The sequence below is a fragment of the Haliotis rubra genome, unplaced genomic scaffold, assembly GCF_003918875.1.
Source record: "Haliotis rubra isolate DU_JTF1 unplaced genomic scaffold, ASM391887v1 Scf10, whole genome shotgun sequence".
NCBI lineage: Eukaryota > Metazoa > Mollusca > Gastropoda > Lepetellida > Haliotidae > Haliotis > Haliotis rubra.
The window spans coordinates 3,126,210-3,243,436 of NW_025764892.1; the positions used below are offsets into that span (position 1 = coordinate 3,126,210).

Sequence of the window (117,227 nt, forward strand, 5' to 3'; positions counted from 1 at the left end):
CGGTTGGGTAGCCTAGAAGCTAAAGAGTTCCCTCGTCACGCCGTAGACCCGGGTTCGATTCCCCACATAGGCAGAATGTGTGAAGCTTATTTCTGGTGTCCCCTGCCGTAATATTGGTTGAATATTGCTATAAACGGCGTAAAACCAAACTCACTTACTCACTTCAACTTCAACATAACGGTGTTTGACTGTAGTGATATTCATCATGATTCATCATCATATAATCCTACATTTCAGCTTTCAGTTTTGTCTGTACATTTAGTTATGACATACTAGCTGTACGTATAGAGGTTCCACCTGAGCAGCGACAGCGTCTGCACAAGAAGATGTGTAGGATGCAGCTGCAGCCCAAGATGTAGAACCGGATGTCGGTCACGGAGTAAATGCTCAGGTTGCAGAGCCTAGGGATCGTGTCGCCGCAGCTTAAGTGTTTGCTGTTTATATGCAGACCTTCCAATTGATATTATGATATGGTCGGAAATAGATAAGAATAAAGGAATCCAGTGAACAGACTAAACAAGACAGATGTGTGGATGACAAAGAGCACGGTGTGGATGGCGCCGACGGGACCGAATGCGTATGATAGCTAATTGCGGCCCTCCGCCGTGGCAAAGCAGACGGGTAAAGCATGGGAAACTTTGGTACTTCCTCCCGCGGAGACAGCAGGCAGGAAGGTTTGGGCTGCCGCTGTAAAAGCAGATGCCAAGTATCCCTAGTTGTAGCAGCGCTGCTGCTTAGTCCCGTTGGCACCATCCCCACCGCACCTATTTTATTAAGAAGTTGGATCTTGGTACAGCTTGAGTCTGTTTTGTACAATGGTGACTTAAAAGTAAAAAATTACCAACCTCCGCGCCTCCCTCCCCCCAAACACGTTATTGCCCTCTGAAGGGACGGGTGGGTGGGAATTATTTAGCAGAGGCAAAATGTACGACTTGACCGGAGAGCATGAAGGATAGAAAGGAAGGATATGACGTATGCTTGCAGATGTGACGTCACTCCGGAAGTGACGTAACTGCTATTATAGGATGCGGAAGAACAACGCTGCCACGTGCGTTGCTGTGCTGGTTTGGTCCTATAAGCGAAAGCTAGGGTTTAAAGTTGTGCACAAGGATTGTAAATACTGGCTATTTGAGGGTACGCGGATGAGGTTACTACCCCCCTTTGCGCAGGCTTCAGCCTCTAAGTGCTGCTAGCACAGCCCGGTGCTGAGCTGACATGCCCGCATTGGTGAGGTGGACCCAATCTAGGTAGTGGTAGGGGTCCGGGTTGAAAGATACAACTCGGCTGCCCAGCTGCCCCTGCACTACATTCCTCAGCCGCCGATTCAGCTTCTTCCGCTTCAGATCGAGGGCACGGACGTTGTTGGCTCTGCGCCACTCGACCCGAGGCAGCATCGGTGACCAGATTATAGTGGCAGCTGGGCAGCGCAGACGGATGTAGAGTAGGTCCTCGTACATCACGTCAAAAAGAGTCTTGGAGGGGACCCCACACAGGTCATTCGACCCGAGATGGATGACAATGAATGACCTGCATGGGCCCCTCTCGCTAATGAGACTCTCAAACCTGCCTCTGAGGCCGGCCCACTTGAGGCCCCCCTTTGCCGACCAGATCACAGCCCCGGCGAGGCCCAGGTTGCTCCGTTGCGGACCCAGATGTTTCTGCAGCCTCGCCATGTAGCTAGAGCCGATCACCCAAGCTGGCCCTGCAACCCATAAATGCACGAATTATCTTTGTGCGCTCAGGCGAGGAATGCGAATATATGACTGGTATGCGTTAGATCTCCAACGGCCAAATTCCTGTATTTGCTCTGACGGTATGCCTTGCAATGCTGCCGTGGTTGCTGCCCCTATGCGAAACGAATGCGACGAATACAGATTAACATTAATGGGTTCCTTTGCTGCTTGAAGAGTCCTTTTCAGCACTGCCTGAAACTGAAATCTTGTTAATGGGGCGGAGTTTGTGTGGACAAATAAGTACCCGTCCGCCCGTGGACGCACTGATAAAAAGCGTGTGAGGGCTTTGACAGGGCATAGCATAGATCCCGGAACTGCCTGGATGGCAATGCGTGTACCCCAGCCTTGTTGGTCCGTTTTGGACGCCCGTAGTACCACCTCCAGGTAGGATTGATCGCTAGCAAAAGATACATCCGTTAGCAACACTGCGCGCTGTGATGAGTCGTTACTCGAACCTGCCACTACCTCGCTTACCCTGAAAAAAACGAAAACTGTCAGTAGATATGCTGCAGCAAACAGCGTGGCTTCATATGAAGACCTACAAACCGTGGGAAGGAGTTGCAGAATGCACGCGTCAACAGATCCACTGTAATAGGCTGTCTCCTGTCCGGATGCCCCGACGACCTGGACATCCCTGCAATGGCTTTCTGCACTAGAAAATGATTAGTTATGCACTGCAAGGAATGGAGCTTATGGATGGATGACAAGGCTGAAACGTAGGAGCGGGCCGTGCTCGGTGACCTACCTGATAACGAGAGATAGGCTATAAAATGAAGCATATGAACTAAGGGGACTGGCCATAGGTCCGGCAGGGAGTACACTGCCCGAAAACCCCGCAGTGACTGCACTGCCGACTCATATGCCCTCCAGGTGTTTGCCGCCATTGAGTTGGCTACCAGACTGCTTACTTCTGCTGTTAGATGAGCCAGATGTCCGCTGGGATTCCAGAGGCCTGTTGATCCGCCTGAGGGGCTGCAGCTCGGAACCGTGACCACTGAAATCTCGAAAGAGCATCTGCTATTATGTTATCCTGTGAGGGTATATAACGTGCCTTGAAGTGGATGTTGTTTCGCAAGCAAATCAGGACCATACGCCTGAGCAGTTTCATGACCCTTTCCCCTTTTGCTGTGTGCCTATTGATAATACTCACCACCGCCTGGTTGTCGCAAAACATTAGCACTCTTTTGTTCGCCAAACTGCTGCCCCAGATCCGCAACGCCATGACTATCGGGAAAAGCTCCAAGAATGTCAAGTCTTTCACCCATCCTTGTTGTAGCCATAGGTCTGGCCACTTGGCATTGGCCCAATGGCCTTGGAAGTATGCACCACAACCCTGGCTTCCTGCTGCATCTGTGTAAAGTTGTAGAAATGGGGTAGAAACCCATCCTTGTTCCAAGAATAAGGTTGTGCCGTTATGCTCGGCAAGGAACTGAAGCCATAGTGCGAGGTCCTGTCGCATGCCCGCTGATACGCGTATTCTGTGATGCGGTTTGCTTGCCCCTTTTTGAGCATCTATGGACGGCCCATGGGAATTGCCCTGCATACAAAATTCAGCTTACCTACTATTGATTGCAGGGTATGCAGAGTGACCTTCTTGGATGGAGACGCTACCAGCTGAGATAACTGATGAGTCAGTTGCGCTATCTTGTCCTGTGGTAACCTAATTTCCCCCCTCACCGTGTCTATGGTGAGACCAAGGAATGTAAGACAAGTTGTGGGTTGCACCGTTTTTTGGTGTGCAATTGGCACGCCCAGGCGATTGGCGAATTGAAGGGAAGTCTGGAGCATGTGCGAGCAGGTGTTCAAATCCGCCGCAGCCAGGATAAAATCATCCAGATAATGAGCTATATCCTGGCTGCACGTTTCGGCCTTAATGGCCCATTCGATGAAAGTGCTAAATGACTCGAATAAAGCACAAGAAATGGAACAGCCGAAGGGGAGACATTTATCAATGAAACATTTTCCCTGAAACTTCATGCCGAGCAGCTGAAAGTCCGACGGTGCGACCGGCAGGAGACGAAAGGCTGATTTGATATCAAATTTGGACATGTATGCCCCACTGCCGAGATTTTGTATCATAGCTACCGCCTGATCAAAGGTGGTGTACTGCACTGTGCATGCTTCCTGGGGTATATAGTCGTTCACTGATGAACCTACAGGATATGATAAGTGATGGATGAGGCGGAAGGCAGCCTCACCCTGGACAGATGAATCCGCTTTCTGGGGAAACTATCAGGGAATCCACTGGTCTGTGTAAGAATGGGCCCGCTATGCGACCCAACTGAATTTCTTTAAATAGTTTCTGCTCCACCAGTAGTGGCTGCTCGATCGCAGATTTAAGGTTGACCGCATCCCGAGCAACCCTTGGCCCTGAATATTTTAAACTAAAGCCCTGACTAAAACCCTGTTCCAGTAACTCAGCTGCTAATGGGTTGATTGAATGATAGTGCTCCAGCCACTGACGCAAGTAAACAACATTAACTGGAGATGGGGCCATGCGAAGCATTCCTGGCTGGCAGGGCAGTGGGTCGCTTAGGGGTTTGTGCGGGGACTGTGTTGTGCTTTTTGGCACGAAAACAGGACGATGCCCCATGGCCGCCTATGTTGCATGCCGAGCATTTGTGTGCATAAGGACATGTCTGTCCCCTATCACACATGCCACGATTGAAGTTCCTACAAACCTCAATAGGCGCACGCTGTTGCGGGTAGCTGGGGTATCTGGCAGAAGGTGTGTGTGTCTGCTGTTTATTGCTAGGAAGCATCAGCTGCAGCCATAGTTGTCCATCAATGGCGCCCCAAGAGCGTGATGGGTCTCTCTCCATTTTCTGCCGAAACTGTGTGTCATATTGGGACCAGCAGTCACCGCCGAACTTAGCGGCAGCACCACAGATTGTCTCCATGTATGACAACATTTGCTGTATGTAATTTACGTCAGTTTGACGCTCAATGACTACACTGATGTAAGTCAAAAAGGCCGACGTCCAAGACCCAATGCTTAGTTGACGAGTGGACTGCTGCCTGGGTCTAAATGTTACCTGGCCTGAAGGGTCAAGCTCCATCGTAAAATTCTGACACTCCTGAGCTGCTTGGTTTTCTGCTGGTAAGAGGGATTTCATATCAACAAACTCCCCCCGGTGTATTTTTTCCCTCACAGCCTGCTTTAGGTGGAAACCAATGGTCTCAGCCCTAGAGCTAAGCTGCTGATGTGGCAGCATGTCTGCATTCACGAGTATGTTGTTTGTGAGGTGTTGGCTGAAATACCCCGTCTGAGGTGTGGAGGGAGCTACTTGAGCTGGCTGTATACCAACCGGTGCCTGATCGCCACGAGGAATCAATAATTCGGGCAATATGTTCACATGATCAAAGGGAGACATACCTTGTGCGTTGACTGACGGAGCCAGCGGAGTCGGCTGTAGCGGAGGTGTGGTGGTGGTCGCCGCAGGGGATGCCTCCGGTTGTTGGGCCTGACAGGCCTGGGGGGCAGTGCTCATGGGGAAGCACCAGATGCACGTACCCCCTTTGCCTGTCGTTTCGCCGCTCTAGCACGTCCCTTCACGGCGGAGTGGTTGAGTGCTGCCTTGCGCTTTGGAGGCATGGTGATAGCACGTGGTGATCTACAACTAAAACTTGTCAAAAAAGTTGAATGAAAGGAGGACAGAAAAGAAGCCAAATGGAAGCGAACGCAATTACTAGTATTTGATAAAGAACTCCGAATTAAGTTGACAGCACGACGCGATTAGAGAGAATTATTTAGCAGAGGCAAAATGTACGACTTGACCGGAGAGCATGAAGGATAGAAAGGAAGGATATGACGTATGCTTGCAGATGTGACGTCACTCCGGAAGTGACGTAACTGCTATTATGGGATGCGGAAGAACAACACTGCCACGTGCGTTGCTGTGCTTGTTAGTTCCTATAAGTGAAAGCTAGGGTTTAAAGTTGTGCACAAGGATTGTAAATACTGGCTATGAACATGTTTACCAATTTACTTCTAAATGCCCTACTGCTGCTATTAATAAATGCTTAAATAATACACCGCCTCCTGTACTGCGACGCTGGATGGATACTATAAGCCAAGGCAAGTACTAGAGTTTAAAGTTATGCGCTGAATTGTAAATGCTGCCCATAAACCCATTTAGCGAAACAACGCTAAATGTCATTAATGCCGCACTCAGCACTATGGCGGCGGTCTGTAAATGATGGAACCTGGGCCAGACAATCCAGTGACTGACATCACGAGCAGCCATCTGAGACGCATCAACCAAAACAGCCAGCATGACAACCCGGTTCTGTTAGTACACCTTTACGACACACATGGTTTGCCGAAGACCAATTCTAAACCGGATCCCCACGAGTTTAGCTCAAGTAGAATCACTGAGTCCACGTCAGATTTGGTAAGCTATGTCTAGCCAAGTAAAGGGGAGTCTTCAACAAGCAGCTGTGAGCGGTCTGATGGATCTGGATGTGGCCAATGTGTGAGGACAACAAACTTCCCACGGGGAAAAAAGCAGTGGCAGACTGATATTTCAGTTAAGTATGTAATTTACGTTCGATGTGTATATGTTTTGAACGTGTGATATACATGTGCTATATAGCTTGTGATCTTCGGTTCAACAGGTAAGGATTTTGTGTCCATCAAAGTTTCTATTGCATAATGTGAGGAACGCTTAATTTCCTTCTGGTAGGTTGGTAGGTTGTTTAACACCGCACTCAGAAATATTCCAGGCTATATGGCGGCGGTCTGTTAATAATCGAGTCTGGACCAGACAATCCAGTGATCAACAGCATGAGCATCGATCTAAACAATTGGGATACGATGACATGCGTTAACCAAGTCTGAGCCTGACAACCGGGATCCGTTAGTCGCTTCTTACGACATTCATGGATTGCTGAAGATCAGTTTTAACACGGATCTTCACGGGCGTAACTTCCTTCCGTCTTTTCTAGCGTTCTCTCGGGAGTGACTGCACACATTATGTGTTGTTACTATTAGGTTCTGGAAGAAACCAGAGTCAGTGTTGTTTTTCTATTCCCTTTCCGTAAAATGTGACCGCCTCCGTGGTGTAGTGGTTAGAGCGTCCGCCCGGAGAGCGGAAGGTCGCGGGTTCGATCCCCGACCGCGTCATACCAAAAGACGTTAAAATATGGTACTTGTTGGTCCCTGCCTGGCGCTCGGCATTAATGGGTACAACAAGGACTGGTCGGCTCGGAGTCAGTATAACGTGTCTGAGTGGGGTATTCAGGCTTCACTGCGGCATGGTATCTCAGTGGGCTAGCACTAAAAAACCAGCTTAAGTCTGGGCTAGTACAAGCAGCCGCACATACACATACACACGCATACACGTCGTCATATGAGCGAAATATTCTCGAGCACGACGTAAAACCCAATTTCACCTCACCTCACCTCCATAAAATGTATGTAGTTCAGACATCACAGGTAACGTCATCCTGCTTTCCTGCATATGACATTGCGTTTTTGTTTATGACTGATCCTTTTTTCACTTTGCCAGCAGAGTTGTAACTCGATTGTTAGGTCGGTGGGTCGGTGATATCACAGAACAGATAACTTTTTGTGGTGAGTGTGTGAGTGGGTTTAAGTTTACGCCGATTTTAGCAATACTCCAGCAATATCACGGCGGGGGACACCAGAAATTGGCTTCACACATTGTACCCATGTGGGGAACCGAACCCGTATCTACGGCGTGACGAGCGAACGCCTTAACCACTAGGCTACACCTCCGCCCCCATCAGATTTTGTGAAACCTGGAGTGTGTTAAACTCATTTGAATGAAATCACACTTGCTCGGAAGCAGTTTCTGGTAAAGTGAATGATGAAAGAATACAACTCGTATTTGGTATGATTCTGTATTGCTTTTCAAAGCTAATAACAATATATTCAAACATGAGATACTGTACACATGGCTCTGTTTTCATTATTGACAACAATTCTCATGTACAAAATATTGCACAGGAGATAACTTAGATTGGACGCAAAATATATTAAAGTCAAAATCATGAAACTGTGATCCCTCAGAGATACTTCTTAAGAGAAAATGTTTTTCATTTATTTGGAAAAACAAATATGATCAAATTAAAGCTTGATTCTAACACATATAGTATACGAATGTAAATAAATAAAGCAGTTGTCGCATGGCCATTTGACATGGACTGAAAATATAACTGATACTAAATTGAAACTGGTATCCCAAAACGGACATACTTGGTTTTATAGAAAGTTAAAACTTAGTTAAAACAAGTTCTTGTTAATAAAATGATCTACCATTATCACATACATAAATAAAATGCATATTTGTATGCAAATATAACACTTTTATGACTTTCTGGTCATTCGCCAAAACCTATTTGCATAATTATAATGCCCTTAATAGATCTAGATGACATGATTTCCCGGCTATACGTTGCATGGATACATATAGATAGCATATAAAAAAGTGGAAAAAAAAAGTGAAATTCTATGACTTTCTTGGCATTCTGCCACAACCTCTTTACATAATGATAATAGCGTTAATAGACTACACGATGTCCTGGGTATACGTGGCATGGATGCATATAGATGTAATATGGAAAATGGAAATAGTGTTGGAAAAAGAACACTGCAACATAACAGTTAGCACCAGATCGTTTTTATCACGTTTGACATTTTGTCGAAGAATTCTGAGTTGAAATTCATAACTGGGAAGTCTCACTGATATGATTTACATCAAAAGCTTATGCCAGATATGTTTTGACAGTACCAAGTATGCTCCGTCCACACGCAACACAGTCATGCACACTGTCTGCACATCCGGGACACGTGACAAGATGACCACATGGTAGGAACAAGATGGCGGCATCCTTGGTTCTGCACACTCTGCACATGCGCTGTTCTTTCAGACGCTTGTTCTCCGTCAGAAGTGGATGAAGTTCTGGTGGTCCTTGTGCTGCAGTGATGACTTGGTCCGACATTACAGTCTTCAATAGTCCTTCCTCAGAAGCAGATGTACTGGAGACAGGATCTGTGTTCCTTCCCCCCGTAGGAAGAGGACGATTAGCAGAGGAGGGGCCATTAATGGTCAGATTGTTTAACAGAGCCTCGGTACTATTGACTACGCTTGCACTTCTTGGAGTACTTTCAGCGTCGGAGAGTATGTTTGACGCCCTTGAGTGCATGTGGCTAGTGCTGAAACATTCAAAGCTCCCAGTATCGCTTTGTCTTGTATCAGACCTTTCCACGTTGTTGACAGTGATTGAAGCACCCGATGGTAAATGGCCACTTGTTGAGTTCCTCTCTGAAACACCAAGATGTGGCATATCTGTTCTGTTGATGAAGTCGCAGTCGGCAGAATAACGTCTATGTTCTTCGACAGCGTTGTGGTCTGCTTCCCAATCTCGCAGAGTTATCCCGCACTGGAAGCACGTGACCCTGTCAGCTGACCCGATATAGAAGAACCCGGCTGTTGAAAGCTCTTCCGGAGTTTTCGGGACGTACCTGATGGGCCAGGCGACAAAAGATCCCAGACGGTCGAGATATTCCTTATACTTGACATGTTTGGGGGGTCTCCCGCTATGTGTCATGTTCCCTTGTTTGGGACTGTGTTTGACCGCGCTCCTGGACATGGAACTGTATATAAGATTCGTAATTGGCTGTTGGATATCTGTAAAAAAAGTAGAAAAACATTTTTTAGTTGCACCCTGAACAATTTGATGTATGATACACGGGATAATATGGATTCTACGCTTATGTGAACCTAAGTCCTACTTATTGAATTCGGGAGGCTTTAAAACACTAATTCCTACTTACTGAATTCGGAAGGCATTTAAAATAATATGGACATGCCACATAGCAAGTGTTACCAGTTCCGCGCATGCCTAATGTGTACTACAAGTTATGTGGAAGTAATATTGAAAGGTCTTTGAGTCAGTTCAGCTAAACACAATGTTTAACAAGAAGACAAAGTCATCAATATCCCCCGCAATGGCAAAATACTCTTCATGATTATGTCTACGAGTTATGATTATGGCAAATATTTAGGTGTGTATATAGAAAAGTGGAAGGAGAGTATTGAAAGGTTATTAAAGTTCTGCTCCAGAAAGGAGAACTATCACCAATTTCAGTCTATGTCAAACTTGTTGCCATGGAAATGCCAAAAATATTTTACTCAGAATTCCAAAACGACCAAAAAGGAACCAGTAAACCACCAGACCAATCTATGTGTCAAGTTTGGTGAAAAAATAATGAACGGTTTTAGAGTTCAGATCCGGAAAAGAGCACTACCACCGATGTCAGGCTAAGTCAAACTTGTTGCCATGGAAATGCCAAAAATATTTTATTCAGAATTCCAAAACTAACAAAAGGCACCAGTACACCACCAGATCTATCTATGTGCCAAGTTTGGTGAAGAAATGGTGAACGGTTTTAGAGTTCAGCTCCGGAAAAGAGCACTACCACTAATTTCATTCTAAGTCAAACTTGCTGCCATGGAAACGCCAAAAATATTTTATTCAGAATTCCAAAACTACCAAAAGGCACCAGTACACCACCAGATCTATGTATCAGATCTATGTACCAGATCTAAGACAAATGTACACGGACGGACGGACGCACGCACGGACGGAGTCCATTTTAATACCCCCGGAAAAACGCGTTGCGGTGGATAAAAAATCAGAATAACATCAGGCACCTGTTTAGGGAATAATGTGTTTACTGAAATAGTATTGTTAAAAGGTTATCATCCCTAATCAAACCCTTGTATTAATTGAACCAAGGCCTCTCGTTATGCGATATGATGTCCTGGATCAAGAAAACTGCTCTTGAGTTAGTACTATCGACGTTAAACGTACGTTAATTGTAACGACGATAAATGTCTATAAAATCAATTTCGGGCGAATACATAATTACCGGGAGTGGAGGTAACACGTGTAATGGCTATCCGTATGCAGCTATTTTGTAAATTGATTCCAGGTTTTTGAGATACATTTTTTATAGAAGCAAATATCCAATACATTATTTAGATGCTGATTAATATATTAAATTTTGTGACTAATAGTACACTCCCGCCCTAACACACACATCACCTCAACTTTAAAATAAGACAAAATAAAAATAAATATAATTTTTTTTAAAAAACCCGCAAAATTAAATAAAACAAAAGGAAAATACAGCAAACAAACAAAAACCCTAAAATGTAAAACGACAACAACACACGTACAAAACACAATAGAAATATGATATCAACAACAATGATTAGAGTGGAAAAACCATCTTCTCATAAACAATCGTAAGAAAATATGAATCAGAAGTGCTTTAACAACAACTAATATTTCTATACAGAGATATATCCTAATGTCTAGACAAAGAAGGAAGTAGAAATATGAAATGACATATATCGCAGTTACCTGTCATTGTTAGTCTACGCAGGACGTAAATTTAAACCTGCCGGTGATTACTCTCTTGTTAACAAGAATGATACATACAGACGTCAGTGTACATTTATTGAGTGACGGTGGATATTTCTGAGAATGATGAAATGCGAAAACAAAGATAACTTGTCATTATTAAAAGCGACCAACCGATCCCATTTGTTACGTCAACAGCTAAATTTGACTGGGAAACGCAATCATCATGTCTATTTTGGGAACGGGGAATACCCATAGTCATCACCTCATGACCACAACAGTGACTGGTGGGTATAGTTCACCTCACATCCAAATATATCTTAGGAGATTCCTATAATAACGACAGGAGTTTTCTGCAGAACTGCCCGAATTTGGTTTAGTGACCTGGTTTACCGAGTATAAATGATGTAGGATAGCGGTATAAACACGTGTCCTCAAAATAGAATAAGTATTTACAGGCGAGGTGAATAGCGCTTGACTATACGTTCAGTATCACTGCATTACCATGTGTGGCTCAGGGCAGCATTTTTATTTTTGTGTGTTTCTCATCGCCCGACCGACCCTTCTAATTTTATTGACCCCCAACATATTGACCCCCACCCCCAACATAACTTTTCATTCCAACACCGCCACCTCGAACCTAAAATGTACCGCCTCGTTGTATAAAATGTGGTGTATTGTTATAAAATATAATATCTTTTAATCAGACGATGCCACAAGTCAAAAGAACGCGAGAAATTGTAATAAGAATATCAATGAGAATAAAGAACATTATTCAGATAGTTTTGTCTTTATTAATTTTTAAAAGAAATGTTTTTTCCTCGACCGACCGACCCATGTTCAGAATATGGTGGCTACGTGAAACACATAAAAATTGATGCCCTTGTACACATATCTAGAGAATTATTGCTGTTGCGTTGTCACCCTTAAACACAAAAACGTCGTGCAAGTCAGCGCTAAAGTGGCATCAGGTGTGTCTCCGTCCTTCACCACTATAACCCCGTTCCGTAAACGTCAAGAAGACTCGTTCCCCTATCGTGGAATGTAAAGTAGGAAAATACGACAAACCAATTGGAACGCGTGTAAGCGCTGATGTGCTTTGATGAAAGTAGTCACGATCAATAAACTATGTTATGACAAGATGTGATCGTATAAAAATTGTGAAAAATATTGATCGTTATCTTGACATTACAAAGTACATAGAAAACAGAAATGTGTTGCATGAATTCAAGTTGTTAATTGAGAGAGCTTGCACGTTGAAGGATTCAAATCTACACAGGTGTGTTTGTAAACACAACGGCTCATGTCGTTTCCTATAATAATTGCATATTTTCTTTGTCAATCTATTTGGTTTTGTAGGTATATTTCAGTTTAAAGACCGTTTCGATAATAACAGCTCTTAAATAACGATTTTCAAATCAATTGATATGCATGTGCACTTATTTAACTTTACCCTGAATATTATTCTTACATTTCACTTCATTGGAGATATCATAGCCATACTATATTCAATTCTAATTAACTACCTAATTATTATGAGTCTAAGATGCATATACTAGTTTACAAAAGACAAATTTAATGATAACCCAATTGTACCATAGTATTAACACATTGTCACATGCCACGCCATAAAAAACAGTTATTCATTATTTTGTGGATTTCTTTACATATGTTTACATTACACTGCTGCACTTCGCATGAAAAGAAAATCTCATTATTCCGAACCCTGAGAATTCTGATTCTAAATGTTCTACTGTTTAAGGTAACTCTGCTAATTAAGATATAACAATAAATGCTGACAAAATCGGTGTATGGAAAACACATAAAATAAATCTAATAGGTTAGATAACCAAAATCGACACTTATATTGTTCTTTTATTGATAATTGTGTACCTGTAAATTATTAGACTTTAATCTATTTACTTGAATTGTTATTGTAATTGTCTATTCAAATGAAAAATAACATATGCGATTTTTAGATATCTGGAAAATCTGAAAAAGTAAATTTACATTAACACGACATATTATTGCTCTTTTTAAACTTTAGAGCCATATTTAGAACTATACATTTGAAAATAGAACATGAGCAGCTGTAAACAATTACACTAAAATTATGTTTTCAATAAATTCGTCTTCCTATTATTAGTATTAGCGATCATAAATAAATATTTAAATAAATAAGAGGTTAAATGCTTTACAAAACACTATATTCGAGTGCTTTTTTAATACCTATTACTGTGTCAATATAACTGAAAAAGAGTTATCGTTCTTGTTTAAGTTATTTTTGGTCTTCATACCGAATATGAATCCCTTCTAGATGGACACGAGTCGTAATTCGGCTTGTCTTGTCTTGAATAACACGAGTTGGTCACGAATGGTGAACCTCCAGGATATTGTCACAGTAGCACTGCCCCGTGACTGCTGGTCACCGTGATCCGAAGCCACACCATTACTAAAACACCCCCACCCCCCAAAAAATATATATATAAAAAAAATTAAAAATAAATAAAATAAACGTTAAAAATTAAAAATATATATAAAATTTAAAATAATAATATAGAGATAAAAATAAATAAATTTAAAAATTTAAAAAGGTTGTAGATTATCCCTGGTTAAAGCTATGGTAAAGCTCACTACGTCTACGCTATTCTATTGTGCCTGTCAGGGAAGTCAGTAAAATTCGACTTATCAGAAAACATGACATTTGTCCAGCCTGCCGCTCTTGTCACCAACAAGGTCTTGCTGTAATGTGGCAGTCCGTCAATTGTGGTTACTGTGTAGCCGATTAAGAATCCACTCTGAAACCTGAAGCTCTGTGAAGCTCAACTCCAACTTGAGAGACATGATGACCACGGTTTCTTAACACAGTCATTCCGATGAAACGGTCTTTTTGAGAGAGAGTGTTTATGTACAAAGTAAGTGACCCCAAGAATGTCATGTACAAAATCAATATCCCCCAAATATTTTTAAGCATATTATATCTATATTTTTATGTACGAAATGGATGACCCCCCTACATCCCCAGAACAAAATGGGCGTTCCCGCCACCCCAACTCCAATGAAAAAGAAAAATCATCATCACCTATACATTATGAACAGCCCCTTAGTTTTGTTTTGTTTCAGTGACGTGTAGAGTAACACACTGACACGTCTCATGGAAAAGCCTCCACGAAATTGACTTATTGCACGACATTCATAACACGTTGTGTATAGAATAATCATTTTCTAAATCCATATAAATCATACAGCTTGGTTCAAAAACAATATCATCCCAAAAAATGAAATATTAACTACAACTTTTAAAGGTACACAATAACCTTTCTAGAATTGGTGATCTGGATGTAGAAGATCCATACAGGCACCCTAGCTGGTAGGATAGTCACGCCAGGTTCCCTATGTTTAGTAGTTACTCTGTATGACACATCAGGTACATACACATGTACTACATCAGATAAACCATTTCGAACCAAGAAGCAGGACACCAGCTTTCACGTTTTAGGATTTTATCAAGAAAAGAAATTGTCTCCGAAAATCCTTAATTATGCTTCAGAATGAAAGAAAAGAATACATTGTTGCGAGGTGTTTTTTTCACAGAGTTCACAGTTATAATTACGATTTTGTGACTAAATATATCTAGTCTACATACAAAACAATACCATCCAAACCATCACCACCGCCCAAAAACCTACACATTATTACGGAGTCAGTCCAAAGAAAGGTTTAGAGTTTGAAATTTCCAACCAGTAACATCTCTTAGATCACCGAAGTTACAGTCACTGATCTCCTTTTAATGGCGCGTATAGCAGACCAACCTTTGCTTTGTAAAATACAAGAACTAGTAAAGCTTGACAATATGAGTTCTTTATTGTAACAAGAAATCTTCATAAAGAAACATATAGATACAGACATTTATGAATTACAATTGGAATAGCAGACATGACATATTTAACACCTATCAGGTGCTACGCTACAGATCCGATTCACTGAAACTCGTTAATCCAGACGAAACCACTTCAAGTTAATTCGTCTATATTTACTAACTCTGGATGTGAAGTATTGTGCTCAGCTTCAGTGTATCCAGATCGTAAGTATAGTTGTCAGTAGAGAGAACGTAATATACAGTAACACCTCCGGTGTAACGCCATTCTGAACAGTTTTTAGGGTACTGTATGTCGATTATAGGGGGAAATGTCCTCGGTAAATAAGTACCAATAAAACAGTCCTTTTTACTGATTGAGTTATATATTTGACAAAATTGACATCAAAGATTTAAACAGAAATTCAATAAATCACATATTATGTCAGAATAAATTGTTAAATTGATGTTTGATCTTTTAAACATCTAAAATAATGTGCTCACGGATTAAATATCTAAACTGACCTTCGATCTGTTGTAAAACAGTTGTATGTGTCTCAGTGTGAAAACACTGAATAATAATAATTTATGTTAACAGGAATATTAATTAAGAAGATTAATAACGTGGACTGGCTTGTGTTTATATTGTTATTCATATAACATTTAGTGTATGTATGGGTGACAATGAAAAACTAAAAGCTATAAATGCATTGTTTTTTTATACATTTCTTGTTAGAAAAGAAAAGGGGACTTTTTTCCTGAGGATCTTTTTTTACCTAGACAAATTTTGGACCTTATTACCGAGGACGTTTTTACCGAAGCCTGTATATCGGCGCCAGGTGGGATGAAAAACCGAAGTAATGAAGGTCTTAGATGCCGACCACTTTGGCTCGAAAGCCAGATCATAGGTTTCTGTACGTCTAGGGGAGGTAACTCTGGACAGCGACTTGTAGTGATTCAGGTGACTAAGACAGCACTGCTCCTATAAGGTGTTATACATGTAGATCTATGGACAGTAGAAGTAGAACGAATGGACGAGCATCATGTTTTAACGCAGCACTGGACAGTATTTAAACGATAGGAGAGTCCAGATCTTGAGTGCAGTGAGGACCGCGGAATATCCCTGGACATATAGATCATAGATCTAGCAGACAGTTCTTCGGTGGCCTTATCATCCATCACTGTGCCTCTTGCTCCTCAGCTTCTGATGACGCACCTGTGGCAGCAGCATCAGCCACTACGTCGACTGGATCCTCTACAGGGGGATACTGATGGCCCACCTCGTCCAAGTAACTCTTCAGCTGTTCCACAAACGCAGAGCCTCCGTTGTCTCCATTCTCCCAGCACCTGTGAGCGAGATACACGGGGATTAATATTCGTTAGAAAACTCTGCAAATGGCAGAGTCCATTATCTTCCATACTCATGTGTTTATGAAACACTATCAAATAGTAATGATACCAGGTGTTGGTGTGAAGGTGAACGTATCCAGCCTCATTGGTCACAAAAACATGCAAAGGCAAGTCAATTGTGCAATGTAGTATTTAAAACTTTATTATATTCTTTACTCCGGTTCTTGTATGTCTACTGTGGCTGGTAATCGAGGAGGTATCTCCAAGTAATAAAAGACAAAACTCATTCAAAGACATGAAACCAGATACAAGTTAAGCTTCTCATAAACCATTGTACAATTTCCTGTGTTCGACAGTCAATTGAGAACTTCTATCAAATATCGGATATCATAAATGAACAAGTAAAACATCCAGCAAAGATGAGGTTGAGGATGTAAACATCACATCACCTGCCTCCTACATTGATATGCTCTTGCTGATCAGACCGCCTCCGTGGTGTAGTGGGTAGAGCGTCCGCCCGGAGACCGGAATGTCGCGGGTTCCATCCCCGACCGCGTCATACCAAAGACGTTAAAATATGGTACTTGTTGGTCCCTGCCTGGCGCTCGGCATTAATGGGTACAACAAGGACTGGTCGGCTCGGAATCAGTATAATGTGTCTGAGTGGGGTATTCATGCTTCACTGCGGCATGGTATCTCAGTGGGCTAGCACTATAAAACCAGCTTAAGTCTGGGCTAGTACAAGCAGCCACACATACACACCCATGCACGTCGTCATATGTGCGAAATATTCTCAAACATGACGTTAAACCCAATTTCACCCCACCTCACCTCTTGCTGATCAGCTTATTCAACATACCATTCGGCTGTAGTATTTCTGCACCACACCTGTGCCTCAGTGAGTCCAAGCTCCTCAAGGCGCTTGTCCAGGTCCTTGAAGAACGCTATATCTAACTGGTACCTCGTCTTGGCTTGCAGTAACATCTGTAGGTACAGAGTAGCAAGTGTCCATGTGATACACTGCGACATAGCTCACCCGTATACAGTTGCGAAAGTCTACTGAATTTGTACATAATATGAATTTGGGTATTTACGGTAAGTGATTGAAATAACTACTGATGTTATTCCCTTTACTGTTATGTATGTCTCCTATGTTGGAATATAAAGAAACGTCAGAAGCTGCGAATTTAAAAATTCTGTTACTCTGTCCATATATATAATGAATTGTAACTTGATTAACAAATACCACCCTGAAATGCAACCGCACGAACGCATACTCTAAAGTATATTTCCTTCCTGAAGATTACCGGTAGATAAAATGTGTGAAGCACAATTCTGGTGTTCCCCGCCGTGATATTGCTGGCATATTGCTAAAAGCGGCGTAAAACTAAACTCACTCACTCACCAGTAGATAAAGATCAGTAGAAAATTGTATCGCAGGCCAGTAATTAGGTCTCACCTCTAGCATTTTGCGTTCTGGGGTTGGGAAAAAACGTTTGTCCTCTTCAATATTGTTGATCTGAGGTGTCGGAAGATCGAGAAGATGGACAAGGGCTATTTCCATGCCGACTTGTTCTACCAGACTCATCATGAAGGCAAGGGACAACGGCTCCAGGTCACCTTGGTAACACAATATTGAATGCCATTAGCGCGAATACTTCTAGGCCCTTAACGCATTTCAACCTTTTTGATCGTGTAGGCCATGTTAGTTGAAAACATATATTGACGTATTGTATTACTACCTGTAAACCTAAAGCTCCTAGTTACGTCTTTGACGTCAGACACCTTTGTTAACGATCGCAGACACGTTGATCAAATACCAAGGATCACAGTCGTTGCGAAATCTAGCGATCCAATCTCTACCAAGGAACATCATAAGATCATTCCCTGAATATTTAAGATGCAGTTTTGTTTTCTATCATATTCGAGGACATTTGATCAAACATGACACGACTATAAAGACGACTTTAAACATTAATACAAAGTTCATCTGACCTTTAGGGATTATCCAGTCCTTGTTCAATGCTGCTCTCAGCCAGGTGCAGAAACTGTCATCTCTGGTCTTGTTTGTTTCCATCCTGAAATATGATGATTTCTTGAAATTTTTAAAGTACTTAAAGATGTCTACACATAAATTACAGTGACATGCATGAGGCGACGTAGATAAATGTGAACATCTTTGATACATTTAGGCCATTGTCAGTTCAATTATAATGTTTCTTGCCATCTACATACAAGCCTTGTGATCTAAAACCAAAGAGGTTTAAAGGAAGTTGCTGTTTACATTTACAATCAAGAATACTGTTTCTTGTTGGTCGATGTAAGCATTTAAGAAAGTATACTTAAGTGAAGGCAAACGATACCATGTTTTCAGCTCTTGCATGACGAGTTCCTCAATGTCATTTCTTCCAACCCTTCTCAGTGCCATGGTGAGATTCCTGACGCCCATGTCTCGTCTGTATCTGCAGTTGTCTCGCCACAATATCAACATCTGGCGAACAAGGGAAACCATGGGTACAGTATATGTAGTGAGAAATTGTCTCTGATACGTTATCAGAGAACGCTGAAAACTAACATTCAAATGTTTCTTGTTAATCATTGAGTGACTGTCGTTTACCTGTGAATATCCCGCTAAGAAGTATGAATGATGTAAGACTACATTAGCCTACTATACAGACACGATCCGTAAAGGTTCGGGTTAGAATTTGTCTTCAACAACCCATGCTTGACCTCAGAGGCGACTTAGTGGATCGGGTGGCCAGACTCGCTGACTTGGTTGATCCATGCCATCATATCTCATTTGCGTAGCTCAACGCTCATGGTGTCAATCATGGGACTGTCTTACCAAGACTAGACTATATACAGACTGCGTCAGATGGCTGGAATTATTGTTAAACATACATCAGGCGAAAATATAGTTGGTTGTATAGTTTTAGGGCGACGTGGGCAGGTAAGAGGCCTGTTTGCGCCCAACACATTGACTTGACTTAATATAAATCACAGGTTATTACATCGCCAAAAGGAATTGTTTAAAAATATACTTACCATCAGCTTCTTGTCTCCCTTGACCTCGTCCGAGTTATCTATGATACTCTTCGCCAAGCCGAGGTGAATTCCGAGCTTGTACCATTCACTAGTAAGTTGTTTAGCTATTTTCTCCAGGAAGTTATCACTGGTGAAACCTTTAAAGAAAATTACACATAAAGGCGTCCTTATATATTGCTTTCACTACCTATGGCAAACTCCCCCCTAAAACATAATTCAGCATAACATTAATCAGCACAAAAAACCCAACAAAACAAGGCACGTAATGTTTCTAACAGCGTTACGCATATAGGCAGTTTTACTCAGTTTTCACTAAAACAGTGACCCGGATTAGAACTGGTCTTCAGCAACCCCTGCGTGTCGTAAGAGGTAATTAACGGGATCAGGTAGTCAGTCTCGCTGACTTGGTTGATATATGTCATGGTATCCCAATTGTGTATATCGATACTCAAGATATTGATTACTGGATCATCTGGTTTGTCGCCATATATTTAATAGTTACAGACCGCCGCCATATAGCTGGAATATTGCTGAGTGCGGCGTTAAATAACAAACCAACCAACCAATCACTAAAACAGTGGCATTACCCTTGAAATTGCTATCGCGCTTGGCATCTTTCAGAGTCTTCTTTTTCTTGCCTTCATACCCATCTAGGTAAAGAGTAACATGTCCAAACGATTCTTCCTGGGCATTGTCAGTACGCTTATCCTTCATCTTCTTAATCCTCACGAAGGCTTGGCTGTTGTCAGGATTAACTCTATGTATTGAGAATTTCAGAACATTCTCATCTTTTCTTTTTGGGTGAAATTCCAATTTGGGTTTCGTCAAACATTCTGCTGCTCCTGAGATAGGAAAAGTGAATAGAGTCTTTGGGATAATGTTATACTCATTACTTCCTGGTGGGTAACTCGGCTTCTGGTCATCAAAACCTTCCATTTTCCAGAATGTGACACGTTTATCAGGATCCTTCACTGAACATTCAACAAGAGTTTCATAGCTGTCCGTTTCATTTGTTCTCAGCATGACCACAAAAGAGACTTTGCATTTCCTTTTCTTCGCCTTATCATACAATACCGCCGCTGCCTTCTTAACCTCTGTCTCCTGTATCCGTCTATGTTTCTGTTGTTTTTTACTTTCTTTAACTTTGTGTCTACTGCCTTGAACGGAACTGCGCCCGGATGAGGTTTTTGACACATGATCTTGACTGCTTCTAGGTAATATATGTTGTTCTTTTCTAGACATTGTTCTCTGTGATTGTATGGACAGTTTCGACTTCACACTGTCAACAGATTTGTCACTTCCAGCTAAGGACATCTGGCTGCCTTTTAATGAAGACTGACTTGCGTGGTTTTTGGAAGTTATATTTTTGTTTGACGACTCAATCTGTTTTTCTTTTCCAGATCTAACACTGCCCATACTTTCGCTCCGGGAATCGACTGGTTTACTTTCACCAGAATATTCTGGCTTTCCTACCTGCTTCTCTTGAAAACCTGACCTTTCTTTGTGTAGTGATGTTGTGCTTCCTGTCTTTGAATGGTGACTGTCGGTGTCATTTAATACTTCCTCCTTTCCAACTAACTTTTCAAGGTGGGTTGTTTCCAAAGGAGTTTTCTCTTCCTCATCTGAAGCAGCTTTTCCAACAGACTCCTCAGCGTGGGTTGTTTCCACAGGAGTTTTCTCTTCCTCGCCTGAAGCAGCTTTTCCAACAGACCCCTCAGCCTGAGTTGTTTCTACGGGAATTTTCTCTTCTTCGCCTGAAGCAGCTTTTCCAACAGACCCCCCAGCATGGGTTGTTTCCACGGGAATTATCTCCTCTTCGTCTGAAGCAGCTTTTCCAACAGACCCCTCAGCCTGAGTTGTTTCTACGGGAATTTTCTCTTCTTCGCCTGAAGCAGCTTTTCCAACAGACCCCTCACCCTGAGTTGTTTCTACGGGAATTTTCTCTTCTTCGCCTGAAGCAGCTTTTCCAACAGACCCCTCAGCCTGAGTTGTTTCTACGGGAATTTTCTCTTCTTCGCCTGAAGCAGCTTTTCCAACAGACCCCTCAGCGTGGGTTGTTTCCACAGGAGTTTTCTCTTCATCGCCTGAAGCAGCTTTTCCAATAGACCCCTCAGCGTGGGTTGTTGCCACAGGAGTTTTCTCTTCATCGCCTGAAGCAGCTTTTCCAACAGACCCCTCAGCGTGGGTTGTTTCCACAGGAGTTTTCTCTTCATCGCCTGAAGCAGCTTTTCCAACAGACCCCTCAGCGTGGGTTGTTTCCACAGGAGTTTTCTCTTCCTGGTCTGAAGCAGCTTTAGATCGCACATGGCTGTCTCTATCATCAGTCTCTTTTTGTTTCTCTTCAATAGCCACTGACTTAATGCTTTTGTTATCATTATCATTCTCTGTAGGCCCAGTCAATCCTGTATCTTCAGATCTTGACGGTTCTTTCATATCTGCATCGTTTCTATCTAAATCAGACATTTGCCTATTGATGCCACCCACATCTTGCTCTTGTTCATTAGCATCCGTCTTGATCTGTGGCGTCCCGGTGCTCGACGCCTCCTTAGAAAGAACATCCACAGATGTTTGAACAACTTCCTCCAAGTTGTTGCGTTCAGTTGGAGTGTCATAATCTTTCTCCATGTTTTCTTCATCTTTCAATGCATCAACTAAACAATCGTCTTTTTCCTCTCGCTCATTGCTCTGGGATATGTCACCCATGGCTGATGATGTGTCCTGTTTTGATGTATCCTGGCATTTAGTCGGTGGATCATTTGGGACATCTTCTTTAGGTATTCCACTCTCGGTCTGTATCTCAGTGGTGTCTGACTGTTTTTCACCTCCGCTACTGGTGGCTTCAGGCTTATCTTCTGGTTCGTTTTGTGTTCGGGGGCTTGTATGAATAATATCGTTTTGGGAATCTGGTACCGGTGCTGATGTTTTCTGGTGATCGCTTACCTCTGTGTCGCATCTCGGTTCTCTTGTTGAAACCATTCCATAGCTGTTAAAATAGATTAAACATCAAGAAGTTACAAAACGTTTACGAACATTTATGTATTTCTATCTTCGATCATCAGGAAAATGAAAATGCAAAACAGCTAAGTCTTGCGATCTAGTATTGCCACATTATGTCTAGACTGATGCAGATTGAAGGAACCGTATGCCATTGCTAAACCATGATAGTAGTAAACAATACCGTAAGATTGTGTTACCTTAACACTCATTGGCCTTAGGTATATATATATTCACAAAATGTGTGGCCTTCTTCTATAAAATAATCACCCCAAAACATTTTGGCAAGTTCACCTTCTTCAGGTGAGTAATATACAAGCACAAACAATGAAAAAAGTTAAAATTTAAATTGATTGCAAGAAACTACACCATTTTTGTGCCCCAATGGATAAAAGCACAGGCATCTCCTATAATATTGCCCTTACTTCAGACGAAATATCGAGAAAAAGTTTGATTGACTTACCTACAAAAATGCGTAGCCTTGAACGTAATCTTCCCCTGGGTCACTTTAGGATTAACGCAGATAATTTCCCACAGTGACAGTTCTGACTCGTCTTCTTCTTTGTCTCGTCTGTTGAGCACATAAAGGTCGCCGCGGTCTCCCGTGTAGTCACGTGGTAGTGGTAACGTGACCGTGACGTCATTCTGAGGCTGTTCCTTGCGTGTGTGATTAACGTCGTAGAAGTTGGACACAGAGTCGACCTCAATAGTCTCCACCCCCAGGTCATCGTTGTCATAGGCAGGTCTTGGGATAAGCTACACAAAACCATTCATTTATGACAAAGCCAGATACTATATACTCATTCTAAGAAATATGGGAACACATGTCATTTTGGTAGTGTTCACGTAGTAATGAATAGTAGCGTCTAAATATTACACTATAGCTGTTATCCTGAACAATATCAGTTAAGCAACGTCGGAAGCATTAACAAATGCAGTTTAACGGTTGATGACAGCCATATTTGTTATGTTTTGCAGCATAACAAAGTGCCCAAAATTTGCCAAAATTGTTCACTGTTGAGATCATAATCCTTAGTCTGGACGGGAACAGAGAACACAAATGCAACCATGCACGTGCAACACATGATCCTAATGAAGCATGTACGTGGATGGGTATAAGAAGTTGAGCTCTTTGCAACAGTGTCATTGATGATTTTGTCAGTGCACAATGCCACAACCGTTGAGTGAATTTGATCGAGCAAGGGCGATTGGGTGGCTACAGGATGGCGTTTCGATTCGTGAGGTTGCTCGACGTCTGCAGAAATCCCCTCTGTGATTCATCGACTTTTTTGAAAGGTTTCAGACGACAGGGAGGGTGTAGGACCGGCCACGTTCAGGAAGGCCCCGTTCAACGGCACATGCTGATGACCGTTATGTCACAACGTCAGCTCTGCGGCAGAGATTCGTCACAGCAAATGCTCTTCGCCTGCAGTTGAGGGATGCCACGAATGTCAACGTCAGTTTCCAGACCATTCGTAACCGTTTACGTGAGCGCTGGCATCCATAACAGATGTCCATCTGTCAGACAACCGTTACGTCCTCGTCACAGAACAGCACGGGAAGCATGGTGTTTGGCTCATTTGCGATGGAATCGTCAACAGTGGTCAAGGGTGTTGTTTCCGATGAGTCCCGATACAATTTACAGTTCATGATGGTCGTGCACGGGCGTTCAGAAGGCGAGGAGAACGCTTTCACGATGTGAACGTTAGTGAACGTGACCGGTTTGGTTGAGGATCCGTCTTGGTGTGGGGTGCATTCAGTCTTCATCACAGGAGTCCTCTGAACTGTATTCATGGCAACCTGACTGGTTTACGATACAGAGATGAGATTCTTGGTCCACTTGTCATTCCGTCACTTAACGCCATTGGATCGCAATCGGTGTTCCAGGACAATAACGCCAGGCCACATTGGGCACGTGTGGTTACAGGCTTCCTTAATCAACGAGGTGTTGTGAGGATGCAGTGGCCAGCATATTCTCCAGACCTTGCTCCCATAGAGCATGTTTGGGACATCCTTGGTAGGCGTATCCGTCAGAATCATCATCCGCCAGTGAACGCTGACCAACTGTTCATATTTCTAGACCAGGAGTGGCAAGCAATACCACAGCCATCACTGAGGACATTAGTGAGGTCGATGAGGGCTAGGTGTGCAGTCAGAAACAGAGGTGGACACACGCACTACTGACCTGCAATTGTTGTCAAACAACTGTCATATTCATGGAATAAAAGCTAAAGTATCATATAACATTAGTTGTGCTTTAATTTCAATAGGCGTTCTTAACTTATCAAAAGGTATATGCGTGATCCCATATTTCTTTGAATGAGTATATATACAAACTTGTTTAGATATTATGTATACAACCTCACATCTTTTAGTCAAAATATAGACAGAACTCAAAATAAAATTGTGCAAATGAACAACTTTCTCCCTTGATATATATATATAATTTTCAAAAACATCCGATAGTTGTAGAAACAGTCTAGTTCAACTCAGAAGAACAATATGCCCTCCTGGAATACAATAATTTCATCATCTCCTCTTTTTTAATAATCCTTTTTGATACAGTAGACAGACAAATATTGCTGTAACACTGATGAGACAATTACGACTGGTTTCTTATTAGATTAATTTTATCATGTTTTGTTATTCATTGGATCCCGAAAACGTTTTATATTCCAAATGGAATAAATTCGTTATTACACCCGCAAATATACGTACACACAATAGAATGCTACAGATGAAACAATCTTGGGCGTGACGTTCACCTCCGTTTCACCTCACATCATGGTTACTTCTTTATGATTACCATGGCAACTTACCTCCAGTGATAATCTCCCTTTGTCTGAGAAGGATTTGGAAGGAATATCAAATTTGATGAAGTCGTCAACTTCCGAAGCAAACTGTCCTCCCCTGGACCCTACGTTGAAGTATTCCACTCTGGGCCGGGTCACCAGCACAAAGGCCTTGATCTCCTTCAGGTCAATGTCTAGGCTGCAAATCCACTGGTTCTGATAATCAAATTACAATATAAATAGTTAATGCTTCGTGATCAAAGTTTTAACAGCCATGGTATAGTTGGTTGGTTGGTGTGCTGTTTAAAGCTGCACTCATCAATGTTCCATAGCGTAAATAATCGAGTCTGGACCAGACAATACAGTGATCAACATCATGAGCATCGATCTATGCAATTGGGAAACGATGACATGTGTCAACCAAGTCAGCGAACCTGACCACCCGATCCCGTTAGTCGCCTTTTACTACATGCCGGGGTTACTGAAGACCAAATCTAACCCGGATCTTCAAGGGTAATGCTAATGCGATGTAAGTCAGGGAGGGGGGAGGGTACAGTGCTCTGTGGTTGACTATCATGGGTCTGATATACTCAGCGGCAAAAAAAACCCCAACCGTCAGTACGAATTCAAAATTAGATAGGCACTGTAATCAAATCATTACAGAAATTGACATAATAAGCGGTTCAAAAACATTTTTGTGTACAATATCTTGACACATCAATGAATAACTCAGCTATATTTCAAGACATTACGTGAACGTTTGCAGTCCATTTAGACCCTTGACTTCAGTATCTAGTGTGACCACTACGAGCGGCAATAACTGCAGCACAGCGTCTATGTATGGAGTGCACCAATCGATTGATGAAGGCCTTTGGCACCTGGAACAATACTCTGAGAAAAGCCTGGCGCAATAAATCGGCTGTGTTCGGTCTTGGTATGACATTATTCAGTCTCCTCTGAATTTCGTCCCAAAGATGTTCAACTGGGTTTAAATCAGGACTAAGGGCTGGCCACTGCATAATCTTGACACCGTTGTGCTGTAGGAAGTCCCGTGTAGCTCTGGCAGTATGGGCCCGAGCGTTATCATGCTGGAAAATGTTGTTCGGTGACGTGCGAAGTGCGAGGACCCACTTCCCGGTTCAGGCCTATTCCACCCCATACTATGATGCTTGCACCTCCCCATGATTCACTTTCCATAACACATTGGTCTGCGTAACGCTGGCCACGTCGTTGCCTTATTCTTGTTCTGCCATCTGCAGTTGATACGCAGTACCGATTCTCATCTGTGAACAGAACAGTTCTCCATTGCGTGTATCGCCAGTTTTGGCGTTGTAGGGCAACGATCACGCCGATGACGAGGGTTGAGGATATGTCCACGGTAAGGTCTACAACAATGGAGGTTCCCGCTGTTAAGACGTCGGCGTACTGTATCAGTACTGATTGGTCTTTCGTGTGTTCCCACTGTCTGGCGTGCTGTTTCGGATGCCTGCATGAAGGGATTCTGTACATGCTGTCGCACAACATGGCGGTCTTGTCGTCTTATGGTAACCCTTGGTCTGCCAGTACGGGGGCGATCATTTGTGGTGTTGGTGGCCCGGAAACGTTGCTGTAGCCTGTAGATGGTCCAAACGTTGACCTGGGAGTGACTGGCAACGGCTTGTGCAGTGTGGCCAGCTTCAAGTCTTCCTAGCGCCTGGTTCCTCTGAGCTGTCGTGAGTCGCGGCATCCTGCTGACGTTGTAATGTGAATGTTTCAACCAGGTTTGGGGGTGCATTTTATAGGGCTGGTCCTTGTGAACAGCACGTGCAGCATGAGTTGCATGATAAACATGGAGAACACCGTACCATCTCTCGAGGTCAGGTTGCGTTTTTGAGACCATTTCCTGCGTTCAATTCAGAGTTTGGGAAGGAATGTCTTTGCTCAGGTAATTGGAGATGTTGTCAAAAATATACAATCAAAACATTAAATGAGTTTATAGTTTTACGTTTCTGCGAAGGAAAATTCCAAACTGACGTTTCTTTTGCTGCTTAGTATATTTTCAGACCAATGACAGACGCAAGCGTTTAACCAGTCCTGATTACCTGCGGGAACAGATTCCATTTGGAGTGAAGGGCGAACAACCTGTGAATAATATATTAAAGATCCACAGGAAATCAGTATGACACCTGGTGTTCACGTAAGGGGATGAAACAAATCAGACACCAGGTGTTGGCATAACCCGATGAAACACCATCAGAATAAATACCTAGTCAAACGTAGAAAGTATCTCTTTCAATAATGGTGTTTTCTTTCCGTCCATGATATATTTACATTTAGCTTTCATAAAGCGCAGGCTGTAGAAAAGCTAACAAAATATCTTGATCAGAAACTCAAAGTCATTCTGGACAGATGGAAATAATGTTTAATGACATATTATTCCTAGGACTCATACCGAATTCTCGAGACGCTCGTAGTCAGTAAGCTCCACACTGTCTTCTCGCAGAGTATGTGTAATGTTCGTTTTGATATGTACTTCTTCGTATGGCTCCGGTTTGTCATACATCGGGATGTAAACTTTGACCTTGCCCTTGAACTGTGACCCGGATATCCGGAATTCAAATGTGTCACTGATGAGAAGCTCTGAGTTTATGGGCCCCAGACAGGTGAGGCTGTACTCAGGCCGAACTCTTCTGCATAGAAAGCAGACAGGTGATTTGGAAAACATCTCAGGAGTTTGCACTTTGAGACCAATGTTTTCAAGTTCCACGAAACGGTTACCCGTCAAGGCTTTGCGTTCGATGGTGATGTACCTGTAAAAGAATACATTTCCAGGGTTGTTATCACAAACATATGCGTAACAATTAATAAAAAACCAGACAATATCCTTTTAATAATCAATAGAAATAAGCCTACTAAAATTAATATTACAATTCCGGCTATAACACGAGCATGTGTTTATGCATGGCAATTAGGTAGTGATGACACCCGGTGTTCGCGAATTAGGGAACGTATCCTGACTCGCGAGTGGCATTCATCACAAACACATGCAAAGGCAAATCAAGTTGAAGGGAAAGTCTGACGAGAGAATGATGTATATTAAGATCAATAACGGACAGAACAAAGCCAAGTGTATTTGACAGGGTTGCCTAAAATGATCGATAATCGGAAATATCGTCGATAGGAACAATTATTAATGATTGTCGATATGAAAACCAAACTGTGCTATATTGCCATTTGTGATAGAAACCGGTTTAAAATGTGCTCACACAATAAACAAAGTTAGGTCTTTATTCAGGGGCTGCTTCCTAAATTATATGTTCATCTAGACGCTGTTGTGTTCGGAATCCATGAATAAACAAGTCACAACTACCAGTCATTTGAAATATATTCATTTCATATTCAGATTTTTCTGGTAAATTACCGATATTTATCGATAATCGATCGAAACTTATTTAACGATTTTCGATCTATATGATCTATATCGACAGCAAGCCGTAGTAGTTGAGGTGAGGTGAGGTGAAATTGGGTTTAACGTCGTGCTTGAGAATATTTCGCTCATATGACGACGTGCATGCATGTGTATGTGTATGTGCGGCTGCTTGTACTAGCCAAGACTGAAGCTGGTTTTATAGTGCTAGCCCACTGAGATACCATGCCGCAGTGAAGCATGAATACACCACTCAGACACATTATACTGACTCCGAACCGACCAGTCCTTGTTGTACCCATTAATGCCGAGCGCCAGGCAGGGCAGGGACCAACAAGTACCATATTTTAACGTCTTTTGGTATGACGCTGTCGGGGATCGAACCCGCGACCTTCCGCTCTCCGGGCGGACGCTCTACCCACTACACCACGGAGGCGGTCTCCGTAGTAGTTGAGCGGTGAAGGTAGTAATGGCATTACGGTAATGGTAATGGATTTCTATTCATCATAACCACAACAGCTTATGGATGTATTCGTGGGGCAGTTATGGTTGTCATAGTTTACCAGGCAAACTTACTCATGTTTTATGCCTGCAGTTATTTCCCTTGATCTCTTCATGAGTTCACTCATCATTGACGTCCTGCTGATTGACTCCGGAGAGACACGGTCCTGTCATGACATAAAGAAATACTTTCTTGAGTCAACTTTTAATGTCATCACACTTTGATTCATATATCTTACTATTCAAAAGGATATACGTGATGTACTTCAATGGCATGTTTCATCTGTAATAGCCAAATCGTAAGGTTCCATGTCTCGTAGAGGGGCCGTAAAATCTACGAACAATTTGCATTCACAAGGATGATGCTTCAAATTGCGAAAGGCAAGTATATATTAAATATACTCATGCCAATAATGGTTGTCACCACCTTCAATTTTTTAATTGGAGAGGGGTGTGGGGTGAGGTGAGGGTGTGTGTGTGGGGTTGGGGTGGGGGTAGTGTGACAACCATTATTGGCATGAGTATATATGACGCGTTAAAACTTGACTATTCGATAGGGTCGACTGACTCATTGTCGTAAAGTAATCATATTCACATACCCACAGAGTAGAGATAACAATACCTTTGAAGGGCTGAAAAAGGCTCATAATTATATGCTAAATATATGTTAGACATAAACAAAAACATCATCAAACAACAAGGCGTCGCAGTTATCAGCACTGCGTGTATGAAATGCTTAAATGCCAAGACATTTACCTCCTGGGGAAATTAATGTGGTTCAGGGACTGTGAGACAGACTAATTTACCCCCTACACCGATCATTACCAGCGAGTATATGGAATTTCATCTCACGATCAAGGACTGCTCAGCGATCAAGCGTCTCAGATGATTTGACCAAATGAGCTCTTTAAAGCATTTCCAAGTAATATCAACTAGAGGCATGACTAAGGCGTCAGTAAGCAAATTTCGTTTTTTCACAATTAGAATACCTTATCCTTCAAGGTACCGTCCGCTCCGCAAAACACCAGAATGTCTGCTGTTGCAAAATGGTTTCCGTTGACAGCAAAATGCAAGGGCGTTCTCCCTTCCTGAAATGCATGAAAGCGAGTGAGTGAGTGAGTGAGTTTAGGTTTACTCCGCTTTAAGCAATATCACGGCGGGGGACACCAGAAATGGCCATCACACATTGTACCCATGTGGGAATCAAACCGGGATCTTCGGTGTGACGAGCCAACGCGTTAACCGCAAGGCTACCCCACCGCCTATGAAATGCCTGAAAGTATTTTTTGTACATCCCAACTTTATAATGAACTATCTCATATGACTTTATACAATTTATATCACAGATACTACAGTCGTCTTACCGGCTGTTGTGTTACAATAGTTTGGGACCCATGAAGTTCCGGGTTAGAATTGATCTTCAGCAACCCATTTTTGTCGTAAGAGGCGGCTAACGGGATTGAGTGGTCAGACTCGCTGACTTGGCTGACACATGCCATCGTATCCCAATTGCGCCGATCGATGCTCATGCTGTTGACCACTGTATTGTCTGGTCCAGACTCGATTATTTAAAGACCGCCGCCATAAAGCTGGAATATTGCTGAGTGCGGCGTAAAACTAAACTCACTCTTTCATAACAGTTTGGAATTCATACCACATCTCTGGTGTCTAAGCTTGTTCCGTGAGCCAAAAGTTGTTTAACACTGTCCGTGTCACCATGGGCGGATTCGTAATGCAGGGCAGTTCTCTTAAGCTGAAAAGTTGTGGTTAGAATGTCTAAACACAGTGATACAAATTGGCGAATATAATAAAATCCTTAAAAGCAGTTCCACAATCGTATGAGGTCTGTCCAAAAGGCTGAATCTATTGTATCAAGACTATATCAAGAAATGATGTTCGCAAAAAGGTCGCACTCATCACAAACACATGCAAAGAAAGGTCAATTGTTTACCGCAGTAAAGACACACATGGTGGATGTGACAAGAAGTGACTACATCCGACATAACTTTTTTACCCGTGAAGATCCGGGTTAGAATTGATCTTCAGCAACCCATGCTTGTCGTCAGGCTCGCTGACTTGGTTGACACCATGTCATCATCCGAATTGCGTAGATCAATGCTCATACTGTTGATCACTGGATTGTATGGTCCAGACTCGATTATTTACAGACCGTCGTCATAAAGCTGGAATGTTGTTTAGTGCGGCGTTAAACAACAAACCAACCAACGACATAGCTTTTATCACTGGTGCACCACATTTGTAAGTAATGTCCACATGCCTCCACACTTCCTGAAAGCTTACACAGCAAAAATAACTTGGTTTCCGCAATGCGGAAACCTGGTGGAAAGTGGACTGAAACTTAAGTTTCCACCTAGAATCCAGTGAGTTTCCGTTCGTTTACATTGAGTTTCCGCAATAACGGAAACTTACAATTACCCACTTTCTAAGGGTTTCCGCAAGGTTTCCGTTACCCACACTCCAACAGGTTTCCGCAAGAACGGAAATTAAGTTATTTTTGCTGTGTTAGCTACGGCTTCACGTCCACGCGCGATCACTTGTTACCATGTTCAAACAACTTTCAGATCCCCTCCCAGACAACCGCTTTAAACTTATCACCACGTTACCAAAGAAGACTTTCTCACTGTGTAGACAAACGCAGAAAAGCCCACATTAATCGTGAAAATAGCAACATAAACACATTACCTCGCTACTGAAAGAGTAAAAACGGCAACGAAAAACTATGAAACTGCAACATTTTTTATATCAGCGAACTTTGACCTCTACTGCGCATGCACATTACGATCCGGGCTTCCTTCCAATTTCCGAGCAACCTTGAATCGCCTCGCGTAGAAAAAGTATTAAATATGTCGAAATAATTGCTGTCAATCTTTTCATACGAATGGTATAGTAAACTAAACAAGTGTGCACACAAGTATCATGATGATAAATGCCAAAAAACACAACAGAAATACTTAAAAAGGAATGAAACTTTTGTCCAAGCTGGAAAATGTCAACATGCGGTCGAGACTTCCTCTTCCATGTGCGCATGCGCAAAATCGAAGTTGCGGGCTCCTCGTTTTATGATGCAGTGTTAGCGATTTAAAGTTGTCGTTTTTACTGTTTCAGTAGAGAGGTATTATGTTTATGTTGCTATTTCCGCGATAAATATGGGCTTTTCTGCGTTTTTCTGAACAGTGGGAAAGTTTTCTTTGGTAGGCCCGGTTAATGTAATTCCAGAGTGAGCTGTCAGTACCATGTAGGACGTATCTCAAAAGGACATTCGGGCGGTGGGGTGGCCTAGTGGTTAAAGCGTTCGCTCGTCACGCCAAAGACCCGAGTTCGATTCCCCACATGGGCAAAATGTGTAAAGCCCATTTCTGGCGTCCCCCGCCGTGATATTACTGGAATATTGCTAAAAGCGGCGTAAAACCAAACTCACTCACTCACTCAAATTACATCCAGGATTTACCTTGTTTGACGCATTGACGTCAACGACGTGTTTGGCACACAGCAACGTCTGCACCGTGTTGTTTCGGAGTTCTGCAGCCAGAATTATAGGAGTCCTTCCTTCCTGCAAGTATAACTGATACTGTCCAGTGTCTGCGAGTGAGGTGTTCAGAACGTAGTGTCCCTATTTTTCTTGAAAGCTCAGTATCCTGTTGCTATTCATCCGTTTTGTAGAGAAGCCTAGTGGCTGACGCTTTTGCTGGGCACGCCTAAGGCCCGAGTTCGAGTCCTCTCATGGGTAATATGTGTGAAGCTGATTTGTGGCGTCCTCATCGTGATGGACCGCCTCCGTGGTGTAGTGGTTAGAGCGTCCGCCCGGAGACCGGAAGGTCGTGGTTTCGATCCCCGACCGCGTCATACCAAAAGACGTTAAAATATGGTACTTGTTGGTCCCTGTCTGGCGCTCGGCATTAATGGGTACAACAAGGACCGGTCGGCTCGGAGTCAGTATAATGTGTCTGAGTGGGGTATTCCTGCTTCACTGCGGCATGGTATCTCAGTGGGCAAGCAGTATAAAACCAGCTTCAGTCTGGGCTAGTACAAGCAGCCGCACATACACACGCATGCACGTCGTCATATGAGCGAAATATTCTCAAGCACGACGTTAAACCCAATTTCACCTCACCTCACCTCATCGTGATGACAAATAATGCAACAGAAAATAAAAAAACTAGAATCAGACACTTCTATGCGTCAACTCACTCACCTCATCCCTCCCGTTGACATTGGCCCCAAGTCTGATGAACTCCTCCATGTTATGCGTCTGTGCACGTTTTATGGCCTGGAACAGCTTGGTTGTATTTCTTTCCACTACATCCCTAGGTGGCTTCTCTCCATCCCCTTTCCTGACACTAGGGGCAGCTTTCCCGCCTTTTTGCGCACCCTCAGCCGTTTTGACGTCCGGGTTCCTCTTCTCACTGTCAGTCTTCCTCGGAGTGTCAGTCTTCTTCTCTGTCGATGTCTTCCGCTTCGCCCCCATTGGGGGAGGGTTCTTGGAGCCCGGCATACTAGCCGCTTATATCGAAATGGATGCCTTCTTCAGTCGGACAACCTGCATGAGATGACAATCAACAATACAATTTCACTGTTAACGACATCAATCAGAGAGCAACACAAAACGTTATAATGGAAGTTCAAATACATTACCGTGAGATATTTGCAAACTAGTGAGATGTTCTTCTCACCTAGGGTAACAGATCTCGCCTAAGATACCTATGTGTACTCTGAAACGTCCTTTATCCGGGCCGCCCAGTTCAGAGTAAACTTGTCTATCAGAGTGAAACTGACTAACATTTGTTTCCGGAATGACCTTTCCTGACTAATGTCCGTATTTAATATGTGGACGTCCCTTAGAATTGTCTGAATAGCGTGGTGTCCAGAATGCGGAGGTCCGGGATAACGAGGTTTCTATATCCAAATGTATTCAATAGTTGCCATTGCTTTTTAGCGCCTCCGTGGTGTAGTGGTTAGACGCCCGCCCGGAGAGCGGACGGTCGCGGTTTCGATCCCCGACCACGTCATACCAAAAGACGTTAAAATATGGTACTTGTTGTTCCCTGCCTGCCGCTCGGCATTATTGGGTACAACAAGGACCGGTCGGCTCGGAGTCAGTATAATGTGTCTGAGTGGGGTATTCATGCTTCACTGCGGCATGGTATCTCAGTGGGCTAGCACTCACTATAAAATCAGCTTTAGTCTGGGCTAGTACAAGCAGCCACACATACACATACACACGCATGCACGTCGTCATATGAGCGAAATATTCTCAAGCACGACGTTAAACCCAATTTCACGTCACCTCACCATTGCTTTTTTTGTAATGATTAAATCGTACTCATTTAGTGGCACGTACTTCTTTTTTGAATACAGTGTAACAATTGCAACTCGGACTTGATATTTTAGCCAACTGTCTAATTAATCAATCAATACATGATTGTGATATGTTCCCCATCCGCTTGCCCTGACATTTTCAGGTTGTTAATAGATATGCCAATAGCTTTAGAAGCTCGTTTCTAATGTATACTAATATAATTCATTTATAAAGTAGTTTTTCCCCTTCTTCTACAAACTGAAAGAAATCATACACCTTCAAATTCAACTGTTTTTAATCAACTGAGTAGCTAATCTTCAGTCAACAAGGACGCATACTACTTAGCACGTGCAGCACGTGTGCACCCTTCCTCCCGCTGTCATGCATCCCTCCTGTTAAGATGTCAACCAGTACCCATAGCAACAAGGTATTTAATTAAACAAGTTTTCTCCAGATATTGTTGGGTATACATTTCCGTGTACCGTATTTACATTTGATCGACTATACCCGGTTATGAGATATTTTGCAATACATCGTGTGTGTTTGGAGACACTCCAGCTTGGCAACTGTGTAAGAATCTACAGAAGTTGTTATCCGTAAAGTTGTATGTTTCTAAATTGGAAGGTGACATGGCCTCTACAAATGAGATTACGGCACGATATGCCAGGCCGCAGGTTACTGAATACATGTTGGCTGGATTCGGGGAGGTGCAGGTGCTTGTGGGCTATTTAAATACGGGTTAATGTTAGCCGAACATCTTTCTCTGCTGATTAAAGTAGCAAATACAACTGTCAGACCCTGATTTCCGTATAGCATTTCCGCTACGGCCAAAGTGGCAAGTAACATTGCAAAGCATATGTTGTAACTACTGCCTGTTCTAAACTATAACCATTGAAAACATATGTGGCAACTACTGCCTGTTCTAAACTATAACCATTGAAAACATATGTTGTAACTACTGCCTGTTTTAAACTATTACCATTGAAAACATCTGCGGCAACTACTGCTTGTTCTAAGCTATATCCATTGAAAACATATAGCAACTGCTGCTTGGTCTAAGCTATAACCATTGGAAACATATAGCAACTGCTGCTTGTTCTAAGCTATAACCATTGGAAACATATAGCAACTGCTGCTTGTTCTAAACTATTACCATTGAAAACATATGTTGTAACTACTGCCTGTTCTAAACTATAACAATTGAAAAACATATGGCAACTGCTGCTTGTTCTTAACTATAACCATTGAAAACATATAGCAGCTGCTGCTTGGTCTAAGCTATAACCATTGGAAACATATAGCAACTGCTGCTTGTTCTTAACTATAACCATTGAAAACATATGCCAACTACTGCCTGTTCTAAACTATTACCATTGAAAACATATGACAACTACTGCTTGTTCTAAGCTATATCCATTGAAAACATATGGCAACTACTGCTTGTTCTTAACTATAACCATTGAAAACATGTGCCAACTACTGCCTGTTCTAAACTATTACCATTGAAAACATATGACAACTACTGCTTGTTCTAAGCTATATCCATTGAAAACATATGGCAACTGCTGCTTGTTCTTAACTATAACCATTGAAAACATATGGCAACTGCTGCTTGGTCTAAGCTATAACCATTGAAAACATATGTGGCAGCTACTGCTTGTTCTTAACTGTAACCGTTGAAAACATATGTGGCAACTGCTGCTTGTTCTAAACTATAACCATTGAAAAGATATGTGGCCACTACTGCTTGTATTTAAATATAACCATTGAAAACATATGGCAACTGCTGCTTGTTCTTAACTGTAACCATTGAAAACATATGGCAACTGCTGCTTGGTCTAAGCTATAACCATTGAAAACATGTGGCAACTACTGCTTGTTCTAAACTATAACCATTGAAAACATATGACAACTACTGCTTGTTCTAAGCTATATCCATTGAAAACATATAGCAACTGCTGCTTGGTCTAAGCTATAACCATTGAAAACATATGTGGCAACTACTGCTTGTTCTAAACTATTACCATTGAAAACATCTGCGGCAACTACTGCTTGTTCTAAGCTATATCCATTGAAAACATATAGCAACTGCTGCTTGGTCTAAGCTATAACCATTGAAAACATATGTGGCAACTACTGCTTGTTCTAAACTATTACCATTGAAAACACATGTGGCATCTACTGCTTGTTTTAAACTATTACCATTGAAAACACATGTGGCAACTGCTGCTTATTCTAAACTATAACTAATGAAAAGATATGTGGCCACTACTGCTTGTTCTAAACTATAGCCATTGAAAAAATATGTTGTAACTACTGCTTGTTCTAAACTATTACCATTGAAAAGATATGTGGCCACTACTGCTTGTATTTAACTATAACCATTGAAAACATATGGCAACTGCTGGTTGGTCTAAATAATAACCATTGAAAACATATGGCAACTGCTGCTTGTTCTAAACAATAACCATTGAAAACATATAGCAACTGCTGCTTGGTCTAAACTATAACCATTGGAAACATATAGCAACTGCTGCTTGTTCTTAACTATAACCATTGAAAACATATGACAACTGCTGCTTGGTCTAAACTATAACTATTTGAAACATATAGCAACTGCCCCTTAGTCTAAGCTATAACCATTGGAAACATATAGCAGCTGCTGTTTGGTCTAAACTATAACCATTGGAAACATATGGCAACTGCTGCTTGGTCTAAACTATAACCATTGGAAACATATAGCAACTGCTGCTTGGTCTAAGCTATAACCATTGGAAACATATAGCAACTGCTGCTTGGTCTAAACTATAACCATTGAAAACATATGGCAACTGCTGCTTTGTCTAAACTATAACCATTGAAAACATATGGCAACTGCTGCTTGTTCTTAACTATAACCATTGAAAACATATGGCAACTGCTGCTTGGTCTAAACTATAACCATTGGAAACATATGGCAACTGCCGCTTGTTCTTAACTATAACCATTGAAAACATATGGCAACTGCTGCTTGGTCTAAACTATAACCATTGAAAACATATGACAACTGCTGGTTGGTCTAAACTATAACCATTGGAAACATATGGCAACTGCTGCTTGGTCTAAGCTATAACCATTGGAAACATATGGCAACTGCTGCTTGGTCTAAACTATAACCATTGAAAACATATGGCAACTGCTGCTTGTTCTTAACTATAACCATTGAAAACATATGGCAACTGCTGCTTGGTCTAAACTATAACCATTGGAAACATATAGCAACTGCTGCTTGGTCTAAGCTATAACCATTGGAAACATATGGCAACTGCTGCTTGGTCTAAACTATAACCATTGAAAACATATGGCAACTGCTGCTTGTTCTTAACTATAACCATTGAAAACATATGGCAACTGCCGCTTGTTCTTAACTATAACCATTGAAAACATATGGCAACTGCTGCTTGGTCTAAACTATAACCATTGAAAACATATGACAACTGCTGGTTGGTCTAAACTATAACCATTGGAAACATATGGCAACTGCTGCTTGGTCTAAGCTATAACCATTGGAAACATATGGCAACTGCTGCTTGGTCTAAACTATAACCATTGAAAACATATATGGCAACTGCTGCTTGTTCTTAACTATAACCATTGAAAACATATGGCAACTGCTGCTTGGTCTAAACTATAACCATTGGAAACATATAGCAACTGCTGCTTGGTCTAAGCTATAACCATTGGAAACATATGGCAACTGCTGCTTGGTCTAAACTATAACCATTGAAAACATATGGCAACTGCTGCTTGTTCTTAACTATAACCATTGAAAACATATGGCAACTGCTGCTTGGTCTAAACTATAACCATTGGAAACATATGACAACTGCTGCTTGGTCTAAACTATAACCATTGGAAACATATAGCAACTGCTGCTTGGTCTAAGCTATAACCATTGGAAACATATAGCAACTGCTGCTTGGTCTAAACTATAACCATTGAAAACATATAGTAACTGCTGCTTGGTCTAAGCTATAACCGTTGAAAACATATGGCAACTGCTGGTTATCTTAAACTATAACCATTGAAAACATATGGCAACTGCTGCTTGGTCTAAACTATAACCATTGGAAACATTTGGCAACTGCTGCTTGGTCTAAACTATAACCATTGGAAACATTTGGCAACTGCTGGTTATCTTAAACTATAACCATTGAAAACATATGACAACTACTGCTTGTTCTAAGCTATATCCAGTGAAAACATATAGCAACTGCTGCTTGGTCTAAACTAAAACCATTGAATAGTCTCATTGATTTGTTTATACAAAAGCGGCACTCTGATCTCGATGTATCATCTAAGCGTAGATTCTATAAATCTGTTAAATTTAACATCGATATTTCCTACTAAAACATTTACCTGATAAACATATAAATTGCTTAACATTGTCTAGATTATCATGCTATCGATTACCAATTGAGACCGGTGGATGGTACAAAATTGATATCTTAATAGAAATGTACCCTATGTGTTTCAAATGATATTGGAGATGAATTCCACTACTTGTAATTATTTCAACGATCTGAGAAAGAACCTACTTCCAACACTGTACATCAAGAGACCATCTGTATTTAAAATGATACGTTTATTTTAAAGTAAAAATGTCTCGGATTTGAGTAAATTGTCAACCTTTTGTCGCACAATATTATCCAATTTTAGACAGACTTTATGTCGCCATTACTTACTTTATCTATTGACCTCTGTAAACCCTCATTATACTATGTATGTAGCCTTGAGAGAAATATAAGTGTGGCAGCTACCGCTGCGGCCTATCTGGCAACTTTAATTGTGTTTGTTTGTTGTTTAACACGCCGCTCTCTGCAATGTTCCAGCCATATGGCGACGGTCTGTAAATAATCGACCAGACAATCAAGTGGCTGACATCGTGGAATACGATGACATGTGTCAACCAAGTCAGCGAGACATGTGTCAACCAAGTCAGCTCGCCTTACCACCTGATCCCGTTATTCACCTCATACGACAAGCACGGGTTACCTGATCTTCACGGGTATACTAATCCTGCCAGGCAACATATCATCTTGTTGCTATTACGGTTGCAAAACATAACCTGTACTGAAAAGCCATAATAAGATACCCATTTATACTCCTGTAACTCAAAACTCTCCTCACAACAAAGCCCCACACTATGGTTTTTGTTCCGTTGAATTTTAGTTAGGTTCACTCATGCATTATTTGCCCTATCCTATAGTCCCTATAATTAGTAAACCCCACCCTTGTAAACAGGGGCATTGTGCTTTCTTGTGGTCGTGACTGAAGACATTTGTGAATGCAGCCAACCCGCAACTGAGTTACTTCAAAGAGGATCTCACTAGAAGACTGACATTGTGTTATGGTGATCAATGTCAGTTTAACGTGAGACGTCCTTACTCGTGTCATCATGAACACCTCTAGAGTCACTTAGGTCACACACAGAGAATACGCAGACCCCCATTTGGAAACTATGCAAATGGGAAGGTATCGTACATACTCAACAACGCCGTGTTGCTCAACAGAAGTTGACATCCATAACGTTTGCCTACTTTATGTGTATCACTTATACGTACTATTCAGAGGTTTGATGAAAGTTTATATTTCATGTGTATTTACATATTATAAAGTGAGTGAGTATGGCAGTACGCCGCTTTTAGTAATATTCTAACAATATCACGGCTGGGGACACCAGTACTGGGCTTCACACTTTGTAGCCATGTGGGGATTCTAACCCAGGTCTTCGGCCTTTTCAAATCATCATCATCATCATCATCATCATCATCATCATCATCATCATCATCATCATCATCATCATCATCATCATCATCATCATCATCATCATCATCATCATCATCATCGTTGCCGTCGTCGTTGCCGTGCACCTGATGTCATTTGGCCAGTCGTACCAGGAGGGCGTTGGGGTAGCCTTGTGGTTAAGCGTTCGCTCGTTACGCCGAAGGCATGGGTTCGAATCTCCACATGGGTGCGATGTGTGAAGGCCATGTCTGGTGTCCCCCGCCCTGGTATTGCTGAAATATTGTTAAAGCGGCGTAAAATGATACCTACTCAGCCAATCATGCCCGATCATGTTTTATGAAAAATGTAATATAAGTAGGAGTAACATGCATGGTTAATCAAACAATTCGTGTATGTTTAGACATGCATCAATATCGATATATAATTTAGGGCCTGTTCGAATATTGCGAAACTGGTTTTGGCTTCTGAAACTGGTTTCTCCTGTTATAATCGACTGTCTAGTTTCGGATATATGGTTTCAAAGTGAAACTAGTTTCTAGTTTTCTAAACGAGTGGATAGTTTCACCTTTCGGTTTCAAAATTGGTACCAAAAAAATGTCTCAGTTACTATATATGTGGAACGAATTGAATGACAGCATTGCCGAAGGTAATATTTTTTGTCATTTTATTAGAGAATTAACAAATAATAAAGAGATTAGATGCTTTTGGAGGTAAATATTTGCGTATATGTAATCATACTGTTACAAGTAATTATATGTATACAAGTTACATAAAATAGTCGTGTTCAATAGACTGAGGTTTTAAATAATATTTTCCTAGTTCTCAGAACAATGTATGCTTGCTTACCTGTCCTTTCCTTTCGTTTCCACCATGTTTGTTGTGAGAGAACGCGAAACCGAAACTGCAAAACCTGCCTCGGAGATGGTTTCGAAGTTTCAGAACCCAGTTTTAGGTTTCGACTTAATTGAGTGCATGGTTTTCCAGAAACCAAAACCGGTTTAGCATAATCGAATAGGCCCTTATTCAGTTGGTTTGAAATACGGCATAAAAACAGTCACGTCGGTTATCAACATGACTTTGCTTAAAATCTGACTGCTATAGAATTCAATACATACCGTCTTATCTGCATATTCGTTTACTCATTTCTTTGTGGTGATTAACTGCACAGTCGACCGTGACGTCATGTTTTGTATATACTCATGATTTAATACATTGAACATGTCAGTTTGAGGCCCCCTACCACGAACGCGTACTAATCCATGAAATCTTAGATGATGTGTACTGATGTGAACAGATTATGTCCAGCTTCTAGAGAATGTGGCTGCGTTGATACACCACGTATTGTCAAAACGTTATCGGTCAGGTACCATTCACCAAATATACTATTTTTTCTTGCACTAGGTGCCTCTGTCCTACAGTTCAGAAATACAACAAACAGAACATGTATCCAAAGATGATGAAAGGGTAGATTAGCTGCGAGATGTGAAATGAAGTACTGTATAAAACTGTAAACTTGCAGCTGTTCTCGTTGCAGTTACATTAAGATGGCCGCGTCAGTTTGTTGTTTAAAGTGAGCGAGTGAGTGAGTTTAGTTTTACGCCGCTTTTAGCAATATTCCAGCAATATCACGGCGGGGGACACCAGAAATGGACTTAACACATTGTGCCCATGTGGGGAATCGAACCCGGGTTTTCGGCGTGACGAGCGAACGCTTTAACCACTAGGCTACCCCACCGCACCTGTTGTTTAAAGCCTCATCAGCAGAATTCCAGCTATATGACGGCGGTCTGTAAATAATCGAATGATATGCCACATATGATTGTCGTAAGAGGCGACTAAGGGGATCGGATGGTCAGGCTCGCTGACTTGGTTGACACGTGTAATCGTATCCGAGCTGCGTAGATCGATGCTCATGCTGTTGACCACTGGATTGTCTGGTCCAGACTCGATTATTTACAGACCGCTGCAATGTAGATGGAACATTGCTGAACGCGGTGTAAAAAAACAAAGCAATGGTCACAGCGTTCTGTACCACCAGACATTCCTGACTGGACACGCCAAGTAGCACAATCAAGTTCTTTATCTGCATAAAATCTTGGACACACCCAAGTCTGTTAGATGGTCAGTTCCTCAATATTGTCCCCATGCGTTCTCCCTACCATAGTAATTCATATATAACTACATAGTAATCAATATATATACATATGTGTTCTCACTGGGGGTTCTACTACACAAAGTCAGAATCAGTTTTCGTTGGTAGCTTCAATGCACATCGGGACATCTGGTAGCTGTGAATGGATGATATAGTGTAAGAGTTTTATGTTTTTCAAATGTACAGTAATTAAAACTGACCACGATTTTCAATATTTAGATATATTTAAGTCGGGGACATTTGGAGCGGAGCTGGGGTTTTTGTGTTCAACTTTCGCACTCGGAAAAAGAACTGGTTAAACTAGCAATAAGATGCGTTTTTATTGCAGTTGTAAGGCAAACTGCACATATATGACCGTTATTTAAACATTTTATAAATATAATAATAATGAGTATTTATGAAGCGTTGTATCCATCCACTAGATCTATGCTCAATATATAAGTCACTTTAATAAGTCTGTTTGAAAAAAAATGAACAAAACTTTCAAAAAGGGAGGTCATATTACAGGAGATGAACCCTTGCTCAAGAGGGCTGAACAGATATTCCTTGTCATATAAGTAACTCACTTTGACTCATCTGACCTTAGACCTTCTAATCCAAACCCTGTAATGTCTGGTTAGGAGGGTTCAAGAGACCCCCCAGTATTCCGGAGACGCTGTATTTGTTTATATAGACACTCCACTAAAGCTCCACTCCACTCCATCTGCTGTCAGGCTGGTGGTGGGTTTATGAACAATATATTACCTCTCTTCCAAGAACTCTCTTCACATTCTAGGTACGTATCAAAAATGGAATGCAATAAAGGGCAGATCCTTTGTCAACTCATAAAAAAACACTCTTCAAATGGCGTTGCCATATTCTTAAGTCCAAGGTATACACAGCCAGTGTAAGTTATGATTTACACAAAGCAAAGATCTTCCTGGTTCACGAAGACCAATCAGATTGTCTGAATTCGTTGGTCGTGCACAGCTGTTAAATGAGAAAGTGGGTTTAGGTTCAGACACATAGACGGAATTCGTATGAATAGAGGGACACAAACCTGACGTATGGACTATGAACATATACACACTGGGAAAAGTATCGCTGCATTCCATATTTTCCATTGTATCAATATGTATACCATTAACCATAGCAGAGGAACTCATCCAAGCCTCAGTATAACTTACTATCTGGATAAATGTAGTAATGGAGTTATACGAACAGTTTACTGAAACTTGCTTAATGACGGGTACACGCCATGTTCGCTTTTGATCGTAGCACGTTCATATCTTAAGTGAATGCACGGTGCACCCGAAGGGTTAGAATAATCTTACAAACATACATAATTATCATATGACTATAAATGGCAATACGGGGGTAGAAAATCATAGGTGTTGCGATACTTTTTTTCCTGTGTATATTTGTCATGGCTAGCATGTTATCAGAACATATTTAATTTGGTTTCTAATGCACACAGCGGTGACAATGTTTTGTTATTAATGTAATGATATTACGTGGGCCATTACTTCTTTCGGTATAGCAAAAGAAACATTTTCTTTTGATATATTTATATTTATCTGAGCTTCTGGTCACAGTCAGTTTTTCAAATCATTCCAAACGGAGCGTATATAATGGCATTCCCAGAACAAATGGAATATAGATTCCTTTTCTGTCGAACAATAGCTGCATAAATAGCTTTCAACGCATCCCTTTCTATAAAGGCGATAATTTGTTGGTAATATATTATGCAAAATCTGATACTGCAACCATTGAAATTGTATTCCATACTTTCATGTGAAGCATCCCTATTACAATATAAGGTAGCTCTATTTATTTATCACGCGCTTATATTGAGAAGAGATTCAATGTAACGTGTGTGTCGCATGTTGTACATATCATATATATTTCTTTTGTATATGGGCCTCTGGCCTTCATGCAATAAACTGATTGATTGATTGAAACCTAGTAGAATCTGTGCATTGAACTACTAATAAATTATAGCTTGTGCGTTCCTTGACGTTAATATCATGGGATAATACCTGTTCCCATTTTGCGAACCAATTTTGGTTTTTACACTGATGTTTTGTATCAATGCTTTGTAGAAATATTGTGAACCTTTCTGAGTTTTCAATAAATGAGCAGTGTGAAAAGGTAGTGAAGGATAATTATGCCATTTTGTTCTTTTTTACTATATTCTGTTTCCTACAATATTGTTTAATATATTGTATAATGCCTAAATAATCTAAGAAGTTTCTGACAATGGGGTTAAGCTTACAAAAGTCTCCATAGGAGTAAACCTGTCCCTTTTCGTATAATAAAATAGTTTATATGTATCTCACGCCTATTTTGTACAATCTAGATTGTTTTATATCCCATTTGTTTGTTATCATTAAACCAAACTGACTGAGACATAATACCAGTAGTTTTGTTCAAACCCTCTATAAACAACCACCAACATTGTATTAGATCCTTGTAAAACGGATTATTTATATTGGAAAAGAGACATGCGTTTTATTGTTTAGACTACTCATGATTATATACACACTGTGTTTTTTGACACAAGGGGCATTTATAAAGAACAAGTGTTTCTACTTAACGTTAACTCTGAAAGTATATGACTTTGATAAAAACAAGTAGCTCCATCTAAACTGAAAAGGAGCCCCAGTGGGATGGGAGAATCAGAGCCTGGGGAAATATAGACTTGCTTCATTTAGGGCTTTTGTATAACATGTAAGGATGGGCGGAAGGGAAAATGATAGAAGTCAGGGACTGGGAGACAAAGTACAGCGACTGGTAGACCCACTCGTGCTATTCCGGGACAAGCCGAATCTTCTTGGAGGTTACGGAAAGGGGCGAGTGGTGACGAATGAAACCATTCGTGACCAACTCGTGTTATTCCGGGACAAGCCGAATCTTCTTGCAGGTTACGGAAAGGGGCGAGTGGTGACGAATGAAACCATTCGTGACCAACTCGTGTTATTCCGGGACAAGCCGAATCTTCTTGGAGGTTACGGAGAGGGATGAGTGGTGACGAATGAAACCATTCGTGACCAACTCGTGTTATTCCGGGACAAGCCGAATCTTCTTGCAGGTTACGGAAAGGGGCGAGTGGTGACGAATGAAACTACAGATGCGAGGACGGATTGTTGCAATGCCAGAGTCTTTTCATGTCTGAGACTTCGTATACTTGTCACATAATTTTGATACATTGAATGTATTGTAATGTGAAGCTATCCCACCGCCCCGGTTTAACATGATTATTGAAGCTGTATGGAGAGGTGCACGAGTTTCCCCCAGCTCCATCAAATGCTGGTTTATAGAAGTTGTTCACGGATCTACAAAACCTCTGTTTAACATGGATTTCCCACACAGTATTCTGGCTCCAAACTGACCAGGGGGGCGTTGTTTAGCCGATACCCTGTGCAGCGCTGCGCTTCTATTGGCTGAACAACGCCTCGCTGCATGCATCGCAGCGCTTCGGCGTGCAGCGACTGAGAGAGGTGCTTCCCGCGTAAGCGAGCGACATTTAAAATTGTTAAATTGCATCAATGCCGAACTTCGGTCAGGTTGGTTGGTTGGTTATTGTTTTACGCCGCACTCAGCAATATTCCAGCTATATAACGGCGGTCTGTAAATAATCGAGTCCCGACCAGACAATCCGGTGATTGACATCAGGAGCATCGATTTACGCAGTTGACATGTGTCAACCAAATCAGCGAGGCTGACCATTCCATCCCGTTAGTCGCCTCTTACAACACCCATGGGATGCCGAAGATCAGTTCTAACTGGGATCGTCATGGGTGTAGCTCCAGTCAGGGTAACAAGAAGTACCATCTTTTAAAGTCATTTGGTAGGTCGCGGTCAGGGATTAAACCCTTGACTTCCTGCTCTCCGAGCAAACGCTCTAGCAGCAACTGATTACAGTTGGTGTTTGTACCAGCACTTGTCAACCGAAAATGTTTCTTATCGATGTTAGAAGGTAGCGTAAATATCAAATCTCAACAGATGGTGGTGGACAACTATCAGTGAAAAAGTCCAAAGCTACCACCCACGTATCGATTAAAGGGGTGGGGGTTGGGGGTTGGGGGTTGGGGTTGGGGTGTTTCCTCATTATATCAGCCTACCCATAGTGGATCGCTCATAACCATAAGGTCGTCTTTCAAAGATACGAAGTATTAGGGTCACCGGGTTTACCATTCCTGCGACTTGAACAAATACACTCTTTCAACGAGACTGGATGTATTCTTGACAACAATAAATTGCTTGTGTGTGATCTGTTATTGATAATGAACTTAAAGGCTGTTCAAACCAACATGGCCACATAAGTCGTCTCCTAGCGTGTTCCCTGCTGTGATATGGGTTGCATAACGACATCTCGACAAACACCACACAGCCTGTCGTTGACAACGTTGAACCGCATAAATCCAAAACACATACAACTTTCTGGATGACAACTTCGTGTTTTAGTTTTATAACGATGTAGGAGTATACACCAAACCGTCTCTGTGCAATAAACAGTTGTCATCCATAAACCATTATTCTTCATTATTGGCTCACCAACTTCCAGAATGCCGATCAAACAATTAGGATACATGTACCTTGTAGTAGCAGTACCGGGTCGGTGGGGTAGACTAGTGGGTAAAACATTCACTCGTTACGCCGAAGACCCGGGTTCGATTCCCCACATGGGAAAAAATGTGTGAAGCCCATTTCTGATGTCCGACGCCGTGATGTTGCTGGAATATTGCTAAAAGTGGCGTAAAACCATACTCACTCACTTTACAAAGATAGCAACGAGTGTAACACCTTCAAAACGTGCGAGAATGTCTTACCAATTGCCCCTTTCCTACGGGCACTTTATGCGGCGTAAAACCCAACTCACTCACTAGTATCGGTACCATACGTGTTAGGGGCGTCGGGGTAGCCTAGTGGTTAAAGCGTTCGCTCGTCACGCCGAAGACCCGGTTTCGATTCCCCACATGGGTACAATGTGTGAAGCCCATTTTCTGGTGTCCCCCGCCGTGATGTTGCTGGAATATTGCTAAAAGTGGCGTAAAACCAAACCTCACTCACTCACTCACCCATACGTGTTACTGCAGGTGTCGCCACGTGAGTCACTTGACACGTTTGTCATGTCAACATTGCAAAATTGTTTTTACCATATTTGGCATCGCATGAATGCTATATGCTAACGTCTTGTTACTACTTGAACAAGCAACCGCGACAACACCGAAGACATTCTTACTCGTACAGTGAATAAGGCTGTCAAATGCTTATTGTGTTTATGTATATCCTTTTAAGAACCCCGGGTTTTTTGCACATCTAGACCTGGTCTTATCAACAATAAATGGCTCGTTGCATGGCAACGCACAACGCATGAATTGAAAACAGTGGGTTGTAGTCAGATATCATACCTGTGAACAAGTCTATCACTCAGGAGTACTTCCTGGTTGAAACTGATCACTCGGAGCTGGGCGGGCTTGTGTGGATCCCGTTAAAGGGACACACTGTACAAGATAGAGTGAGTGAGTGAGTTTGGTTTTACGCCGCTTTTAGCAATATTCCAGCAATATCACGGCGGGGGACACCAGAAATGGGCTTAACACATTGTACCCATGTTGGGAATCGAACCCGGGTCTTCGGCGTGACGAGCGAACGCCTTAACCACTAGGCTACCCCACCGCCCCTACAAGATAGAGGCTAAGGTGCCGAACCGGTCTAAAATAAAATTAATATACTAATATAGTAATTCTGAAAATAATTTTCTGAACGCGTAACTCACGCACCATTAACGTGTACCGCACGTGCTTCCGTATATCATGGTGTATGATTAGGGTCAGACTATATCTGTGAAAGCTCCCTAACCTATTCATACGAATCAGTGGTATTTATTGTTTTACCTGACATTATTCGTTAGAAATTCATCTTCCCTCGAATTCATCATAAGGCTATCACTTGGCAAGCCTTACAAGTAGTACTTAGTTTTTGGGTAAAATGGGGTTTAACGTCATGGTCAGTTACTGCATTCATGTGTATTAGTTGTAGCAGTAGTTGGTTGGTTGGTCGGTTGGTTGGTTGGTTGGTTGGTTGGTTACTTTGTTGTTTAACGCCTCACTCAGCAATATTCCAGTTATATGGCGGCGGTCTGTATATAATCGGGTCTGGACCAGACAATCCAGTGATCAACAGCATGAGCATCAATCAACCATGTCAGAGAGCCTGACCACCCGATCTTAGTCGCCTCTTACGAAATGCATGGGTTACTGAAGATCAGTTCTAACCTGGATCTTAACGGGCCTGGTAGTAGTAGAAGTAGTAGTAGTCGTAGTAGAAGTAGTAGTAGTAGGAGTAGCAGTAGTAGTAGTAGGAGTAGCAGTAGTAGTAGTAGAAGTTGAAGTAGTGGCTTCACACATTGTGCCCATGTGGGCATTCGAACCCGGGTTTTCGGCGTGACGAGACAACGCTTGAACCATTAGGCTACCCCACCGCCCCTTAACGTCATGGTCAGTTACTGCATTCCTGTGTATTAGTTGTAGCAGTAGTTGGTTGGTTGGTCGGTTGGTTGGTTGGTTGTTACTTTGTTGTTTAACGCCTCACTCAGCAATATTCCAGTTATATGGCGGCGGTCTGTATATAATCGGGTCTGACCAGACAATCCAGTGATCAACAGCATGAGCATCAATCAACCATGTCAGAGAGCCTGACCACCCGATCTTAGTCGCCTCTTACGAAATGCATGGGATACTGAAGATCAATTCTAACCCGGATCTTAACGGGCCTGGTAGTAGTAGAAGTAGAAGTAGTGGCTTCAGTAGTAGTAGCCCATGTGGGCATTAGGAGTAGCAGTAGTAGGCGTGACGAGCCAACGGCTTTACACCATTAGGGCATTCGAACCCACCGGCGTGAGTATACAAGCTAGTAGTAGTAGGCTAGTAGTAGCCCCAGTAGTAGTAGTAGTAGTAGTAGTAGTAGTAGTAGTAGTAGTAGTAGTGGTAGTGGTAGTAGTAGCAGTAAGCTGTGATAGTAGCAGTACTACTCGAGTTCCTCCTCCTACCACTACTGCTAGTACTATAAGACATTGACTGAGCTCATTCAACCTACTACCGTATTCTACCAGCTTTACATTATTACTACCACGGGCATTTGGTCGGGCTTTGGATCAGTTCGATGTTCACTCGTTTCATTTTCATCTATTTATCTAATGCAGCACAACATGCAACGTGCTTAAGTGAGAGACGGGCCCTTGGCGCAGTAACTCATATCTACCTGTATATGACTGAGTTTACCCGTATATTCCAGCAATATCTGGGCTTAACACATTGTGCCCATGGTGGGAATCGAACCTGACGAGCCATTTAACACTAAAGGTATATGACTCTCATATGGTTCGAACACATTTCAAAAGGTCTCTAATGAATATAAAATGGAAAATTATATTCTGCGTCCCTAGTGTTTATTCCATTGAAATTCGAGTAGGTCGATGCGACCTGGCTTGAAAACTTTATTCATCACCCGTCGACAGCTTCAATACCTTCAGTCCAATTTCAATTTACTGAATGTGGAAAACTCATATCTCGAATGCAAATGAGGACTCAATTCATCCTTTTGATCTAAAGTCATTGTGTTGAAACCTCATGACCAAAATGAAGAATTTAGCGACATGATTATGATAGATCTATCTGGCGCCATGTTTAGTTGAATTCATTTCACGAGCCTTGTCAGATCATTCAAAAAGAAGACGGTGTGCATGTTACGTCGAAGACATGGGTTTGATTCCCAAAATGGGAAAATATCTGATACCATTTTCTGGTACCAGCTGTTGATAACTAGAACGTTGCTGATAGGGGGATGATAGGGGGATGCACCCCGAGTTACATAACGGTTACTTAACCAAAACAAGAGTACAACATATCATCTTGTTGAATATACCAAATTCAACTGATTTTGCATTTCTTCCAACTTCTCTATCATTCTGTTCGTGTACCTGCCCACTGGACGATATTAAGGAGCATTCTCTACAGTCGGTTACTCAATCTTGCTGTTTTGTGTGTTTGATGTTTACAACAGTATTCCAAGGTTATGATGGCAGCTTGTAAATATGATACTGACAGATGTCATGAACAGCGTACCACACATTGATTGATGCTATGAACAGCGAACAGCGTACCACACATTGATTGATGCTATGAACAGCGAACAGCGTACCACACATTGATACGCAATCACCCAATTCAGCGGGTCAGATCAATTTTAGTTATCTCTTTGCTTGTTTAAATATGCGTCAGTAATATTGTAGCTGGATGACTCTCTGATATTTCTAATGATTGACATTACGAGACATTACGGGGCGGTGGGGTAGCCTAGTGGTTATAGCGTTCGCTCATCACGCCGACGACCTGGGTTCGATTCCCGACATGGGTACAATGTGTGAAACCCATTTCCGTGATATTGCTGGAACATTGCTAAAAGCGGCGTAAAACCATACTCATTCACTTTACAAAGATGTGTCCGCCTATGATACATATCACATTAACCTAATATCGCATCTGTATGTCACCTTATAACTATGATGCACTCGATACACGTAAAAACCAAATCTTCAGCGGGCTATCTAAAATTCGGTGCACATCTCACTTCTTCATTTCCGTTGATGATAACCTTTAACGCGACATGAGTAACTCGACATGGTGAGCAATGAACAAATGACATTTATGTTCTGTGGAGAGTATAGTTGTACAGTCCGGTAGAGTGAGTGAGTGAGTTAATATTTATCGTCACATCGGCAATATTTCAGCCATATCGTGACGAGAACATTTTATAATTATATTAAAGATGAATAAAGTTAGAAATTAAAAAACCTGTTGACGAAGAACAGTAAAACTACTAGTGCATCACAGATATCGATTTAAAACTAGCAATTAAATCTAAAATATTGGAACTATAAATGACAATACAATATAAAAACAGGCTGTAGATTGCTAACGACTGAAGGTAGATCACCATACTAGGGACCATGGGGATTTACACAGTCCGGTAGAACATAGATATACCAAGACATAATACGAATATCGCTATAGGTTATTTATTGATAAGTAGAATGTGATTGTATCTGACAGATGAATACCCTGTATGCCTCAGTGAGTAGAATAGAAACATGGTTATTTTATAGAGGGGTGCAACTCTGCTGAAACGTTTCGACATTCAGTTTACGATCGCTTTCTGAACTGTGATATCAGGATCTGTGCAGCATGCCCTCTAAAACACGCTGAATGCAGTGTCGGTACTGTATTTCTAAGCGATCGAAAAAAATGCAAACGCAAATTGTCTGACTTGGTGTGTGTACAATGCAAATGATTTCAAGGAGACGGTTCAGATTCGACGATTAAAGGGGCTAAACGGGACAGCCACAAGTAACATTAACCCTTGTTTGATTCAAGTTAAAGGGGCTGAAGGATGGCCTGCCACAAGTAACCCTTGTATGATTCGAGTGTTAAAGGGGCTAAAGGAGACTGGTACAAGTAACCCTTGTTTGATTCGAGAGTTAAAGGGGCTAAAGGAGACTGGCACAAGTCACCCTTGTTTGATTCGAGAGTTAAAGGGGCTAAAGGAGACTGGTACATTCGAGTACTAAAGGAGACTGGCACAAGTCACCCTTGTTTGATTCGAGAGTTAAAGGGGCTAAAGGAGACTGGCACAAGTCACCCTTGTTTGATTCGAGAGTTAAAGGGGCTAAAGGAGACTGGCACAAGTCATCCTTGTTTGATTCGAGAGTTAAAGGGGCTAAAGGAGACTGGTACAAGTACTCTTGTTTGAGTCCCCTTGTTTGATTCTTTAAAGGGCTAAAGGAGACGAGAGTTAAAGGGGCTAAAGGAGACTGGCACAAGTACAAGTAACCCTTGTTTGATTCTAAAGGAGACAAGTTAAGAGGGGGGCTAAAGGACTGACTGTTGCGGGGCTAAAGGAAACTGGCACAAGTCATCCTTTTGTTTGATTCGAGAGTTAAAGGGCTTGGTTTTGTTTGATTCGAGAGTTAAAGGGGCTGAAATGGACAAGAACTGGATTCGAACTAAGTAACCCTTGTTTGATTCGAGAGGTTTGATTCGAGAGTTAAAGGGGCTAAAGGAGACTGGTACAAGTCACCCTTGTTTGATTCGAGAGTTAAAGGGGCTAAAGGAGACTGGGGCTGAAGGATGGCCTGCCACAAGTAACCCTTGTTTGATTCGAGAGTTAAAGGGGCTAAAGGAGACTGGTACAAGTAACCCTTGTTTGATTCGAGAGTTAAAGGGGCTAAAGGAGACTGGTACAAGTAACCCTTGTTTGATTCGAGAGTTAAAGGGACTAAAGGGCTAGACTGGTACAAGTAACCCTTGTTTGATTCGAGAGTTAAAGGGGCTAAAGGAGACTGGCACAAGTCACCCTTGTTTGATTCGAGAGTTAAAGGGGCTAAAGGAGACTGGTACAAGTAACCCTTGTTTGATTCGAGAGTTAAAGGGGCTAAAGGAGACTGGTACAAGTAACCCTTGTTTGATTCGAGAGTTAAAGGGGCTAAAGGAGACTGGTACAAGTAACCCTTGTTTGATTCGAGAGTTAAAGGGGCTAAAGGAGACTGGTACAAGTAACCCTTGTTTGATTCGAGAGTTAAAGGGCCTAAAGGAGACTGGCACAAGTCATCCTTTGTTTGATTCGAGAGTTAAAGGGGCTAAAGGAGACTGGTACAAGTAACCCTTGTTTGATTTGTTTGATTCGAGTTAAAGGGGCTAAAGGAGACTGGTACAAGTACCCCTTGTTTGATTCGAGAGTTAAAGGGGCTGAAGGATGGCCTGCCACAAGTAACCCTTGTTTGATTCGAGAGTTAAAGGGGCTAAAGGAGACTGGCACAAGTCACCCTTGTTTGATTCGAGAGTTAAAGGGGCTGAAGGATGGCCTGCCACAAGTAACCCTTGTTTGATTTGAGAGTTAAAGGGGCTAAAGGAGACTGGTACAAGTCACCCTTGTTTGATTCGAGAGTTAAAGGGGCTGAAGGATGGCCTGCCACAAGTAACCCTTGTTTGATTCGAGAGTTAAAGGGGCTAAAGGAGACTGGCACATGTAACACTTAACAAGCAGCAAGTAACAGCGTAACAGACTGTCAGTTACATTGATACGCTAATTGATACCATGAACAGCGGAGCAGACAGTCAGGTACAGTGATACCATAGACACCACACCAGACTGTTAGGTACACTGATACGCTAATTGATACCATGAACAGCGAAGCAGACAGTCAGGTACAGTGATACCATAGACAGCACACCAGACTGTTAGGTACATTGATACGCTAATTGATACCATGAACAGCGAAGCAGACAGTCAGGTACAGTGATACCATAGACGGCACACCAGACTGTTAGGAACTTTGATACGCTGATTGATACCATGAACAGCGAAGCAGACAGTCAGGTACAGTGATACCATAGACAGCACACCAGACTGTTAGGTACATTGATACGCTAATTGATACCATGAACAGCGAAGCAGACAGTCAGGTACAGTGATACTATAGACAGCACACCAGACTGTTAGGTACATTGATACGCTAATTGATACCATGAACAGCGAAGCAGACAGTCAGGTACAGTGATACCATAGACAGCACACCAGACTGTTAGGTACAGTGATACGCTAATTGATACCATGAACAGCGCGAAGCAGACAGTCAGGTACAGTGATACTATAGACAGCACACCAGACTGTTAGGTACAGTGATACGCTAATTGATACCATGAACAGCGAAGCAGACAGTCAGGTACAGTGATACTATAGACAGCACACCAGACTGTTAGGTACAGTGATACGCTAATTGATACCATGAACAGCGAAGCAGACAGTCAGGTACAGTGATACTATAGACAGCGAACCAGACTGTTAGGTACATTGATACGCTAATTGATACCACGAACAGCGCAGCAGACAGTCAGGTACAGTGATACCATAGACAGCACACCAGACTGTTAGGTACAGTGATACGCTAATTGATACCATGAACAGCGAAGCAGACAGTCAGGTACAGTGATACTATAGACAGCGAACCAGACTGTTAGGTACAGTGATATCATGAACATGCCCCGGTCAGATGTGGACGTGCAGTCCCAACATAATGGATGTATCATGTCAGTGGCGAGAAATATGGATTTTGTATAAATTCCGCGGGCGTTATGCCACAGACAATAATATTATTGTGATATTCAGTCAACTAGTATGGATTTTCACAGGAGTACTTTTCAAGTTACTGTGAAGTCTTAATGATTTGTGCAAACAAATATTTATCCAGCAGAGCTGATGACGTGCTTAATAGAGGTCACGACCTCGTTATCAATCAACACAAAAAATAACAAATGCAAAATTAACGTGCATGAGGAACACAAACAGGAGATGCAAACAAACAAACAAACAAACAAACACACTAGGAGCCAGTTCCATAACACTGGGTTTCTTTTGAATGTTGTCTGTCGTTTTATATTCAAGTCATTATGTGTCTAGTGTGAGATGATTTGTTTCTTTGGAGATGTAAGTATAGCTTCTATTTATACTAACTCACCCATTCACTTAGTCTCTCCCTCCTAGCCTATCCTACCAACCTTTATACTCCAAAACTCCACTCCTCACTCCTCACTCCACTCTCATTCACTTAGTCTCTCTGCCTATCCTACCAACCTTTATACCCAAACCCACTCACCTACTCACTCACTCATTCACTTAGTCTCTCCCTCCTAGCCTATCCTACCAACCTTTATACCCAAAACCCACTCACTCCTACTCACTCATTCACTTAGTCTCTCCCTCCTAGCCTATCCTACCAACCTTTATACCCCAAACCCACCCACCCACTCATTCCACTCACTCTCTCCTTCAGCTTAGTCTCAACCTCCCTCTCCTACCCACTCACTCATCACTCATTCACTTAGTCTCTCCCTCCTAGCCTATCCTACTAACCTTTATACCTTCAACCCACTCCACTCATTCACTCCACTCTCATTCACTTAGCCTCTCCTAGCTCTATCCTATCAAACCTTTATACCCAAAACCCACTCACTCACCTATTCACTCACTCACTCATTCACTTAGTCTCTCCCTCCTAGCCTATCCTACCAACCTTTTTATACCCAAACCCCACTCACTCCATTCACTCACTCACTCAGTCTCTCCCTCCTAGCCTATCCTACCAACCCTTTTGCCTAAACCCACCCACTCATTCACTCACTCACTCAGTCTCTCCCTCCTAGCCTATCCTACCAACCCTTTTGCCTAAACCCACCCACTCATTCACTCACTCACTCAGTAGTCTCTCCCTCCTAGCCTATCCTACCAACCCTTTTGCCTAAACCACCCACTCATTCACTCATTCACTTAGTCTCTCCCTCCTAGCCTATCCTACCAACCCTTTTGCCTAAACCCACCCACTCATTCACTCACTCACTCATTCACTTAGTCTCTCCCTCCTAGCCTATCCTACCAACCTTTATACCCAAACCCACCCCTCACTCATTCACTCACTCACTCATTCACTTAGTCTCTCCCCTTCCTAGCCTATCCTACCAACCTTTATACATCTACTCAAGTCTCTGACACTGCTAACCTATAGTGCCCCACCCTAAGACTACTCTCACTTGAACCGTTTATCTGGGTGCAAACTTGTTGTAAGCACTCACGCAGAGGGTCAAGGCTGAGCTGACACTGCTTGTGTCATGCTACTCTACGGAGATGGCATGCTCATGTCAAACAGGCCCAAGTACAAAGCAGCTTCTCTGCTTTGCATGAAGATCAGGTTTAATATAGTGTTGTGATCCTGTTGATTCGTTGTCATAGATACAGCTGGCCTTGAGTGACATGGGCGATTACGTACACGATAAGCCTAGTAAATGGCTATTTAAGATGAAATGGTATCACAGGCTAAAATAAACTTGTTGAAACTAAATATGACCTACTACATTTGGCACCTACTTCAAGAATCGTTTTAACGCATAACGGCTTATTTGGCCATCTCATCATCACGACATCGTTCGCTGTTGGAGTGATTGAGTTGAGTTTTATGCCGCACACAACAATATTCCAGCTATATGGCGGTGGTCTGTAAATAATTGAGACTGGACCATACAGTAATTAACTGCATAAGCATCGATCTGCGCAATTGGGATACGATGGCAAATAACCAAGTCATGAGCTTTAACGCCCGGTCCCATTAGTCACTCTTACGACAAGCATGGGCCACGAAGGATCAATTCTAATCCGGATCCTGCTGGACTGTATAGGATATAGTTTGGCGGATACCCAACGTTTTAGCTGCAGGGCCAGTGTGCCGCCCCCATCCTTTCCCAAGTCAGAATACATCCGACACAGTTTCATCATCCCAGCCAGTTTTGTTCCCTCTGCATCCGTGGTGTTAATGGATAGATGCCTGCCTCCTGGAGAGTGCAAGGTCCGTGGTTCGATCCCCAGGCTGAATACGTCACTGTTGAAAGGAGGCATAGCGTATACCGCGGTATCCACGTTTAACTGCACGGTATTCATTGGGGTAGTATCACAAGGCAGGCATCATTCCACCCACTTCACTCATTCACTTAGTCTCTCCCTCCTAGCCTATCCTACCAACCTGTTTTGCCCCAAACCCACCCACTTCATTCACCTCACCAACCCTTTTGCACTCATTCACTCACTACTCATTCACTTAGTCTCTCCCTCCTAGCCTATCCTACCAACCTTTATACCCAAACCCACCCACTCACTCATTCACTCACTCACTCATTCACTTAGTCTCTCCCTCCTAGCCTATCCTACCAACCCTTTTGCCTAAACCCACCCACTCATTCACTCACTCACTCATTCACTTAGTCTCTCCCTCCTAGCCTATCCTACCAACCTTTTTACCTAAACCCACCCACTCACTCATTCACTCACTCACTCATTCACTTAGTCTCTCCCTCCTAGCCTATCCTACCAACCCTTTTGCCTAAACCCACCCACTCATTCACTCACTCACTCATTCACTTAGTCTCTCCCTCCTAGCCTATCCTACCAACCTTTATACCCAAACCCACCCACTCACTCATTCACTCACTCACTCATTCACTTAGTCTCTCCCTCCTAGCCTATCCTACCAACCCTTTTGCCTAAACCCACCCACTCATTCACTCACTCACTCATTCACTTACTCTCTCCCTCCTAGCCTATCCTACCAACCGTTATACCCCAAACCACCCACCCATTCACTAAGTGTCTGACACTGCTAACCTATAGTACCCACCCTAAGACCCACTCTCTCACTTGAACCGTTTATCTGGGGTGCAAACTTGTTATAAGCACTCACGCAGAGGGTCAAGGCTGAGCTGAATACCTCGCTTGTGTCATGGCTACCTACGGAGATGGCATGCTCACATATCAAACAGGTTCGGGCATAGCGAAGCTTCTTGCTTTGCATGAAGATCAGGTTTAATATAGTGTTGTGATCCTGTTGATTCGTTGTCATAGATACAGCTGGCCTTGAGTGACATGGGCGATTACGTACACGACAAGCCTAGTAAATGTATTATTTAAGATGAAATGGTATCACAGGCTAAAATAAACTTGTTGAAACTAAGTATGACCTACACATTTAAGTACCTACTTTCAAGAATCGTTTTAACGCATAACGGCTTATTTGGCCATCTCATCATCACGACATCGTTCGCTGTTGGAGTGATTGAGTTGAGTTTTATGCCGCACACAACAATATTCGAGCTATATGGCGGTGGTCTGTAAATAATTGAGACTGGACCAGACAATACAGTAATTAACTGCATAAGCATCGATCTGCGCAATTGGGATACGATAACATGTGTCAACCAAGTCAGCGAGCTTGACCACCCGGTCCCATTAGTCACTCTTACGACAAGCATGGGCTACTTAAGATCAATTCTAACCCGGATCTTCACGGGTGACGTTTCAGAAAGGGAAAAGACACGGGAAGAACAATTGTATCACGCAGTAGAAGCACTCATGATGTACTCAAGTGACAAGTTCAATAGCGTAATAAAAGTGCCTTTCAATCAATTCTAACCCGGATCCTGTTGGACTGTATAGGATATAGTTTGGCGGATACCCAACGTTTTAGCGTAGGCCAGTGTGTCATTGCCTCATCCTTTCCCAAGTCAGAATACATCCGACACAAGCCATCATCCCAGCTGCTTGTTCTCTGCATCCGTGGTGTAATGGATAGAGTGTCTGCCCTGAGAGTGCAAGGTCCGTGGTTCGATCCCAGGCTGAATACGTCACTGTTGAAAGGAGGCATAGCGTATACTGCGGGTATCCACGTTTAACTGCACGGTATCTCATTGGGGTAGTATCACAAGGCAGGCATCATCCGGATAAGTACACATACTGAGCGTATCCTGCTCCACCCGTGGCACCCATTAGAAACGTATAGAAACATAAGTCAATTGTTCACCTGAGAAAAGACATGGAATATATTTTGTTTTGGCTGTTTGTTGTTTGAGCACTGCATTCTGGGATATTCCAGCCATATGGCGTTGGTCTGTAACAATCGAGTCTGGATCAGACAATCCAGTGATCAACACTATGTGCATCGATTCACGCAATTGGGAACCGATGACATGTGTCAACCAAGACAGCGAACCTGACCACCCGATCCCGTTAGTCGCCTCTTACGACAAACCTGGGGCACTGAAGACCAACTCTAAAACGGATCTTCACGGGTATGGGAATATATGGTTCAAGTCAAAATTAGGAATTGTATGAGACATAATGGTTGTCGTCAATGCGTCAAATTTGGAACTGTCCTTGACATGTCACATAAAGCCTTTTAAACTCTACTGAGGCCTTGAGTGTCCTAACCTTGATGAAACAAACCAGACAGAGTCGTATTACCCTCTTTGAAATCGTTGTAGGAAGAGCATGCTCCAATCTCCAATGCTGTGAAGTGTAGACCCAAACGGCTGGAGTTTCTGAAGTAGGGCCCAACATACAGAGCCAGATGACTATTGGAATGTCACTCCTCAATTCGGAGTGGTATGGGCATTTTTCTGACACTTCCGAATCTCAATTTATGCATCGATCTAAATATGGAGCAGACACAAGTGTCCATTTATCCGGTAATTAATCACAAGCTTAAACATCTTGGACAAAAATCGTTTCAAAGATGCCAAATGCACCGGTTTATCTTCAGAAACGAATCACTCGAGTGCCCTCTCATTTCCAGACCCTGCATATCTGCTTTAATATCAATGATCATGGATGATTCGGTAAATTCACTTCAGCATTGAACCACTCTGTCCACATTTCTCAATTCAAATCCTCCTCCCGAAGATGTGCTACGTTAGGTTCCCTTTACAACTCGTTCTAGGATTCATAAAAATATAATTATATACCCTACTATGACAAATGAAGAAAGATTTTGAGTGTGCAACGGTAGGAGTATTTTTGATAGCATCGGGACAATCTTTTCCATACTCCAGGAAAACTGAGATACAAAACGTTTTTATAAATCGTATTGCTTATCAGAATAAAAATTTAGGGTGGATGATCGATTGGATACCCACAAACCATGACCGAAAACCGACACTTGTCTGTAAACACTAAATAAACTACCGGGCAAAACAAAGTTATCACTTTTAAAGAAATTGTATATGAAAACGGTAATCAAACTCCCACCCTACTGGCGCCAAACTGAACTCAAGAAGTTCATCCGTTCGATGGAGAAGGCGTTATGGTATGGGGAGGCACTTGCGGTCAGAGAACAACAACACTGGTTATCATCCGAGGAATCCTGAATGCGCAGCGGTGCAGGGATGAAGTGTTGAGACCTAATGTGGTGCCCTTTATTAGATAACAGCCAAGAGGAGTCATTTTGCAGCACGAAAACGAAAGACTTTACACCGAGAATACCTGTACAACGTTAACGTCAACGTATTGCCTTGGTCATTAACCCAATTGAACATCTCTGGGATCATTTTGAACGTCAGCTGAGACAACGTGTACCACCTCCAGCGAACCGACTGGAACTTGAACAGACTGTCTTGGACTTGTGGAACAGGATTCAGGAGTGATGGCGTCAATGAGGAGACGTGTGTTGGCGTGTATGGATGCCAACGGTGGTCACACTCGCTATTGATGACGTGCCCCTTGACTCCTTTCTCAACATGTGACGCTTACGCACTTTTTGAATGAACTTTGATTTGTGTAAGTTTTTATTTTGACCCCATGACTCTTTCTTAATGAATTGCGGCAAAGGCAGGACCAGCATTAGAACGAATTTACTTTCAAGTTATTTGAAAATGATTTCTGTTTGTAAAATAATTATCATAAATCTCACATACGTCTTCATTTCTATTTTTGGTCAAATGAAGTCGGTGATAACTTTCTTTTGACCGGTAGTTTATGAATGTATATGCTATGGATACCGTTCACATAATCCCCCTATACTCCAAATTGACGCCGCGGCCATTTTGAAACTGAAAACGAGGCTTAGTCCGCAAGCGGTAAGGATGGCGTGGTCGAAGAATCTGGAAAGTGTTCCAGTTATTTCTCCAGAATTTATTGAGGTGGGCTAATGATACATGTAGAATACCCAGACGGAAGCAGAAAAAGGATATTGGTTATTTGTGGAGGGCTACACTAACTAATAAAAGGACAAATGTATACTAGCCACATAAAGAAACTGTGCATTGTCAAAATATTATCCCAGTTGATAAGTACGATAACAATGTCAAAGGTACATATAAACTTTAATGGAGGGATCATGAGACCATAACAAGTCAGGAGAATTTCAATTGAAAAGTCAATCACAATGACGTCACGAGTCCACATGCGGGACAGGGGTCAAACGACTAAGTCACAAGCTCAATAACGGGTATGTCCACCATCGGCATTGAGAACAGAAGTGCATCGACGACGCATAGAGCCTATCAAACGTGCAAGGAAGGCTTGTTGGATGACACGCCAGATTCTCTCAAGTTCTGTTGCAAGGTCAAGGTCGTTATCTGGCGGATGAGGAAGACGGCGTAGACGTCGATCCATCTCGTCCCAAACAGGCTCTATCGGGGAGAGATCCGGTGAATTTGCAGGCCAAGGCAGTAAGTCAACGTTGTGGTGTCGCAAGAAATCCATAGCAACCCTTGCCGTATGAGGGCGGGCATTGTCCTGTTGGAATGTTAACCCAGGGCCATGACGTTGCAGAAAAGGAATTGCCACAGGTCGAAGAATCTGATCCCTGTAGCCAACACCAGTTAAGTTGCCCTGAACAATCACCAAAGGAGTTCTTTGGCGTGCTGTTATTCCACCCCAAATCAACACGGAACCACCACCAAAGCGATTCCTCTCCAAGACACAGGCCTGTGCATAACGTTCTCCCACGCGTTGGCACGTTGACGTCCATCACTATGGGAAATGTTAAACCTGGACTCATCTGTAAAACAACATTTCTCCACCAAAAAAGGGTCTGCGGGCATGATTTCGGCACCACATTCGGCGAGCTTGTCGATGACGTTGTGTCAGGATAGGCCGTATGGCGGGACGTCGTGGTCTGATCCCGTGATGACGTAAACGTTGTCGAATTGTGTTGGGGTGGATACGGCGAAGTCCTGGGATGGTTCGGGCAGTCATCATTGCAGTCTGAAACCTGTGGCGAAGATGGGTCACCCTTATCTATCTGTCCTGTCTTGGCGTTGTTACACGTGGACGTCCAGAACGTGGCCGATCGATGATGTCATTTGTGTTCTGGTAGCGTCTCACCAGTGCAGAAATGGTGTTCCGGTGGCAGTGGAAATGTGCAGCCACTTGTCGTTGACACATTCCCCCACGGACCATCCCAATGGCCTCATGACGTTGTGCAGACGTGCGCCGTGGCATGCTATGCGTTTCAATAGCCGTTTAATTTTTTGAACGATCGCAAGGGCAGGTGTTGAGCTTTCCAAAGTGACAGTATTGTGTGGCATTCATTTGCTCTGTTGCAAGTGCAACAACGTATTGCACGTCTCAAGGAAGAACCCACTGACGTCACGGAACGTGGCACGTGATTGCATGTTGGATACATGTCACTAATCTCTGAGTTTAAATCCTTATGTGTCTACACAGGTTTGATAAATTTAGATTTTAAATTTTTGTATGCACAGTTTCTTTATGTGCCAAGTATACATTTAACGGAATGGTAGTGAGCGAGTAACTATCTGAATAGTATTTTACGACGCAATATTTTAGTTACATTATGGTAACAGATGAATATTACTTGCATTTACCAAGCAATCAACTGATTGATATAATGAGAAAAGGCTAAATTTTTTTTTATAAAAAAGACAAATAAAAATTAATAAATTGAAAACTGTCTGGTTTAAATAGTAGATGTCTGGCTAGACAAGGTTTTCGTCTTGGAAAACATGATGTGAAAAAAATCAGTTATAACAATTGAAAGAGGTATATGTTGCGAAGAGGTAACCAAAATCTTTACTGTTACCCTGAATGTCACATGGTACAAAAACTTGCTCTATATCGTCACAACGACAAACGTAATCTTGGCTTAATCGCGTAAAGACTTCACACGTTGACCTAGGCATGGAAAAGCTTCAAGTTTCATTGTCTATCCGTGCCGATAACTGACAGGAAAGGAACGTTTGTTGTCATCTGTCATCACAAACAAATATCACTTATTTGTCTGTGACAGGTATTCACAACCTGAACAAGAAATACATGCATTTATGACAGATTACAATAGCTGGAAATAGCATACACATCGACCTTGTAAGAAGACTTGACCTACCTCAACATGCCTTGTTAACACGTAGAACCAAGCCGCCCTCACTGCTTTCCCACAACACAGTATTGCCGCTGCCGACTGTGATATTTACAGCACTAAACCACACTACGCGATATTGAACTATTTGAGTTCACCGTGTTACGTTAGCCATTTTTCTCTGTGGGGGATCATTCAGACCCGAGCATTGATAACATCCGGGCAATGTGTCGTTTGTTTACTGGCAGTGATTACGACGGGTGCGACAGCGACCAGCCAGTCTGCCCCGGGTGCTCGGTCAGGATTGATTGTACCAATCGAGTTGGAGGACAGTGGGTCGAAAAGACATTGTGAACGTTTTTTTGGTACTGATGGACGGTAGTCGATAATGGGGTAGGTTAAATGTTTTTCATCTGAACAACCATTGTTAGATCTGATTGCACATGTAATATTGTCACATTCATGTGCGTGTACAGCTGTATGTCTGGGATTTTTGTGTTGGAACGTTTGGGTTTAACTAAAAGCACAGGATCCTACTTTGGGAGGATGTGTCCATAATTATTTTTTTCTTAAATAGAATGGTTTTAATTGTCTTACATATGAATGATTCCCGTGACTATCCAGGTAAGAGTTGGTCTTCAGCCACCCATGTTTGTCACAAGAGGCGACTAACGGGATCGGGTGGTTGGGTTCGCTTACTTGGTTGATGCATATCCCATCCTAATTGCGTAGATCGATTCTCATGATCACAACCACCGAATTGTTTTGTTCAAACTCAATTATTTCGAATCCACCGTCATATACTGCCGCTTGCAGCGTTACATGACAAACAAACAAACGAACAAACAAACGAACCTATGGCGATGACAATTACAAGCGCAGGTTCACATTCTGGAGCACCGTATGGAAAGACACTTTTATTACGCTATTGAACTTGTCACTTGAGTACATTATTAGTGCTTCGACTGCGTGATACAATTGTCCTTCCCGTGTCTTTTCCCTTTCTTAAAGGTCACCCGTGAAGATCCGGGTTAGAATTGATCTTCAGTAACCCATGCTTGTCGTAAGAGGCGACTAACGGGATCGGGTGGTCATGCTCGCTGACTTGGTTGACACATGTTATCGTATCCCAATTGCGTAGATCGATGCTCATGCTGTTGATCACTGGATTGTCTGGTTCAGACTCGATTATTTACAGACCGCCACCATATAGTTGGAATATTATTGCTAGGTGCAGCGTAAAACTAAACTCACTCACCAACGTCTTAAACGTCAACGACGATCAAGTAAAAGGAGTGAGCGCATGTTGGTTTACGCTGCAGTCAACGACATTCTATCTGTATTTTAGTAACGAACCACGGGCAATATAGTTGTAGTGAGTGAGTGAGTTAGGGTTGACGCTACTTGTAGCAATACTTTACAGCAACACCACAGCGGGGGACACCAGAAATGGGCTTCACACATTTCTCACATTGTGAGGAATAGAACCCGGGGATATTTTCTATGACAGTTTGACTCCTTTGAAATGAGCAGAAAACAATTAAAACAAAGTTTTAAACGTTTCTAAAAAATACTTTTCAACAGATCCAAAGGTTTTCAAACATCTTTGAAAATCTTTGGCAAGTTAAATTTTGGGGGTTAGTTCTCCTTTAAGATACTTCAAGAGGATTATCTACATGACAATTACGTGTTCGAGTTCTTTTTAAAAATAGAAATTCTCGCACTGTTACCGCAGTCACCGAGGACGAAGACAATGGACGTTCGTTTGAAGTCACATTATGATTTATGTTGATAGCGTCGAAGTCAGTGGGGTCTCGTATGCACACGACACAGTGGAATTTTATTGTCAGTGGGGGGAGGGGGGTAGACAGCAGGCGATCGCTTTAAACTGCACACAATCCATTACATATGTGTACATGCAAACATACAAGTAGATAGATAGGACTGTAGCCTTACCAATTTAACTCACTTGTCTCACAAACAAACGACTAACAAAATGTTTCAGTTACTTGCTCATAAAATGTTTTTTCGTTCTTTCACATTTGTTTTCCTTCTCCATCCGTTATTGTCATCTTTTTGCACCATCGCTGGTAGATTGTTAAAATATGAGTAAAATAAAACTCCTTTGTTATCCACGAACCACAGAAATGTTATAACGAAATTTGAGAGTGTGTTTAATGGCTTAACATTTAAAAAAATATATATACTACTAATAGAAAACTGTATGTGAATGCCACGTATCACACAATACCATGACTCATATATCATGTAACCTTTTATATAAGCAAACCCGATGAAGTTCATACACATACATCCATGCTTTGAGCCTTGGACATACATCAGAGATGGTTAAAGTTTACTTCGGCCTGAAAAATATTTGTCTATTTTATATTCTTAAGATTTAAAAACATTTTTATCAAATTTAGGCTTGGTTTGTTAGATATAATGATAAAAGAAGGCAGGAAAATGTCCATAGATAAGAACAGGAGAATGTGTCCGTTATGTAAATCAACTTTATGCAAGTTTGTCCATCCTACTCAATTCTCAGAAGGAAATACATTCAACATCCGTTTTTGTCAAAAACTCTTACTTTAGCTTTTGCACCCCTGTTGTCTTCTCAAAATGATAATGATATTCTTAATCTGTCACTATGTATCAAACATAGTATGAGACAAAGAAATGAACTGTTAACAATTAAAAATGCTAAAATGAGATTTTACAATTGCCTGTCATTTTGTTCTCTCCATTATGTGCATTGTATATTACCTGTATATTGTATATTATTTACAAATGTATGTTTGTATATGGGCCGGAGGCCTTAAATGCAATAAACTCTTTAAACATTTTTGACTTGGTAGCAATGCAATGAATAATAACCTGTGTATTCTATACCTCTATGGGACGCCGCGTGACTCCATTCGTTGTAATTGCAATTCCATGGCATATATTTCCATATCATGTTTGTTGGTTGTTCCGTAACTGTTCATTGAAACAGACTCTGATAGTACATTTCTGTACTGATGGTTGACAACCAGGTTTCATGGTGGCTTACAAACAAACAACAAATGTTTTTTCGTAGGTGATGTTTTTGATACCACTATCATAATTGTGTTTTAGATTTCAGTGATCGCAGTTTAGTCTGCGGACCAAATTTTGGTTCAGCACGCTGATGGTCCAGGCTCGATTGCCAACATGGTCATAATGTGTGAAGCCCATTTCTGGTGCCCCACTGTCGTAATGTTGCGGGAATATTGCTAAAAGCGGCCACATTCACTCAGATTCTTGTAAATATTATACAACAGCCATTATAGGGAGTCGTCATACTGCTTCAAAGTCGCCAATCAGCTCTTCGAATTTCTTAAAAGACAAATACTTGAAAATTAAAGCACCTGCTCTTTCCTAACTTATTAGTAATAAGCAACAGTGCGTTCAATTTAGAGTTGAGTTTGATGAGAATGCAGATAACGTACCGAGCAGCCAATATGATCTATATCTATCTGAACTAAATATGTCGCCTATAGCGCTGTGGTGGTCTGCTCAATCTGATAACAAGGATTATTTATTCTTTTCATTACATCGTTAAGAAACCCTTTCTGAATTTACAAATATTTGAACGTGCTGTATCCTAATACCTAAGTTAAGAGATCTGTCAACAGTATGGCAAGGTTTGCTAGTTCCATGGATGACATAGTGGTTAAAACATCGAACCTCTCACCCACACTGTTGTGGAAAACTGGGTGGGTGAGAGGTTCGACATTTTAAGGCTTTAACATATTTTTCGTAAACACCCGTGGGCGTGAAACCAGTAGAGATAACTGCTATCAAATATATACTCGAGATCGGTTTACAGGCCCGTGATTGGCTACTCCTCGATAGTGACCTAAGGTCAGATTACGACAGACTACTTTTCCTGTTAGTCTTTGATGCCTGTTTGTACTTCAGTCGAGTTAAGCAGTGGATTCGTCGCAACCTTAGGGTTTTTGAGCGTTTAATAAATGTTCTAAATGATCTAGTGTTTACTATAAATAACGCCGTGACAATCTATGGGTATGGCTGAAACGTTTTTGTGGTGTGCTGCAGTAGCTATGAGTACTATACCGGGTAGCGTCATTCATTGCTGTTGCGGTATAAATGCCGCGCGTGAGAACAGACAAAATATGCATTCAATTAGAAATGGTAGTGAGTTTATAGTGTGTACGAAACAATAATAAACTCCTGCCTCTCACATACCATACTGCATCCATAAGATAAGATAATTAAGATAATTACTATACAGCTAGTAATAATTATTAAATACTTTATTTTGTCTCAATGACTACCTCTCCTGTCACTAAAGATAATCTAACTGACTCTAAAACACTAAACACACAATTGACGAGCTTGTCGTCTCAACTTAACTTATGATAATCAATCACTTTCCACTCATGCATCCTACAGAAGAGAAGTTATCCCCTTTGTTTAGACTATCATCAACTCTTAAACATGTATTCACAAAGTGAAAATATTTTATTTCGTTTTCTATCAAAATATTGAGTGAAATTGGTTTTGACGACCCTTTCAAAGGTAATTGAGTTGTCGCGTGTCAGCATGAGGTGGGGGTAAATGTCGAATTCTAGTGAGTGAGTGAGTGAGGAGTGAGTGAGTGAGTGTGGTTTTAACAATATTCCAGCAATATCCCGGCGGGGAACACCAGAAATAGGCTTCACACATTGCACCCATGTGGGGAATCGAATCCGGATTTTCAGCGTAGCGAGCACTCGCTTAAAGCACTAGCCTACCCCAATTTCAAAGTAAACACATATTGTGAGTGTCCTAGACGTGTACTCACAGACAACAGCATGGTGGTGAGAAACCTAGAAACATACTCAGGTCTAACTGGGATTCGCCTCTAGACTACTGAACCGCCCTTGTATGATTCGATTCACCAAAATATTATTATATTCTGATATGTTTCATCTGTGCCCAGAGCGATAATCCGGTTTCTAATGTTAAGATATAAAACAACCCAACATGTTCCTTTCAGTTAAAAAACTTCATACTGAGGAAGTGATTTCTGTCTTTTGTTTCTAGGGACGGCACCGGTGCCCCCTTTGTGTTCTCCTCCCCTCCTTCGGTGCCAAGGGAGAGAGGGGGAGACATTCTGGTGAAGATCCAAGCGGTCAGTTCCAGCAACCCATGTCTGCTTGTCAAGTCATACCGGTTGTATTCCAAAGTCATCGGTTCTTGATGTCAGGAAGAAGATCCAGGCGGAGTTTAACCAAGTGTTTGAAAATGGTTTTCGTCTTCCTTTTTGCAAGAATAGAGAGATTCTTACTTCAAGTGAAAAGGTTTTAAGTTTAAGCGACATCCTACCAAAGGCTGGACTTGGAAAACCCACTAAACAGTGTTTCCAATATCCAGCAGATGTGTCGTACAAAGACGTAAGTTGAGAAAATTAGTATCTTAGGATGAAATCCATCACTCCCGAGTACTTTCATAGACATTAGCGGTGGAGATACACATTCCAGTAACGCAGGGGCATCAGTTACAGACATTGGACGATGTCCACAAAAGTCAGGAACGTTATCTGGCAAAACATTTTACAATATATTCAGTTCCTTTACAAAACACAAATGATCCTGATCACAAACTGATTGTAAGTCGCTTACAATTGCATTTGACCAACAGATTGTGTATGGGTTCCTAATCTGGAGCTAAATAATAATACCATGTATTCATGTTTTGTTAAGAATTCAATTCTTCCATATCTACACACATGACGATCTCTAAGTGAGGGCATAGAGGGTCGGGCAGCTGCAAACGTTGTAAAAAACATAATTAATTTCCTGGTGTCACAAACTTGACATGATCGTGAACACTGGCTTCAGGTGACCCGTGTTTTCCCACTACTTCAGTCGAGTTCAGCAGAAGTTCGTCGCAACCTTAGGGTTTTGAGCGTTTAATAAATGTTCTAAATGATCTAGTGTTTACTATAAATAACGCCGTGACAATCTATGGGTATGGCTGAAACGTATTTGTGGTGTGCTGCAGTAGCTATGAGTACTATACCGGGTAGCGTCATTCATTGCTGTTGCGGTATAAATGCCGCGCATGAGAACAGACAAAATATGCATTCAATTCGAAAAGGTTGTGAGTTTATAGTGTGTACCAAACAATAATAAACTCCTGCCTCTCACATACCATACTGAATCCATAAGATAAGATAATTAAGATAATTACTATACAGCTAGTAATAATTATTAAATACTTTATTTTGTCTCAATGACTACCTCTCCTGTCACTAAAGATAATCTAACTGACTCTAAAACACTAAACACACAATTGACGAGCTTGTCGTCTCAACTTAACTTATGATAATCAATCACTTTCCACTCATGTATCCTACATGAAGAGTAGTTATCCCCCTTTTGTTTAGACTATCATCAACTCTTAAACATGTATTCACAAAGTGAAAATATTTTATTTCGTTTTCTATCAAAATATTGAGTGAAATTGGTTTGACGACCCTTTAAGGTAATTGAGTTGTCGCGTGTCAGCATGAGGTGGGGGTAAATGTCGAATTCTAGTGAGTGAGTGAGTGAGTGAGTGAGTGAGTGAGTGTGGTTTTAACAATATTCCAGCAATATCACGGCGGGGAACACCAGAAATAGGCTTCACACATTGCACCCATGTGGGGAATCGAATCCGGATTTTCAGCGTGACGAGCACTCGCTTAAAGCACTAGCCTACCCCAATTTCAAGTAAACACATATTGTGAGTGTCCTAGACGTGTACTCACAGACAACAGCATGGTGGTGAGAAACCTAGAAACATACTCAGGTCTAACTGGGATTCGCCTTAGACTACTGAACCGCCCTTGTATGATTCGATTCACCAAAATATTATTATATTCTGATATGTTTCATCTGTGCCCAGAGCGATAATCCGGTTTCTAATGTTAAGATATAAAACAACCCAACATGTTCCTTTCAGTTAAAAACTTCATACTGAGGAAGTGATTTCTGTCTTTTGTTTCTAGGGACGGCACCGGTGCCCCCTTTGTGTTCTCCTCCCCTCCTTCGGTGCCAAGGGAGAGAGGGGGAGACATTCTGGTGAAGATCCAAGCGGTCAGTTCCAGCAACCCATGTCTGCTTGTCAAGTCATACCGGTTGTATTCAAAGTCATCGGTTCTTGATGTCAGGAAGAAGATCCAGGCGGAGTTTAACCAAGTGTTTGAAAATGGTTTCGTCTTCCTTTGCAAGAATAGAGAGATTCTTACTTCAAGTGAAAAGGTTTTAAGTTTAAGCGACATCCTACCAAAGGCTGGACTTGGAAAACCCACTAAACAGTGTTTCCAATATCCAGCAGATGTGTCGTACAAAGACGTAAGTTGAGAAAATTAGTATCTTAGGATGAAATCCATCACTCCCGAGTACTTTCATAGACATTAGCGGTGGAGATACACATTCCAGTAACGCAGGGGCATCAGTTACAGACATTGGACGATGTCCACAAAAGTCAGGAACGTTATCTGGCAAAACATTTTACAATATATTCAGTTCCTTTACAAAACACAAATGATCCTGATCACAAACTGATTGTAAGTCGCTTACAATTGCATTTGACCAACAGATTGTGTATGGGTTCCTAATCTGGAGCTAAATAATAATACCATGTATTCATGTTTTGTTAAGAATTCAATTCTTCCATATCTACACATGACGATCTCTAAGTGAGGGCATAGAGGGTCGGGCAGCTGCAAACGTTGTAAAAAACATAATTAATTTCCTGGTGTCACAAACTTGACATGATCGTGAACACTGGCTTCAGGTGACCCGTGTTTTCCCACTATTGAAGTGAAGCCAGAAAACCAAAAGGAGATCCTATACTAATGTAGCTGTTTTTGTGGAACTTGCTGAATACATCCACGCGTAGTACTAACCCCATCCTCTTTAACTAACAGATACCGTTTGAAAGGGACGGTCGTCGTTACCTGGTGACATGTATTGGACTGCTGTTCCTGTTTGATACCAGTGGAGTGAGTCACTGGAACCTTGATGGCCTCCGACAGAAGTTGGACGCACGAAGTATGTTCGGCTTCTCGTTCATACCAACAGATATCACATCAGCTCGTCCTGACGTCAATGGTAAGTGAGATGAAACGCAACGCATGTAGGATCGTACAGGCAAATAAAACAATATCCATATATGCCTCATCTGCACAACCAGAATTGACCCAACTGCCGAAATAGTTTCAATTCGTTGAACATGGTTTTAACTTAAAATGTCATTTCAGGTTCTATGGTTGACGAACTAAGCCAATTTGCTGCGGTTGCAAAGTTGGAGGTTGAAGACGCACCAAAGGATCCTAAAACTGAAGCCAAAGCACGGCAGATTGATTATGGTATCTACAAAGAAAGGATAGAGGGTTTACTGCAAAATAAAGGAAGAACAGTGACTGAAGAGCTGCTGAAAGATCAGCGGTTGGCTACACCCCTTCACTATGCAGCACAAGGGGGGCATCTTAACATGTGCCAGTTTCTGTGCATGCGTTTGGATAAGTTGAAACTGATGTATGAGAAGGACATCAATGGACGGACACCACTGCACTGTGCTCTCACTCAACATGGAATCACCTCCAACAGGGGACATCTGAAAGTTGTTGCATATCTTCTGTCATTCCAACCTGATCTGGATTCCCCTGACGTGAATGGGATGAGTTGCTACTACATGATCCATAGCCTGAAGAAGGAAGACACTGTCTACCTAATGAATCAACTTGATCCAGAGATCATTGATGAGAAACTGGTGCTTCATTTCACATGCTGTGCCCTTCAGTATAAAGAGCTTAAGCCTGCTCTCAGTTTCTCCACAATGGTGCCAGCGGTTGAACCAACGTTTCTGCGACCACCATTACATCTTGCTGCTGAGTTTGGCAACCTTAAAATCATCCAGAGCCTCTTAAATGGTGGCCATAGTGTTCTAGATAGAGACCCCAATGGTCATTTGCCCTTCCACTATGCTTGCCAACACAACAAATCGAAGTTTGTGAAACTTCTCATAGACAAGAAAATGACGAACAAGGATGTTTCTAAAGGAGTACGATTGGCACTTAACAGCAGAAACTTTGAACTGATCGGAAGCATTACAGAGATAGACGTGAATATAGATCTTGATCAAGAGACATCCCAGACACTTTTGATTGAAGCACAGAAGAACCTCAAGAAATACGGCCTGTCTCTCCTCAAGTGTTTCAAGAAAGATCCACATACACTTTCTCCATTTGTAGGTCAGGCTGCATATCTGGGTCTTACAGACCTGCTAAAGTATTTGCTGACCATATGTCCTCCTGACGCTACCGATATTATGAAGAGAACAGCCTTGCATGATGCTGTCCAGGGTTGCACTAGTAAAGGGAGCAATGCAAAAAGGGACAAGAAAAACAAGAAGTGCCTTCAAGCATTTAAGCTACTTGTCAATAAGACCAAAACCATAAATGTTGGTGACTGGAGAAATTCGACCCCCCTTCACTACGCCTGTATGGATGGCAATCTGGAACTTGTGAAGTTCATGCTTTCCCAGGAAGATCTGAGTTTTGCGTCAGCGAGAGACGCCATGGGTCGGACTGCTTTGTTGATTGCAGCTCATTATAAGAAGGGTAGAAAGGTCCTGGATTATATGATAAATCACCATCTGGAGCACTTGGATCCGTATGCCATGGACGCTTATGGAAAGAACATACTGCATTATGTTGGATATATGAATTACGGACTGATTGATGTACTTTTGAAGAAACTGAAGATACTTCCAAACACATCCACAGGCCCGTTCAGAGTTCAGAATGGCTTTCCATCCAGACCACATGAAAGGCTCTCACGAGTTACATCATGTAACCAAACACATTTGGAAGCACTGGGCAATGGAAATTTGAAATGTCGTTTTTGTGAGGCCATGTTCGAAGACAGTGGGTAAGTGTCTTACGGATTGAGATTGATTCTGGCATGAGGAGTTTAAGAAAACTACTGCATCTATGTTGCAAACACGTGGTACCAACTGGAATCATCACTTATCCAATTTATTAGTGGTTAGTTGGTTGGTTTAGTTGTTGTTTAACACCGCATTCAGCAATATTCCAGCTATATGGCGGAGGTCTGTAAATAATCGAGCATGGAACAGACAATCCAATGATCAACATCATGAGCATCGATCTACGCAATTTGGATACAGGACATGTATCAACCAAGTCTGAGAGACTGACCACCCGATCGCCTCTTGGGTTGCAGGAGACCAATTCTAACCCGGAACTTGACGGGATTTTTGTTAGTGATTTATTGACACATGTTTATGATAGTGTCACAATTATACTCGTATACTGGATTGATAAATGAGTATCGAAAGGGTTTTGCTACCCTAGTTATTATTATATTTATACTACTATAGGTTATAATTACTTGCTCGTTGTGTTTCCAAGACTATGATAGAAAGATCAGCATATTCATATCCAAATAATTTTTAATTTTGTTTCTTTTTCCAGAGACCACTTCTGTGAGGTCATCTTCCAAACTGTGCCACCAAGTGCAGGGCCATCAGCACTTGAAACACTCATTATTATGAACAAACCCGAAACCTTGAAGACTCTAGTGACAGAAATGCCGCACCTGATGGATGGTGAAGAGGGTGTGAAGGCTAGGTTCTGTGCAGTCAGGCTGTGGAGACTCAAGTGTGCTGATGCATTGATCTCCTCCAGTCCTCGAGATGAAGCTCAGTATCTGGACAAATATCTCTTAGCAGCTCTGGAGATGAAGCCTACTTTGTTGTGGCACGAGCGCGCACAGCATAACGAGAAGCAATGCCTTTTATCATCATCAAGGACCAAACCAAGCACTGAAGAACTGGCAAGACAATATGAAATGGTTGACTATCTGTTGAAACTAGGAGCAAATCCAAATTATCTGCCATCTCAACATGGATATAGATTGGGATCGAAAACCAAGTCATCACCTGTCAAAAATGTTGACATTCCCTTGTCTTTGAGAAGGTACTGTACTTCCCTGGAAAGAGCGATCATTATTGGTAATTGGAAAATAGTGGATCTGCTTCTGGTGAGTCCACGGACAAGTACAATGGAATCGTTTGCAATTCATCTTGCTGCAAAATCTGGAAATGTTAAATTGTTACAGAAACTTTTGCAAATGTACAAAAAAGAGCAAGAGAGCTATGGCATTCCTGATACTCAGCTTTCTTTTGTCAGCATGTTACCAAATGGAATCTTTGGAGCAGCATGTGTTTCGGAAAAGCCTTCCTTTGGATTGTTTAAAACTATTAAAGAAACTGCGCCCGAAATTTTGAAGGGAACAAAGTTAATGACGGCAAAATTATTGGGCAGTTTAAGATCAGCAATGCTTGAAATACTCAAGATTCATGACCACCTTCCTTTGGTTCTGTTCATACAAAAATGGCAGCAACATCTCAAACCTGAAGAAAAGGAGGCCATTGTTTGTTTCATACTACAGCATGGATCATACCCCGTGGAACTGAGGGTAAAGAAGACGTCATTTACACATCCTGCATGTGAACTCTTCAGAGCTGCCATAGCGAAACGAATGTGGAGAGTTATTGCACTATTACTGAAACGATCAGGATCAACTATACTGAAATGTCAGCTGGGGTTAAATGAGAACAAAATGCGATGTTATGAACTCTTATGTAGCATATATGGAGAGGAGAGGGTCATCCCGTGGGCTTTCAACTGCACAGTAGGCCCTCTAGAGATCCTGAGCATGTACAGCAATGCTTACCTGAAAGCTTTAACCAGAGCAGATCAGCATGTGAAGGAACAATTGTTCAGGAGAATGCGGTTCAGTTATGGACGAAATAGTTCCACCAATTCATCCTCTCCTTCCTTGTCTGACGACAGTGATGATGATAGTACGGACGACAAAACGAAGATCTGTTTTAAACAGTTTGTTAGTTGCTTGTGGTGGAGACCAACATCTTCGTATATATTTCTGTTTCATCAGCACAAACACCAGACACTACCTTCATTTCAAGGGGATCAGATAATGCCAAATGTGTCCGAATTTGGAACTTTATCTTTGGCACAGTTGAAGACTGTAGGAAATATACTCGGCTTCAATGCATCAGTGCTGAAAGAACTCATCCAACTTCGGACACTTGGATTGTTTCAACGAAGAAATGCCCACAATGCATTGTTGGAAGAAAGGCTGATACACCTCCTACAATGTCTTCAGCCACGTCATATTTTAGCTCTACATCTGGCTGTGTGGTATGGAGAGTATGAACTTGTAAAGCACATCGTGAAAGGTAATAGTGACACTGATCTTCCTCATACAGACATGATGAAGGCACTTGATCTTGCTGCATTGAAAGGTGACACCAACATGGTACAACTTCTTACTAAACACGGAGCAGTGCCAACAGGACTGACGGTTCTATGTGCATGTCTTGGTGAGTGACGTGTTAATAGCTGTTATGTTCTATTTCACAATCTCCCAAAGTGAACGCTTTAACCACTGGGCTACCCCACCTATTCCAGCATAGAATAGGTGTCTAGCAGTCAATGCGTGTCGTACAAGACGACTGCCGGTCTGTCAGGCTTAGTTGGTAATAGGTCATCCTACAAGAGGACAATCAGCAGTGCTCATAATATCATACACCCTGAACTCCATTATAATACAGGCTGCCATCGTCTATCTGGAATAATGCTTAGTAGGTATCACTTAAAATGTTAATATTCTGTAGTTCATGCCTTGTCCATATTCTATCTTGGCAGTACCTTAATAGAACATTCCGCCAATGGTCATCTCTTGTTAATTCCCGTTTACACTTTGTATTCAATAAGGTTTAAGGCATTGCCGAGCTTTGCACAGCATAGACCAGGATGATTACAATCCAATGCCAACATACTTGAGGAAACAAAGTCAGCATAAGGAACTGGGACATACATCGAAACAAGATGAACAAGAAGAAAAAAAGAAGCTTCGACAATTGAAATACATTTGTGAAAGGTGATCTGACATTGGAAAATATTGCTTTCAATTTGATAAATATTGTCTCATCAACTAATATTCATGTCCTATTTTAAGGTTTGTTATGTGGGGTTTGTTTTTGTTTGTGTTTACTATTGAAAATTAACATGTGTTTTCAGTATACATATAAAGGATATCCCTCCCGGATATCAAGAAGCATTACAAGTAGCAGCAATGGACCACAACTGGACGCTGGTCGACTTCATCTTGGATCAAGGTGGGACAGTTTTAGAGCTGCCTGAGTTTGCTGATAGCTCTATTGATGAATCTGAAGCGGACACCAATTCTAAAGATCGATATTCTGATGCAGTCAAAACCGCCAGGTGAGAAGTCACACAAACCATCTATTTAGCTAGGAAATGCTAATCACATTCCCAACAATAGTCCCACTGGAGTGTCATTCTTCTGAGTAACCTAGAAGTCAAATCATATCCAAATTTGATATTGTTGACATCAAAAGAAATGTGTTGATATTTGAAGTGTGGTACTTAATTAAAACTGTTATAGTTATTTTTATCTCTTTCAGCATTGGTTTGAAGGAAATTCTCTCGATGGGTTCTGTAGACCTAGCTCTTAAGGCTCTTAAGAGCATTCAAGAAGTGGCGTGGGATGAACTGTCGCTGAAACAGTGCATCATTGCAGCTGCAAAATCAGGGAATGTTCCTGTCGTTGAATACATCCTGAAGGAAATATCATTTAAAGTACCTTTAAAACCTGGAAAAACAAACGATGTTTATCCCATGTATGTGGAGGTCATTTCTCATCTCGCCAAAAACAATGACATTACCAATGTCAGGCTGATACTACAGTACTTGAAAGGTGCAAATGTTGACCCATTGGAAAGCACAGAGCTCAACCAATATCACCTAAGCGTTGGCTTAAAGTGTGCAATGACACACAAACACTGGGAACTCGCAGAACTGTTGCTCCTGAATGGAGCTTCTCCTGGTTTGCATGATGTTGTACCTGATCTGGATACGAAAAGGACACATCATCCATTTCCTGAAAGGACGGTTAGAGCCACAACTAAAAAGTGCTTTGGTGGCTTTAAGAGCAATTCAAGAGGTGTTGCTATTGCGTTGGGGTCTAAAAGTAGTTTATTCCTGAATCCAGAGTCAAATTTACGGAAAAGAGTATCACCAAACTCTCACTCTGAACCACCAACGCCGTTTCGAAAGGAAGAACCCATACATGATGCCATGTTTAAAAGAGTCAAATACCTGATAGGTTTGTCAAATTTTGGAAAATCTCTGGGAGGAACAATCTTTCATGCAGCTGCTACTGTAGGCGATACACACTTGATGACAGAAATAATAGCACAGCCAATGTTTAAAAACATGATGAAGAAAGTTGAATGTATATCACCGGTTGTATTGGCAATTGGTAATCAGCACACGAAGGCAGTTCAGTTGTGCTTGAAATATGCACAACTCATATCAGACCCAGTGACAGTTGCTGAAAGAGCAAGTGAAGCAATTATTGCCTTGGTGCCAGGTATCGACATTGTCATAGAAAAACTAAGGAGAAGGAAAGTGGAGGAAAGGGACCACGAGCTGAAGAAAAGAGTATCTTCATTGTATGAATCTTTGAGATCTTATTATCTCCAGGGAAAACAGGTGCAACATTTCTTACATTCAGCACAGTGCTCCCTAGAAGAGCTGGGAAATTATGTTTTGGATATTCTTTTCTTGTCTAAGAAAGAAAAGATCCCAAAGGTTGTCTTGACAGGCTTGGCATTGCTAAGCAAACCTAGCCTATTTGACAGGTTACAGGGAAGACTAAATTCATTCAAGAGGAAGGCAAATCTTACATCCATGCCGATAATAGAAGGTTGGACAACTGCTGACTTGATCTGTTTTCCAAGTACTGACAAGGAACCGAGTGATGTATATGAATGCCTAAAACTTGTCTTGAGAATGGAAACATTGCAGTTGGGAGAAGATGCACAAGAATTGTCAGTTAAGAAGCAGATTATCACTTATGCCTTGCTGAATAATGTTGCCATTATCAAGCCAATGGTGAAGGAATTAATTGCATGTACTACTCAATCTGTGGCAAAAACTGACTATTTTGTTGAATTTCTGAATTTGTTAATTCAGCCATCAAAAGACAAACACGGTGAAAGTGTTCTCCATTGCCTGGCGAAGTCTGGTGACACCGATTCCATCTACTGGATTTTGGAACATCTGAAAAAGTCTGAAATTGAGGGTCACAACCTACGAGATACGTCTGGTTCCAGTCCTCTGTGGTACGCGTTATCTCACAAGCATTGGAAACTTGCAGAGCTGCTGCTGATGAATGGGGCTTCCCCTACTCTGATAAAAGCTGTTCCAGATTTGGAAATACAGAAGACATGTTATGCAACACCCGAAGGACCTTCAATAATGACACAAGTCAGGCAGTATCCTGGCTTACGCAACAAATCAAGTGGGGTTGCACTGGCCTTACAGTACAACAGTTGGGTGTCCATGAAGCCTGGTTTTGAGAGTTATGCAACACCCGAAGGACCTTCAATGATGACACAAGTCAGGCAGTATCCTGGCTTACGCAACAAATCAAGTGGGGTTGCACTGGCATTACAGTACAACAGTGGGGTGTCCATGAAGCCTGGTTTTGAGAGTCTTAAAGAAGAAGTAAGCTCAAAACCAAAAGATAATTCATTGTCAGTGACTGTACCAGATGGCAATAAAAGTGTTTCTACCATTCCTGAGTTATTATGCAACAATTCAAAAAAGGTTGCATTGGCTTTGCAGTCCACAAGTGTTGTGTTCCTGGCACCTGGCGCAGAGACATTAAAAGAAGATCTAGCCTCAAAACCAAAGGAATATCTATCATCAGAGACTGTCAGAGATGCAATGTCAAAGAGAGTTCAATACCTTATGACCTTGTCACACGTCGGAAGTGGTATTGGGGGAAATATCTTTCATGGAGCAGTGATTGCAGGTGACACGGCCTTGGTGAAAGATCTGATGAAACAGCCAATGTTTTCCAGCATGATGGATACAATAAAAGGTTTGCCACCATTTGCGTTGGCTGTTTCAAATCTTGACATTAAGATGATGAAACTTATTCAAACATCTTCAAAGCACATTAAGGATCCAATGATAACAGTAGAGAGGGCATGTCAAGCAATTATCTCCTCAGTCCCGGGTGTTGATAGTGTGATAGAAACACTTAGAAAATGGAAGAAGTTTGAGAAAGACAAAGATGTAAAGGAAAAGATTTCTTCACTGCACAGTAGTATTCTGTCCCATTACATCAAAGGAAAACACATGAAGTTCATAGTCTCAAGAGCACAATACCCTCTAGAAGAAATTGTCAAAGAGGTCATAGACATTTTGCCTCTCTCTCATGATGTTAAGATCCCAGACGTCATGCTTGTAGCATTAGCGTTAATGTGCAATCCTGGTGTATTTGTTCATCTGAAAGGGAAACTAAAGAATGCATTTCAGAGACAATCAGATATTTGTTCAAGGATAGTCATCCATGGCTGTACATTAACTGACTTGATCATGCTTCTTCAGAGCAATAGAGATGAAGTATCCAAATCTTTGACTACAATGGCCATGATTGATACGCTAGGTGTTGACGATACCACCCTGGCCTTGGCAGTCAGAATGAATCATGTTTCATTTCTGAAAATTGTTGCAGAGAGTAACCTCCAAAGGTTCCCAGAAAAGATGCTATCCAAACCTTGGATTGATGTATTTAACCTGGCTGTATCTAAAGGAAACACTGACCTGCTTGGAATAATGTTGAAAGTCTTTGAGAAGAACAGCCCAAGTAACATCAGTCAGCTGTTGAATGAGGCGTTTAGTGTGACATCATCAAAGGGTCATACCAATGTTTCCCAAGCCCTCCTAAAGTTTGCTACAAGCACGGGAACATCAAATGATATCGACACATATTCAGCAGCTATGAAAGCAGCCAGGAATGGAATGACGTCTGTATTGAAGACATTGCTTGAACTGTGTCAGAAGAAACAACCGTTAAGTGATGACACGTTGTCAACTCTTTTAGAACTAACTGGTTTCAGTGGATCTGTGTCTACATTCAGGGTTGTCCTGGAATTTGGTGATGAGCCCTTAAGGGAGAAGACAGCAATGCTATCTAAATGTCTTCCAAAGACCCTTATGAATTGTGTAAAGAAGGGACATGTTGAATGTTTCCTCCACGTACTTGAAACCTTGCCTGATGTAAATCTGACAGAAGGAGATTCTCATGGAGCAACAATATTGCACTATGCCTGTAAATGTGGCTCAATGATAATGGTTAGTAAGATTTTGGAAAAGAGTCTCAAGTTAGCAGAACGGGAAGAAATTGAGAAGAAAACTCCAATAGACTATGCAAGAGCAATGGGCCATGTTTCCCTTCTCAAGGACCTATCTGAAGCATTCAGATTGAAAACTACATTTAAATGGACCAAGGAAAACCTCCACTGTGGCTGGTTGAGATACCTATTGACAAGAAATGGTTCCGAACCTCTTCCTCACACACAATCGACAAGCATGTTGTACCCAACACTATCGGTTGGCAGGAAAGCATGGACAATTGAGTATGCTTTGAGCCAAAGGAATGATGAAGTTGCAATGGCAATGATTTTTGCCGCTGAAGTGGATATTCTTAATGCAATGACACATACTTACGCAGAGGCACCCCTCATACACTTTGCAGCTAAATATGGCTCATCAAAGGTAATTGATACTCTGCTGACAAGATTAGAACAGGATCAACAGACGCTAAGGACTATATTGCTGACAGAAATCCAAGGCAATATCCCATTGGCTTTAGCAGTGCAAAACAGACACAAGGAATGTGTAAGATTATTGGTAGAACGACAAAACACGGAATGGGTGTCAAAGAGAACAAGAGAGAACCTATTTCATATGGCTGTTCTGACAGGTGACAAATCAATTCTTGAAATTTTGCGAGAAAAGTCTGATCCACAGAGTATTCATCTCAAAAACAACTTTGGTATGGAAGCTGGTCAGTATAGCATTGCTCTTGGTCACCAGCACATGACGTCACTGCTCTTTGAACAAGGCTTTCCCATCAATTCTGAACACAGATCCCATAAGAAAACAGATTACACATGTCTAGATTGTCTCCTTGATAGATGTTTTGGCTGGTCCAAAGTGTACCTACTTGAACAAAAGACCAATGGTCCAGAGAGGAACATCTGGGACAGAGGGAAAACAGCTTCAGGGTATGTCCCAACCTCGGGCAATGTCGAATCCCACATGCTTGATACTTTGTTACAATATTACCTTATTTCAAAAGACGACCGCATTGTGAAAAGTGCCCTTGCATGTATGGGATTAAAAGATGATGTTGATTTGGCAAGACTATTCCTGCTGCTAAGCAAAGGAAGTGAACCAATATCAAACATATCACTTTGTTTGAGAAAAGGATGGGAAAGTACAGCAATTGCGATTCTTGAACAAACTAAAGCAAAACTTGATCTTCAGTCTGCCTTGGACTCAGCAATTGCAACTCACTCTGTTGATGTTGTAAAATTCATCCTGCAAAAATACCCTGAAGTTATTAGCAAAGCGATTGAGGGAATTACACCATTGCAGACTACAGTTAGTCTCCAAATGTATGACTTATATGATGAAGTCATGTCAGTAATGCATTTGACTGACACAGATCAAAGTCACTTTGCAAATATATCAGACATAAAAGTGTGCCTCCCACTTGTTGCTCGCTGGAAAACAGGGTTATCACACCCTGGAGATGAAACATGGATTCGGTCATTGACTGACGAAAGACTAAGTGAAGCAAACTGTCTCGTGATGAATACCAAAAATCCTGAACTTAAAAAGAAAGTAGAATCAACAGCTACTCTGGACTCGATGCTCCCAGAAACGATCATTGGAAAATCATTGAAAGTTGACTTAGACAGCTTCAGACAAAACCCACCAGTTGGTGTGTCGGATTCCTGGTTAATAACTATGATAGCGAGTTACCTTACAACACTGACATCAGTTTTACAACAGGTGCACAGTCTGGAAGAGGTGGACCAGATAGACATTACCTGCCTACCAAGTGACACTGGATCACCCTTCAAGGAATTAGATGGAAGAACACTTAAAGACCACGTTGCACTTGAGAGACCTGACCAAGATGATGGTGGGGAACCTATCCTGTCCATACGTTCAAGTGAAAGAGTTCCAGATGATCTTCACAATGATGCTTATTTTAAGCTTCAAGTGGAAACAGATATCATTTCAAAAGCCGAAATATTGGTAAGCCAAACACCACTTCATTTGAGCATTTTAAGACTGTACATTGGTCCATCAGACATACATTCTAGTTTCTTCATTGCATAATATTTAACCCTCAAATTTAAGCTCACACGTTAGATATGTTTGCTTTTTTAAAAGGGACAAAAAATAACTTTCCTGGAAATAGAGACTGCCGTAAATAGGTGGATGTTGTTAAAGCCATGATTTTTAGACGAATAATGTGTTTTTAAGATATACTGTAAAATGTTAGTGACAAAATAAAACTATTCTTAAGATGTACACATCGAGCTGATATGAAATCTTTGAATTTGAAATGTTCCCTTCTTGTAGGTGCATGAGCTTGTTGGACACAGAGTGAAAATAGATGTGGACTGGGTTTCCTTTGATGAAGTTGATTCCGAGTCAAGATCAGCTTGTTACAGTTTGCTGGCAGGAACAGATCGCAACAGTGAGCTGGGAGGCCTAGTTGACGTTCTAAGGAGATGCAAAGACCTCTATGATGATATCATAGCTTTGCATGGAAATTCTGCCTTGACTTGTATTCATGATTTATTTACTCCATTGCAAAGGATTGTTGTGATGCTGTCATCTACAGTGCTAGTGCCAAGAAAGATCGTGCTCTTTCCATGTGAAGAGTCAATGCCTTGGATTTGCAGTTATAAGAATGATACAATAGGGTTCGTGGTGCAGAACTTTCCGATTTATAGTCGGCTCAAGGCATATCAGACCATGTGTGTACATTCAGCAGGTGGTGTTTGCACGTTTTCACAAGATGTGGAGAAAAAAGGACAGATATCCTGCACAGATGTGTCTGTTGACTGGAAGTCGTTTTCCTCAGTTGGAGATACATCTATCCTGGCTGCGTTTGGGAGAAATGGATTACACATGGTGATCTCTCATCTGATTTTAGGATTGAAACGTTTGCTCTGGTATACAACTAAACCCAGGAAGCTTATCCTGAAGAATACAGCATCTTCATCTGAAGCCGATCTATTGATGGATGATGAAGGGATCACACTTGCTCTGTGTGCATCCCAATCTCAATCAGGATTGACTACTGGACGGACTGATATTTACTGCAAATTGCATAAAATGGAAGTGAAGCAGCAGATTCAGAAACAACTTAAAACAGGCGAACTATTTGCAGGATTTACCGAATTCACTGGCCATGAACTACATGACATGACAACCGGGTTTGTGGAGACAATGGTCAGTTCAAGACAAACTGCGGAGGTTTATTTCAAGAATCTGGTTGATTTTGAAATCATTCCTGAAGCTGAGAAGATGGTATGTATACAAACATTGTAACTTATGTTATATTTGGGATTACACTTTCTCAGTAAAGTACAGATTCTAGTACTTTTTAGTACTTTTGGGGGTTGAGTCCCATCCGGGATTTGAACCCACACCCTATACATACATTGATAGTTACTTAAAATACGTGTTCTGTGATCTTAGCATGATAAAACGTAACATGGCAGAACAATATAGTCAAGAAAAACAGAAATATTGCTTGATTCTTACTGTATAATAGTTTTTATGTATTTTCATAATATGCATTATTTTTGCAGATTACTGAACTGGTTGGGCATGCAGTGAAGGTTAAAGTAGACTGGTCCTCTTTCAATGCCAAGTATTCAGACGATGAACTCACAGTCTACAATATGCTATCAGAACGAGATGCAAACAATGAACTTGGAGGACTGGTGCAGGTAACCAAAAGATGCATGGATCTTCAGTCGGACATCCTGTATCTACAGGGTCAAACTATGGTGGATTCAGTTAAAGATTTACTTACACCCATGAGGGAAATAGTCATCAAACACACCGACTATTTGACAAAGACAAATAAAACTATGTTTTGTTTGATTGATCAATCTATGCCGTGGTACATAAATTTCAAGGATGGATTATTAACATTTGCAGCAGAGAGTTTTCCTTTGTACAACATTCTGAAAGCATGTCACTCGTTTAATGTCAACCTGAATGGTGGCTTGAGGGAACTTGAAAACAGTGTTAGGAACATAAAGCAAACGATAGAAGTATCTGTCGACTGGAAATCATTTGGCAATGTTGGGGACACACATTCTTTGTCAACACTTGGACGGAATGGGATACAGTTAGAGATGCTACGCCTGGCTGCAGGAGTAAAATACCTTCTCAATTACGAATTCAGGGCAGGAAAAATACTCCTGAAAAATGCCCCAGTTTCATCTCAAGTAAGCCTTACAATTGAAGAAGGTGTGTTAATACTAACTGTGTATGCACAACGATCCCACAGTGGTGGTTGGACCACCACAGGTCTCGACACCTACGCACAGTTGAAGGAAATGGAGGTGCAGCATATACTGACAAAAGGAAGTGAAGTCGGTTTGGTTCCAAAGAAGCATCTGGTATTTCTTGCTGAAAAATCAGGCTTCAGGTTTTTGATGCCTGTTGAGAAACGCAAATGGCTTGAAGAGATAACTCGAAATGAAAGTCGACAGTTGGCAGATCCTTTAAAGTTACTAGAACAGTATGCTGCAGAATATTATACCGGATCACCGGTTGAAGAGATTGAGCATGAATTGGTAGACGAGATTGAAATTGCTTTGAGTATGTGTCCAGGGGTATGGCCAGCACAACCGGAACCTAAAGCAGGATATGTGAAGAAACAACATCGGCCAGGAATTACGGAGACTTGGAAAACACCGCTTCGAAAAGAACAAATAAAGGCTTTGAAAAACCAACTTCAGCCAGGCTTATGGTGCTGGGTGACTGCAGCTGAGTTGGGTAATGGTATATCCTATGACACATTCTTAGTCAAAGTCAGAAGAGAAGGGTCATCTGAATACGATTTCAAACTGTTGCAGAAAAGTGATGCAAAATCATTACCTATAACCCGAGTCAGTGGTGTGTGGTACCACCAACCCTTTGATAAAATGAATGATCTGAAGACAATTGAAAGGCTTCAGTTGATCAGCTTTCTTAATGTCTTATATCACATTACTGACCCCTTTCAAGTTCAAAAACTTCTCCAGAATATACCATCAAAGATACAAAGGGGATTAACCAGATCGGAAAATCAAGGGCAAGAAGAAGGCACACTCTTCCTCCCTTTTGATTCGTGGACTACACGTTCTCGTATATGCAGGCCTCATTGTGATGTGGTTTGCAACCATAGCATAGCTCTTCATAGATGTTGGAAGACAGGATCAGAGATAGGCATCAATATTGTTATTGATACAGATGACCTAAAAAGATGTGGATTCAAACCTGCCACTGTTGAACGAATTGTCATGGATGTTTCTACTACACTTGACAACTTTACTTCAGGTGTTACAATGACGACACATCAGAAAAGAGAACTTCTGTCGTCCCAAGGGGTCATGATGATCGGTAGTTCAAACATAATGGAAGACCATACTGCCTGGACTGCTGAAGGAATGTCACATGATGATGAACATTTCAGTATATTTCCTCTCTCAGAGAGTGATCTGTATATTTTTTGTGACCCAGCTCTAGCAGTGCCTGAAGAAAATGCCCAAAAGAAAGACCAGAAGCCATTGGCTGTCCGATTTGTATTCCCAAAAGTACTTCCCAAAGTGAAAGGCAATGTTAGTAACTCTAAGAGAACGTACGTGTGCCCAAGATTCTCGAACATACTTAACGTTGCTCTTGGACACAGACTTGTGTCAGACAAAAGCAGAGAACTTTCAAATATGATTGATGATTTGTCTGCAACAAAACCAACAGTTACCTTCTTGGAACCAACACCAGATGATACATTTCTTCCATATGCCGAGATAGTTTTTAACAACCTTACCACAGCCTTCGGTTACTTTGCGTCACGATCCAAAGGTTCAAAACAGAAGTTCCCGAAATCTCTGAAGCATATTCGTGTTGTGGAAAAAACAAAAGACTCAGATTCTAACATTGTCAAATTTGACAAAGATCACTTAACCATATTTGCTGTTCACAAAGGACAATTTACATCCATAGCGGATATGATCATTGGCCTGGGCAATACCATGGGCAAGGGTTTACTCTCATCTGAAGGCAATCTGGATAATCCTCAGTTTGTAAAGTTCACTGTTGAAGGATACCAAGGATATATTCCTTCATGGAATGCAGATTCCTTTAATGTGACAGTGCCTGATTATCTTGGAGCTGTTGTCACTAACTCTCTTTTGAACAAGTTAGCAAGGAATGAATTGCTAAAACTTGCTGTCTCTGGCAAAGGACTAGGGGATGGGCATCCCATCTCATTACGGCGGAAGTATTGGGAACAGATTTCTGCAAGCAAATTCACACAGGCAAATCAACTAATCAGGTAACAATAGTTCAAAGAAGGCCCACATTATTACTGTGGCCAAGACATGAAACTATGTGCATGGGGTCAAGGTCAAATGATACTACATCACGTGACAAGGAAAGCTATGGGAACTTTGTAAGATATATTGACATTTCCACGGTCAAATACGAACTTTCCCACAAGGCCACCTTCAGAATGCCAATGGACAATTTGACAGTTGGATATTACAAAGGATTGTATGCCTTCAGGATGCCAAATCCCAAACCACAAATGTTCATTCGAGCTAAATGTAAACTGTGCAAGTCATTTCTAGAACTACACTCAAAAACATGCAAAGCAAATCCTGGAGAGTACCTTCATGTTTTCTATGAACCACATTCTCAAAAGTAGACATACTTGCCATGCATGTCCAAATACGACAAATATGAGTTACTTGCAACATGTATTTTCTTACCATTCTATGTGGTTATATACTATGACTAGCAGTTTGTGGTTGTACGTCTTCAAGGATTTCTAGTACTTGATGAAACACATGCATCACCTAAACCTGTTATTTAGAACTATTACATTTATGTCCTTGATCACATGAATGATTTTAGTTTTGTATAGTATTGTTTCAATATTGTTGTCTCTGTAAGTCGTTGATCACATGAATGGTTTTAGTTTTGTATGGTATTGTTTCAATATTGTTGTCTCTGTAAATCGTTGATCACATGAATGGTTTTAGTTTTGTATAGTATTGTTTCAATATTGTTGTCTCTGTAATGTATTTATGATATTTCTGCCCACCAGATAGTTCCGGTTTTATACATTGTTTTTACAAGCTGTTGTCTGCTAGTCAGTCACTATTTCATGTTGTTGTGGATGTAATAGAAACGCTAAAACAATTTACTGTGAGATATGACATGTTTCAATATTGTTACTGCAAAGGGGACTAATACTTATATGGTCTTTTAAATACTATGCCTGTGTTGATAGATATATGAGGATTTAGAGATTTTACATGCAAATGTAGAAGTAAATATGTTTCAGTTCTTAGTATACAAAGTCAAGTAGAATTCTAGGCATTCCTTGTTCAAGTGTATACAAAAGGCAACAAACCAGATTGTATAACTTTGAACGATAGTTCTCTCATTGTCAACTCGATTTACAGATATGTGTTTAACTTTATATCAAATAGATATTTTATGGGTCTGTTTGAATATTTTCTTTGTTTTCATTATATTTTGTAGCATTTTAATGAACTGAGTTAGAAATGTATAGATAGTTAGAATATAGACTACCTAGGTATACCAGTTTGTCAAAGATCATATGAATGCATGTACATGACACATTAATTAGGTCCTTTTAGTTACACATATTTGATAGTATTGCATACATGACCAAATATGTTTGATTTGTTTATTTTAACGTTTTGTCAACCAGATTAATATTATATACGTTTCAACTATGAATCCATTATTACGAAATACACCAACCAGAGAAATACGTACGTCTTCCACAAGTGCATAAAAGGGCAATCATCACTAACAAACTTGTTACTTGATCTGTTTATGAAAACATCGGCAGAGATATCACGTAATGAAAATAGTGTATTGTTCTTTAGGCTGACAAATGAAATTACCAAGGCTAATAAAATTGAAACTTATTCATTGTACATATTGGTTGAAATTAAGCATGTTTTAACATAAATATCTAAATCTAAACATGTGTGAATAAAAGTGACAACATCCTTTACAAATCACAGGAAAATATAAATCGTTCGGTATTTCTGATAGTTTCATAATCATAGGAAATCATGAATCAGGTATAGCAATACTTTTAATTATATTTGTTACTATAGTTATCATTTTGGTAATGATAGAAAACACTTTTGAAGTGTCAACCTTAAGGTATAAAAGCAGAAATAAATAAGGTTAAGTTCTAAATTCATTATTTCAAGGATGATTAAAGTTAAACTTTTGTCCAAGTATTCAACTAAGTGAGACAGTCCGATTGTCTCCCTTAGAATGCCAGTTATGATATTGTTATTAGCTTAATATTCACATATATGATCTATGTTTGTATCAAAGATGTTATTATTGTTTGAATCTATTCCTTGTTATATTTTATATTAAAATGCATTGGTTTGGGGTATTTTTTTACTTCAATAATATCATATTGTAAATATGTTTTAGTTTGAGAATGAAAATGATAAATTATTTCGTACTTTGATAAGTTTGAAAATCGAATCAAACATTGACAAAAGATGATTGCAATGGATAAAATAAAACTTTAATAATCTGATAATTCCTACTACCTATGTATTTGGTTACAACATTCTTAGTACATTGTATTTGTATATGTGGGATAAGTACTACTTATCTAAGTACCAAGTCACATCTAAGTTAAATATGCTTGACCTTCTTGTACATACCGCGTATCATGGAAATATACCTAAGCAAATAAACAATTTTAATACAATTTTCCCCAAGTCCCATTAATCCTAACTGCGTAGATCGATCATTGGATTGTCTGGTTCAGAATCGATTATACCGTCATATGGCTGAAATATTGCTGAAACGTGCAATGGTTTTGAAATATGTGTTGTAGCAGCAACGTAAAATAGCCTGTAACATGTTGTAAATAAGCATTTCATAGTTCATATGTCACTTTTCATGATGACAAGCATGAACAAACTCAAATCAAGCATCTTATGTTGTACAGTGATGTAGAATGTTGTATCCCGTGACTTAAATGTGATGGCTTGTGATGTTGATGTGTCGCCTTTCATCATCACAAGCATGAACAAACTCAAGTCAAGCATCTTATGTTGTACAGTGATGTAGAATGTTGTATCCCGTGACTTAAATGTGATGGCTTGTGATGTTGATGTGTCGCCTTTCATCATCACAAGCATGAACAAACTTAATTCAAGCATCTTATGTTGTACAGTGATGTAGAATGTTGTATCCCGTGACTTAAATGTGATGGCTTGTGATGTTGATGTGTCGCCTTTCATGATCACAAGCATGAACAAACTTAATTCAAGCATCTTATGTTGTACAGTGTTAGTAGAATGTTATATTCCGTGACTTAAATGTGATGGCTTGTGATGTTGATGTGTCGCCTTTCATGATCACAAGCATGAACAAACTCAAGTCAAGCATCTTATGTTGTACAGTGATGTAGAATGTTGTATTCCGTGACATAAATGTGATGGCTTGTGATGTTGATGTGTCGCCTTTCATGATCACAAGCATGAATAAGCTCAAGTCAAGCATCTTATGTTGTACAGTGATGTAGAATGTTGTATCCCGTGACTTAAATGTGATGGCTTGTGATGTTGATGTGTCACCTTTCATGATCACAAGCATGAACAAACTTAAGTCAAGCATCTTATGTTGTACAGTGATGTAGAATGTTGTATTCCGTGACATAAATGTAATGGCTTGTGATGTTGATGTGCCACCTTTCATTATCACAAGCATGAACAAACTCAAGTCAAGCATCTTATGTTGTACAGTGATGTAGAATGTTGTATTCCGTGACATAAATGTGATGGCTTGTGATGTTGATGTGTCGCCTTTCATGATCACAAGCATGAATAAGCTCAAGTCAAGCATCTTATGTTGTACAGTGATGTAGAATGTTGTATTCCGTGACATAAATGTGATGGCTTGTGATGCTGATGTGTCACCTTTCATGATCACAAGCATGAATAAGCTCAAGTCAAGCATCTTATGTTGTACAGTGATGTAGAATGTTGTATCCCGTCACTTAAATGTGATGGCTTGTGATGTTGATGTGCCACCTTTCATTATCACAAACATGAACAAACTCAAATCAAGCATCTTATGTTGTACAGTGTTAGTAGAATGTTATATCCCGTGACTTATATGTGATCACTTGTCATATGTAGTTGGTGTTTACTTAAATGTCTTAGATATGTGTTATATCCTGTAACTTATGAAAGTAGCCAGCACTGTGATATCCATGGACATTCTACAACACTGCTATGTGAATTTGAAGGCCACCTTTAAAATAATATCCAAAAAGGTATTTGATATATAATCACAAGTTTTAACCCTATATTTCATATGCATATGTTCATACTCATTGCTTAATGAGTTTTCATAGAATGCATAATTCAAGTGTAAGGGAAACAATTACCGATTACCTCCCTTAGACTACTGCGAGTGTATTCATGCGGTTAAAGGAACCTGTAAAACTCTTAAACCTGTTGTATACTTTAGAATAGTAACATAGTTACCATTATTTTGCTCATTAATATTAGTTTTTAAACCGTGCTATAATCAGTGGATCTTATCTTATAGATTTCAAAGTAATGAATCTGGTAAGAAACATTTCATAAAAATGTCACTTGGTTTAAAGGGCATATTAAAAAATTAAGACTTATTGTGCAGTTTAAGAATTTTTTAGTTTAACAAATTGCCTGCATGTTATAAATGTACCTACCATGGTGGCCATTGCAGGTCTGCCCTTTACGGGTGTCCTATTATAGTCCATGAAACGACTGTTAAAGTATGCAAGAGCTTCGGGTTCTTTGTCAGGTCACACCGACGTGGGGTACGACGCTATGCAGTCTCTCACCTTGGAATAACCCTGTTAAAGTGAGCCGCACATGTTCAGCTATATAGAACATGTCCTTGTCTGGAGTCTCGTTGCTCTCGTACTTATAGTAGTGTGGACGCTCAGAGGGATACAAAATCTGATCACCCCATCTATTCATGATCATTATCTAGATATCACTTCTACCCATAGTAGCAACAGCTTTGTATACTTTGTTTCATAAGCTTTCCAGAACCGTATCCAGATGTCTGAATTTCAAATCTATTTTGATTTTCAAACCCAGTGGAATCTTTTTCAGTTTTATATCGAGACTGGCTATTTTCTGGCGTAGGTGAGGAGAGGTGAAATTGGGTTTAACGTCGTGCTTGAGAATATTTCGCTCATATGACGACGTGCATGCGTAAGTATGTGTATGTGCGGCTGCTTGTACTCGCCCAGACTGAAGCTGGTTTTATAGTGCTAGCCCACTGAGATACCATGCCGCAGTGAAGCATGAATACCCCACTCAGACACATTATACTGACTCCGAGCCGACCAGTCCTTGTTGTACCCAATAATGCCGAGCGCCAGGCAGGGACCAACAAGTACCAAGTGTTTTAACGTCTTTTGGTATGACGCGGTCGGGGATCGAACCCGCGACCGTCCGCTCTCCGGGCGGGCGCTCTAACCACTACACCACGGAGGCGGTCTTCTGGCGTAGACTTTATACAGAAACTCACCGTGATATTACTGAAAGCGTCACACCAAACTCACTCATGATAAAACCTTGGTAGTAATAAACTATATTGACTTAATAAGAGATATTGTTGATGTGACACAAATGAAGAAACAGACAAATATATTTTATATCTTATGTAATATAACTCTCTGTAAATAGATAGATTGTCTAAACTTAAAATGACCTACTAGTCACTGTGACATAGTTTAGTATGTTGTTATTGTATAACAGTTGTTTACTAGCGATTTTGAACAGCTCGCTTCTGAATGATAAGTATCATACTATGAATGTAGAATGTGACAGTAAAGTGACAGTAAAGTTTTACATGTGCTAATACGTTATGCAAATTATATACCAACCTGATAATTGACAACTTGACGACAATTTGTGTTTAATGAACTTAGTGCAACTTCAAAACAAAACACCTAGTTGTAAAACACGTCCTAATTGTATGTATGCCATTTAATTATTTCATTTAGTAAGTTAATCCACGTATTTATTTAGAAAAACTTACTTTATGTGGATTTTACCTATGTGTAGTATTGTGATATATGCAAAAACACAATTTATATAATTTCATATAATATATGTTGTTTTGTACTTCTTCAAAATGTCAAATGTCATTTCATATAAATGTTCATATATTAAATTCAGCTATGAGGGGTATTTGCAAATACTAGTGAATTGTATAAGTGTTGTTTTTCTTCAGGAAAAGCTTTGTCAAATTAATCAAAATTTTGTATAATCATGTTCGAGTCATTTGTCATGTGCAGGGTGAATCCTATAAACCGTTATGTGTAACCGTCTACAAGTCAACAACCCACAGCGATACACCACGTCATAAAACATATTCTGCTGTTATGCATACTGAGAAGTTATAAGTTTCGGTGTCCTCCCATTTGTCAGAACTCCCAGTTGTGAGACACACAAATGGGAGTAGACCATAAGTTTCTATTTCCTTCCATCTGTACTTGTTACCTTTTTTTATAATTATCAGGCGGATAAACACCTTGTTTATTTATTCAACCAATTGTTGAAATACTTGTTAATGCATTGTTATTTGGCACGATGTTATTAACCAAAGGCATGTAGCAGTTTATCCATGATTTTAACAAATAATTTAGGGGCTGAAACCATTTCATGTAATGACAAATATGCACTATGAAATGTTCCTGTTTAGAAAGTACATTGTCACAAATTATTTTCCAACTTAGTTTACACCAATCAGAGACCCGATCGAGGTGATTCTATGTTCTATATTAGGGCCTTGGTCTGTTATATCATGTCATACATGCCATGCAGGTCGCATGACAATATTACTCATGATATTCTTTATGATGTTGTTTCCAAAGAAACAAAGAGGTACAACATAAATCTTCTTTTTTTGATCACTTTATTTCTTTTTGAAAGGTACAGGGTATTACATGTTTATAGACATAATCAAGTGAATAATTAGAGATACATGTACATATAATATAATAACAAAGGGCTGGAATTTATGGATGTCAGTTTCTTTATTTGAGGAACACGATGGATCGGAGTATATTCTTACTCCTTCATCAGGTGAATGAACTAACTAGGAGTGAGTGAGTGAGTTATTATTTAACGTCAGAAATAACTAGGAAGCAGATAGCTGTATAAGTACCTGTGTTGCAACAACCGTGATAAGATACAACGGGAAACCAGTAGTTACTTGGCGCTGATTTGTAATGGCAATGAACAAATAGAGGCCAGGAATTAATCCAGGCATATACAGTCATATAGATAACAATCCGTTCAAAGGCTGTATAGACTTGCTAGTGTAATATTGCTGATATCATATAGCATGTATATTGTGATATCCACACGTGGATGGTTAATGGAACTATTGCGTTTGTATCTTGTAATTGGGTATATACACATATAAAGTCTTTACCATCTAAGTCCGTGGATCTTGATCTTAAATTGTTTACATTTGTTTTGACTATTTTGTTTACATTTTTCTGTTTTTAAGGGCGTTTACCGTTTTCAGTCTATTTTTATATGATACACTCTGGATATATTTACTGCCTAGTTCGTGTTCGACATAATGTAAGGGTATATCTGCTTTCCGTCCCTCTTGATATATGTAATATTTACATTATCACTATGTCAAACATGTAAGATTATCTTTAATAAGTTTATTGTTTGAAGTTCTAAAAGTTGAGGATAATCAACTTCTTTATTCTGTACAGGCGACGTTTCAACATGGATTCTACCGCTTGCTTGATAACGACATTAGAATCTATGTTGAAACGTCGCCTATACAGAATAAGAAAGTTGTATATCCATAAAATTTTGTCCTCGTTCTTCAAGTAAATTGTTATTTCAAGTTTATTCTGAACGGGGCATAAAAGAATATGTCCAATAGACGACCGCCACATAACTATCAATAAGAGAGCATAACTATGCGGAAAGCTTGATGGACACGCAGTGCAGTTTTCCTCAAGATATATTCTATTCTTTTGTATGGGGAAAACGATCTGATCACACATAGTTCATGCATGTTTTATAGATTGTTATGTTGGGACAGCAACGCCAGTGATAGCTTGTTGTAACAGTTAAGTAGGTGAGAATATGTACTTTCAGGTGTTCGATATTGTACAACCCTATTTCCGTCCCATTTTTAATAATCTTTATTGTTTAACAAATATTATAATATTTATAATATCTGTGTTACACTAATTTGATGTTTTTTTTAAACTAATGCCTGTCCGTCCCATTTATAATAATATTAATGTTTAGCAAATATTATATTTATAATATGTCTTACTAAATTGATGTTTATTTAACTAACGCCTGTCCGTCCCATTTATATCAATATTGCATTGTTTAGCAAATATTATAATATAATAAATATCTATAATATGTCTTATTTGATGTGTTTTTAACTAATATCTTCTGGTCCAAAGTCCTCTCTGGGATTTTGTATCTACTACCCTATTCGCTAGTAGTGTGTCGTCAATCTCTCTCCCTTTTCTCTCCTTTCTACCTCTGCATTTCTCTCAACTCTCCCTCTCACTCACTCTCTTGCTCCTGTGTATGTCCTCTCTGTCTTTTACTGTCTGTATGTCCCTCACCCACCTCTCCTCTCTAGCACTGCCTCTGTATGCGTCTCCCAATCCCTCCTCTCTCTCTGTCTCTCTCCTCTGCGTGTGTATCTGTGAGTGTATCTGTGTGTGTATCTGTGTGTTTCTCCCTGACCTGCTGATCAATCTGTCCAACGGTTCAATTTAAGATGCCATATATATTATACATATGCTCGTATTACGGAAACATTAAGAAACATCCATTGCCTCCTCGCTAATCTCATTAATATTTGTAAAAACAAGAACTTCTGAAAGACAACGTTATTTAAAAGCAGGTCATCATCTATTTCTGTATGGAGCAATAAACCTCCCCATTGCGTCCGAAACATATAATCCGACTGTTTACCACTGTTATGCTGGTTGACTTCAAGCTCATTCCAGATTCTCATTATAATCTTTGTACACAAATATTGTTTATTAGAATAAACTCTGTTCCTTACATTTTGTGTCGTTATATTCTACATACAATGTATGCAGTCTGTTTATGCTGGCATGGTTTATCATTAGAATGACATATGGCCAGCCTGTTCACCAGGCAAAGTATCTGTCGTCTCGACAATATCAGTCTACCATATGATCAGCCTGTTTACTAGACAATGTATCTGTCGTCTCGACAATATCAGTCTACCATATGGCCAGCCTGTTCACTAGACAATGTATCTGTCGTCTCGACAATATAAGTCTACCATATGATCAGCCTGTTTACTAGAGAAAGTATCTGTCATCTCGACAATATCAGTCTACCATATGATCAGCCTGTTCACTAGAGAAAGTATCTGTCGTCTCGACAATATAAGTCTACCATATGATCAGCCTGTTTACTAGAGAAAGTATCTGTCATCTCGACAATATCAGTCTACCATATGATCAGCCTGTTCACTAGAGAAAGTATCTGTCGTCTCGACAATATCAGTCTACCATATGATCAGCCTGTTCACTAGAGAAAGTATCTGTCGTCTCGACAAAATCAGCCTGCCATATGATCAGCCTGTTCACTAGAGAAAGTGTCTGTCATCTCGACAAAATCAGCCTGCCATATGATCAGCCTGTTCACTACACAAAGTATCTGTCATCTCGACAATATCAGTCTACCATATGATCAGCCTATTCACTAGGCAAAGTATCTGTCGTCTCGACAATATCAGTCTACCATATGGCCAGCCTGTTCACCAGGCAAAGTATCTGTCATCTCGACAATATCAGTCTACCATATGATCAGCCTGTTCACTAGGCAAAGTATCTGTCGTCTCGACAATATAAGTCTACCATATGATCAGCCAGTTTACTAGAGAAAGTATCTGTCGTCTCGACAATATCAGTCTACCATATGATCAGCCTGTTCACTAGACAATGTATCTGTCGTCTCGACAATATCAGTCTACCATATGGCCAGCCAGTTTACTAGAGAAAGTATCTGTCGTCTCGACAATATCAGTCTACCATATGGCCAGCCTGTTCACCAGGCAAAGTATCTGTCATCTCGACAATATCAGTCTACCATATGATCAGTCTGTTCACTACACAAAGTATCTGTCATCTCGACAATATCAGTCTACCATATGATCAGCCTGTTCACTAGGCAAAGTATCTGTCGTCTCGACAATATCAGTCTACCATATGGCCAGCCTGTTCACTAGGCAAAGTATCTTTCATCTCGACAATATCAGTCTACCATATGATCAGCCAGTTTACTAGAGAAAGTATGTGTCGTCTCGACAATATCAGTCTACCATATGGCCAGCCTGTTCACTAGAGAAAGTATCTGTCATCTCGCCAATATCAGTCTACCATATGATCAGCCTGTTCACCAGGCAAAGTATGTGTCGTCTCGACAATATCAGTCTACCATATGATCAGCCTGTTCACTACACAAAGTATCTGTCGTCTCGACAATATCAGTCTACCATATGATCAGCCAGTTTACTAGAGAAAGTATCTGTCATCTCGACAATATCAGTCTACCATATGGCCAGCCTGTTCACCAGGCAAAGTATCTGTCATCTCGACAATATCAGTCTACCATATGATCAGCCAGTTTACTAGAGAAAGTATCTGTCGTCTCGACAATATCAGTCTACCATATGATCAGCCTGTTCACTAGACAATGTATCTGTCGTCTCGACAATATCAGTCTACCATATGATCAGCCTGTTCACTACACAAAGTATCTGTCGTCTCGACAATATCAGTCCACCATATTATTTGTCTGTTCACAACAAAAAGTATCTGTCGTCTACAATATAATCAGTCTGTTCACAACAGAAAGTATCTGTCGTCTCGACAATATCAGTTTACCATATGATCGGTCTGTTCACCACAGAAAATGAGTGAGTTTAGTTTTACACCGCTTTTAGCAATATTCCAGCAATATCAAGGCGAGGGACACCAGAAATGGGCTTCACACATTGTACCCATGTGGGGAATCGAACCCGGGCTTCGGCGTGACGAAGCCCCCAAGAATGGCTTTGTCATTGGAGCGGTTTAACAACGGATCTTAGTTGGTGCATCAGCACTCGGCAGGATACATGTACCAACACTTGGTGAAATCAATTAACGGCTTTTGACATCGTTTTACAGTTTGGCCATGCCTTCTTTGACGCAAAAATAAACTACTTACTTGTATCTTTCTCCCGCCATGGAATTGCAAGCAGGAACCCTTCCACCTGGAATATCTTCTTGCCATACCCCGATAGCCCGGGTTCAGTGTAGGTTCACGAAGACAGAGCTATCGTTCAATCAGTTTGTAGTAACAGTTTAGACGTTGTACTGTTAAGGTCCGTTGCACAACGTGGGGGCATTGTTAGAAGTGACAGAAGAGTACTTAGTGCGAGACTAGGGGACCAAGTTGCGACTTGCCTTATGACGACTTAAACATACTGACATTACCAGTCTTGAACACAAGGATCGAGATACATTTCTCCTTGGTTTCAAGGTGGGAGAACTCAAAATGGTTCGAGTGGATGATAGTAGTCCGAAATGGTATCTTGATTCTTACTGATCAACGATGGGGTGAGTATGCTGATTTTAAAAAAGAGTGTTTAGTCTGGCTCTGTTGCACAATATTTACTTCAGATATTTAGTTTTATAGATGATGAATTAAAGAAGATTAGCAGTTCATTAAGGTCACAGCAATAAAGGGGTCTACCTCTCAACTTTAATTAATTATTCATTTTTATGTGACAAATTAATTGAAACCAAATGCAAAAATTGTAATTAATATATGCAAAGAATGAATAGTAATTATTATAATAGCATTAATTCACGAACCAAATCATTGCTCCGTGTTCTTAAAATGGACGCACGAGTAATATTATCAGGTGAAGGTTTCAAGAAAAATCGAACTTTAATTTCATAGCCTAACATTCAAATTCGAACTCGTGAAAAAGACCTGTTCGACACACTAACAGTTTTAGCTTTAAATAAGAGCGAGTATCATATTGAATGTGGAGTTTGTTTTGATTCTGGAAAACGTCTCGAACAAAAGGGCAGTATTTGAGACAAGTATGACTGACATCATGCCGAGTCTCCAAAACGTGAAGGATTTGCTCGAATGTTCACAATCTAACAAACGGATAGCGTCCACTTCTGTCAATACATTTGATTTTTCAACTTTGTAAACCACTATCCCACATGACAAACTTAAATAAACATTTCATTCCTTGTTACATTTAGCATTTGTTAATAAAACATATAGATGAAGATGAGTTCTCTGAGGAAACAATGTGTGACATGCTGGACTTTCTCATAGATAACATCTGCGTAATTTCTTGGGGTAAAACATTAATTTTGGACAAAAACTAGATATCCCCATGTGCACCAATCAAGCTCCCCTCTTTAAACTTCTGCTTCTTTATGCCAACGAGTCAACATTTCTGTTCCGGATGACAAAAAAACAAAAACAAAAAAAAACCCAGATAATTTGGCCAATAATTTAAACTTAAGCATCTGGTATATCGACTGTAATATCTTTCAGCAACAACCAAACAGTGAATTCCATTACCCTGATTTACCCACTTAAAACAAAGGAGACCTCTTCATGTCTTTCATACTTCTATGCATAAAGGTCCACATGGCAGTATAACAAGAGAGATGACTTCTACTTTCCATCAGCCAACTTTCCCTTTATGTCGAGGAAAATTCCAACAGCTCCAGCCTTTAGGGCTTACATTTCAGGGTGTTGTTGTCAAAAACAACCTTAGCGCTAAGACTACCTAAAGTCCATGTTAAGGTATGTGAGTTATGGTCACCTTAGTGCTAAGACTACCTAAAGTCTATGTAAAGGTATGGGAGTTACGATCACCTTAGTGCTAAGACTCCCTAAAGTCTATGTTAAGGTATAGGAGTTACGATCACCTTAGTGCTAAGACTACCTAAAGTCTATGTTAAGGTATGGGAGTTACGATCACCTTAGTGCTAAGACTACCTAAAGTCTATGTTAAGGTATGGGAGTTACGATCACCTTAGTGCTAAGACTCCCTAAAGTCTATGTTAAGGCATGGGAGTTACGATCACCTTAGTGCTTATACTACCTTCAGTCTATGTTAAGGTATGGGAGTTACGATCACCTTAGTGCTAAGACTACCTAATGTGTACTTAAGGTTTGGGAGTTACGATCACCTTAGTGCTAAGACTACCTTCAGTCTATGTTAAGGTATGGGAGTTACGATCATCTTATTGCTAAGACTACCTAATGTGTACTTAAGGTATGGGAGTTACGATCACCTTAGTGCTAAGACTACCTTCAGTCTATGTTAAGGTATGGGAGTTACGATCACCTTAGTGCTAAGACTACCTTCAGTCTATGTTAAGGTATGGGAGTTACGCTTTGTACAACCGACCCCAGGATGTTTGAGGTGCAATCAAGCATGTTCTTTTTATTAACTTTCAAAGAGCGCCATACGACTCTTGCTCAGAAGTTGTTCGATCACATTCAAGGCCTCAGAAATGCTTTCAAAGCTTTCTTATACTTGACATGGTGGACATTTCCAAATGTTGCGCATTTGTGTCGAAACTGATGTCAGTCAAAAACATTTTTGTCATCTATGTAGAGAATACTGTCATCTACGTATAAATTATTTTCATCTAGTAGATGATACTTTCATCTACTGACATGATACTTTCATCTAAGTAGAAGGTACGTTCATCTACGAAATAAATACTTTATTCTACGCACAAGATACATTCCTCTACGTAGAATTTACTTTCATCTTGTAGCTGATACTTTCATATACGTAGTCTATGCTTTCATCTTCGCAGAATATACTTTTATCTAGTAACTGATACTTTCATCTACGCAGACGATGCTTTCATCTGCGTAGAATATGCTTTCATCTTCGCAGAATATACTTTTATCTAGTAACTGATAATTTCATCTGCGCAGACGATGCTTTCATCTACGTAGAACATGATTTCATCCACGTAGAACATACCTTCATCTACGTAGACGAAAGCATCAGCTACTAACATGTACGAAGATGCCGCAATATATGAAGATTAAATGTTGGCCATCGGTCGGTTTATAATTCAGCCGGAAGTTACATAAAGTCGTTGCAAAGTTCATATTTCGATACATGGTGATACCTTTTTTCCAAAGAATATTTGAATAACTTATAAATTTAGAAATCGTGTACGTAGATGTAAGTATGTTGAAGAAAAGTATCACCAACGTCAATGAAAACATCACCTACATAAATGTGAGTATTATGTCCGTAGGTGACAACACATTAGACCGTAGAACGAATACGCGTCCAGAATGTTACTTAGCATTGTACATATTCTTCAGTACGGGTAGTAACATTTTACCAATTATATATAAACAGACTGACAGACAGACTGATAACAACAGATCGACATAACGTGTACCATCTGTGTAATGTGTGTACAGGTGCGGTTTGATAGCCCAGTGGTTAAAGTGACGGCTTGTCAAGGACTCGGGTTCGATTGTCCGCATGTTTCAAGCTAATACTAAGTTCCCACAGCGTAATATGGCACGTGCATTGTAAGCGTTGCGTTCAACCTAACTCACCAATCTCTTTAACCATCATGTTAAAACAAATATCGTTCGTACATTTGAACATTTGTCTTTAAACATTGGTACAAAAGACTAGAACTATAGAAAGATCCTGTATGTAGTCTCTGCCAATAACATAAGGCTTCATTCAATTAAACTTCGCGATGACTAGTCTCGCCTGATCCTGAGCCTTATATTATAACCAAGATCTGGCGTTCGGCCTGTAACACATACCAGAGTGTAAGCCCCTGATCACTGATCTCTAGTGGATCAAACACCCTCTACGTAGATAAATGTAACCGGATCTGGCATTATCGCCAAGCGTAGCAACTGTTCTCAGTGTGGAACAAAATTCAACTTAGGTCCGTGTTGAATGGTGCAGTATCATTACATAGGATTACAGATAGATATACCTCGTTAGGATGAGAAAGCCACAATAACTCGGTGCGCCTAGTGGCTGCAAGAGTTGCAAACTCCCCAGGGAGTTGAGATTGATAATGCGATGTGCCGTTGAGATTGACATCCAATGATCGAGGGAAAAAATACCAGCGCCTTGAGCATGCACCAGTGCGTGGATATGTGCGTTATGTAAATATCCTATATAAAAATATAATAATAATAATAATAATTACAGATAGATCTGGAGTGAGATATTATTTAACGTCACATCGGCAATATATAGATCTGGAAAATCAGTAACTTATATTCGTCGAACGAAACATTACACAGTGTATAGTGCATAGCTCTCTGCGGAGGTTGCGGGGAGCATGGGTGGACTTATGGAGATCGAGTTGTTGACTTGCCTTTGCATGTGTTTGTGACATGTGTCACCGATGTGTCACCGATGGGTCAGGATATGCTTCCCTATTTGCGTACACGTGACATTGTCTCTTATTGATAATGATTCATAAATATGATTATGATAAACCTCTCAGCAGAGTTGTCTTATGGCTATTTACAACGTATGTTTATTCAGTGTCATCGTGACCAGGTGGCATACTTACATTTTACATTTATACATTTAAATACATTGATATACATTTATATACATTTAAATACATTTATATAGTGCTAATATCCAGTCTTAAGAAGACTGTTCAAGAGCGCTGCTGAACCCCGTATGCAATGCTGAACAAATCTGGATTTGAATGTGTTGAACGTCTCCTGATTGAAGAGAGAAGGGTAATGTGTCCCACAAAGTCGGGCCGACAAACTGAAAAGACCTGTCACCAAATGTCTTGGTCCGGCTGACTACTGTTGTGATGACCTCAGATGATGTGTTAGTTGAGGTTTCTGCACAAGGTCTGAGAGATAAACTGGTGCCGTGTTGTGCCAGGCTTTGAACATCAGTACCAATAGTTAGTATGGGTAATGTCGGATGGGTAATGTCATCAGAACAGGTGTCCTGTCTTCTTTGTGTGTGTCACACCTCGGGCAGCTGAGTTTTGGACACTCTCTAACTTGCTGAGAAGATATTCTGGTATCCCTGAAGCAGAGCATTGCAATAGTCCAACCGAGATACTACATATGCTTGCATGATGAGGCATGTGCTGCGAATATGATAGTAGGCATTTTTATTGAGTGGAGAGAGCTGCGAGATAGAGAGAGATAGTAGAGAGAGAGAGAGAGAGAGAGAGAGAGAGAGAGAGAGAGAGAGAGAGAGAGAGAGAGAGAGAGAGAGAGAGAGAGAGAGAGAGAGGGGGGCGGGATGCGCATATAGAAGTATAGAAGCTTTGTACGTTTATTTTTTCAGTTTAATTGCCGCTGACCTATATATATTTACTTTCTATTTGGTAGCCCTGTAACTGCTACAGCCTTATATTAAAATATTCCAGTTCCAATATATGTTGTATAATACACGTGCGTTGTGTAGCTAACCCTGCAACACGAAACTCCGACATACAGGCTACATAAAAAGTCGGGCTTGTTTTGTTATTTCAATGCAAGGTATATTTACAGGCTCCCTTGTAACATAAGATCTGATCTTGTCGTCGCCATTGGAGATTTCTCTCAAACACTGTAGATGTCTCGGGTGTTCGTGTAGTCACAAAAGCCCTTAATCCAAGGTTCGACGGCTGGATCATAACCAGCGACCCATAGACGTCTCTCTGTACAGCCTTTCGTGAGATTCTTCTGTCTTTCGTTTAACAACAAAAGATGATTCATATATACATGATTGGCCGTCAGTTATGTCCATATCCCTGATATATCTGTTTTTTAAACACAGAGGGCGTTGGAAAAAGAATTGTCAATTGATTGATATGTTAATAGACCACATATATTTACCTACAGACTGACTGACTGACTGAGTTTGGTTTAACGCCGCTTTTAGCAATATTCCAGCAACATCACGGCGGGGGACACCTGAAATGGGCTTCACACATTGTGCCTATGTGGGGATTCGAACCCGGGTCTTTGGCGTGACGAGCCAACGCTTTAACCATTAGGCTACCCCACCGCCCCTACCTACAGATACAGTCTGGTCATTCATTGACGGATGATATTTATTTAGAAATATGATTATATCAGCAATATTCCAGCTATATAGAGGCAGTCTGTCAATAATGAGTCTGGGCCAGACAATCCAGCGATCAACATCATGAGCATCGACCTACACAATGGGGATACGATGACATGTGTCAACCAAGTGAGTGAGCCTGACTGGGTGTCACGGTTCATTGTCAATGTTTCAATGTTCATTTAATAAATTTTCCGGACAAAAGGGTGTCTGTCGCACGCACACGCACGCACGCACGCGTGGTTGTAACAACTTGAAATGAAAAAAAACCCAAACATCTCTTGTAGCAAATTTCATTTCTCGTGGATCCCCTGTAGGAACTTGTAATTGTGTTTGCACGCACAAAAAAGACTAATCAGAACTATAATTACGACTCTTTTAATGACATTTGCGATAAGTACATATGATTTGGTATATAAATATACACATTTTGTTTCAGGGACCCAGGAATTCCGTACGAGTTCTCGTCTCCACCATCGGTGCCGAGGGAGAGAGGGGAAGATATCCTGGTGAAGATTCAAGCTGTCAGTTCCAACCACTCATGCTTGTTTGTCAAGACATACAGACTTTATTCAAAGGCAACTGTCCGCGAAATCAGAAATAAAATCCAGCACGATTTTCAGCAAATATTTGAAAATGGTTTCATTTTCCTTTGCAAGAATACGGAAATTATGACATCAAGGGAGAAAACTCTAACACTGAGTGACATCCTACCGAAAGCTGGACTGGGGCGACCCCCAAACCACTGCTTTCAGTATTCACCGGATGTCACATACAAGAAGGTAACGCTTGACTAGTTATTTTTGACAATTAGTGATTTAAAAAGTTTTAGATTGTTTCACTGATACCGCAAAACACAGAAAGACCAGTAATACACATTTTCTGATTATCTTCTGATTATTTTCTTATTATCTTCTGATTATCGTGGGGTGCCTAATGGTTAAAGCGTCAGGGCTTGATTCCCCAAATGGGTACAATGTCTGAAGCACATTCCTTGATCCCTCGCTGGATTATTGCCGGAATATTGATAAAAGCGAGTATAGCTAAACTCACTCACTCATCTTCCAGCTACCGTTTGAAAGGGACGGTCGTCGTTACCTGGTGACGTGTATTGGACTGCTGTTCCTGTTTGATGCGAGTGGAGTGAGTCACTGGAACCTTGATGGCCTCCGACAGAAGTTGGACGCACGGAGCATGATCGGCTTCTCATTCATACCATCAGACATCACGTCAACTAGATCTAATAATAATGGTGAGCTCTGATAACATCGCATAACGGACACAACGTAACTAGCATATGTGTCCATGACATGTTGCACAATGGTAACTGTTAAATAATGACATAAAAATATACCCATGTTACAGTGGGAATCACTGCTTTTAGCGGCTATTTCATAGGACTGTGGGAAGGGTTATGTCCCTTAGTAAATATGACTGAATATAGCAGACAAGATACATATCATATTGCATTTTGGAAGACATGGAATGCGTATTACGATACATTTGTACAGTAAATGTATGTGTAGACTATGGACTTTTACTTCTCCTTTTCAGACTCGATGATTGAGGAACTAAATCAGTATGCTTCAGTGGCAAGGACAGAGAATGGAATCACTCCACCCTGCAAAGTAAATATCAATTACAGCATATACAACGAAAAGATCGAGACATTGCTTAGAGGAGCAGAACTTTCAGAAGAGAAGCTAAAAGATCAGCGGTTGGCTACACCTCTTCACTATGCAGCACAAGGGGGGCATCTTAACATGTGCCAGTTTCTCTGCATGCGTCTGGATAAATACAAACTGATGTATGAGAAGGACATCAATGGACGGACACCACTGCACTGTGCTCTCACTCAACAAGGAATCACCTCCAACAGGGGACATCTGAACGTTGTTGCATATCTTCTGTCATTCCAACCTGATCTGGATTCCCCTGACGTGAATGGGATGAGTTGCTACTACATGATCCTTAGCCTGAAGAAGGAAGACACTGTCTACCTAATGAATCAACTTGATCCAGAGATCATTGATGAGAAACTGGTGCTTCATTTCACGTGCTGTGCTCTTCAGTATCAAGAGCTAAACCATGCTCTCAGATTATCTGAGGTGGTGCGAACGGTTGAACCAACGTTCCTGCGACCGCCTCTGCATCTCGCTGCAGAGTTTGGCAACCTTAAAATCATCCAGAGTCTTTTACACGGTGGTCATAGTGTTCTAGATAGAGATCCCAATGGTAATCTGCCATTTCACTATGCGTGTCAACATAACAAGTCAGAGTGTGTGAAACTTCTTGCTTGTGACAAAATGAAGGGAGCCGATGTTTCTAAAGGCATACGCCTGGCATTCTACAGCAGAAATTTCGGAGTAATATCCAAAATTTCCGAACTTGACATAGACATCGATCTTGACCCTGATTTCTGTCAGACGATGATAAAAGAAACACAAAAGGATATCAAAAGCTATGCAAAGCCTCTGCTGGGGTGTTTAAAGAAACATTCAGAACTAATTGCACCATTTATCGGCCACGCTGCATATCTTGGACTCACAGATTTGCTTGGGTGGTTGCTGAACATCTGCCCACCTGATTTACGTGATGTCATGATGAGGACACCATTGCATGATGCTGTGCAAGGAGCCATGATCTGTTCACATTCGAAGGAACAGAGGAGAAAGAACTGTGTGAACGCATTCAAGCAACTTGTAGGTGTGACCAAAACCATAAATGTTGGTGACTGGAGAAATTCAACCCCTCTTCACTACGCCTGTATGGATGGCAATCTGGAACTTGTGAAGTTCATGCTTTCCCAGGAGGATCTTGGTTTTGCGTCAGCGAGAGACGCCATGGGTCGGACTGCTTTGTTGATTGCAGCTCATTATAAGAAGGGTAGAAAGGTCCTGGATTATATGATAAATCACCACCTGGAGCACTTGGATCCTTATGCCATGGACGCTTATGGAAAGAACATACTGCATTATGTTGGATATATGAATTACAAGCTGACTGATGTACTTTTGAGGAAACTGAAAAAGCTGCCAGTTATCTCCACGGAGCCATACAAAGTTCAGAATGGCTTTTCTTCAAAACAACATGATCGGTTTTCCAGTAAGAAAGCAAAAGAGACAGAGTTTTTGAAAGAGATGAATGATGGTACCTGGACATGCCATTATTGTGAGATAAAGATAGAACGCAGTGGGTAAGTTGTATGAGTATTTTAATATCATTATATAATTTATTTCTGTTTGTAATCTTTTCACACAGAGAGCAATAGTTTGTAATTTGAAAGAGAAGTTCATTTGTAGATTTCTTACAACATTGTAATTATTTTCATTTCTGAATGTTCAGTACATAAATTTATGCTTGCTTTTTTCTAGAACGCACTTCTGTCAGTTCCTCTTTCAAACTCTCCCTCCATGTGCCAGCCCGTCACCCATTGAAACACTCATTATCATGAACAAACCAGAAACCTTGAAAAGACTTGTGAAAGAAATGCCAAAGTTACTTGAAGGTGATGATGGTGTTAAAGCCAGGTTCTGTGCAGTGCGACTGTGGAGATACAAGTGTGCTGAGGTGTTGATCTCAAAGACTCCAGAGCAAGATAAGTATCTTGACAGGTATCTCTTGGCAGCTCTGGAGATGAAGCCCACTGAAGTGTGGTGTGGGGAGGAAGACACACAAAAGAAACGTTCTTCCAAATGCCGGCTGTCATCGTTGAAAATGAAACCAGATGAAAAGGAATCACAAAGTCAATGCCTGATGGTCGAGTACTTGATGAAGAAGGGAGCTGATCCGTATTACATACCAGTGCAGGGTGGTTACAACGTTGAGCCCAGAGGCAAGCTCTGCTTCTTCAATAGGAAAGAAACGGTTATGTCCCCACCTCCCAGGAACAGCGATATACCATTATCCTTGAGAAGATTCTGTACTGCTTTGGAAAGAGCAGTTATTATTGGCCATGAGAATTTGATAGAGCTTTTGTTGAAAAGTTCCAACTCAAGGATAGGGGAATCTTTCGCAATTCACCTTGCAGCTAAATCAGGGAATGTGACTCTTTTGAGCAGACTTTTGCAGATGTGCAAGGCAGAAAAGAAGTTTGGCATGGCCATTACTGACCTCTCCTTTGTTAGTAGCTTACCAAATGGAATTTTGGGATCAGCATGTGTTTCAGAAAGTCCTTCTTTTGAACTGTTTGAAACAATTCATGAACATGCACCAGAGGTTCTGAAGGGTACAAAGCTGGTGACAGCTAAACTCTTAACCAACTCTAGACCTGTTATGCTTGATATTCTGAGGATTCATGACATTCTGCCTTTAGTTTTGTTCATGCAGAAATGGCAACAGCATCTCAGTGTGGAGGAAAAAGAGGCAATTGTCTGCTTCATTCTACAAAATGGGTCTTATCCTTTTGAGCTGAGGATAAAAAAGAAATCATTTATCCACCCAGTATGTGACCTTTTCAAAACGGCTCAAGCAAAGAAAATGTGGAAAGTATTAACAATGTTACTGAAGCAGTCAGGGTCAACTCTTTGGAAATGTCTTCTTGGGGGAAGTGACGACAAAATAAAATGTCACGAATGCATATACAACAACTTTAGCAGAGTGAGTTCTGTTCTTGAACATGCCCTAGAATGTTACAAAACCTCTCCCATCGAAATCATTAGCATGCTCACCCAGAGCGGCTTGAGAACTGTCACTTCACTGGATCAGCGTGTGAAGGAGCAGATCAAGGAAAGATACATCTCCAGGCTGTTACCCTTAAATGACTTGGATGGTTCTGATGGACCTGATAGCAACACACGTGAAGATGACCCTGGAGGTGTGAAAACAATAGAGCAGTTGTTCCTGTCATGGCTATTTCCAAGATTATGGGATCTCCCTCTAAGGAAACTGAAACGAAATTATCAAAATATGATGACAGGGTATTCACTACATCACCTAAAAAAACAAGTCTGGATGCCAGATACAGTGGACTGCGATACCACAAGTGTTGAACAGTTGGGCCAGCTGATTGGTGAAGCACCTATCTTGCATGAAATTATCAATGTCCGCAAAACTGCAATGTTCCAGCAAAAGAAAGTGAAATATAGAGCTTTGGAAAAAAAACTATTAAATATCTGGATGTTTGGGATTCAGTGTGGTTCTGTTTTAGGAACTGTATCAATTGCTGGAGACGTTGAACTAATGGAATATCTTCTCACAAGGGAAGGCAGAGTCAATTGGAAAAGAGAAGGGATGAAATTACATCCACTTGATATAGCTGCTCTAACAGGTGACCTTCCAATGGTAAAAGTACTAATGCAGTTTGGAGCAATACCAACTGAATCAACTTTTGCCTGGGCATGTCTGGGTATGTTGTTTAGTTTGTCTCTGTCTTGTTTTTTTAGTTGTATATTCAAGTTGAAATGTGTGTAACGAAATATGATTATCACAGACTAAAATCAGTAGTCCTTTTACGTAGGTGATATTTGTTTGTATATCTTTTGACGTGACACTCAGCAATATTCAATAGATATCGGGTCTGGACCTGACAATCCAATGATTGCCATCATGAGCATAATTCTCGCCCGAAATCCATCCTTGTAACCGTATTTCTCTCTATGTGTGTGTTGATGTATGTATGTTTGGTATATAATCATATAATCTAAACTTTATGTTCCTTGTAGATCACAGAACTCAGATACAAAGAACATCATTTTTGGGGAAGCATAACATTTGGATGCAGGATGGCCTTCACATTCGTATCCTCAATGTAGCAAAGAAAGACAGGAATCGCATATTTGAAGTAATCAAGTTCATGTGTGAAGGGTATGTAATTTATGTGTATTAGCTTTGTTATTAACTCAGTAAATCTATAGGATATGATACACTTGAAAAATTTATACTAAACCTGTTAAATTCGGACTTTCTAACAACTAGCGTTTGGAAATAAGTTGCCACGTCGCCAATTGAATGTACAGAGTTGTGTCCCCTTGCGGTTCTGGAAAGCCATTATCGTGATTTGTTGTCTTGCATTTAAATTGTGATACTTTAAGGTTGCTGTTATTAATGGAAGGTGTACTCAAACCTGCTTAAGTAATGAGATGTATAGTTTGACATGATTTCACATATTATTTATTTTATTGATATATACTCACTCAAATTCCAGCACATGTGAGGATGATTCATCAACTAGGTACAACATGGTGATCCAAATAGCAGTGATGCAGCGCGATTGGACCGTTGTTGATTACCTTCTGGACAAAGGAGCGCCGATTCTCCTGATGCCAGAAAAATGGAAGTTCATTGAACAGCAGGAAGGAACAGATCCATGTGATTTGTCTGCGGCTGTCATGTTTGCTTGGTGAGTCTTATGGTAATCCGTTCGCTTTTGTGCAATTATGAATGGCATTCACTTGAATTTCAAACAGCATATGTAGTCAGGTGCAAATAGAGTGAAATCTTGTAGAATAAGTTTTTGGAAAATATCATACACTTGTGTACGTCACCCTTTAATGGGTTCGTCTTGGACCAAAAGTAAGCCTTGTTTGCTGTATTCGTTACCATGCGCGACACAAAATGCGAAATAAAATCCTTTATCCCAAATACTCATGGTAGTTTTGCTCCTGGTCTTGGTAACATTTACCACTTGTAAATATTATTTTATTGTTCAATGTATGCTTGCATTGTTTCAGCAATGGTCTTATGGATATTCTTGCACGTGGCCCCCAAGATCTAGCCCTAAAGTCTTTAGGAAGCACGAACAATGTTGCCTGGGACAAGCAATCAATACACCTATGCATGAGTGCTGCTGTGAGTTCAGGGAATCCTCAGGTGATTAAACACTTCTGTGGAGAAGTGTTGTTTCAAAAACCATCACCTCTTCACACATCAGATGTGATAGACATTTTGTGTGAGCGATTGAAAACGATTCCATGTTCTTCTGGTGTCCTTCACACTCTTTGCCAAAATGGTGACATGGAAAATATTTATCGCATACTGAAATATTTGGCAAGAGAAAATGTTCATTTTCTTGATACCTCAGACTTAACCCGTTCCAGTCCTTTATGGTATGCTTTGGCGCATAAGCATTGGGAGCTTGCTGAATTTCTTCTCCTAAATGGTGCATATCCCGATTTTCCTAGGGCTGTTCCAGATTTAGATAGGAAAAAGACATGTTATGATGCTCCCAACAGGAAAACCAAAGTCACAACCAAAAGGAAATTTCCTTGCAAACTTCAAAATTCAACGGGTGTTGCTGTTGCATTAAAGTGTAGAAATATATCATCTCTGAAACAAGGATCAGATGCAGAGTTTATAAAATCACCAATGCCATTCCCTCACATCAAATCAGAATGTGACACCAATGAGGTAACCAAAAGAGATGTCGCGTTGACGAGAGTCCAATATCTGATGGGCTTGGCACGTCTTGGAAAATCAGTCAAAGGAACCATCTTCCATGCAGCTGTTATTGCAGGTGATATCCAATTGATGAAGCTGCTAATGACACAGCCAATGTTTTCGAGCATGCTGGACATGGTCATTGGACCATCTCCCCTTCTATTGGCACTGGTGAACCGAAACGCTAAAGCAATAACGCTTTGTAAAACACGTGTTGAATTCATGAAAGACCCTTTAACAGTTATAGAGAAATCTAGTCAAACAATTATGTCCTTGTCACAAAACACTGATAATGTTCTGGAAAAGCTGAGAAATTTGAAAAAGGCTGCACTTGGTACACGTTTGGGTCAAGGTGTTGATGTCTTGTTTGAATACATCAGATCCAATTATCTTGAAGGTAAAAGGTTGCAGCATTTCTATACAACTGTACAATGCTCTCATCAAGAACTTACAAAGTGTGTTTTAGACATTGTTCCAACAGCTGCAAAAGTTCCAGACATGCTCCTAATAGCAATGGCACTGCTAAATAAATCTGAAGCTTTCACCCACCTCCATGAAAGAGTTAAAGTGTCAGAAGAAACTGATATCTTATCTCGAAGTGTTATAATGGGTTACACAATCAGTGATGTTCTAATCATGCTCTCTTGTCAGAGAGAAAATGCTGAACTTTACAAGTGTCTGAAGGTTCTGGGCAGAATCAACGCTCTGGTAATACGCGATCATGTGCTCATGTTTCTCATCAAGATGAATAGGAGACCAGAACTAAGAATAGTCGCTGAAAACAACTTAAAGAAAGCCCCGGGGAGGATGGTGACCAGACCATGGCTTGATATCTTTGCATTTGCTGCTACAAAAGGTGATACGCAATTGCTGAAGACAATGTTAAAGCTGTTCAAGAAAAAGAGACCAAAGACAATCAATGACATTATAAGCAGTGCTCTCGAGGTCTCTAGCTCAAAGGGATACTCTGACACTGTGGAGGCGCTACTAACATTTGCCATCAAATCTGGATCAGGAAAGGTGCTTGATATATTACCTGCTCTACAAATGGCAGCTAGGCATGGAAGGACCACAGTCTTAAAACAGTTGCTAAAATTCAGCAACAGGATCGAGTACTTTGACATTGACATGGTGACTAAAGTGCTACATTGCACAGGCTTCAGTGGGTCCCTGTCGTCATTTAATGCCATTTATGCCCTCGGGGAAGACAACTTTAGAAAGAAAAAAGATGTAATCCTCAATGCTGTACCCACTGTCTTCATGCATGCTGTTAAAAGAGGACACGAACAATTCTGCCTGTATATATTAGAAAATATCCCAAGTGTTGACCTAACGGTCACTGACCAAATGAAAGAAACTTCTTTACATTTTGCATGCAAATGGGGTGCCAAGCAACTGGTGATGAAGATACTTGAGAAGAACTTTGAATTAATGGAACATGAAGACAATGATGGTAGAAAACCCATTGACTATGCACAAGCAATGGGACAGGTTGGACTCTTGATGGAGCTGTCGGAAAAATATGATGTGAGGTCGACATTACAGCTGAGTGATGAAATCCTCAATTGTGGGTGGCTGAGATGGCTGGACAGAAAGTTCAAACGATCAAACAGAAAGCACAGTGTGATACTACAGCCTGCAATGCAGCCTGCAAATCGCCATGGAACATGGACAATTGACTACGCTATGTCGGTAGGAAATGAAGAAGCTGCCCTTGCTATGTTTAACGCAGCAGGTCAGATTGTAGCTCCTGCTACTGACTACAGATGGTCCCTTATACACCTTGCTGCAAAGTATGGTTGCTTGAAAGTGCTAGTCGTGTTGTTGAAGGCTCTGGAGAAGGAAGATAGGATTCTCAAACAGATCTTACTGTCTGAATTTGATGGCGACATTCCCCTTGCTTTGGCAGTGCGATATAAACATGCAGAATGTGTAAGGCTGCTTGTTCAGAAAGAGGACACAACAAACTGGGTGTCATCAAAGACAAAAGAGACAGTGTTTCACATTGCTGCCATTTCAGGAGACGTGGCAATACTCGAGACACTACTAAAGATGACAAACGTTGGCAACATTCCCATAAGAAACAACCTTGGACTGGAAGCAAGTTTATACAGCATTGCCCTGGGTCATCAGCACATGTCAACAATATTCTTTGAAACTGGATTTCCTAACTATCGCAGCCACCTGGCACACATGGTGACAGATCATACATGCCCACACTGCCTACTTGACATGTGTATTGGGTGGTCCAACCTTTACCTCAGTGGGAAACACATCAGTGGTCCAAAAAGAGATATTTCAGAAAGGCGGAAATCCGCAGCTGGCTACGTTTTGACACTGGATAAGAAAATGACGCACACATTAGAATGGCTGTTGGAGCTAGTAAGCGTATCTAAGCACACTGGTTTGGTTGAAAGGGCACTTACGTGTATGGGATACACATCAAGCGTTGATGTTGCAAGGCTATTCCTCCTACAAAGCAAGGGACTGAGCAACTTCTCAAGCATTTCTATCTGTTTATCCAAAGGATGGGAGAAAACAGCTATAGATATACTTAATGCTACAGGCAAAACTGAAACAGAGGACTTTTATGGCAAGGTTTTGGAAATGACTATCACCAACCACTGTGTCGATGTATTTCAGCATCTGATCAAGACACAGCCACACCTTCTGAACAGACCACTGATGGACTTTACACCTTTTGAGATAGCCATATCACTGCAGAGATATGATATCTGTGAGGAAATCGTGTCAAACAATCAGTCTTCTGATGTGATTCAAAATGCTTCAGAGAATCTCAAAAACATTAAAGAATCCCTTCCACTTCTAGTTCGGTGGATGACAGGAATATCCTATCCAGGGGATGATGCATGGGTTCAATCCTTGCAAGTTGCGAGACTCTCGGATCCCAGCGTCCTGATGTTGCACAAACACAACTCAAACCTCCTAGCAAAGATTAATGCAACAAGCAGCCTGGAGTCGATATTTCCTGACAATGTTCTCAACAAACCTCTTCTGGTTGACATGGACAGCTTCAAGCGGGGAACTCATGTTTCAGATGTATCAGATGCCTGGCTGATGGCTATGGTTGCCAGTCACCTTCAAACACTTACATCGGTTTTACAGGAAGCACACAAGATGGAGATTGTGGATGTAGTTGAGGTTTCATGCCTGCCTTCCAGCAGTGCAGCACCTTTCATGGAACTAAGCGGCAGACGCTTGAGAGATCGAGTCAAACTTGAAACAACAGAATCCAGTACAAGGGAGGTTGTCCATTACATCAATGCTTCTGAAAGACTTCCCAACAAGCTTCATGAGGATGCATACCTGAAAAAACATGTTGAAACTGAGGTGATCCCAACAGCTGAGGAACTGGTAAGATTTAACAAAAATGAATTGTATAAATCTAATCACATTGTTGAAACTGAACAAGGGAAATGTATTTTCAGTAAAATAGTTCAGTAGAGTGTATTCACATTCTTATCCATATTTGATCATGGGGCTGTGGGGTAGCCTAGTATATCCTCTTTGTATAGGGATGATGGGGTAGCCTATTGGTTAAAGCTTTCGCTCGTCACACTGAAGTAAAAGACCCGGGTTTGATTCCCCACATGGGTACAATGTGTGTCCCCAGCCGTGATATTGCTGGAATATTGCAAAAAGCGGTGTAAAACTAAACTCACTCACTCATATTTGTATAGTACCTCATTTCATTAATATAACTGGTAATAGTTATAGTGATTGTTTCTTACCTTGTCTTTTCTAGGCTGCTGAAATAGTTGGACATAAAGTTAAGGTAAAAGTGGACTGGTCCTCGTTTAATGCAGAACATCCAGACGACACACGGACAACAGTCTACGGGTTGCTGGCTGGAAAGGACCTTAAACCTGAACTTGGTGGACTAATAGATATTCTTCAAAGGTGCAAGCATTTGTGTAATGATGTTAATTATCTGTGTGGCAATGCCATCATTGTCTCCATTCAAGATTTGCTCTTACCCTTAAAGGAAATTGTTGTGAAACAGTCCAGCAGTTTCCCAGCAGCACAACCCATGATGATGTGTCTAGCAGATCACTCAATACAGTGGTCAGTCAGCTGCAAAGGTGGCAGATTATCGTTAACATCTCACACCTTTCCTCTGTACAGCATTATTAGAGCATGTCATTCTGTTTGTGTTAATATATCCGGTGGTCTGTGTGAGTTGAAAAGCGAAGTTAAGAACAGATCACAATCACAGCAAAACACTGAAGAGAAAGAGCTTCCCGAATTAGAAGTTTATATTGACTGGAAAACTTTTGGATGTGTTGGAGACACACATGCTCTGTCTGCATTGGGAAGGAATGGAATGAGATTAGAGATGCATCGATTAGCTTCCGGACTGAAACATCTTCTGTGGTACAAAGTTGAGCCAAAAGATATTATTCTCAGGAACGTTGCACATGCATATGAATCATCTCTTTCAATTGACAGTGACAGTATAACACTTGCTGTGCATGCCTCACATTCTAACCTTGGTTGGATCACAAGAGATCTTGATATCTACACTCAGCTTCAGGAAATCGAGGCCAGCCACATACTGAAAAGGGGAAAGGAAAGTCAACCCGTATTAAAAGATGATAAAATATACCTTCAAGAATCTGGACTAGAACTATGTTTGTCCATGGAGGGAATGAAATGGCTTGAACATATTGTGCGAAATGAAGGTCGACAGATGACCAGTCCCCTAAACCTACTGCAGACCTATGTTTCACATTTCCGGAACATTGAAAACACATTGACTGGTGAAATTGAACAAGCCTTGATTCTCTGTCCTGGTGTCTGGCCAGTAGAAAGGACACAGTCTGACATTGTCTCTGGAATGTGGTGTTGGGTCACCACAGCTGAGTTAGGTAATGGCATATCACATGAGACCTTTTTGGTTAGGCTCAGGCAGGTGGATAAAAGAGAGGCCATGTTTAGCATTATGTCTAAAAGAGATGCCAAAGCATTAGAGCAATCTGATGTGGGTGGTGCTTGGTACTATCAATCCTTTGACATGAAAAATGATCTGAAAACAATTCAAAGACTTCAGCTGATAAGCTTTGAGAATAAACTATATCATATTACAGATCCTTTCGCAGTCCAAACACTACTGCTAAGTATTCCATCACAAATCAAAATGGGACCACCAAATATCTGTCATAGCAACAAAGACGAGAAAACACTGTTCCTGCCTTTTGAGCTATGGATTGGTCTTTCAATCATGTACAGTCAACTCAAACGACGAGGTGAGAGGATATACGTTGATAGTGAAGCTATTCATGATTGCTGGAAGAAAGGTTTGGAAATGGGAATCAACGTGGTCATTGACACAGAAGACCTAAGAAATTGTGGTGCTTTTGTGGTGGAACAGCTTGCTGTGGGAGTAACACGAAGCCTTGAACTGTTCACTCAGCAGAATGACAATGTAACACAACGCCTGTGTAGAAACAGCCTGTCATCGCAAGGCGTTCTCCTGGTTGGCCGCTCAAATATCATGAAAGATGAGAAGCTCCCTTGGATCGCTGAAGGAACATCATATGATGACATGTTCTTTTCAATCAGACCTTTGTCAGAAAATGATATCTTTGTGAACTGTGAAAGAGCTCTTGAAGTTCTTACAGAAAATGCTGAGAAAGAGGATCGGGAGAAAATTGATGTGTATACCCGATTTCCAAACGTACTTACCCTAGCTTTTGGTTACAAGTTTGTGCAAACGTCATGTAGAAGATTATCCCATATGTTGCATGATCTATGTGATCGAAGGGGTGAATTAGTGGCAGTTTCATTTCTTCAACCAACACAGGAAAATACATTCCTACCGAAATCCAAGAAGGTGTTTGAAAACATCACAGAAGTATTTAAACATGCAAATAATGCATATGAAGTAAATGAAATGTTCACCAAAGGCATGAGAGAAGTTCGGTTTGAAGAGAACTACAACGATGAGTCCAGCATAGTGAAATATGACAACGAAATACTCACTGTCCAATGTGCAAACAAAGGGATCCCAGTTGCTGCACAATATATAAGCAGAGCTTTGTTCACAACATTTGGGATCGCAGACAATTCCCTGAAGAATGATCCTATTAGTTTTAGTCCGTCAGGTGTTCATGAATCTCTTTTGAAGCACATAAAGAGTAGCCTCCCTGGAAAGCGTTTCTCCAAAGATGGAGAAGTGGAAAATAATCGACAAAGGTCGAGTGGCATGGTATTGATTCGCAAGGATAATCCAACATTCTTCTTATATCCACATCACGAAGATGCATGTTTC

General features: G+C 41.0%; 3 protein-coding genes and 2 long non-coding RNA genes across 5 annotated transcripts; 3 read left to right on the forward strand and 2 right to left on the reverse strand.

The window, feature by feature from the left end:
* Nucleotides 1-8,097: 8,097 nt before the first annotated feature.
* LOC124261370 (baculoviral IAP repeat-containing protein 7-like) lies at nucleotides 8,098-11,268 on the reverse strand. Its single transcript, XM_046695712.1, has 2 exons — nucleotides 11,130-11,268; nucleotides 8,098-9,388 (listed from the first exon to the last, which is right to left on the reverse strand). Exons 1-2 carry the CDS (start codon nucleotides 11,134-11,136, stop codon nucleotides 8,463-8,465), a joined length of 933 nt encoding a protein of 310 aa, XP_046551668.1. The 5' UTR covers nucleotides 11,137-11,268; the 3' UTR covers nucleotides 8,098-8,462.
* A 4,272-nt stretch (nucleotides 11,269-15,540) lies between these two features.
* Nucleotides 15,541-63,234, reverse strand: LOC124261265. The gene is made up of 16 exons (XM_046695609.1): nucleotides 63,091-63,234; nucleotides 33,287-33,631; nucleotides 32,543-32,644; nucleotides 30,728-30,826; nucleotides 30,063-30,161; nucleotides 29,149-29,240; nucleotides 27,598-27,955; nucleotides 25,194-25,382; nucleotides 22,838-23,130; nucleotides 19,968-22,363; nucleotides 19,381-19,517; nucleotides 18,699-18,826; nucleotides 18,331-18,413; nucleotides 17,795-17,955; nucleotides 17,195-17,319; nucleotides 15,541-16,332 (listed from the first exon to the last, which is right to left on the reverse strand). The coding sequence occupies exons 2-16, from the start codon at nucleotides 33,584-33,586 to the stop codon at nucleotides 16,164-16,166; spliced, it is 4,731 nt and encodes a 1,576-aa protein (XP_046551565.1). The 5' UTR covers nucleotides 33,587-33,631; nucleotides 63,091-63,234; the 3' UTR covers nucleotides 15,541-16,163.
* An 18,869-nt stretch (nucleotides 63,235-82,103) lies between these two features.
* On the forward strand, nucleotides 82,104-82,700 carry LOC124266318. Its single transcript, XR_006895731.1, has 2 exons — nucleotides 82,104-82,339; nucleotides 82,670-82,700. It is a non-coding gene; the product is annotated as an uncharacterized LOC124266318 (long non-coding RNA).
* Nucleotides 82,701-82,928: 228 nt separating this feature from the next.
* Nucleotides 82,929-87,195, forward strand: LOC124266252. Its single transcript, XM_046701066.1, has 2 exons — nucleotides 82,929-83,626; nucleotides 83,911-87,195. Exons 1-2 carry the CDS (start codon nucleotides 82,979-82,981, stop codon nucleotides 86,653-86,655), a joined length of 3,393 nt encoding a protein of 1,130 aa, XP_046557022.1. The 5' UTR covers nucleotides 82,929-82,978; the 3' UTR covers nucleotides 86,656-87,195.
* A 2,910-nt stretch (nucleotides 87,196-90,105) lies between these two features.
* On the forward strand, nucleotides 90,106-95,469 carry LOC124261465. Its single transcript, XR_006894334.1, has 2 exons — nucleotides 90,106-91,536; nucleotides 91,906-95,469. It is a non-coding gene; the product is annotated as an uncharacterized LOC124261465 (long non-coding RNA).
* The last annotated feature ends 21,758 nt before the right edge of the window (nucleotides 95,470-117,227 follow it).

Coding starts and splice junctions, on each gene's coding strand:
- LOC124261265 (XM_046695609.1), bottom strand. CDS start 33,586: ATGCCGGGCTCCAAGAACCCTCCCCCAATGGGGGCGAAGCGGAAGACA. Junction 30,827..32,542: donor ACGTCAATGCGTCAAACAAG/GTAAATCCTGGA, acceptor ACAACTTTTCAG/CTTAAGAGAACTGCCCTGCA. Junction 30,162..30,727: donor GCTTAGACACCAGAGATGTG/GTATGAATTCCA, acceptor CATGCATTTCAG/GAAGGGAGAACGCCCTTGCA.
- LOC124266252 (XM_046701066.1), top strand. CDS start 82,979: ATGCCTTGGATTTGCAGTTATAAGAATGATACAATAGGGTTCGTGGTG. Junction 83,627..83,910: donor TTCCTGAAGCTGAGAAGATG/GTATGTATACAA, acceptor TTATTTTTGCAG/ATTACTGAACTGGTTGGGCA.